This window comes from Astatotilapia calliptera, chromosome 11 (assembly GCF_964374335.1).
Source record: "Astatotilapia calliptera chromosome 11, fAstCal68.1, whole genome shotgun sequence".
NCBI lineage: Eukaryota > Metazoa > Chordata > Actinopteri > Cichliformes > Cichlidae > Astatotilapia > Astatotilapia calliptera.
Genome location: NC_137432.1, coordinates 21,420,154 through 21,564,332, shown reverse-complemented (window position 1 = coordinate 21,564,332; position 144,179 = coordinate 21,420,154). Strand labels below are relative to the sequence as shown.

At 41.1% G+C, this 144,179-nt stretch overlaps 5 protein-coding genes across 14 annotated transcripts; 3 read left to right on the top strand and 2 right to left on the bottom strand.

Annotated features, from left to right (window-relative positions):
• Positions 1-26,635: 26,635 nt before the first annotated feature.
• On the bottom strand, positions 26,636-30,372 carry sec61b (SEC61 translocon subunit beta). 2 transcript variants are annotated; one of them, XM_080307982.1, is made up of 5 exons: positions 30,270-30,372; positions 29,538-29,684; positions 28,975-29,072; positions 27,983-28,087; positions 26,636-27,185 (listed from the first exon to the last, which is right to left on the bottom strand). In XM_080307982.1, the coding sequence occupies exons 2-5, from the start codon at positions 29,538-29,540 to the stop codon at positions 27,098-27,100; spliced, it is 294 nt and encodes a 97-aa protein (XP_080164108.1). In that variant the 5' UTR covers positions 29,541-29,684; positions 30,270-30,372; the 3' UTR covers positions 26,636-27,097. The 2 variants fall into 2 exon arrangements, with proteins under 2 accessions (XP_080164108.1, XP_026041027.1); XM_026185242.2 differs by lacking the exon at positions 30,270-30,372 and adding an exon at positions 29,892-29,985.
• alg2 (ALG2 alpha-1,3/1,6-mannosyltransferase) lies at positions 29,852-34,446 on the top strand. 3 transcript variants are annotated; one of them, XM_026185236.2, is made up of 5 exons: positions 29,852-29,964; positions 30,764-30,935; positions 31,028-31,165; positions 31,773-31,940; positions 32,882-34,446. In XM_026185236.2, the coding sequence occupies exons 2-5, from the start codon at positions 30,765-30,767 to the stop codon at positions 33,620-33,622; spliced, it is 1,218 nt and encodes a 405-aa protein (XP_026041021.1). In that variant the 5' UTR covers positions 29,852-29,964; position 30,764; the 3' UTR covers positions 33,623-34,446. The 3 variants fall into 3 exon arrangements, with proteins under 3 accessions (XP_026041021.1, XP_026041020.1, XP_026041019.1); XM_026185235.2 differs by having other exon boundaries at positions 29,938-30,069; XM_026185234.2 differs by lacking the exon at positions 29,852-29,964 and adding an exon at positions 30,502-30,527.
• Positions 34,447-49,944: 15,498 nt separating this feature from the next.
• On the top strand, positions 49,945-53,885 carry frrs1l (ferric-chelate reductase 1-like). Its single transcript, XM_080307981.1, has 5 exons — positions 49,945-50,543; positions 50,883-50,967; positions 51,233-51,371; positions 52,535-52,781; positions 52,870-53,885. The coding sequence occupies exons 1-5, from the start codon at positions 50,339-50,341 to the stop codon at positions 53,040-53,042; spliced, it is 849 nt and encodes a 282-aa protein (XP_080164107.1). The 5' UTR covers positions 49,945-50,338; the 3' UTR covers positions 53,043-53,885.
• A 110-nt stretch (positions 53,886-53,995) lies between these two features.
• tmem245 (transmembrane protein 245) lies at positions 53,996-68,645 on the top strand. Of its 3 annotated transcripts, none has more exons than XM_026184193.2 (18): positions 53,996-55,495; positions 56,603-56,720; positions 57,245-57,340; positions 57,644-57,751; positions 58,101-58,310; positions 58,409-58,578; positions 61,673-61,696; positions 63,716-63,820; positions 63,902-63,984; positions 64,070-64,160; positions 64,246-64,344; positions 64,436-64,564; positions 64,902-65,024; positions 66,105-66,250; positions 66,334-66,434; positions 66,540-66,714; positions 68,058-68,252; positions 68,340-68,641. In XM_026184193.2, exons 1-18 carry the CDS (start codon positions 54,821-54,823, stop codon positions 68,389-68,391), a joined length of 2,700 nt encoding a protein of 899 aa, XP_026039978.2. In that variant the 5' UTR covers positions 53,996-54,820; the 3' UTR covers positions 68,392-68,641. The 3 variants fall into 3 exon arrangements, with proteins under 3 accessions (XP_026039978.2, XP_026039979.2, XP_026039980.2); XM_026184194.2 differs by having other exon boundaries at positions 68,343-68,534; XM_026184195.2 differs by lacking the exon at positions 61,673-61,696 and having other exon boundaries at positions 68,340-68,645.
• Positions 68,646-77,689: 9,044 nt separating this feature from the next.
• Positions 77,690-134,394, bottom strand: galnt1 (UDP-N-acetyl-alpha-D-galactosamine:polypeptide N-acetylgalactosaminyltransferase 1). Of its 5 annotated transcripts, none has more exons than XM_026183851.2 (16): positions 133,973-134,394; positions 115,930-116,042; positions 100,792-100,979; positions 100,557-100,696; positions 100,293-100,461; positions 91,146-91,312; positions 90,425-90,552; positions 90,246-90,325; positions 89,716-89,886; positions 85,080-85,197; positions 84,566-84,746; positions 82,828-82,967; positions 82,631-82,729; positions 82,374-82,508; positions 79,942-80,079; positions 77,690-79,832 (listed from the first exon to the last, which is right to left on the bottom strand). In XM_026183851.2, the coding sequence occupies exons 4-16, from the start codon at positions 100,693-100,695 to the stop codon at positions 79,821-79,823; spliced, it is 1,677 nt and encodes a 558-aa protein (XP_026039636.1). In that variant the 5' UTR covers position 100,696; positions 100,792-100,979; positions 115,930-116,042; positions 133,973-134,394; the 3' UTR covers positions 77,690-79,820. The 5 variants fall into 5 exon arrangements, with proteins under 5 accessions (XP_026039636.1, XP_026039635.1, XP_026039637.1 ...); XM_026183850.2 differs by lacking the exon at positions 100,792-100,979 and adding an exon at positions 133,208-133,264 and having other exon boundaries at positions 133,973-134,393; XM_026183852.2 differs by lacking the exon at positions 100,792-100,979 and adding an exon at positions 133,208-133,264 and having other exon boundaries at positions 134,154-134,393.
• Positions 134,395-144,179: the final 9,785 nt, after the last annotated feature.

Genomic DNA, 144,179 nt, shown 5'->3' with positions numbered 1-144,179 from the left:
AATGTTGTATTATCTCAAAAATCAAAGTTCCAGCAAACTTTAATTTTTTAAAACGATATCATGTTCAGAAAACACTGAATGTAAAATACTATTTGTTTTGTTCATTAGGATGACCACAGCTACAAAAATAAGATGACAATAAGAAGTTCCAATCAGCTGGAGTCATGCTTTAAGGCATCGTTTGGTAGTTTGCCCTGAAATAACTAAATAAACACTCGTGATGTCAACCCCGTAAATGGGTTCTGAACTAATAGCTGTGGTAGTAATGGGGACAAAGAAAGCCTGTGAGCTGGTTTGTGTGTCACTACCCTGATAGATTCGGGTTTATCCTCTGCCTCTCTTCATTTTTCCTCTGAATTCCTTTCATCTGTGAACCTGTTTCTTTTTTCCCTTGTATGACTTCATGCAGAGGAAACTAGTGAAGCATAGATTTGGTTTTATTGCACTCTGGGCTGCTCTTAGGTAATTGTCTGCAACATCCGTCTATAGTGGGGAATAAACCTGACCACTTAGGTATCTTAGGAATCCACAGCATCATCACATTCTGGTCTGATAACACTGGAACAGCCTGATTCCTATCACCTGCGATGTTGTAACCGTCTCTGTCTCTGAGTGTGTTTGTGTGTGTAGGAGTGGATGTGTCCTCATACCATAATAGGCTTTTCCAAATAACTGTCCCATAATTCTAGTCTCGTGAGTGGATACAGCCGGCTCTGGCCTCAAAAGGAAGAGAGAAAGGGGGAGTTTGTTGCTGTAAATTTCGCTCACTTGGCTACAAATGCATACACACACACATTGGACCCAAATTCACCTTCTATTTCAGACAGCAAAGTTTCCGGAAGGAATCCTAGGCATCCCAGAAACGGTCTTCCTAATTCCTAAAAGCTTAGTATTCGGCTCATCCTGTCTAGATCTTTGGCCAAGGAGCACACTCGTGTACACACAGCCCGACGTTCTCAGATATCCCAAATATCCACTCGGATGAGCTGAAATTACGTTGTGACTGAGCAACAGGGAATTCTGTGATCCTGGCTGTGCCAAATCATGAGTGATGAAGTCCACTGGTGATGCTTAGCTGGCAAACTCTCACGGGAATACCACAGAATATCCACAGTGTGTTTGGCAGGATTGAGAGAGAGAGAAAGACGGAGAGGGGGAAAAATAAGCTAATAAAAGACTTTATCTCATCTACCTCAAATAAGTGCTTTACAGATGACAGGTGGGCGTTCACCACAGCTCCTCTCACCCTCACACTGCCTGTTCATTTCAGATCCACAGGCTGTCAGAGTACTTTTTCCACTGTGAGGGTAAAGTGAGGGTCGACACTCTACTGTGTTTAGACAACACGGAGTAAGCTGGTGAAGAGACAACAGGATTTACTCTGATAGGGGTTGAAGGCACGGCGTATTTACAAAAGTATGTGGACAGCCATATTTGATTGTTAACCATCTCACTGTATTATTATAAGCAGCAATATTCTGCCTCGATTACTGTGGTCGCTGTTCGTCCCAAAGGCATTTCTGTGCAAAAACTTGACAAATGGGAAATTAAAAAAGCAAAATGCGCATTTGAGGCTGTCCCCAAAAGCAGCTCAATCCCTATAAAAACCTCCTTAAGGTCAGTATGAAACTATGATTACAGGCTGCTACAAAAACAGGTTTGGTGTCTTTAGCTAATTTTCCCTTCATAACAAATCTACAGGAAACAAATGTTTTTGTTTTTAATCTATTTGAGTTTTTGGCTACTGCTAATTTCAAACTCTTGTTCCTTCTGGAGCTTTTACAATTCTAATGAATCTTTTAAAATGTTATAAAGCCTGAAACTTAGGGATATGGGCACTTTAATTCACAGGGAGCTGGTAGCTGTTAGCCTAAGGGTTTCACATCCACTAACTCCAGTCTGGAGTGTTGACCATTGGTGGGGTGTTGCGTTCTGGAGAACTTTTAATGTAAATGCCTGCAGGGGTTAAAGTAGTGTTTGGCAAGTTGGGGACCCCTAAAATTGGGTACAGCAGTGCAGTGTGGAGAAACAAATTACTAAGGGCAACAAGTCAAAAATATTTGTTTTGTGAGCTTTGGTGGATTTTTCTTTGTGTCCAGGCGGGGATCGGCTGACCTGTGCTGCTCTTTCAGTATTCACTGTTCTCTGTGAATTGAGCCACAAAGATCTGATTTCTGACCCCCAAAACTTTAAACAGTACAGCTGGGACAACCCCAGCGGAGGAGCCTATCGCAGCTGTCACACGGTGAGTGGGGTGCACCCTGGACAGGTCACCAGCCTGTTGCAGCGTCAACATCACATTGCATGCAAGCTTAAAATTCCTAGTATATAAAATTTCACTTGCTGGGCAGTACTTACCTATCTGTGTTTCTTTGGGATGCGGCACAAGTGGCTGAGCTGTATGTTGGTTGTATTCCCACATAACAGTAAGGTTTCAGCTGAATTGCTTTCCTGCAGCAACTACGTCACTATTTGTGCAGGAATGTTTGAATTCCTCTTTCAAATCTATGAGGTTCTCTGAAACCTGAATATAAGTATTATATAATTCTTTAAGTTGCTTGAAGATGTTTCACCTCTCATCCGAGAAGCTTCTTCAGTTCTAGGGTCAAATGGTGGAGAGTCCCAGATTTAAGCTCTGTGGCAGTGTCCCCCCAAGAGGGATGAAGAAGCTTCTCAGATGAGAGGTGAAACGTCTTCAAGCAACTTAAAGAAGTCCAGACACTTTTCTTTCCAAGCTGCTTAGACAACCGGCTTGATACTTACTTCAGGATGTCAGTGTGGCAGTTTGAGCTTGTGTTGGCAGAGTTGGGACCACGTCTGAGGAAGCAGATGAGTCATTTCAATGAGCCAATTGACCTGCAGCAACATTTAACTGTGTCTCTGAGGTGAAATAGAATTATTTTCTATTTCTATAACATTGTGTATTCAGAACCAGAGCAATTTTGAGGTATGAGTGCACTTCTTGACAGATCTGTGTATTTGGATTCGAAAAATCGAGTCTGATTTAAGAAAAATAAATGCCGCAAATTTATCCGGCGAAATTATGCGGTTGGTGTGAACGGCTGCATTAAGAATTGGTGAATACAAAAAACATTTTTAACACATTAAACATTTGCACAAATCTTAACTCTGTTTTCTTGCTCCCTTGGGTAGGTCGCAAATGATGCCTTGACCTGCCTGTTACCACGAATGGTTGTAGATGTGGTCCCCATCTTTGAAGAAACAATTTGAAAGTTCGTTGCACAGTATTGCAGCAGTTTTTGTCGAAAAATAAACATCAGGGTGCGCATTAATATCGGCTACAAAAGGATGGACGATGAGCGAACTGATTTGGGTATGGATGGGACTTGAGATAGCGCTCAAGTCCCAAAACACCAGACAAAAAAATATCTTCTTGAAGGGATTGTTCATGCCTTAAGAAGTGTTTTGCAAACTTGTAGCGTTTATTCCAAGAAACACTGATGTTATCCATGCACTTAAACCTTATTTTGTATATTTACTTTACTTTATCACTCATCTGTGCGTGGAGAGCCTTTTTTAATGTTTTCATTCTGCTGTGGCAGCTGAGTTTCCAGCATTTTGAGTGTGAACCATCTGAATATAATCAGAAATATTTTACACTCATCAGCAATTCCCACTTGCTTGTTCACTCAAATTTGAGATCTCGCACTCCATAGTGGACGACAGGTGAGTGAGTGCTTTGGAGTGTACAGCCGGTGGAGTACTGTGCCCATGAAAGACTCTTCTTCTCCCACTCAGTGGGAAGAGAAGAGTGGGCTGCTGTGGAATTGAGAACCCTCATCCCCTTCACTACAGTGGGAGAGAGCCACTGGGTTCGCGCTAAGTGCTGCCCAGCACTATTACTGTGAAAAGGACTCCTCTCTAGGGTGTCCTTTCAAGTGTCTGCTGAACGGGACACTACTGAGAGGCATGGCCAGCTAGTGTGTTTGTGTGTGTGTGTGCCTGCATGTGTGGGTCAGTGTGCTTGCTTGTATAATGTGTTGCTGGGAAGGTTTGTGCTTCTGAAACCAGATCAGGTATGTGTGACAGCCTCTGCGTGAGGGTGCATTTATAGAGCAGCATGTGTGTGCCGGGTTACAGTATTAATAGGAGGTAGTAAGTTTGTACAGGACACTAATAGCTGTGCTGCTGATATTAGTGGATCATTTTCCATCACACTCTGTGGCGTAGAAGCGCCTGATTCAGCAGGTGTCTCCCTCGAATGTCCTCGATGTTCTCTGCCTCCTAGAAAAGTGTCCTGAGGAGGGTTTGCCTTGTGATTTGGCTGAACAGCCTACCTGCCAGGGAGCACATAAAATGTGAATCCAGGGCAGAAGTAAATAGGGTGAGGGGCACTAGAAACTAGAAAGAGGAACTAGAAAGAAGTGAAAATGCTTGTGAAGCGTTTTGTTCACTAATATTTTTTCTGTTATTTCAGTTAGCGGAGAATCAGAATTTAAGAGTTAAAGAAAGAGATGAATATGAACAATAATCTAAAGAAAGAATGATCACTTACATAAAAGATATATGATATGAGTATGATATGAGTAAATAAAAGATACCAAAACGAAAAATTGCAGACAAAATTCAAATGATCTATGGACTGTTCCTATCTCTTATCTTTTGTTGTGGCAAAGCTTCCGGTACACTCTTGAAGATCTTCAGATGGCAAGGATTCAGCTGTGGCTGCGGTGTTTGCAGAAGTGAAGTTAATGGAGAAGTAAAGGGATTTCTGAGTTAGCAGACAAAGCAAATTAATGAAGTGTGTCTTGAGTTATTAGTACAGTCTTTCTCAATTTGCAGAACAAGCTACAGTGAAGGGTTTAAATCCCAGTGAGTGCATCAAAGATGGAAGTGTAAGTGCTGGTACTTTAAAGATAATTTGCGGATAACGACACAGGACACACCTGTGGTATTTATCTCTAAAATCACAAATTTAAAAAATTCTAAAGCATCTTTTGTTGTGGAATTAAAAAAAAAAATATTACTTTTAACAACTGAAGGCAGGGAAACAGCAAATTCCTGGCCTCATTAGTGAGTATCTTACCTTTCTTCATGATAGCCTCAAGTTTTTTAAGTAAGCTAAGGACAGCCAAGCCGTGCTCTGATGTTTCTTTTAGAGAGAAAAAGCTTTCCTTCTATACTTGTTCGGTCTTTCTACTCCCACTAACTTTTACATTTAACATGCTAACTGAGGCCTGTATGTAGAGATGTAGCTCTTGGGTTTTCTGCAGTTTCTCTGAGTGTTGCACAGTCTGACCTTGGAGTGAATTTGCTGGGACAGCCAGTTCTAGGAAGATTGGCAGCTGTCTTGAATGTTTTCCACTTATGAATAATTTTCCTCGCAGTTGCTTCTCTTATATCATTGCTTATGTCTTTTCTCCTTGCATTGTGTTAACAGATACCTGAATAATTTGCTTTTACAGAGGTGCTCACACTGACTGATGTTCAGTTAATCGAGTGCATTCGATTAGCAGCAAGTGGCTGCTCTTATCCTCTTAATCCCCACGGAAGCATTAAGCTTGCACTTGGTTTTCTGATGGATTCTACACTGGAATAACAGAGTGTGATAGATATTTAATGTCTTGGGACGGCTGACTTTGTTTAAATATATCCTAAACCATAAAACATTTGAAATGAGTTTCTTTTTCCCTGACTGTAATCATTACTTGTTTTGCATGTTAGCATTTAATAGATTTGTTTAGCTGAGAGAGACCAGAAAGTGGGGAATGGGAGCAAGCGGTCACATGCAGTCAGGTTGTGTGTTAACCAGTTATAGAACTGGGCACTCGCTGCTTGAAGGTATCTGTGGACACAGGGTATGCACCCTCAGCACTCACGTATCATGTTATCCCAGGATGATGTTGTGATTCAGCTGACAGTGCTGGCATACAAGCATGTAAAGTGACAGGAAATTCATGATGTTACTTCAGATCAATAAATAACATCAGACCAGAAACCGGCAAGCCTCCTCAGCCGTTTTAATCTGGCTCCTATAATTTGTTAGAGATCATATTTCTGAGCACAGCAGCAAAATGACAGGTGGTGTGATCATGTTTGAGGCCGCATGTGTGTGTTTGTGCTCATGTGCACATGGACAAGCCCGTAATTACACTGTCAGGAGGAGGCTGAGTGGAATAATGTGCATATGAATACAGTATGGCAGCACACACACAAACTTCACTTAAACAGCATCATGAGCTGGCAGTGGCTCCTTTTCCACCTCGGGTCAGGCTTAGTTCAAGCACAAAGAGTGAGTGAGGGTTGGTGTGTGTGAGTCTCTCTGTGTATGTGTGTATGCGTGGTAATCCTGCTCCAGTTTTATTTTTAAAGTGAGCTCAGACAAAGGCCTCCAGTCAGTCCGCTCTGAGAACAGGACCTTGGGAAAATGACCAGTGGCTGTTGCGTCACATAGTGTGTATGTGTGCATTTGTGTGTATGCGCTTGAGAGACAGAGTGTTTCTGACTTTTCTCTTGTAAAGAAGTCACTTGTTCAGGCTGAAAAAGGAACAAAGAGGAAAAAACTCATGAAAATCCTTGCCAGATGTGCAAGGACTTAACTGCACACACACACCAACACTGTTTGCTTACAGGCTGGCTTAGCGGACATTTGAATGTCAAGAGACGTCACTGTGTGATGTCATAGGAAGGATTTTATATGCGATAGGAGCAAGTCACCTACACGCACACATGCACACACACAAACACAAACAGTGGATACAGTGAGTAGAGTTTGCCTACACACAAACCACACCACACCCAGCAAAGTGCTCTCTCAACAGGTTTGTAGAAGAGAACAAACTGAAAATGAGGACAGCAGAGATGAAATTATAGATTAAAGTAAAAGACAGGAAAAGGAGATGAGGGAGAGTGTGTGGTTGACAACGGAGGAGGCTGGAGGAGAGAGGGAGGGAATGGAAAAAAGAAAGGTGTAGGCATGAGAAAAGAGGAGAGAAGAAGAATGGGAAGAAAGATGAGGGGGGGGGGTAGCAGAAAAAGAAAGGGGGAATCAAAAGGATGAAGAGAATCACTGGGGCAAGAAGAATAGAAGGGAGGAAAGGAGAGAGGAAAAAAGAAGAGACTAAAGAAGAGGATCAAATTCCTCTTAACACTTGTTCTATTGTACTTTTGAGAAGCTTCCCAAACCTGCAGACACCAGAGGACTTGGGGAAGCCTGGCCTCAGTTACATTACATCACACACACACACATGCACACAGAGCGTAATCTGTCCCACAACAACATCACTGCCAGCTCCTGTCTTTCTTTTCTTTCTTCCTCCCTTTCTTCCTGTGTTTTCAAGACTTTTTTTCCAGCGCTGATGACGCACTCTGGCATAATGAAACTGTTAAGAGAAGTCCAGTAGAAGCTGGGGCTGAGACCAAGAGGGTGTGGGGCGGCGGAGGGGTGTAAAGTGAAACCACACCAGGGCACTATATTTACAACGAGCCTCTTTAGCACACAGCCTATTTATAGCTGCCGGATCTTTTCTCAGTGTCTGCTGCACACTGTTGCACCGTCACAAGTGCAGGCATCAGATGGCACCGGTGGATTGCACTGTGCTGCCAAAGGGAACACGCCTTATCCTCTAGCATGTTCCTGTGTAAACTCAGCCTCATCACGCTCCAACCACCCTCCACCCTTCACACTGGCACTTTCAGGACATTCCCTCCTCTGTGCTCTGACTGCATTTGCTCTTTTTCTGAAAGAGGAGGGGAGACCTCCTCTTTCAGAGATCTGTCTGCTGTTAAGATGAAAGAAGAGAAGAGGGATTTAACCCGTTTTTCTGTCATGGCTTGACTTTACTTTTAAAGGGAACAGAGGACAGGAAAAACTGGTGAGATAAGTGGAGGGATTTAAATGTGATCAGGGATTACACACAAACTTACACACCTAGCCAAAAACACTTGCAATATTGTATGTTATGAAAGCAGCTTATCAAAAGAAAAATGTCACTAAAGAAAAAGTATGGTTGGTCCCCATGAACATGTTATCACGGAGTATTGCACAAAGGTCATTTCTTCAGATTTTGCTTCAGAGTAGCTGGACTTTCTTGTAATTTCTTGTCAAAAGTGGTCTTGAGCAACAGTTCTCCAGGATTTCTGAAAGTCCAGAGTTTTCCTTTTTACATTGGTTGCTTTTTCATTTTAAGCCACTCCTTATACCTGTTTCTTTTTCTTTCTTTCTTTTCCCAGCAGGTACGTATGAATCATTCAGTGTTGTATCTATACATAACAAAAACCTATCAAAGGACCAGTTTTATAATAACAATTTGACAGGCATAACATTGTATTTCGAGGTTATTCCCAGAGAGCACTAGTTGAAAGCTTGGCATATGTCGACATGGCATGCTGTATGTCCTTAAAAGAAATCTAAAGAAATTGGACAAAAGAAGTGTCAGACCTGAAAATCTACACTCATTAAAGGAAGTCCCCCCCCCCCCCGTCGAGTATTTTTGAGCTTCCTGGCCACGGATGGAAGAAAAAGCCTTTGTAAAAGGTAGCAGAATGTGCATCTGTGTCTGCATATCATTGTAAAACACCTCATTTAAAAATGAAATCAATGCAAAAAACCTTTTTGTCATCATCCAGTGATGCTAAGATGGTGTTAAAGTTGGACTGAAATATGTATTTCTGATAAGTTGCACTTCAAATTTACAGAGAGATGTGAAACCTGTTCTTCACTGAGGATCTTTGTCATTCTCAGTGGCAGAGTGGCAACTGCAGTGATCCAGCTGTTTTCCAGGCAAACTTTTTTATTGCTTAGTTTTGATCACATCAGGTTTTCAGCTATACCGCTGATACTTTTCAACAAAATTTCAAGTTTAGAAAAAAGGAAACAACTGGAGCTCTGCTGGTATCCCTCAAACCGAACCCACCGGTACTCATGGAAAACAGCAGTGGAAATAAGAAATGTAAAGAAACATAAAAAAAAGTCATCTAGTAGAGGTACAAAAATACCAACAGAGCAATTACAGCTTCACTACTCACAGGCCCGCAACACTACAAGTACATGCCCCATTTTCTGCAGAGGTGAGTACAGCATTTCTGCCTTTAAGGGCATCAGTCAGGAATTAGAAAGCCCAATGACAGACTCTTAAAAACACTTGTCTAATGCAGTGTAGTGTGGACACAAGAAAGTAATAAAATAGACAAATACACTGAAGCCACAGCACATTACAAAAATATTTAGGTCCAAGAACATGAGGCGTCAAAGACCCCATTAAGACCAGAGTAACTGCTGGTTTTAAGAGTATAAATGTAGTTGGAAATCCTTTGTTTGAGGCGCTCTGATACTCCTAGCAGGATTCACAAGGAAGCAACAGATGTGATGCTTCAGAGTCTGACGGTGAGCTTTCCTAACGTTTGGGAGATATCTTTACTTGCGCAGTTGCCGTAGCAACAGTAACCAATCATTACGAAGTAAGCTAGCTAGTTTTGATTGGCAGTGGTGACTTTGTTTGTACACACCAGGTTGATTATTCACCTCAATGATCAACATCTCTTGCATCTGGATGATGAACTCTCGGGATATTTGCATAACATTTAATAACATTTAATTGGCTGAGCTGGAGCATTTGAATAAAGTTGATTGGATGATAGCCATTAGACTGACCGGGCCACTGCAACATCTTGATTCTTTTTTTTCTCATTTGCTGGTGTGCTTGGGATCATTGTTCTGTTGCATGACACATGGCGTCACATGTGACTCAACAATACTTTGTGATACAGAGGAATTCATGGTCGACTCAGTGACTGCAAGACGATCAGGTCCCGTGGTTGCAACGGACAAACATCTCCCCTTTTATCTGTCATGAACCTTTCATGAAGTGGCATTGTGTTAACATACCTGAATGCTCCAAACCTGCAAACTGCCAAAACCTCTCCATTTGCAGAGGTGGTCACATGCATTGATGATCAGTTAACTTAATTGTTTGATTATAAATTAGACATTTAAATTTAAGAGAAGTACAAATCTAGAAAGCACAATGATCGTAGTTTGTGTGATGAGTTTGCCGTAGATGAGAAGAAGGACAAATAATGCGACTGGGGTTTAGGCACACACTCCTTTGCCTCCTGGGTTTCTGATGCATAATACTACCACTGCCCACTCTGCACTGTTTCACTGTGTCTGTCAGTGTACACATCACAAGCCCTCACTAACTGATTTACGCATCCAATCACATTTCTTCAGGAATTTATGAGGAGTGAAAACAAAATTCTTAGAGTTTTTGGAACACACGCAAGAGCTGCACACAGTGTGCTGACACACATTCTCTCATGTAATCATGACGTCCAAAACTCAGTGTTTTGATCAGCTTTTGCCTGGGAGGTGGGGAAGATACTAAATGCTTATGCTTGCTTCATACTATTACAAAATCCCACTGGGCCATTCATGTGAGAGTTTTTAACATAAATTCCCCTCGGAGTATTTTTTTGCCTCAATAGGCTTTTGTAATCCCCCTGCCTGCGGCTCACTGCAAATCACTGTTTTTATTGAGACGCTGGTTCAGTTTGTTGTGTGCAGTTGAAACTAGTATATAAAGTGTGGAGATGAAATCATGACTGATTAGTGCAGCAATAACCACAACAACATTTCAATTGGTAAACAGGAACAGAAAGTATACACCACATCAATCCTGTTTTGATTAAAGGAACCTGTTATGCTCATTTTACCCTCCATTTTTTTCCATTTGTGTAATTTACTTAAATAATCATAAGTAATCCTTATCCTTACCTTAGTGCAGCCTATCAGTTCATCCACTGTCCAAAACAAACCATTTCACAGCTACTTTGAGCCAGTTTTCTTCTGATCAGCTGCCCCTCACAAACTAAACATTTAAACAGCCGGTGGTGGGTGGTTCTTCTGTGTTGTGTACCAAGATAAAATACAAAGGATTTCCCCTCTCCTTGACAAGAAAGTCTAAATACTGTTTTTTTGGCTCACAGGGATTGCTTTGGCAAAATTAAATATGAAGATTCAACTCTGTAACAGTGAATATATGACAGAAAACAAAATTGTATCCTGGCAACACTTCCTGATAGGGCATACTTATTCAGTTGTCTCCTAACTGTGCATGAACTTGAAGGGTATACTTAGTTTATCACAGGACTGTATAAAGTCCTATGGAACTTTTCACATGACTGTATCTGCTGACAGTGAGACATGTCAGCCCCCTACATAGTTATCATGAAAAGGGGAAACTATCCATAGAAGCCCAAACATTTATTGTACCAGGCTGTAAATCTGCTTTTTAATGCTGTAAAATTGAGCATTTCATGATGGAAGTTAAAGGGGTTTCATGTGCTTTTGGGGCAAGTCTCAAGTGGCCACCAGACAAACTGCAATTTTTTGGCACATCTGCAATGGCTTCACTTTTCAGCTCAAGATATTATTGAGTTGGTCATGCAGTTTTACTTAATCTTCTTCATCCTTGATGGTAAATGTTTTACTCTTTCCTGTACTTTATCTAAAATAATGTTATGTTTAATCTAAAACACTGTTTTAATATGTCATGACTTTGGAACTAAGCACAAGAACCTGGAGCCAGGTGTCATTGCAGCAGATCTCTTTACAGTTACTAGAGTTTTTGTATGCAGTTTATTACGACCAACTACTGTGGACTTATGATTTATAATTTATGGCTTTTCTTCTCCTCATCTTTACTGTGTTCTAATATTGTGTCAAAGGAGTTGAAGGACTTTGTACCGAGTCACTGCTTCCCCATTTGGACTTTATCTGGCACAGGACGGAGAGAATGTACCGCCCTCATTTCTGACCAGGATGTACATTTTGGCAAGCAAACAGTTTTATGTAGCCACAAGTTTGGCAACAGTGGATTTCAGTCTTTGGCCTTGAGGGTGACAGTGTGCTAACATTTTTTATCTGACCTGTGTCTTTCCGTTTCTTTCTCCGTGGAGCATGACAACGAGCATTGTTGACAATTTAGGGGCCGTTAAACTACAATACTGGTATGTTTTGTATGTTTGGGAGAGATGTAGCAAGACTGCTCAGAACCCTGAGCTGGTGCTGTTTGTTGGGCCTCTCGCTCACCAGATGGCTTCAGATGGACCTGAGGTGCAGGGGTTGTCGTACGTTGTCGCAGTTGTGTGTGTTAGGGTGTCTGTTTACTCAACAGGGTGTTAACGTCAGTCAAGTAAATTAATGTTTATCCTCACATGTGTCAAGAGAGACGCATCCGAGTGTGTGCACCACTTTGGTTTGCCATCATCCCTTCACTGTCCTCAAACACAAACGCACAGACACACACACATACAAAGATGAACGCGTCCTGACTCAGTCTTTATTGAGCCACGTTAGTGAATATACCCACCAGCTGGCCAGTGCAACCACAGCACAGCTCTACGGTAGTTTTCCATGTGTGTGTTGGAGGGCAGAAGGTGTGTAGGGTTGCTGAGTTTCTCGTGCCTTCCATTGTAATATCTATGGTGGGCGGTGTGACAGCGTCACCACTGCTTCCTGTGCGCAATGCTGCACACACACGGTCAAACAGAGACAAGATGATTTTAGCGACTACGTAGAACAACGCGGCGCACAAAGAGAGAGTAGCATCACAATACATCCACTAATAACATGCTGCACTCAGGGTCGTCCCCTCTCTCCGGTTCTGGCTGAGTCCTTTGGGGGGAGGTTTGTGGCCACTTTCTCAGCTCTCCCTCGGGAGTCTGTTCCAGCTGCTGCAGCTCCACACAGTCCCAAACCTCCGCCCGACTTCACTGACCACGGCTGCAGCCTGTGCGCTGACATCACTGCCCGTGCGTCCAAGCACAGGAAGCTCAGACCACCAGATACGCACTCTTTCAGAGGCGTCACAGCCAAGGCCGCTGACACACAGGCATGCTGATGTTGTAGTTCCCAGGGCCTCTGGGTTGTAGTTCTCAGGGTAAGGGCAACATGGGTATAAGATACTGATATAAAACCCAGTTAACACTTGATTAATAAGGCAGTTTACACAGGAATAGTCTGCAAAAATGTGTGTACAACTCTCTCCTTCTTTTTAATTTCTTTCATATTAGATTTCAAAGTTTTTTGCACATTTATCGCACTTAAATGTTTCAGATAATTAAAGATGATGCAACTAATGCAACTTTGGGGTTTGTTTAAGAACTGTTTGTTTAAAGTCACGACATTTCAATCTGGATTAAGTCCAAACATTGACTACGCCATTTCATTTTGCTTTTTGAATCATTCAGAGGTGGATTTGCTTGAGTTTTTGGATCATTGTCCTCGTGGATAACTTGACTGCACCACTGGTTTGATGCCCTTTTTATAAAATCCTGTGAAAGATGTGCACTAGATGTGACGGGACTCAGACTTTCCAAAAAGTTCAACCTCTGTCTCATCCATCCACAGAATATTTTTTAGCAAATATGAGCCTGTGTGATCTTTTTGGTTAGCAGTGGTTTTTGCTTTGGAACTCTCTCCTGTGGATGCCATTTTTGCTCAGTTTCTTTCTTATTGTTGAATCATAAACTTTGACCTTAACTGAGACAAGTCAGGCCTGCAGTTCTTTAGATGTTGCTCTGTGTTCGTTTGTGACCTTCTGGTTGAGTCATCCATGCACTCTTGGAGTAATTTTGGTAGGTCGGCCACTCCTGGGAAGCTTCACCACTGTTCCACGTTTTCTCCATTTGTGGATTATGACTCTCACTATGGTTCACTGGAGTCCAAAAGCCGTAGAAATGTCTTTGTAGCACTTTCCAGATCGATAGATGTCAAGGACTTTGCTTCTCATTTGTTCTTGAGTTACTTTAGATGGTGGCAAAATGCGTTGCTTTTTGAGATCAGGTCTGCAGTAATTATGCCTGGATTTCCCTTTTTCCTTCACTAAATGAAAGTTTTCAAAACGGCATTTTTCCATTTGCTCACCTTATCCTTATGTCATTTTAAAATTGTTTGATGATCCGAAACATGTTAGTGTGACTAATATGCAAAAAACTAAGAAATCCACAAATTTGATCCTTAAATATTTAACCTCAATACTTGTTTTGATTATCAGGTAAAATGCATACATTGCATAGTGACAACTGAGACTCACTGATAGTTCAGGTGAAATGCTTGATTAAATGAAGCACATGTTAATTACCAGCTGAGGAACCCTGCTTCATGTTGTCTTATCACAACAAAATGTGACACTTACTGTACTACAAAGGTGGTTTCAAATACTTTGACAGCTGTTTCCGTATCTTTAGACAGCTCTTATCAGTGAAGTAAGAACTGTGTACGACACCAAAGAGTCAGAAATGTAGATGGGTGCAGACTGAGCACTGAGTACAACTGATGACTACTGCGTAGTCACGGCCTTAAAGGCCAACATGTCAGTGAGTGTTGCCTCTAGTGTGATCCCATCGCTGTTTCCATTATCAGCGCCAAAACTCAAGTGTGGCATTAATGCCATTTTCTATAGTATTTGATACAGCAAGCCTTCCCAGATGATATTTTCACATGGTGTGAGGTTATTGTACTGAAAGGTCGGAATATTCATTGACGCTTTGGAGGCATATTGTAGCATGCAGGCATATTTCCTGTCAGTCTGGCTCCTGGCACACGTGTTTTCCACATGGAAAGATACAAATATTTGTGTGTAGGTGGAACGCTGAGCGTGGGAGTATTCGTGGAAAGGAATTATAATATTGTTCTTTTAATATCTGAGTAACTCTGACTTTTACAGAGTTGTTGATTTATTTAATGTAATATAAATGTAGAACATTGTAAGATAGACAGATAACGTATCTTTATATTTTCCCAAAGTTGTGAAATCCCTTACTTTGTAATGAAATTCAAAGAAAAAAAGAAAAAGTTTGTAGTTATGCATCTATAAAACAAACCTGTCTTTTCAAACAAAGGAACTTGATCTTTATCTACAAAGTGTGTAGCATTCAGCAAGTTTATTCTTCCCTGGTAATGCTTCTGATGTCTTCCATTCACCCAGCACTGTTACCCTGTGCCCTGCCGCCTCATTCTCCTCCACATTCCTTGCACACTCAAGCCAGGCGCTGGTTTCCACTCTTCTCTGGAGGTGAACACCCTTAGTTATCACGTTCATAATGAGCAGAAATCAGCAGAAAAGAGAAAAAATAATCTTCAGAAACATATTGATGAGGCACAATGGAGGGATTGAGGGAAGAGCCGGAGGGGTGGAGGGGGGCAGGTTGCCATATATCAGGCCTGGTTGAATCTCAGCATTGATCTCATGAATAATAGAGCTTCACTGTCCATGTGATGATATTAGATGTGACATCCAAATATAACTTGGAGCCAGGACTTCAAAGCTTGTGCTTATCTGTCTTTAACCTCTTAAATCTGTGACTAATCCAGTCTAACTGTTAAACCATATATGTGAGCACATGCGAAAGGTCATTGTTAAGTTCCCGAAACAAGAAGTGGAATAAAAGTTATTCCTCTTTGGCTTCAAATCACCGACTCACAACACAGTCATCAATATGAAACACTCTCATCAAAGAATAACGAGTTGTCTGCTAAACAAGACGAGCTTCAGTGTTTTCGTGTATTTCTCAGCCTCTTAATAATATATAGAGAAACGGCTCGAGTCCTGAGCTCGTGGCTAACACACACATATGCCTCAACTGCCATGTGTATCGTGCTTACTGTCATCAGTCATTCACCGTGACAAAAGTCTGTGAGAAGAATCTGCAAGTCTGCATTTTTTTCTGCCCCAGCAGATTGTAACTGTGGGTTTGTTTTACCTGCCCTGCTTTTCATCCATTTATTCATGCGAGCAACTGGCGAGCAGCGGGGCCGAGCGGGAGCCCAGAGCAGTGAGGTGTAAGGACGAGGATGAGGAAGTTGTTAAGAGTAACTGTTGCAAATATGTACAACTTTGAGGCATTTCATTTGAGCATTTATCAACTATCCTGGTGTACTCGGTGTACTGGGTTCCACGCTCAGTTTCTGACATGTATGAAAGCATTTGAAAGCAAGTGTGAGTATAAATATATGAAGCACAGCGTGTGAATTGTTCGTGGTTTCCCCAAAGAAACATTTTCACTTTTAAAATTCTCTCATAGTTTCACTTAAAAACCCTGTGATGCTGAAAATATTTCATTAAACAAAGATTTTATTTCAAATGTTCAACTGGTTTAGCAGAACTTTAGCTTTTCTATGCTAATAAAAGTGTGAAACGCTGAACTCAACTGTACACATAGACATAGACTTTATTAATCTCACACTGGGGAAATTAAGGCTATATTACAAAAATGTAAAAGTAAAAACAAATCAATTTCTACTATTTACTGTTGCTAAATACAGTAATTTACTCAATTTAGAGATGTGTAGGTTGGATAATAATGACAGTTTCACTCAGTAAGAGGGGACAAGCTCATTTAACTCATTCATATAAGTCAGGGTAGTGTGTCAAAAATGCAGCTGCTGCTTTCTGGCTCACAGCGAGATACTTATTGAGAGGTTAGCTGAGTGTTGTCTGTGCTGGAGAATTATGAATAACATTGCAGTTTGTAAATGAGTTCAGCAAGCATTCCTCGCATCCACGTGGACAAATCTGACTACAGGCCAAAAGTGAAATGCAAGGAATACTCGTAAAAGTCTGTTATATAAAATCATCCGAGCACGGTGGCCATACAATCATGAGATTCATCCACAAACAAAGCATCAGTGTTGGTCATATGTTGGTTTATATTTGACTCTGGGGGTATGCCGTGTATGAGAACGTGATGCACACTACGTCTCTGTTCCATAAGGACTTCCGCTCTTTGAAAACCTGGGATGGCCCAATGTTCACCTCACCTGCTGCATGCATACACAGATAGCATGCAGTAACCTGTCTGATGTACATAGCTGAATGAATGTGACAGCTACAAAATGCAAATTACTCATTCTGAGATTCAAGCATAAAGGGGCTACACCATGGCTATTCAACTACGAAGTTAGTTGGGCCAGATTTTCAAACCGAGGAATTTATCTGGGCCAGATATTTTTTTTTATGAAGCCAGTAAGCAGCAGATCATGATCAATTTCCAACCCACACAACTGTATTGAAAAACAAGTATTTTTTTTATTCCTTTTCCCCTGTAAATCTGGTGGTGACCTCTCACAAATGCACACCAAAAGGTCCATTTAAAAAAAGGGAGCTATAACTAAACTATTTTTTGCACATTTGAAATAATAATAATAATAATAACAAAAAACATTTTGATAATTCCCTTTCAAATTAAAATAAATATTTCGCTGACCACTGGCTTTTCCTGCCATGGATGGAGCCCCATCCGTCACAAGTATACAGACACGCTTCATATCCAGACCATTTTCCTCAAAAAGAGCTTAAATCTTCTCAAACATTATTTCGCCAGCTGTGTGTCCCTCTAACGGTAGCAAGCCGAGCAATTTCCCATCCAAAAAACGGACATGTACGCATAACTGTGCATTATCAGTTCTGTCTGTGATCTCCTGCTATAGACATTACATCAGTTTTCTTCAGGTCATCTAACAGCATTTCAAACTCGTCTGACGCCAGAGCTTCAACTCTACGAATATTTGAACTGTCCTACAGGGGTACGTTTTTAATAGCAGATGTCACACTCACTTTTCACCGCATCCACCACGACCAGCATGCAGTATTTCACTGTTTCAGAATCTGTGAAAGGCCTTTTCTTCTTCGCCAAGAAGCAAACACGAAGGGAAGATGCTGCAGCTCTCTCTTGGGCTGTACAGGACCCTCACCATGGTCGTACAACTCCGGTTGTAAGATTATTAAACTAATTAAATGAATAAGTATTTGTCAGTCCAGGCAGGGTTAAACCGACAGTTTTCATTGTCAATTTTGCGCTTTTGGAGTGAGAAAGACATGCTGTTGTCGCATCATATATTACGATGATTGTTTAATATGTTTACATCACGGTGCATTGTGGGTTAAATATTGCTAGGCTACTAGGAGTATTGCATTCACAGTCTACACTACGCTGTAGGAATTTTTAATTTTTAAAAATTATTTAATGAATTAATTTTTTGGGTTTTCTCTGTGTTTCTGCCAGGACCACAGGCAGGGCCACTCGCAGGTTGCTTCTGGGCCGCATTTGGCCCGCGGGCCACCATTTGAATAGGCTTGGGCTACACAATGATGTTTGCATGCCAGAAAATTTGTGTTTATGGTTGGTAAAGAATTAATGACTTTGAATTTACTCTTAAAGGTGCACTAACCTATATTAACTAATTTAAAGGAGCCATGTTATTTGCAAAAAAAATCAGCAGAATTAGAAATGCTTCAGTAAGCACAAGCCATACAGACACAGTCAGTATATTTAGTTGAGTGACCGCAGTTATCAAAAAACTAGCAGCTAAAATTCACTGTGCTTATTCAGCGCACCCATCTTAATCCTAACTTCAAACATTAATCTAAGAAGGGGATGAATAAAAAATGTAACCATGTGCAGTTTTTATGAAGGGGGAAGTTAGAATTATACCTGTACATAATTATAGAGACCAAGATAATTATTAGCACTAGACCATTGGTGTGTTTATTTCTGCCTGATGGTGTGTAATTTAATTTGGGAAACAAGCCTTTAAGTGGTCATTAGCGGAAGTGCAGTTTTTGGCCCTTTCACGTCATTTTTCAGGCCTGGAGGCCACTGTGTGGTAAAAACACAAACACTGCTCCATATCTGCTGAATGTGTAAACTGGTGACCGTTTTGTAACAGCCTTATACGGTAGCCTGATATGTCAGTGTTGTGTTTACAGCCGGCTTCCTCTCTAATAGCAGGTTTAATTTAAGAGAAACCTACCGGACAGTGTTTTAAAACAGCCCTTTAGGAAAGCATTTAGATGAATGGTAAGCACAGCGGCCGAGATAGATGATGTTTAATCATCTCTAATTTATAGCTGGAGTCGGCAGCGAGTGAAGTTATTCATTACTTATGTGCGAGTGTCATGTTCAGTGTTTGTCCAGCGGATGTGACTGAAGCCTGCTCTCATTGTATGCGACTGCTTTCTTCATTCATCAGTGCAGCAGCTCTCGTGCTCGTCATGTGGAAAGCTTATGAAATCACAGACCACAAAACCAACACGGTTGCAGTCTGCAAGCTTGATGGTTTTGGGACAGACAGCGAAAGAAAGAAACTGATATCCTGAATGCTGTCATGAATAATTAACAAATTGCCACAGACTTGGATCCACATATATATTCCTATATACAAAAGTATGTAAATAGTTTTTGCCACAACTGTGGGCTTAAATGAAAACACACAGTAATATTTGACTCAATAAAAGAAGGGAAGGCGGCAAAATTATCTACAAGGTATGCTTAGGATGATATATATCTATATCTATACATGTATCTATATGTATCTCTCTCTCTCTCTCTCTCTCTCTCTATATATATATATATATATATATATATGGAGAGAGAGAGAGAGAGAGAAGCTTTATTCCCAAATTTATCCACAAACATGTTAGACATTCACTAAATACTAATAAATACATATTATCAAGACACGGTAGTACAAATAATGAACTATAAATTAAATTATGTGTGGCCTAAAATATTTTATTGAAGAACATTGTTATATAAGAACCAGGTGATCCCCTCATTTACTGTACAGTCCCCCTTGCTTCCCCTCCCCTCCCTCCTCCTCACCTCTCCCCTGCTCTGGAGCGCTGCACAAGGAGTGGAAAATACAGTCACCTAAAAATACACTGCACATAAACAACACAGTTACAAAACACATGACTACACACACCCTTTCACACACGGCCCAAGTGTCTTTAATATTATAAAGCACACGGCGGACATCTGAGACACTCAGCACAATGGTTTCACCCCCAGTCACCCCACCCTCCTCCCTAAATTAGCCCAGCCTCATCCACCGTGTCCCTTAGAGTCCAGTCTGATCTGCTCCACTGCTGGGTGTTAAGTGAATGAGGTGAGATGAGGTGGGGGCTTTCGGGGCGGGGAGGGTTACACATATTTATGACATCACAGCCCAGTTGGCTCTCCGTGCTTGTGGCAATCACGCGGGGCATCATCTGGCCTGACGTATCCTGCTGATGGGGATGTGTGTGAAAAGGTCACTGAGACCAAAATTCCTCTGTGTCGGGATACCCTGTCGTCTCCCCCCCCCCCCCCCCCCCCCCCCGTGCGCATGCCTACAGCAATCATAAACAAGCAAAACACTAGGACTATAATAAAATGTCGGTACAGCGTGCTGAGCAGTGGTGTTTTATTAATCACTGTCTTCCTGTGCTTCATTTTTTTTGTCTGTATGGCAGCTGATCCCTCGCCCTGCACTTGCTGCCTTCTCATCAGAAAGCAGCGCTTGGTTTCCTGCTGCTCCTTTAAAGTTTTATTCAGCTCTGATCTTGATATGTGTAGTTGAGCCTCCACATTGTTCCATCCTGTTAAATCGCAACAGACCTGTTAAATTTCTTTTGGTTTTCTCCCACCATCGACTGTCTCCACTTGTTTCCATCTTCCTGTAGTTATTCATATCTCTCTTCAGCACCCTGTGCTCCTTCATCTCTTTTTGTTTCACAGCTTCTTTCTGCTCTACTTCTATTTCTTTTAACTCCAGGTATATTTGTCTTCTTTCCCTTGTGCTTATAACTCAACGGTTGGAGTTTTATCGTTGAAGATCTCAATTTCCTTTTTCTATTTGACTTGTGTTTCTATTTTTAGACAAGTTCTTGTCTCGTATTTCATATTTCTCCTTTTGCTAACATTTTCTTTCTTTTACACAGATGTTGCCCTCTCTGTCCTGGATCATATATATTTGATACATCACAATTCCTTATCATGCCACTTTTAATGGCCAGCATGCAACAGGACATTTTCTCTGAATAGATCGCTGTGGGTAAATCTTGTTTTTGCGATTTTGCTTTTAATGAACAGAAGTAAAGTTTTTTTTAACGTACATATACTTTTGTCTCATATTATCTGTGCTGAAGAGCAAGTTGAGTAGACCGTTTCTTTTAATCTTAAAACATAGCTATTTCTAAATTGAGGGGGAAAGAAGTGCTTTAGAAGCAGATTCGTGACTAATATCGAACAGTATCGAATATCGTTTATTTAATGTTGCAGAATGCAGTGAGATGTCTTACTCCTCTATGCAAATCATCAAAAATTATCACAATAATTAGAACCAAATAAAAATCACTTCTGACTTTAAATAGTTATATATACATATTGCTTTTATTCCTACACATACAGCACTGGTTAAGTAAGTTTTAATCAAATCTGATATGAGTTATTATGTCTTTCACATTTCATGCATTGAGCACGAGGTGAGTGTGTGTCACGAGGGTTAGAGAGAGAGAGAGATGAGGTACTGATTGATCCTGACTAAGTGTTGGCTTTCACCCTAGCGCTCCTATTTCTCTGAAGGTAGATCTAAGTCCAGAAGGATCAGGGAGGGTCCAGCTGGCTCACATATACACATTCACAAATTCTCAGTTTCTCAGCTTCAATCCCCCCACCCACCTACCCGACCCATATACAGCTGCGTGACATCAGCCCTGAGCCGTGGATGGTAGAATATGGAGTCAGATTATTTTACAGCGAACAAGTTTTCACCTTTCAGCAGATCAGACTGTGCTACTGATCACTGGCCATTAACAAACTGTTTGTCCAATTGACTGCTACACTAGTCACCGGTCTTATGATCACAGCAGCTGCACGCATTTGCTATGAGTAAAAATGCTTTATTGTGGAAGAATTTCCAGGCACTGGTGTAAAGATTTAGGTCTACAAAGTGTGCTTTAAAGTGGATAATAACAAAAAAAGTATCATAAAAGTAGCGCACATAATGGTAAAGAGCATAAGTGAAATTAATGATGAAGTCAATAAGATATTAAACTGGCACAAACTCTAAAGGTCACAAGTTATAGTATGTATGAATAGTTAATATTATGAGGCAATCTCATTCATAAAAATGCAGATTATATAAAATGACAGGTTTTTCTCATTTCTGTACTATCTTATATTATTTTTATTATTCCTTTATTCTTTTTTTTAAATTCAGAAACAGTATGGAAAGTCAGTAAAACATACAAATAGAAATAATAACGATAATAATGGGCAAAATGGGATATCACCTTTACTTAAAACAATACACCTAAAAGTGAGCTTGCCCACTGGCTTGTGAGCAGTTTTCAGACATTTGCCATTACCTGTCACAGGTGTCCCAGTATAACCTCTTCCAGTCCTCAGTTTTTTGGGACATCCTTCAGGATTCACTTGGTCAAAAAGTCTGGATCGATTCTATCCGCCCGTCCAGCCATTGCACGCTTTATCAACCATGTGATCTGCTCAAAAAGTACGCACATGCACACACATGCTCATACCTGACATGCACGGCTGGTCAAAAGTTTCCGAACACCCCCAGTTTTATTGAAATTTCAACAGTTAAAGTGAAGTGAATGACCCGAAGTGGTTCAAGAGGTTATAAACAGAGTTTAGATCACCAAAAGCTAAAGAACAATGCAGATTTCTGAGTTATATTAATAAACAGTGGACAAAAATTACAATCTGGAAGCTAATACATGTGTCCCGAACGTTATTGATTTCTTCAGACTGTCTGTCAAAGCACTGTTAGAATAGACTGTAACTTATATCCTTATATCCTAGCATTTTAAGTGATTCTGTCTGTAGCATGAGTACACTCACCAGCCACTTTTTAGATACAACTGTTCAACCCCTTGTGAATGCAAAAATCTAATCAGCCAATCACATGGTGGCAAAACTAAGCATTTAGGCATGTAGACATAGCCGAGATGACCTGCTTAAGTTCAAACTGTATTTCAGAAACTGCTTATCTTCTGGATCTACTTTCTCACACAGCCATCTCTGACCCTGTTGCAGAGAATGGTCCGAAAAAGAGAAAATTCCAATAAGCGTCAGTTCTCAGCGCCTTGTTGATGTCAGAGGTCAGACTGGTTGGAGTTGACAGTAACAGTAACTCAAATAACCACTAATTACAACCAAGCTGTGTAGAAGATCATCTCTTAACGCACAACACGTTGAATCTTGAAGCATCAGCTACAAACAGAATTCACACGAGCTCACCAAAATGGGACGACAGAAGATTTAAAAAACGATGCAAGCTCAAATGAGTCTTGATTTTTGCAGAGAAATGCATATGGTCAGATCGTTAGAACCACTGAAAGTTAAGCATTTTCCTTTAGAATCAAATACAAAGAAAGCCAGGTGACTACAATCGAAAAGGAATTGGAGGAAACTTCGACTGAAGGCTTTCCAGTCAATCCGAAACCACTACAGAATTAGAAGACAAGTTTCAAGAGACAGTCGATCACGTGATAGGTGGCTGTCAGGACGACAGCTTCAAGCTCAGCAGTTTTCAAAGCAAGCAAATCTTGGTTTCACTCTTTTTCAGCTGTGAACAAAAGACTTTGTGCTGCAAGTTTTGCAATTTTTGTGTCAATAAAAAAAAGTGTTAAAAAACAAACAAAATATGGTTGCCTGGGCACCAAATAGTGTGTTAATGGAGACTGGAATAATAGACTGTGTGTGTGTGTGTGTGTGTGTGTGTGTGTGTGTGTGTGTGTGTGTGTTAATAGACTAATAAATACTATTGAAGAGGTTAAAAATGGTCCTTCTTCTGTTGTGACACCAACTGTTAAACATAGAAGCTTCTCTTCAGCTGGGTCCACGTCATTCCGGCGGCCTTCACTTCACTCTCGACAGATCTTCTCCAGTATTTTTCAGTGACACAATCTAATTAGCCAGGCGTTCATTATACTGCAAGACGAAGACCCCCCAAAAAACAGAAGCAAGAACTCCACTCCATGCAGCTACCTCAGTGTAGACTGGACTGAAGGCTGGAAGCAAAATAAAAGTCAAGTAGAAGAACTTGTGAGCTGTTGTGCCTGAAAAAGGCGGTTTCTTACATTTTTGCTAAACAAAGCAATTCTGTGATGTTTTAATTTTATTTGCCCTGACTATACAATTACCCTGCATGATTTTCAATAAAATCTGGAAAAATGTAAATGTGCTGAAAGTTTTACTCTCGTGTAAAGAATATTTTTTAGTCTTATAGAGGAAGGACAAATTTCAATCACAAGCCTTCAGCTGCACCTGAAATCCCCAAATCTGTGTTTGCCTGCGCGGTGGGACACCTCTGGGCACGAGCATGTGTGCGATGGACGAGCGGGAGAGCGACACGGGCTCAGAGACTGTTTCTTTCACCTCCATGCCAAAGCCCCGAGCTGCATGTGTCATGTAGAACAGAAAACACATGTGACCTATTTACAGGTTTCCTCAAGTGTGCGTATCTACATGTGCTCACCTCTCTCACCTCTCTCAGTGTAAGGGACCATCCCCTGTGAACGCATGTGTGTGTGGGTTTGTTTTGTTTTTTTCTCACAGGAAATGGGTTTTTGGTGAAAAAGAGACAGGGAGGAAGCACTCTGAAGAAAGCTTCTTTTCGTTTCTTTCCTTCTCCTCTTTCCACAAGACAGACCACGTTTCACATGTGCATGTTCAGGAAATAAAGGCTTTGACTGTAACTTAACAAGCATGCAGATACACGTAATTACAACTTTGATGTAGTGGAAATGAATGTGAACCATACATCTTGTATCAGATAATCTGATATGCAGTGGGAATATATAAATCGGAAATAGGCTACCGTTTAATAAATGTCCCTTCAGGACTCTTTGCGGGTAATTTGAGACCTATGATGCACTTGGATGCTCATGTGCCTTTTTTTTAATGGCGTTTCTTCTTTAATACAGATTCAGTTTCATTTGTCAGTATACAAACTAGCCCTTACATACAAAGGTTACAGATCTATGTGAACCATGCAGTGACCTTTCTAGCAGTAGCAATGAGCAGATAAAAGCTACCTCCTTCTCCTCCCTGAGTGAAATGCTGAGCTGACGTGTTTGGATGGTGTCAGGAGGAGTTTGAAACTACAGGTCACAGCGCTCACACACACAGCTGCTCGGGCCCGTTTGACTCCTGAACCCTGAGGGACAGCTTTACCATGGCTCCTCCATATTTAATTATTATGTTGAATTATTCTGGCTCACTGCCGTGTTGTGCCACCGTGAATTGGGCCGTGGAGTCTGTGAGTGTATTTTTCAGTGTGCGTGTGTGTGTTTGTGTGTGTGTAGGACAGGGAGAGTGATGTGGCAATAGTGCCTGAGTTTGCCACGAGAACTGGAAGCCTTATGGAAAGTAAAGCCATAGCAACAGAATGAATTAATGAAAAGGACACGAATGCTAGGTTTAACACACACACACACAGACTCACACACACACAAGGCCATGCCAGCTGGTGGTTACATATTCAACGCAGATAAACCTCCTGATGCACGTAGGACCAAAACTTCTTCTACAGTACAAAAACATCCAGCCTGCAGCTGTCAGTAATGGTCTCTCAGCATCAGTGAAACCAGAGAAAATACACTTTTTAATGATCCACATGGTTTAAACTGGTGTCTCCAGCTATTTATCTCATCTACTTCTTTCAATATAAATCTACTCAACATGATAAAGTATAGCTGTAGCTGTAGAAGAACATATAGAAATATATATCATTAAAAATGTTTCGCCCGGGCTAAATACATCACTACTTAGGCATAAAATGTGCTTGTCCCCGAGCGAGAACAACTTTGTGAGTTCGTACCTACTGAGCCAGTGGCGCTCAGAAAGTAGTCTGCAGCGCCCCCTTCAGGAGAAGAAAATAACACACCTGGGCAAAATTCACAGGAGGGGCAATTAGGACAGATTTTGGATCTAGTGATCATGTAGATGTACATATTCGTATTAGTGGTTTGGTCAACATTAAAAGTTATTGCAAGCTGTGTTTTTTGTAATTACATTTTCTCTGGTTTCTATATGAGCTTTTTTCACAAAGACAATTGCCCCGAAATGTAAAGAGACATTCAGGCAGAAGGAAGGAATGCAAGCATATTTAATTTCTGAAATGATTTCAAAGGTTTGCCTTGTGGCATTTCTGCCACTGTTTACACAGTGACTGCCTGTATTTATAGATTTTATAGTCTGCAGAATGACACATTTAATGCCGCCAGTACAAATAAAACCAAAAACAACCTTTTGGCAGTCGGGTGTAAGACCCAAACTTAAAAAGCCAACTTTCATCGACTCAAACTTAATTTTGAAGCAGTTGCTAAATGTACAGCAAGCATACGCAATTAAAACTGAGTAAAGGATGAGCTTAAATGTAATTTTTAGCAAAAAGAACATGAAATAGGATTATTGAATTACAGCCAAAGCCTCAGTCGGATAAATTACAAGTAGCTGGAATTTGTTTAAGCGTTTAGTGGACTGCCAATCACAGTGAAACTTAACACTTAACATTTCAATTTCTGTTTTAATATCCTTGTTTTTATCCATCTAAAAGCACCATCAAGGCTTTAATTTTAGTCGAAACAAACACTAGTAAATGCCTTTTGTGAAAACGCACGGCTTTCAGTAGTCTGGTAATGGATACAGAAGGTTAAAAGTGAGAAAACTTCACTTGTCACTAACAACATGGCAGAGAATATTTGTCCCCTCATTCAGTGTACAAAAAGCCTCGTTCAACTTCAAATGACTTGAAAAACAAAAGATTTTTTTTTTTTTAGTCAAACAAAGTAAGGTTAAATTTAAAAAACACACACATTAATTTTTACTTTTTTCTTCTTTTTTTTTTTTAATTGTACAATAATACAATCACATTTTGTACAAATGCTGTTAACAAAAAAAAAAAAATTGTAATTCAGGCTACGGGGAGAAATGTTGGTGGGGGGCCTGAAAACAACGATGTCCTTGGGCACTGCACTTAATTCATACAGCATTGGAGTGAACACAGGCTACTCCTGCTGCTTGAAAGGGACAGCGACACCGCTTCTCTCCATTCACCCCATCATGTGTGACACATGCACACAGTGATGGGAAGGAGCAACAAGGTGGTCACCAGAGTCAGACGCAGATGAAGATCGTGTACAGAAAAATCCAATTTGTGTGTTTGTAGTGACAGCAGAGAAAAGGAGGTGGGGAGGGTATGGTGGTTCATTTGTTGTTTGGTCCAGGTCCAAAGAGTTAAGAAACTGAGGCGCAGGGTCAAAGGTCATTCGGCCAGGGTTGCTTAAGAGCGGGTGTACTTCCCCCAGATGTGAAGCATGAAGACTGACGCGATGAAAAGCAGGCTCATCACCAGCACGGGCACCGGACCGCTGTCACACAACAATGAGACGATGATTAATAACCAGATTCTCACACACACACACACACACACACACACACACACACACTTTGCTGTAACCCTAGCCAGAGTGCGAGTCTTAGCGGAGAGGCTGATTTTATTGATGAGTTTTAGAAACAAGGAAGGGGCTCTCATCTCTGAAGGAGGCTCTGAGTGGGGGGTGGGGGTGGAGGAGCGCATGGCTAAGTAGAAGCATTGCCATGCCAACCCTCTCCTCATCAGCCCTCCCTCTCCTCATCGGCCCTCCCTTTCCTCCCCCCTCTGTCAGAAGGCTGTAATTGAGTTGACCTTTCAGAGTGGATCCTTTAATGAAGCTTTGAGGCCGGCGTCTAACACAGGAACAAACATGCACTCGATATACAGCACTGTATACGGCGAGCGTGCCCTCCTTCGACTGCTGGAGAGACGCACTCAATAACCACCACAGCACCATTGATCAACCAATGACTGGCTATGGCCAGGAGGCAGGATGCCTCCTCTGCTGTTGGAGGGGGTTGGGCATTGAGGATGGAGCAGAATATAAGTTTGAGAGTTTTCTAAATGTGTACTTTACTCACATAATTACGTGTGTATATACACTCACACTCTTATTAGGCTGAATACATCAACTGCTTTACTGCTGAGTCACGTCTGGCCAATTTCCCACCATTAAACATGGCGAGTGTCGGAAATCCTGAGGATTAGTTTTGGAGTTGCGAGTGTACGAAAGTCAAAATGTCAAACGCTGGATTGGTTTGTGGCTATAAAACTTTTATAAACTATACTTACACTTTGAGTCCCGGTGAGTCTTCAGTGTAGAAGCGCCACATGCCGCCTGTGCCAGCAGATCCCGTGGTCCTGCCACCGCTGCGTGTACCACTGCTGGTAGCTTTCCTGTGCAACACAGATGCAAAACGATTTTTTATTCTACCAATAATCAGCTATTTCTTAAAAAAATTAAAAAATGTCATCACATTATAACACTTTTCCAGAATGGAAAAGAAACTAGATTTTAAAAAACAAGCACAACACAATTTCTGTCAATCATACTGTTGGCAAAGTTCATCAGACTTTAACTTTATTCAACTGTATAAACCAAATCAAAACCTTCTTTTAGGCTGCCATATATAAATCACCAGAAGAGGGGGGAAAAAAAAAAATCAAAAACAACAGTGCGATCTATTATACACTACGGCTTATTATGAATTTAATTTCAGCTACAGCAGCTGTTGATGAAAGAGCACTCTGAGTCATTGCTCCTTCATTCTTTGGATGAGATTAAACAGAGGTTAATGAGGTAATGAAGATGGTGGTAGTAATGGGTAATAATGAGACTGAGAGGAAGCAGTGAGTCTCTGATTACACACTGATTAAGCCAACAGCATAACATCTATCTGCTCTAATCTATGGGAAGGAGCACGCACGTACACACACGTGGACACACACGTGCACACAGACACGCGCACAAATTATCAACACCTATTCACAGGATGACGACATTAATAGATGGGTCACTACTGAGTGAGTGTGTGTGTGTGTGTGTGTGTGTGTGTGTGGGGGGGGGGGGGGGTAATTGCAAGCTTTGTAAGGTGTTTGTGCAGCACAGTTATCTTTCTTACAAAAGATATTCTCTCACTGGATGGTGGAAGAAAGAAAATCTGGTGTTAAACTGGGTGTAGAGACAATGAAGGCTGCATTATCTATCAATTCCTCAGGACACCCTCTGTGCCCTTTTGTCATCAGCTTAAAATGCTGATGACATAAAGTGTGTGTATGCATACCTCTGTCTGACTGTGGAGCCTGCTGCACGGGGAGCCACTGTCTTGCTGGGGGATCTGCTAGAGGCTCCAACATTGGTGGCACTTGCTGCTGGTCCAGGCTAGAAAATAACCAGCACGTTTAAAATATACGACAACGTTACAGCGCATTCAATCACAAACCTTCATATCTGTTACATTTTCACACCTAAAACTAACCTACAGCACTCTGTCATGAGATTCAATAAATGCTTCGTGTATAAATAACTTATATTTGGCTTTAAAGTGTATATTACGTCTATATCAGATTACAAAGACTCTGAATGGGTACTTATACGGTTACTATCAAGCATCAAGTACCAAATCTCCTTCTAAAGCAGTCACATATATTTAACATTTACTTAATTAAGTACTACAATAGCCTGAAACTTTGTCTTGAGATCCTTTAATTCGTAGTTAAAAGAGCCACGTCTACAATTGATGAGCTAACGTTAGCATACTAGCTAACAGCTGAGTGCTGAATGAATGCGGTGGACAAGGCTAGCGTGACCAGTAATAGCCGTTCCAGTCAGATCTGAGGAGCTTACCATTTTGTTTTATTTGTCCAGATGCGAGCTAAAACGCTTTGGAGCTCTTCAAGCTGATGTCCACGTCGGAGGAGCGGCACACAGTCAGTGTGTGAAAAACTTGAGAAGAGAGCCCACAAAGCTGACGCTTGTCTAAAAAGGACACGACTGCAAAACACAAGACCAAAGTAGGCGACCAGATAGAAGCCTGAGTAACTGACCGCATTTAGTACAAAAAACACACTCAACAGAACATCATTTCAAGTGTTTATGCATTTTTGAGTTATTAAGTAATAATTATAAAAATATTTATTTCTAATGTTTTGAATTCGTTTATAAATATGTACATTAAATCAAAGGCAAATAATTGATTACCCTCGGTTCTGAAAGAGACGTGTCTGTCACGTCGGAGGAAACGCTAGCCATTGTGGCTCAAGCACGAAGCGGGGTGAGTCTAGTCGTAACGTTTGATTTGAGCCAAGATGGCGTCTAAACGGTAACTTTGTCGGACTGTTGATCGGTATTACAGACAGCTGAACGGGCATAATCACAGGTTGGTACATTTGGACAGGTTAGTGCGGAGACCCGAGCCTAAATTATTTTACCTAAAGATGTGGTTGTGTTTCGTTACTAATTCCGCGGTTGACGGATAACACATTATAATAATAACTGAACAAACGTCTAAAACGGCTTATAATCGTACTAACTGTCATCTAAAGCAAAAACAAAAAAGGTATCTGAATCAGGAATAACCTGTTATTAGCTCGACTTTTTCTCTCTGCTATATTGTGAACTAGCTGTTTGTCCTCAAATAGGTGACGGAGGCTGTGACAGTCAGACAGGGTGGTTGCCAGCAGCTGTGGGTGTATTTCCTTGCTGTCAACCGTTCTGAAGTACCTTCAGGGATAAAAGTTATAAATTAAGTGATGGTACAAACCACAAGGACAGATTCTTCAAGTTGGCAACAATGCAGGCCTGAAATCTTTCAAAGATTAGATGCATGAATCCCGGGTACCTTTTGCTGGAGAAAACTGTTTGTTGTTTTCATCAGCATCAAGTTTTGGATTGTTTGAATGCCACAGAAAATGTATTTTTTCTTTAATCTGTCTTTAATCTGTGCCCGAGGTTAACACTGACTTCTTTTTAACCTTAAAGCTGCTCATCTAAACTTTGTACTTCTGATTTGGGAAAATTAGCTATTTGCCCTTATTCATCTCAGTTTTAACTGTATTCCTTCTTGTCTATAGGATGGCACGGGTAGTTTTCCTCCATCCTGACCTTGGTATTGGGGGAGCGGAGCGGCTGGTGGTTGATGCTGCCGTTGCTCTGAAGTCTCAGGGATGTAGCGTTCAGATCTGGACGGCCCATTATGACCCAACACATTGCTTCTCTGAGACCCTCGATGAGGAACTTCCTGTGGTGTGTTAGAGTGCACTATGCTACTAAAGAAAATTATATCACTGGTAAACACAAACATTTTGTCACTGCTCCTGTTATTATTGTTCTAATAGGTGTGTGTGGGTGACTGGCTACCCACCAGTGTGTTTGGCTACCTGCATGCCCTGTGCGCCTACCTGAGGATGATCTATGTGGCCCTCTACCTGGTCTTCCTTAGCGGTGTGGAATATGATGTCATCTTCTGTGATCAGGTGAATTGTATTGCACAATAAGTGCCAGAAACCTTTTAAGAGAGAGGATATAAAAAGGCTTTTTAAAACCCCGTTTGGAGGCAAAGGCAGCATGAATGATTGTCATATATTTTTTCAGTTCTTCTGAGAAAACTGTGTCTCATAACTTACTGTAACTTCTCTGTCACTTAGCTGTTTTTTCAATGAAAAACAGTGAGTGGGTGCTTCCCAGTTGAGCATCTCAAGACGAAGGAGCAGATTTATTTATTTATTTTTAAACATTTGGTACATTAGCTTTAGGATATTTATGAATCCGCACATTTTACTGTTAAAATGGGGTGGAAACTTTGAGGGCTGGCAGAATATATTTAAGCTCTGTCTTGATAAAACACATGGCTTCATTAAATAAGCTACAGTTGGAATTAAAAACCTGCTGGTTCCAAGTGGGTCCAGTGGGATTTGTTTTCCAGATTTGGTGAATTTTATATTGATTGATCCTTGTGCAGTGTTTTAAACACTACAATACCATTTAAAAACAATCAGCCGTTTTATGACTTGCACTTCTGTTAAATGGGCACATGTCACATTTTCTGTATTTTGATCTTATCGTTGTTCCCTTTGACCCCAGGTGTCGGTGTGTATCCCAGTGTTACGACTGGGTCGCCGCAGGAAGAAGGTTCTGTTCTACTGTCACTTCCCAGACCAGCTGCTGACTCAGAGGAAGTCGGCCCTGAAGAAGCTTTACCGTACTCCCATCGACTGGCTGGAGGAACGAACCACAGGCATGGCTGATATGGTGCGTAACATCACACACAGCAATATGGTCAGATTACAGGACTGACTGTTTTATTTCATTTGTATAATAAAAATAGTAAGGAATGTTAACCAATCAGTGAACCAATGAAAGAAGTTCAAAAAACCCCAGCACACTTTTCAATCAGAGTCTGTGGGCCTACCAAAGGCTGATCCGGTGCATATCTGATTACAAATTATTAAAATAATAAAATTAATTTGTAGACTAATGGAATAAAGGGATTGACCATTTTATGTCAAAAGAGTTTTGCTAAATCACCGTGGAAAATTAATCTCTCATTTTGAATTTGATTCTCTCTCTCACACTTTGTCATGTAGATGTACAACCTTGAAAAGCATTCCTGCAGAGCACTAAGTGAATGATTTTATGGCTTTCGTGGGTTGTTTGGGGTGATTTTTGGAAGTCCAGAGACACTATCCTCTCACTTGCCTTATTGTTTGTTTTTTTTTTCAATAACTAACTCTGCCGACTTTCACAATCAGCTGTTCCTGAAGACGCTCTGTGCCTGTGTGTAATAAGCAATTATACTAAATACTTACTGTGTAGTCCAACTACAATGAGCCTATCTTTTCATGGGCCAGGAAACTGGACTTTGTAGATACAATTTAATCGGGTACAGAACAGATTACCTAGTGTGAGAGCACACCTAGCTTTTCAGCCTAAAGACGTTTGAGAGAAGTAAATTCTCTCTCCTCGCAACTGCTTTAGCTCTTTAGCTATTCACCGGTGCGAAAGGATTTGATCTCCACATGTAAGCTGGTGTCAGAGCTCAGGCCCCTGAGAGAAATATGATGACATGTTGATTGTACTTTAGACTTTTTGGTGATCAAAGGCCTTATGCTGCTGTTCATGTTATAGGGAATTAAAATACCTCTGATTTATGTGAGATCTTTGTGAACAAATCTCTTTACGCTTTCTTTTAGATTCTGGTAAACAGCCAGTTCACCGCAGGCATCTTCAGGGAGACTTTCTGCAGTCTGAGCGGAGTCCAGACAGATGTCCTCTATCCCTCCCTCAACACGCGTACCTTTGACGAGGCAACCACTGAAGCACAGAGCCTGGAAGGACTGCTCCCCGAGGGAACTACCTGTCTGTTTCTCTCTCTGAACCGATACGAAAGGAAGAAGAATTTAGGCCTGGCTCTGGCGGCTTTGGCAACCCTGAGGAGCAGCCTTCCTCCTGGCCAGAGACCAGGCATTCACCTGGTGGTGGCAGGAGGCTACGATGATCGCGTCACTGAGAATGTTCAGCACTACACTGAACTGAAAGAGCTAGCAGCGCAGCTCCACTTGGAGGACTGTGTTACTTTCCTCCGCTCCCCCTCAGATTCGCTGAAGGTGGCACTGCTGCAGGGCAGCACCGCCGTCCTCTACACCCCTAGCAGAGAGCATTTTGGGATAGTTCCTGTGGAGGCCATGTACTGTTGCTGCCCCGTTATCGCTGTGAACTCTGGGGGCCCCCTGGAGAGCGTGGCAGACGGGGAGACGGGCTTCCTGTGCGAGCCCACGGCCGAGGCCTTCTCTAAGGCCATGGAGAGGCTCGTCAGGGAGCCACACCTCCGCAGGGACATGGGACAAGCTGGGAGGAGGAGGGTAGAAGATAAGTTTTCTCTTCAAGCCTTCTCAGACCAGCTGTATGGATACATTGTCAGGCTGAGCCAGTGATGTGAAAGCTGGAGGAAAGACAGGAGAAAACTTGTGAAGAAATGATCGTCTGCTGAACAGTGAAGCTGAGTATGGATGGCTCGGCACTACAGAGAGTAGGAGCGAGGATGTATGTGTATATGTGCAAGGAGGTGAGGGAAGTATCATGAGGACTTGGAGGACTATTAATCAGCATTCCCCTGGAGAGGTTGCTGTGAGGGGGAAAAAAGGACGGAATTTCTATACCAATTAAGAAAAGACTAACGAGTTTTCCAATCCTATCTTTACAAAAATACCAACCTTGCAAGTGTGTTCTTGTGTGTGAAGTTGAGGATGTGAAGCAGCGTGGCAACCAAGAGCCTCCAAATGAGTCTACCCAAAGGATTGATTGTTAGAGTGAAATGTTTTGCACTGTGTCTGAGTGTGTGTGTCTGTCTGTTGTTTTCTTTTCTACAGCACTCTTTGTCTTTGTGTGTTTTGGGGATGAAGAACAAGAATGTCGTTATCACCGTGTGCCATCAGGCAGCGCACAGTCGCCGATCGATAAGCAGGATGCGTTCCACTACTTCAGCTCGGAGCTTTGTTCCCCGGCGTGTATTCAGAAGACGCCGGCCTGTCCATGACTCTTACTGCTGCATGGAGGTTATTAGTAGATGATAGAGAGTGTTTGGCTTTATTAGAGGTCTGGCTGATGGGCAGTGTGCCTGTGCCTGTGTCTGGGTCATTATCAACGAGGAGAATAGCGGGAGGTCATTGTGTCTGTGCGCTGCCCTCTACAGCCTTCCTACTGTATAGAAATGCTCTTATTGACATTCCTGAAGTCTTAATAAACAAGAGGACACATAGTTTGCTGAGTCTTATGGAGCTTGCTTTGTTGGTAAGTTTTTGGCCTTTAATAGAGTTCACTAAGGATTTTGTGGGTGAGCATGGAGGCACAGAAGCATTCTTAAAGCCATGGATAAATCTGATTGTGCCTCAAGTTATTAAATAAAGCATTCTCAGACAAAGTAGCAGCAGAGGAGTTTCATTTTGCTCATTAGGAAAAGAAATGATAATGCACCCGTTGCTGCATTATCATTTCCAGAATCTGAGTTGTATCCTGGTGGGCTTGATTCTTCTTCTTAAATGAGATCTGAAAAGACTAGATCATTTGATCAGTCAATCAGGTGTACAACTAAAGGTTATTTTCCAGATCATTTGACCATTAATATTCCTCGAAAATAAAATGCAGTCCACTATATTTTAGAACACAAGGTAACATTACCACATATGAAATGTATTCTCTTATCCAAAAATGGCAAAATATCAATTTTCTAGAAAATACTTCTGAACTTTAGAAATGGACATCACCCTTTGATTAATGAACATCTGGTCTGAAACCTCAAGCTGAGACTTTTCACCATCTTGGTGTTTTAAAACCAGATAGTGATTCAGAAACCATGAACATGGCGAAAAATCAGCCAGACACCGAGAGTCCCAACTCAGCAAAAACAGCTAAACAATGACGCTATGAAGACTTTTCAATATTTCTGATGCTTGTCATCTGAACTTCACTGCAAAAATCTCTCCAAAATATGTCAGAAAAATGTCGTTTATCGCACAGATTCTGGTGCATAAACTGCAAATAAACAGTGCATTAATTTACCCCAAATCTTTGTGCACGAATGAAAATCGCACTATGTTGCCACACACGCCGATGGGTGCAACAGGTCAGTAATGGGCGATCCCTCACTTGTTAGATGATTGTGTGAACCACTACATCATGGAGCCACTTCATTACTTCATCTTTGAGTATAAAATAAGTCAACTAATCACTGCTTATCAACAACCCAAACCAACTGATTTAATGCTACTCTACTGTATCTTCTCACCCACCTAGTTGAACACAGCGTAGCTGTATTGAACAAAAGTGGCAAAATGCTCACTGTTGAAATTCACCAGGTCATATTTCAACTCCTGGTGCAGGAAACTCTGACAGTGACAGCTTATTGTCTCGGTGTTTGTAGTTGTTGACAACCCTGATTTGGGTTTCTTGAGGCACTTTGATCTCAGTAATGCGTGCGAATTCTGGTCTTCTTCACAATGCTGTCGTTGCTCAACTTTGGAATCATCATCTGGAGGAAGCTGCGGCATGCTTTCTGCGTCACATTTTCATCTTGAAGGGGAGAAAAAAAGAAGAGGAGTTTAAATAAACGTACTGCATTTTGAGCTAATACAACAGCCAGCTCAACTGCAGTGTGTAGCAGGGAAAACATTTCTTACTTCCACACCCAAAATGGAAAACTTGGCCTTCTCCCATATAAACACTCCAAAGAGCCAACCCAACCATGGGTTTGCAAACTCAATCAAGTGTCCCACCTCTGTTGTGGACACACTCTGATCGATCTGCAGAAACAAAGAGCAGAGCTGGTGCACAGAAATTCAATAAAACCATGAAATTTGGCTGAAAAACAAACAAAAACTTAGCTAATAACTAGGTTTTATACATCCAGTCGCACTGGAAAGCATGACCAACAAACCCAAACTGTTGTACATTTTCTGCATATATTATAAATGTTCACCTGTCTCCATGTCAGTTTGGAAGAATTATAGTTGCACATTCCCATGACATCCATTGCTGCTCTGAGTTGAAGCCAACTGATGGACAAAAGGGCACCTTCCATATATAAGGCTCTGTAAACGGGTTGTGCAATATGTCAAACCTCTTAATTTTTTCCAGATAGACTTGACTCTAAGTAGTTCATGATAATAGGGAGCCTTACATGTTCCATATTAATTTAGTATCTTCTATATTTTTCCACTTTTGTGCAGGACACCGGGGATCTCAGTCATATTCCATATTCAGAAATGTTTCTCTTAGTTTGATTAAGTCGCGCGGTTCGCCTGCACTGAGTTTTCAAATCCCTCATCTCATATTGATTCAGACATTTTGAGTCAATTTCAAAAGCTGAAAGGCAACAAAACCAACAGCGATACCACTTATTTTTCAGAACTTCAAATTATTTGTCCCTATAGGTCCAATTAGTGCTGGTGGCCATGATTTAATTTAAAATAGATAGCAAGGTGTGGAATATTGCAGCGATGCTCCTCGCGTCAATTTATGTATGTGAACCTGATACGTTTGACTTTTGCAAATAGGGTAAAATACATACTCCGATTTAATATTCAGGAATGGTTTAGCCTGAGAAATCCCTGCTTTACACACCTGACATTTGATCTGTTGTCCACTGTTTGATCTGCTGGTGCTTGATTGGAAGTTGATAATCAGTTGGATAGATGGACAATATAAAAAAAAAACATATTTAATGAGTCATTTTTCAGGAAGTAATCAGTCTTTTGCTTTCTGAACTTCTAACAGATATTAGGTAACAGTAAAAAAGGGTTTCTGTGAGACATTTTATGAGTGTTTGTAGCGTGATTTTACTCAAAGGTGTCCACTGTAAGGTTTCCTTTATGAAATTAAAGAATTTTGTTGTTTTAAGATCAACATGAACAACATCTAAAAATTTCTTTGCTTACAATTAAATTACAATTGTGGTTTTTATTTGCAAAATATGTTTTTCTATAAAGAAAAAATAAAGAAGAAGAAGAATGTAAACCATTCATTGGCTAGGAATCAAAAAAGCATGTGTGTAATTATGTGTGTGTTCATGCTTTGTTTCCACATCCAGAAGCATTAAGAGCAAATGATGAGGAGCGTGTTGCTGCAGTGATTTAGGGCCCCTGCTAGGGTGGATGATAAAACGGTCCTGCGGAGTCCGTAAGCGAGCGAAAAGACACACAAACAAAAGCATGCAGCAGTAAACACTGATCAGGCTCCATTAAGAGTTCCACGTTTTCGCCTACACAGAAACACGGAGTCCGCGGTCTCCCTTCTGTTGCTGTCTGGTTTCCTCGCTCCTTAAAGGTCTTTACCTCAAAGTTGGGAAAGAAGAATCAGCAGTCCCTTCACTTCCCCGTCTCTCTCTCTGCCCTGTGGTGGGGTGGTTATTGAGATCATGGTGTGTCTGAGTGGCAGTGATAACCGGTACCCAGGTGCCAGTGGCACACGGTGTTTAATTAATTAATGAGACCGCGGGGTTGGTTTTCTAATTCCACCTAGCCGGCATCGGGGGTGTGGGGGAGATAGCCGTGAAATGTTTAGGTGTGTGTTTTCAGGCGAGAAAAGGGGAGATGTATGTGCGAGTGCGTGCGTGTTATGGGTGTATATCTATTTTGTTGGCAGTTTGGGAGCTGGCTTCCTTGTTAGTGGGGTATTAAAATATGTATGGAATATTTTTACTCCCACTTTTAATCAAGCCTCTTGATTGGGAGTTAATCACAGGCCAAATGAAGCTGATGATGAAAGAAACACAGTTAGCATTACAGTAATACATCAATCTGAACTCTTCCTCCTGCACAATAACCAGGTCATGGGCCTGAGATATAAACATAATGCAATTACTGGATGGTGCTCAGATGTGTGTGGTGTAGGTTAAGGATCCAATTAAGTAATATCAAACCAAATTCCAAAGAAATCAGTGAGCAAGGATATGAAAAAGACTTTTAAAATAAACTCTATATTAAGACCATTAAATAAAAACAGTTTTGCCAAAACATTTTAATTTACCATGTGCTTAAAGTTTAGCCAGAAAAGTATAAATGATGGTAAAACGTCCATGACATTACAATCAAACATTTTAATGTTATTTAACATTTCAGTGGGAGTTTCTTTTGTGGGGACTCTTGGGTGTTTTTTATTTCTTTCTTAGATGTATGAAAAGTAGCTGTATTCTGCTAATAGTGAGGTAAAATGAATTATAATTAAAACCTCTGTGAGTGAGAGTTATGTCCAAGTGAGATGTGATGGTATTTATTACAAAAAAGAGAAGTCCATCAAAATCCCAGACTGAAAACTGGGATGTTTGGTTTCTTTTAACCCCAACGTTAACTTTACATCAGTAAAAATTTTATTAGATACACCCTGCCAATAATACCCCTTTTTTATTCAGAACTGCATTATTTGTTCATGGCACGGATTCAAAAAGGTGTTGAAAACATAGAGATTTTGGTCCATCTTGACACGATAGCATCACACAGTTGCTGCAGATTCATCAGCTGCACATCTGTGATGTAAATCTTCCGTTCCACCACATCCCAAAGATGTTCTATGGGATTGAGACCTGGTGACTACGGAGGACATTTGAGCACAATGAACTCATCGTTCAAGAACCAGTTTGAGATTATTTGAGTTTTGTGACATGGTGTGTCATCCTGCTGGTAGCAGCCATCAGAAGATGACTGGTACGAAATGTGGTCGTAAAGGCATGGACATGGTCAGCCGCAATACTCAGCTAGTTTGTGTTGTTTAAATGAGGCTTAGTTGGTACTAAGTGAAAATATCTGCCCAACCACCAGCAGCCTGAACCGCTGATATAAGCCAGGATGGATCCATGCTTTCATGTTACTTATGCCAAATTCTGACCCATACAAAATCACAGCAGAAATGTAAACTCATCAGTTTTTCCAATTTTCTGGTGAGCCTGCCTGTAGTCTTATGCTGCTGTAGCCCATCTGCTTCAAGGTTCAGCATGTTGTGCATTCAGAGATGCTCTTTGATTATAACAAGTGATTATTTGGGATGCTGTTTGTCTTCCTATCTGCTTCTCCTCTGATCTCTGCCATCAGCAAGACTTTTTTTGCCCAAAGAACTGCCACTCATCTTTTTTTTTTTGAGAGCATTCTCCAAACAACAACAACAACAAAAAACAGCAACAACTTGGGATCCTATACTGGAGATGGCAAAGACCAGCCGGTCTAACACCAATAGCCATGTCACATTACTTACTAACTTCACCTTTCTTTCCTATTCTGATGCTCAGTTTGAACTCTCTCGAGCACGTCTTAAGCACATCAAGTCGCTGCCATGTGATCGAGTGATTACATATTTTCATTTTTGAACAGTTGAACAGGTGCACCTAATAAAGTTGCTGATGAGCATACCTCTGAGAGTTTAAAAACATTTAGAATACATACTATACCACCATCAGCATAACAGACCACAAATGATAAGAAGATGCTTTTATGTGTTACAACTGTATCCTAGGAAAAGTTTGAGCGGCCCCGATTAATAGAACAGAAATAGTTAAGAAAGGCAGCTGAAAGAGGTGAGCTCACACAGAATGTGAGGGTCACAGAATCGCATGTGAAGACAGGAAAAAACTGAAAAACTGCATTCAGTGAAAACACTACAAATACCACACTGAAATATGTAATAAGAATTTGTAATTGATGTTTGTAGAGTACTGCTACACATTCAATAGATTTGTTAGAAAATGTAATATTAGTTTTTAAAAAAGGAAAAAAAGAGGTGGCGTGATGAAAAAAAGGTTTATTGGGTTCAGTCTGGCTTTTTTTTTTTTTAAATCAAGCATCTGCAGAAAGAGAATCCATAATCAAAGCAAAAGCACAACAGGATATTTCATTCAGCTTTCTCTGATGCACGTAGACACAAACATTTAATATAGCTCAGCCTTTCTTGTAACTCTAAATATTTTTGCATTTTGCTCCAGGCGCAGGAGTTTTACTGCAAGCAGAAAAAAAAAGCTTCCTAGATCATAAATGATAGAATGTGCCTTAACAAAAGAAAAGCAGCATTTGTATTCACAGCTCATCTTTAAGAGCTGTTTTACATGGTACATGTTAACAAATTATGTATTTCATACTTTACTACTTCCATAAAGTACTCAAATATATTAGCTTACACACCGTAAATGTTAACACTGTGCAACTCGTACACTCACACACTGGCAAACAGTCTTAGAAGCTGATATCACAAATGAAGGAAATGATTTATTGACGCTCCATAAAACTCTTCTTTCTGTCGGAGCTCACAATAAAACTTATATAATCTCTGCTAGTGAAATATTATAGATAGGCTCTATAAAAATAGCTTTATGGCTACAGGGGGGAAAAAAGCGCTATAACTTGTTCTATCCTGTATATTGTGGTTTGAAACATCTTATTGCTTAAAGACAAACGAGTCCAACATGAACGATTTCCCAGTTCAGGGGTGGGTTATCACGAAAATCTTGGGAGTCTTGTTTCAGATGTAAAGTTTTGAGTAAAAGTTTAGTTAGAAAAAAAAGCTAATAACACAGTAAGGAAGAAAACCACACAGTGTAAGTTAATGATAATATTTAATAGTAATATGAGATTTCAAGAGTGGTCGTGTACTGTCTGTATATTAAAGTTTTGCTGGAAGTGACACTGCCCCACATCTCATCGCTTAAAAGGCACAGATTGCCCACATACTATGAACCATCACAGTCATTATTGCTCTTATTTTTGTTTGTGTAGGGACTGAATAAAGAATCCACTTTGATAAAACCAGATATCTTTTCACTTCAGACAGAGCCAGGATACCTGATATCACCAGTTTACAGTCTTTGTAGCCCACCAGGAGTGGGGTAAAATAGGTGAAGGTGTTTTGGGAGCTCCCCCAGCAGCCTGGACCTACAGGATGGCTTCAAAGTCACCTGATCCAGTTCTTTCTCTAAGCTTTATCAAAAAGGAAAGTCTAAGCTTAATTTTAAAAGGAAAGTCGGTGTCTGTCCACTGAATTTGGTTTCCATTGACTTTTACTAAAGTATTAGAGAAACAAGAGGTTTACTAGTTCTCATAAGGATTTAATGGAGATTTCATTTAGCAACTGGCTGTTGTGTGCGTCTTTGGCAGAAAGGTTGCAGGAGCTTCCTCGCAGACTCAAAATGACTTTGGCAGGACGGATACAAAACAAAACAAAACCGCATCCCTACCTTAACACAGCATTACACTAAATCCAGTTGTCTTTTGAGTCTAGATTCATAGTCAATGCAAAAATATGAAATTTAGATCAAGTGTTTCATCAAACTCTCAAAAATAATTGTTGAACTATTCCTTTAACCTGCTAAATGCTCCCTGAGCAGCGATCGATCAAGAAGCTCTTGCACAAACAGCTTTACTTATATCATGAACTTCCTGCTTTAACATCTTTGATGTTAAATTTATACCCAAGTCAAGTATATGCCTTAACACACACAAATACACACACACACACATCCTGGCTCCCAGGTTGCTCTTCCTGGAGCAGCAGGGTGATGCAGGAGGAGGAGAAAGGGGGAGTGGGGGAGAGCGGAGAGAAGAAAAAGGAAGAGGCAACAGGAGAACAGACCTCCCATTGAACTTGGCTCGCTTCCAGCACTCATTCACCCAGTAATCAGCTGTGAGTCAGTCAGTCATACCGGCTCTAAACAAACACATTAACATTTCAGTGCGCAATACAGCGATGGCTGCTTGCATGCATACAAGCACAGACTGTCACTGCATTAAAGACGCACACACGCACTACCGGAGCACAGTTTACTAACTCTTTACCTGCATGCGTTTTTGTGAATTTCACTCGGAGAGTGTGTTTTTTTTTCTTTACAGTCTCAGTTTCGCGCAGGTCTTTGATGATCACGAGTGATGGAGAGCTGGAAAGGACAAAGGGTATTTTTTTAAAGTGTGTGGGGGGTGTATTGATAGAGGTGGGGTTGGTGGACTCTCATCAAAGGACGCCATCACTCACCTATGCCCCAAAAGGAACTGTCAGCGTGCAGGTATGATGCCTCGGCACTGCGTGCGAGAAGCTGAGCAGACCCCCGCGCAGCTGGGGAGGATAACCTCCGGTGATTACACTCGCAGGGGTGAATGTCAATCATGCTGGCTGCCATAATGTGTGTATGTATGTGTGAGACAAACCACTCAGTTGTTGATGCAAGTATGCCTTATGTACAACTGTGGATTTTGAGCATGTGTGTCTGCATTAGTGTGTGTGTATGTCTGCCCAGCGATGGCCTGCGAGATTGAGCTGTCAGTCGGCAGGCAGCAGATGAAGATTAATGGAGTGAGCAAACAATAAGAGGCTGGCAATGATCATAAATATGCTAATGGCCATTATCAATACACACTCACTGACATGCATAAGAGACAAAGTATGCAGACGTGTGTGTGTGTGTGTGTACAGTATTCATGCACAAGGGATTTGGGATAGGAGGTGATTTGGGTTACCCAGTTAAAATCATCCTCCCTCCCTTTGGGATACTGCAGCATCAAAAGACACACACACACACACACACACACACACATTTTTATAGTGGGAGTGTGTTGGCTGACTGATGGATCGGGCACCTGAGCTTCCCATGTGTTATGTTTGGGGTGTGGGCCACAAAAGGGAAAGGGAGGAGGGCTCATTGAGTAGATGACATGATTGGTGTCACATTAAAATCTGTTTATTTAGTGCTTGTGCGCGTGTGAGAAGGGCAGCGGATAGTGATGGTGTCTGTGCCAAGCCTCTGATTAAGACTACAGGTTCGGCTAATAGCACAATGAGAAGCTGATTAAGAGCAGATGAGATGGTAAAAAAAGAAAAGAAAAAGAAAGCAGAGAGAAATAAAAGGGATAGATATACAGACACATCTATTCACTAAACTGATGACGGGCCTCTTTGTTGTCTCATCCCATTCTGTGGTTCTCTTGGGTCCCTCCTGTGTCTGTATTGCATGCTCATTTTTTAAATGAATACCCTCTTTCTTTATCTCTCCCTGCCTCCCACTCCTTCCTCTTTGTCTCCCTCACCACCCATCTGGGTCACACAGCAAAAAAGAGCAGAAAGGGGTCCCTGATGTGAAACCTGGTCATCCACTTTATCACCTGAAAACACACTTCTTAACCTCCTTCTACCTGGTTGTCTCTTTTCCCGCCTACTTCTCTCTGCTCCATAGGGTATGCAAACTCCACTGGGAGATGTTGAAGGCTCTCGGGGCTCTCCGACCTTCCTTGTCCTTTTAGCGCACACATGCATACACACACACATACACACACACGTGTACTCCTGCTGTTACAAACTCACACTCTCTGTCCATTTCTGATGGAAAGCGCAATTTGTGTGTGGCAAGAGGGCGATGGATGGAGTGTGCAAAGTAACACAGGGAAGTGGTTATGATTGGGGCTAATGAGCTCACAGGGGATGCTGGGATAGAGGAGGCGGGCCAATGGCAAGCCTGGTTCAGATACACCACTCCCTGGAGGGTCTCAGCTTAGCTGAAACCCATTTCACCTCATGGGAATTTATTTGAGTATTTGTGTGTGTGCGTCTGGGTAGTTGCTGTTTGAAAATCAGCAGTCCCTGTGGTCATTATACACTCATTCTGCTGAGCTGGTTACTACTGGTCCCCATAGACATCGGTAGTAAAGCATTTAGAAGTCATATCAAATCGTTAAGTCAAGGTCACGAGGACCCGCTTGTTTTTTTCTCCGAGTGTTATTGAGTCTGTAATCTTGCTCTTAGAGGCCAAGCAGAACAAACTCATAGAAACTCAGTGATGATCCTTAACACTGCATCAGTGGTAAGTGTGGGTGTGTGCGAACAGGTGTGTGTGTGACAGTGTGTCATTCTGTGTGTCTCATTACCATGCATGGTGTGTCAGTGTTGTCCAGAAGGCTGAGCTTCCATCCATTGCTCCAGGGGAGAGTTATAGATTACTGGCTGGAGCAGGCAGGGGCCAGGGGAGCCGCTGGAGCCCAGAACCAAGAACTGTAGGCTGGGCACGGCTCTCAGCTCATCAGCCTGTCTCTTGAGGCTGCGGAGCTTAACCTGGAGCAAGGCTCTGATTAACCAGACTAATGACAGTACAGCCCCCAGCTCCCACTGCCAACACCATAATCACTGCTTAAGGCCCCAGCCAGTCGTCATGTCTATATGGAGAGAGAGCAGTGTTACAGCTTAATGGATAAGTCTACGGACAACAAGCATTTTAAGTCAACGGTCAATAGAAGCTTTGAGAGTCAATCGCAGGAGAAGGGACCAATGTATGAGGCTTGAATGAGCTCAAATACTTTTTTCTGTTTGTAAGCTGTATCTATGTAAGAGGCTCAGTATGTGAATATAAATATGCACCACCGGGTTTGTGTGTGTCACCACAGTTGGAGGTGTTTAATGAGCACTGATCGATGTCTCATCTGCGCCTCCTTAGCGCTAATGCAAACATTTCATCAGGACAATGGAACCGTTCAGCCTCTGGTACACACAGAGAACCCAACAGACAAACAGCACAAACCAAACAACGTATGCAAATAAGCCAGACAGTCAAGCTTTTGTTCTTACACTCTGTTACAGACAATTACCCAGTAAGTGCAATAAACACACCACTGGTAACAATTTATATCTTTTTAGCATCTTTGAAGGTGTGAAGGAGGTTGGAGTGCAGTCAGCCTGCAGAACAGGCATGCCAATAGTGCTTACTGTCCTCTGTGAGTAAAGTGATTTCTGACAACTCCTAAATTAATCCCTGCAGCTAGATCACAGCCCCGCTTTATGACTGTTTGTGTGTGTGAGAGGGAAAGTTAGAGACAGAAGTAATAGCTTGGTGTTATAAACAGACTCGAGTCGATAAGTGATCTAGCTCCTGCTGGGTGGAGAATGAGAGAATGATATTCAATTCAGACCCCAAAATAGGTAAAAAACAAACAAACAAAAAAAAAAACTCCTGCAGGTTTACTGCTGCTGCTGCATGAGGGAATAAAAGGATGACACTATTATTTTACTTTTCCTATAAAGCTAATAGCCGCAGAGGTGAGATATAGTTAAAAGGCAAATATGGGGCAGACTTCAATGAAAGGGTACCTGGTTACTTTACTTTCTCTCTCACACAATTTTTTAAAAAGCATTTCCTCATTTAGGACTTCACATCACAGGTGGGGATTCAGCAATATATGAACAACTTCCATCCCATCTCCAAGCTTTCAATATTAACAAAAATCCTTGAATCTGAGGTAATTTTGCAGTTAAAACAGTTTTTATCTCAAAGTCAAAGTAAACTTTACTGTCATCTCTGCTATATACAGTACAGTAGATAGAGAGATGAGACGACGAAGCTCCAGTTCCCTTCAGTGTAAAAGAACAACAATAAATACAGTAAGAGTAAGAATAAGAATAAATATAAAGACTGGGGTAAGGGGAGTATATACACTTTGAGGTAAAGGGGTCAATAACATTCTAAAATGTACAATTTACAATCATGATTTAAAGTGGCTTTGAAGTGGTTTAGATGACCAACATAGCAGCTTTACAGTTTACAGTACGAGTATGAGTATCTGGTAGTAGTCTGGTATCATCATAATTGATTTTTGGTTTCAGGATAGGGCACATACCATTACTGCTGCTAGAGCTGTGACAAATGATCTCATAGGTGTCCTGGACAGTACATTGGGTTGCCTTATTTGTGGATAATGAAGTGTTGATTAAAAAACTTAATAATGCTGGTTTTGGTCCTAAGGCTGTGAAGAAATTCTGAAATCTTGTAAATCAAAATCAGTCTGTATATGCAGAGTGCCATAAATCTGATTTTCTTGAGATAACTACTGGTGTCCCACAGGGTTCATTTAAACAAAAAAATCTGGGCAAATAAAATTTCAGCAAAAATACATCTTTATGCTGACGATATTATCATATTCACACATGCACTCTCTGTAGGGAATGCAATACAAGAGCTTTATTTAAAAACAAAATTTGTGGTATTCACAAAAATTCACCCACAAATCTGACATCTGATGGTGAATCAAATAATTCTTGCCTTACCCTTTTTTCAAATAAAAATACTTGTGGAAGCTACTTTTCTACCTATGATGGTTACATGGATTCACTGTTTGATATATGGATGTTTCTGCCTCAGCTTTACTGAGCCATACACCTCTATGTTTTATTATAAATGCAATCATCACTGCATTCACCCCTGGACTCTGTGTGATTTGATGGGCTGGCCGTCACCATTTACAAAAAAACAGCACTGGTATATTTTTCTCTGATTCTAAGTCCAGCAGCATACCATATGCTCCTCTAAATGGTTGCTCAGACATAACTAAAGTTCTGACAGATCTGTGGAAAACAGTGTTCACTTACTATGTACCTTGGACATTTAATAATTTCCAGAAAGCAATAAATGAACATGCCTGTATCTGTTGGTGAAAGTTTCATAAGGAATGCAGTGAATGAAACCTGTAGATGTTTTTCTTGTGAGGCCATTCATATTTTATGTAATTGGCATTTTTTGTATTGTATATTATGTTGTACTCCCTGCATTTTGTGTTGTTTATGTGTGTCATTTTTTAAATGTTTTGAGATTGTACAGCATCTACCTTGGCCAAGTCTTTCCTTTGAAAGAAATTTGAATGCAACTTCCTGGTTAAATAAAGGTAATATTAACATAAACAACCGTGTGCATCTGAGATTTTTGGGTCTTTAGTGTATGTGGGAGACTCAAGAATAACTTGCAGTAACCCGTATTTGTCCTAATTAAAGACAGCTCTTAAACCTAAAATCTCACCCCTTTTTAAACCGCAGTTGGACAAAAACCTCTATAGGAAATGAGGAATATGCTATATTGAGTTTGGACTACATGAGCAATACTTGTAATATCAGATATATGATCGGTTTTGGCCATCCATAATCCATAGGATGTATGCTATAAGGTGACAGAGGGAAAGAAGAAGGATGCAAGACTTATGTTCCAGTGGCCACTTTTCAGTCTGCAGAAACTCTTATTGGCTGACAGCCCTGACTTAGCCATTCACGTTGCTGCTGATCCTCCATAACATGCAGAGCTTACCTTGTGTGTCCACATGCACAGCTGTGTGCAGCTGCTGAATGGACCACTCATGCAATATTTTCTGTTAGTGTGAGTTAAAGCTGCGGCTTTACAAGTGCTGGTTGACAGCTAAGCAGAAGAAAGATCCAGGCATGCACTCAGAGCAGCTGCGTTTCTGAATGGATCCCGCCGCCATTGTTCTGCTGTCACTAACTCATCTCTCAGGCCCAGGAGACACACCACTGACATTTACCAGACCCACACCACTCCCCCTTCCCCACATATCCTTCCTCTCCTCTCTCATTCTCCCTTTCTCTCTCTCCTACCGCTTCCATTGAGTCCCTCGCTCATTCTCTGCTTCTGTCACTCCATCTCTATCTATGGGATGATGTATGGGGATGGATCAGTGTGGACACGTGTGTGTGTGTGTGTGTGTGTGTGTGTGTGTGTGTGTGTGTGTGTGTGTGTGTGTGTGTGTGTGTGTGTGTGTGTGTGTGTGTGTGTGTGTGTGTGTGCAAGAGAGAGTCAGAGTAAGTGTTTGTGTTAATGAGTGGCCCTTTAAGGCTATTAAGCTAAGATTGGTATGCCCAGAATCCCTCATTACCCAGCAAGCAATGCCCCCTACATGGAACGGTAATTGGGAAGGAGAGAGAGAGAGAGAGAGAGAGAGAGAGAGAGGGTGAGAGAGACAGGGAGAGAGGGCTGAGGTGGAGGTGGAAATAATAGGAGGATAAACAAGGGATAATTGGGCGGATTGAGACCAAGAGAAGCATTTGATCAGGCTGATTTGTGTCTGCAAAGAGAGAGATGATGTGAAGAGCAGAGAGGTTAAAGGTCACACACTCTAGTATGTATGCACACGTATGACACGCACATGCTTTACATGCATGAGTGGTGCTCTATAGACCCAGACCTGACATAAGCTTACAGATACATACATGCATACATGCACGAAGACATACTAAGACATGCATGAAAGATCAGGCTGCAAAAGCAATCTTTTAAAAGGTTCATAGTCCCACAGAAGGTTCATACTATGAAACAAAATTTGAGTCAATATCAGTCTGACTTTGGGAGTTCTGATTTATTTAGAAAAATGTTTTTTACTCTGTCAGGCTGTGCGACCATGGATGTCACTCAGACATCTCTGACAGTCGCTGCAGTCTAGATACACTTTTAGTCAGTTTTACACAGTGATACATCAGCATCACCCACAGGACACAGACATGAACAGCAAAGATTCACAGCATTACTGGTGAAATCCTTACCTGCTGTTGCTGCCAAAAATCTTAAACTGATGGATTTCAACTTGCTTTGTTTTAACAAAAACACTGAAGTATTAAATTCAAGTGACTTTCTCTTTTTGGTCTTTCCTTGTGTTTACATTTAGGTAATTTTATCAACCACACACTTGCTGATTTATTTTTAATAAAAATGTAAAATAATACTATCCATTTTGTTTTTCTAAAATAAACTTTAGATTTGCAGATACTTTTGATAAGTGTTTATGTATGGACATAACATTTTGATGTCACCCTTCTGCGTTAGGGGCACTTGGAATGATTTACGGGCATTTATAATTCCCATCTGCTGCAGATCCTCCTGGTTTATTTATTTTTTCGTCTTTGTCTTGTACGTCAGAGACTTGACATTAAATTTGGGACTTACCAGAATTTTTTCATCTGGCTCTTCTTTACAGATTTGTTGATAAAGTACAGCAAAGTAAAGTGTAAGATGCTCTGTATGATTCTATGATGAAACTAAATAAAAGTTCAAAAAAAGAGCAAACCGTGGATTTATGTCGCCATCAAGTGGCAGGACTGTGACTTTGTGCACTCACAGAGAAAACGGGACAGAGCCTCTTTTTCTTTTTCGGTGGGCCGAGGTACCCGACTGTAGGATCTGACTATAGTCAGCTGCGACATAAGATACCATCTGGTCGCTTGTCCAAGGGGAAGTGTCAGGAAGATTACACGGAGTAGACCCAGGACTCAGATACCTGGCAGAAAATGGATGTGTGGATGCAAAAGTACTTGTTATGATAAATTAATGTAAGGTCACATATCTACTCAAAGTATGTCCACGATCATGCCCAGCTAAAAAGTCCCTGCTCACTTTGAATGCTCACTTATATGTAGCTACCTGGACTGACACGTAGTGACATTAAGCACCACATTTAGAAATGACGTATAATACTCCCAGAGAGTGCATGTGAACATAGTGGATATGCAACCATTTTTTATGGAACAGAATCTGGACCTTTTAAAAATCGCATATATGCACATATAACAAGCAGAGTGATATAGATTAAAAACAAGAGGAAAAACAGTGTAAAAGGAACAGCTTAAATTCGTGTCTTCAGTAAATAATTTTCGGAGAGAGGAGTGCAAACATGATTGGTAATTTTTAGGTTAGGTTAGATTAGATTACTTCCAAATTTTGGATGAATAAACACAATTTAACGCATAGCTCGTCAGAACAATAGAAGCTCTGTGGTATATTTGGTGTCAGTGACTAGGACTAAAATTCCGATTGCAGCCGAGGCAATAAAATCTTACTCTACAGGCTAATTATTTTACATTGCATCATCTTATACTCCAAACATGTGAAATACTGTGTCAGCTGTTGTGGAAACGTTGTTCAATCTCCAATTGATCGATGGTGACAGCAGCACGTAGCGTCTGCTCATTGGACGTTACTGTGATTGACTGAGGAGACGAGAGGAGAGGGCGGCTGGGCGATACCATTCATCCGGCCCAACACCGAAAAATAGCCTATGAAAAGATTAATGAGCTCTAGAAGCCATCAGGACTGCGGTTTCAAAGAGGATTATGGGCGTGTAGCTGAATTCGATGGTAAGATTACGAATCTGGGTAATTTAGAGCTGGATTAGCCTCCTAATCAGACGCGGTGTCCCCTCGCATCCCTGCGAATAAACAGGATGAGGAGACGGTTTTGTGACGCTGCAAGGAAACCTGCGAAGATGCAGAAATTCAAACAGTGATGGACATCCAGTTTTCTTCCAGATCGGTTTAACCGTTTTTGTTTTTTGTATTTATTGTTCTACCAGTTGTTCTACCCTTTTTTGTTGGTCATGATTTTCCTGCGGAGGCTTGTGCAGCTTTCGGTGCTGCTGATCCACGCTGGATGGTGGGGGGTCGCGCCGAGCCCCACCGATGAGGGAGCACTCCGGACTGGCCACGGAGAGCACGGAGAGCCTGGACACCAAGAGCCTCACAAGGACTCCTACAGCACCTTCGCCTCCGAGTTTCTGGAGTCCAGATATCTGTCCGATGATGGTGAGGATGTCACTCAGTCCACTAAAGATGAGCAGCTAGTGGTTTTGTTTGCATGCTTTTTTTCCACACACAAGCACACAGGGCCTAGCACGGGCAGGACAAAGGTTAATATGTGCCAGTGTTGTCTTGCATCCAACCTGTCACCTCAATATGAGGCCTTTCAGCACCCAGGCCAGCTCCCCGATGGTAGCTGCCCACCCCTTCCTTCTCCTCACCCACACACAGAGTGCAGATGGCCTCTCCTCAGTTGGCCTTCATCACTGAATACATGTATCAGCTATTTAGTGTGTAATCAACAAAATTCACGTTATTTATTTACTTATTTGCTGTGTTTCGCAGGTTACCCATTCCCCACAGCACCCCCAGTTGACCCCTTTGCCAAGATCAAAGTCAGCGACTGTGGAGTAACAAAGGGCTGCATAAGGTTAGAGATCCACCTCTGTCTTTCTCTAAAAAGAGCTCGAGTGTTACTGTAATCCCTGGGGGTCCTTCATCCCAGATGCTCCTGACGTCAGAGAGCCAGAGCTAAACATGGGAACGCTCAGCAAGCTAATCTTTCTTCTTTGTAACCTGGATTCAGTTTCTTTTAAAAAGTGTCCTCATTTGTTTAGATGAGCTCTGTCTGCCCAGCTGAGATCTTATCTCTAGTGAATGACTGTGAGCATTTGCATTTATTTATCTGCACTCAGGTACGGGAAGCCGGGGTGCGATGCAGAGACGTGTGACTACTTTCTGAGTTATCGTCGCATCGGGACAGATGTGGAGTTTGAGCTGAGCGCAGATACGGATGGCTGGGTGGCTGTAGGTTTCTCATCTGATAAGAAAATGGTGAGCAGCTCTGCAACATCTCTGACTGCTAAAAGTTACACAGGTCTTGTGTCTTATTTGGGACAGCAAACCATGTGTTTGTATCTTTTGGGCTGCATATAATTATGATTTTTTTGTTTTATCGCTTCAGGGTACAGAAGAATTAGCAGTCCCACGTCAAACTCATGGATAAGAATTTTTTTGACTGTAAGAGATTGAACCAATTAAATATGAAATTCAGTGACTCAGCAGGTCTCCACAATAAACTCTCTGTGTCAATGTTTCAAAACTTAAAAAAACATATATTAATTTATTAGCCAGTTTGTTTAATAAAAACATTGTTTGGGTTAAAGTAAACCCTTTCACAATTTAATCCAATGAGGCGAAGCTTGTGCTGTTTTTTCCCCCAGGTCAAAACATTGACATCACAACAGTGCGACTGATACGTTGCAACCACAGTCCTGGAGCAACATTTATGTAACTTTTTGCGAAGACTAAAAGCATGATATTGCATCACATGCAATATCATGCTGCATGCATGCATCACAGTTGCTGCAGATTTCTCAGATGAACATCTGTGATGGAAATCTCCAATTCACCATATCCCAAAGGAGCTCCATTAGATTGAGATCTGGTGACTATGGAGGCCCTTTAAGTACAGTGAACTCGTTGTCATTTTCAAGAACCCAGTTTGACACAATTTGAGCTTTAAGACATGTTGTGTTATCTTGCTGGAGGCAGCCATCAGAGGATAGGTACAGTGTGCCAATAAAGGGATAAATATATTCAGCAACAATCTCAAGAATGGCTGCTCACTGGATATTTTCTTTTACAAGGAATTCTTTGGAAAACATAGAGATGTTTACATGGGGAAAATCCCAGCCGATCAGCAGTTTCTGAAATACTCAGATTAGTCTGTCTGGCACCAGCAACCAAGTTCAAAGTCACTTAAATCACTTTTCTTCCCAATTCTGATGTTCATTTTGGACTTCAGAAGGTCATCTTAATATCTTAAATGTTTAAATGCTTAAATGCACTGAGCCATGTGACTGGCTCATGGGTATTTTTTTTTTTAATGAACTGGCCTGGAAGTGTATATTTTACCTTGACTGTATCATAATGGTCAGTTTTTTCAAGAACTAAATTTATGCACATTTTGGAAATAACACTCTTTGTCTCCTTAGGGAGGAGACGATGTTATGGCCTGTGTGCACGATGATAACGGGCGCGTGCGGATACATCACTTCTACAACGTCGGCCAGTGGGCCAAGGAGATCAAGAGGAATCCGGCTCGAGACGAAGAGGGCATATTTGAGAACAACCGCGTCACCTGCCGTTTCAAGCGACCGTTATACGTCCCACGAGAGGAAACGCTTGTGGACTTACACCTCTCGTGGTACTACCTGTTTGCATGGGGACCTGCTATTCAAGGTGAGCGATGAGTCTTTAGCGTCAGATTACACTGCCCATTTTTTTAGCCCTTGCCCGTGACATCTCCTTCATCTTACCTGTCCAACAGGTTCCATCACGAGGCACGACATTGACAGTCCTCCAGTCAGCGAGCACATGATCAGCATCTATAAGTACGTGGACATCTTCATGCCCTCCACAGCTTATCAGACATTTAATTCTCCCCTCTGCTTACTGCTCATAGTAGCTCTCACCTTCTACCTGCTGATGGGGACGCCATAACGAAGCACAGCACAGCACAGCAGAGAGAGGATGAAGCAGCAATAAAAAAAAGTTTAAATCTGATGCCACATACAAGTGCCCTCTTTGCACAGACTGTGTTAGATATATTGAACATGAAAGACTATATATTCATAACTCACACAGCATCTTGAAGTATTAAAGCAACACTCTAGAGGTGATATGTGCTGATCTGAGTATTAGACAAGAGGGCAGAGTAGTAGTAGTAGTTTAAAATAGGCCAGTCATTTTCAGTGTTAACGATAGCTTCCAGTTATATAAAAATATGAGGACTCCATTCCAACAAATACATCTCACAAGACTTTGAAACCCTGCATGCACTGGAAAATCTGGGAATGGTTTCAGACACCCACCGTGCACTGGTGAATAATGTCAAACTTTGCCAAAACAACGGGTTTCTGAGGATGAAAGGAAAATAAAACAGCTCTCACAAATGCTTCCCGTCTCCTCACCCTGCTACGTTTCTGTGGATTTCAGCCTTAAAAAAATAAAATAAAAATGTTGTTTGCTGGTGTTAGAAATATAGACTGCAGGGTTTCAGGAACAACCCGGTGCATCTACTATGTAAAAGATTTTCGTATACTTTTTTTTTACATCCTTGTCTGATTTCATCATCTCACTTCCTCAACCACAGTAACTGCTTTGTTTATCAGTACTGTGACACTGTGACTTACAGCAAGACTGATGAGAAGAGTTACTACTATTGCCTGTTCAAGCAATAACACGGTTAACAGAAACATTTTGCTCTTATATGAAGTAATATTTTTTTCCCCTGGGTTGCTATTGTAGCTTTTGAAGTGTATTAAAAATGGTTGAATATGTTAAGATGTCTCCCACTGAAACATCTGTCGCTGCTGTGCTTATTGCTAAGAACACAGTCTATACAAAATACAGACGCTGTAGTGAATGCAGAGATTGCCTTCTCACTCTGGAAGTATAAAGCCAAAGGGCATGACTTTAATAGAATGTAACATAATTAGATTTTGAGCAGTGGCTACGTGTAGTATGATGTGCAGCCTGATAAAATGTACAAATTACTCATACATTCACACTCGTGAGAGGCTGGGCAGAAGATAAAATACACAAGAAAGCGCAGAAAATAACAAACCAACAAAAAACACACCACCTTTTACACACCACCTGCTTTTCAAGCACATGAAATGGGCAGTGGGAAAAATAAAGGGGTTGTAGAAATTCTCATAAAAAAGTAAATGAATGTACAAATGCAATGGTATTCATATAAAAACCATTGTATATTTATGCGTGGTTGTTTTGTTTTGTTTTTCTTACCAGTTAACCTAACATGCATGCCTGCCATGGGAAGAAGCTGTAGGGCACAGGGAGAATATGCAGCTTTTGAACAGAAAGGCCCCACACAGCCATGAGATTCAAACCCAGTGGAAGTGTAAGCTAGTGTGGTGTCAACTTGAAGTCAACTTACCGTACCATTTAAAAAACAAATGTTTAAAAAAGGATCTCGGAATTTCAGAAAACCTGATCATCATGACTCTAATTGTCTTAAAGACACTTTGTTTAACAATGTAATGTAATTATTTTTATTTATATATTTTAAATAGCTATGATGTGTATTGCTGCTTGAATTAAGTACTTTATAACATCACCTTGTAACATTAATAAAACAATAATAAAAAATAAACCGGAAGAAAATTGGTAAGTTAAAAAAAGAAAAGAAAAAGAAAACAGGAAGGAACGCGCGACATCACCGACACTTCATTGCCCATGAGGCCTTTGGGCATTCGATGTTGCTACGTCATTGTTTTCCTCCCTCACGCGGTGGATCAGTTGGACGGGCTGGCGGAGCTGAAACTGGGAACATGGCAGACGAGGAGGATTCGGCGCCGGATCCCGCCGCTGTCTCTCCCCCAGAGAGTCCTCACGCTGGGCAGCCTCACTTTGTTTCTTTCTCGGAGAGCTTCCAGCCGGCTGTCGGGATGATGAGCCAACTGCTAACCCAGCCCTCCTCCCTGAAGTTTGACAAGAACATAAAACAGGCCTTCTACAACACCGGGGCGATGATATTTGTGGCTATCTGCTGCGGGGCAGCTGTCCTGGTCTATTTCATCCTCGAGGCCTTCCTCCGCCCGCTGCTCTGGGCTGTGCTCTGCGGCACCTTCCTCCACCCCTTCAAATACTCCCTGGCTCGTCTCGGCCGTTCATGGCTCAGCGGCCTGCAGGACAGCGGGACGCCCATAGTGGTGGGGACGCTGCTGGTCCCGGTGTGGTGTCTCAACTACGGGGTGGAGGCGATGGGTAGGGTAGTTCTGGAGAAGCTCACGATACTCCTGGTTATCGGGGCGGGGGCACCGCTGGTTTACTTCCTCTACCTTTTCTGGAGTGTCATCGGTATGCAGGTGATCCTCGGGCACGTCTGTGGGGTCATCGGGAACGCGCTGGACTGTTTCCACTTTATGTGGGTGAGTGACAGTAGAGTGACAGTAGAGTGACAATCCTCTCTCTGACAGAATGACAAAGGGCCCCTCTGTCCGTCAGAGTGGGTGCTGTTAGGTCAGCTCTGTGTAAACTGTGGCACATATTTTAAATATTATCTGGGACAGAATGTTAAAAGTTATACTTTAAACGTCAATGATTTTATTACTCGCCTGATTGTGTGGGTCTTACTATAGTAAACTAGTAATCTTACGATAACAAACTAGTAGTCTTTTGATTGTTGGTTGGGTAAAAAAAAATCAAATATGAAAAGCTCACATCACGTTATTTGCACAGAAAATTATCTACAGAGGGAGTAATAACAGTAATTGTGAATTTCATTCCTACTTAATCCCGTTTTGTGTGTCTGATTAAAATGAACTCAGAATTAAAATGTTGACTGTACAAATGTATAAATGTTATTATCATGTTGTCATAAATGCCATTTAGCAATAGGCAATAGTTGATAAAGAATAATTGGGGGATTAAAGTTGACTGGCTGCTGCAGTGTGTCTCTAATAAAGACTTATTCGATTAACCTAAACAGAAAATGTGTTTCTTGGAATATGTGTGCAAACTTTTATGTAAGTTGATCTAATTTCCTGCAGTTCCAGCATCTGATCGATCGGTACCTCATTCCCAAACAGCTCCAGGGGCCAGAACCCGTCCACCTCATCCAAATTGCATTAAATGTTCTTCTTTCTCTGAATGCGGAGTTCAGCTGACAGAGGGCCTGTGTTTATAAATAGGATGGAGGACACTATATTAAATTACATCAAGGCATGTCTTTGTGAGGAGCGACACAAGCTGAGATCTTTATGAGCAGTCGATTAAACTTCTAGTGTAGTCTTAAGTGCTGACTGCTAAACAGGAGCAGAGCGTTTGTAAAACTGGATGAGTTTAGGAAGAAAAAACATCAACACAAAGTGATTATCACAAAAACTGTTCAATTATACTTTTTAAGACTCATGAAGTTTAAAGGTTCAGCATCAAATGATGATTATGATGCAATGGAAGAGAATAGAAGTCTCAGTATATTTAATTAAAATACCCTCTGTTTCATTATTGTGCATCTTTGTTTTATTTCGTCACAGGTGGGGACTGTCGTGTTTGGATACTTGCTGGCGGTTTGTTTTAAGTGGAGTCCTCAAACTGAGCGGTACCTGAGGACTCTGGCACTTCCTGTCTGGGCTGTCCTGCTCTTCTACATCGGTGAGTGTGGACAGCGCCCACAGCCAGCCATACAAGCTGCCTCTTTGGACTGCAGGAGATTTCTTCTAAATGTGGTCAATAAGTTGCTGCCTGTACAAATCCACTTGTCTTTGAAACAGAGGGCACGCAGAGTAAGATGAGGATGTCGAAAGTATTTTTAGCACACTTAACACTTGCTCTGAGCTTCAGGCGTGAAGTTTTAAAAAGTGACTGAAAGCTGGTTAAGAAGAAGTTCTGCCTTAAAAGGAGGTTTCTGGGCACATGTGAGAAAATGTTTTCTGCTTTGAAGTTTTTAAAAGTTCTTTCATAGCAACAGTCAACATTGTATGTCATATTTGTTTATGAATATGGTTCAGCTCATCAGGCAAGACTAGCAGAGTCATGCTTGACAAGGAATATACCTGTTAAGCCAGTAATGTCGTCCTGCAGTTTAACTACAACAGCTTTCTCTCAATCTAGTTAAATGTATCCATCCGTAACTCATCCATCTTCTTCCACTTATACAATTCCTCTATCTGTTTTAGTGTCTCTGACTGGCTCATGGAGAGTCCCCATATTTGTGGTTGTGGTTGGGCTTCTCATCGTGGGCTACCAAGAGAAACCACCTGTCCCTGGCACAGGTGAAAATATACTATCACACCTATACACTGACATACATTGACATTTACCAAAATGAGATACCTTTACTCACCATTAACTAGGTAATAAATATGGTCAAATGAGCACAAGTCTATGATGTGCTTAGATTAAGTTGCATTTAGCCACATTTGCCTAAGCCTAGCTTTACGTGAAATATAAGTGACTTGAGGTGACTGGTTGGGCTACGCTCATCAGACCAGCTTTGATCTTTCCTACTGTGCATCCTCCGCTCTGCCTGCCTGCCTTTGTGTTTCGTTATATTCAGTCTCTCTTGATCTCCCCAGGTGAGCTTTCAGGGCAGGTGCTGTCATTTGCTGCTAACACTATTTACATGGCAATCTCCTGTAGCAACCTTCAACCCAAAACTGAACTCAGTGGAAGCTCCTCCACAGGTAAGCTAGCTGCATTGTATTCAGTCTATTAAAGAAGATCATACAGATGTCCCAGATATCTGGGCTGTAAGGTTTATGAAATGAGAGAACTGGCAGATTGAACAGAGGGAATCAGACCTCTGAACATACTGTTCGATAAATGTTCAGAGCATTGCTAATTGGTCAGAAAAATGTCAAGTTTTAAAACCCAAGATATGCAATTTCAGTTTTACATTCTTTATTTCTTTTTTTACTGTAGCTGCTTTGGCTTTACCAATTTAGCCACAGCGGCTGAAACTCAACTGCTTTGTTCTTTCTTTCTCTTCCTCTTCTGTGCTTCCTCTGTCTGCTTTCCCTCATCCGCTCATAGATGGTGTGCAGTCTGTGGGTCCCGTGCCTTCCACTCCTGGGTTTCCCGGGTTCGCTGGGAGCTCTCGTACATTGCCCGGCCTCTTCCAGAGAGAGAAAAGCTCCCACAGAGCCAGTGATATTTACTTTATTCTGCTGGTCTGGGCTATTGTCTTGGTGCAGGTCTGGCTCAACCTGTGGATACTACAACTGCTCCCTATTCCTGTGGCCGGTAACACACACACAGACATACAAACAGATATGTGCACACTTTCAGTTACTCCTCGTCAGTCGGATTTTACTCATGTGCATGTTGGCTCACTGATCTAGTGTGGGTTCTGAAGAAGCTGGTGGTCCGGTTTGGTATGAAGAGCTTTGCAGAGAGGACTCTTACCTCGTGGTGGACGGTGCTAGAGAAGTTTGGACGTGAGCGTGAAGAGGCACTGCTCCCTGGACCAATCAAAGGCCTGGCTCAGTTCCTCCTACGTATCGACACTAAGGTAATGTAAGAGCTGCCTGTGAAGCTGATGTCCTTATTTCCTCTGCCTTTGACTTTATACTTCCCCATCCAGACACACTTTATCTGCAACTGCTTGATAACAAATTACTTATCAAAATATCTCAGGAAAACTGAAAGTCTCAAAATGCTCTGTTGTTATCAGTCATATTACATATGTTAGTTTCATTTTTAATGTCTAAATTTAGCCAGTGTAAAGATCTGCCAGGTCCTAAATTTATTAAAATGAAATTGGTAAATTCATATTAAATTGCCAAAAACGGGGGCTTTTTAGTTTCCTTTACCTTTAACAGAGGATTTTAGCTGCTGTTTTTGTTTTTCAGCCTTTTAGTTTTGACCCAGTTGCAACAATCTCATCAGTGTCGTTTACGGCAACAGCTGGAAGCTATTTTTAGCAAAAAGCTGTATTAAACCAAGTGTGCGCTAAACTGCCCAGCACCAAATGGTAGACAGACAAAATTAGCACTTAGCTGAGAAACACTTTAAAATCAGTTCATTAAAAAACAGAGCTAAAAGGAGAGTGAATATTAGCCTGATGCCCGCATCACCAGGTGGGCAAGAAAATACTCATGCATCAGTGATGTTGTTGCCCCATATCTGCTGGATGTGTAAGTATGCAGTTGTTTTGTTTCCAATCAAAATTTAGAGGCAAAATATCTCCAAATCTCTCAATATAGACTAAAAATCTCAAAAAACAAAGCAATGCAGAGCAGAATTTTTTGCCGACATATTAGAGTGAGTGACAGGATTAGTGCTACATGGTTTACATTTCTCAGGTTTTATAAATAATGATGTCATTGCTGTAATCTTATACACTTTTCTGCCTTGCCCTCACAGTTTTGGGATGTATTTGTGTTCTGTCTTTGTAATCACATTGATTTGCATCCAACTTGTATTGCCAGTCCACACTCACTGTAGTTAGTGTATCTTGCCTGCCACTTCCTGAGGGGTGTACTACGAAGCAGCTTCCGCAGAGTTTGACTTTTTTGTTTTCATGCATTAGTTGGTCCCATGAAACCTAAAACCTCATTCAAACCTGACGGGTATTTCCAATTTTAATGTTATGGTTTCTGTGACAGGCTCTGTCCTCGCTTACATAAAAGTGGGAGTTGGTGGTGGGAGCATCATTTGACTCCTGTTTAGCACAAAATGGACTGCAACAGCTATACTGGTGCTGCCAATAACTCAAGATGGAACAATTCAGCAGAAAAATATAATCGCATAAATTAATAAATTACTATATTTATTTTACCACTCAGTCCACTCCTGGTGCTGCTATTTAATGTAGAGATCTACAAATTAGAATCATGATGCGTTTCATTATGAAGTGCATTCAGGTTTGACACTGTAATTAGATAACTTTTGTTATTGACCAAATTGAATTAAATAAATTTTCTTAATTGAATAACCTCTGTAATAAATTCCAGTAGACTGCTATCGCAGTAGTGTAAAACGTAGCATTTACACAAGTTCAGTGCCTGGGAATTCCTGTGAAAACACAACATGTACAGTTGTTGTCAGTTTACATTCATCACAGGCATAAACGTCATAGTAAATTTGGACTTTTAACGATTTTTTTGAGCTGTTCTTTTTCCAGACTTGTATTATTGTAGACCATATATGTTTAATGACTTTAAGGAAAAAAAGAAATGGGAGCATGAGTTTGAACTTATTTTAGATTTTCTCTCATCCAAATAGTCTGGAACATATACATACACGCCCAAATGTATACACATACTCAAGTGGTCCCGAAGGTTCTACAGTGCCTTTTAATCTGACAGGGCCAAGGCCTATTAACTCCTCATTAATTATTGACTACAGCTGGTAGTTTCTCTTTGCCAGCACAAAAAGGATTTGCTTGGCAGGACTCATTTGATTGACCTCAGACCAATAGGAAACTCAAAGGAGCCCAACCCGAGAACCACCGAGGCTCAAGAACTGGAAACTGTTGGAACACCAACATCACTGTCCACAGTCAAGTGAATTTTACATCGCAGTGGATTGAGAGGGTGTTGACCAAGAAAGAAACCCCTGCTTTAAAATCAACACATTCAAGCTCCTCTGAAGTTTGCAGCTGCTCAAACAGATAAGCCAAATGCCCTCTGGAGAAAAGTTTATGGTCGGGCAAGATAAAGATTGAACTTTTGGGCCACAATGACTAGAAGTATAAACATGAGGAACACTGTACTGAGTGTCAAGCATAGTAGTGGTAGCATCATGCTCTGGGCCTGTTTTGCTGCCAGTGGCATAAGGTACATTACAGAGAAGATTCTTAAACTTGATCTTAAATGAACAGACAGAAGGTTGAAACTTGAACACAGTTGGTAGTTCCAACAGGACAATGATCCCAAACACATATCGAAACTGGTGTTAGAATAGATAAAGTAGGCTAGCATTGAGCTTCTTGAATGGCCTTCCCAAAGCCCCGACCTCAACCCTTTGAATATTCATGGACTATGCTGAAAGGCTGGGTCTGCTCCAGGAATTATGCCTAAAGCTTGTCGATGGCTACCGGAAGCATTTGGTTGACTTGCTAAGAGACATTTAAACAAAATAATAGTGGAGATTTATGTATATATTTTGACCCTTAGTGGATTAGAGAAGAGCCAAAATAAATACAAACAACTGAGTTCAAAGAAATCATTAAAAGCCCCAAATGACCTGTGATTGTATGTAAACTGACCACAGCTGTACCGTTTGCACTGCTGTAACTTAACTGCTAGACTTTGTTCAGTGCTGTTATGTACAGCTTAACAGATTGCATGTCAGCTGATAATCTATATCACTCTTAGGGCAACTTGTTTGGAAAAGAAGTGAAACCGTATCACTTGGAGATGATGTTAGACAAAAACTTCTGAAAATAGCTTTAAAACGAGAGCTGCCCTTCTGAAACCTCTGGCTATAGTCTCAACATACCTTGCTAACACATGAATTCCTCTTTGTAGTACACCGCTCCGACCCCTCAGAGCCTGTACCCACACAGAGCTTGTATTCTTGTTGCACGGGTACATGTGATGACTGCTGCAAAACTCTTTCCAATAATAATTTTCCCAATGTCTCTTTGTCTCCTCCCCAAGCTCTGGCATTGGCTTAACAAGCAGGTAATGATTTGGAGGAGCAGAGTGCTGAGAGAGCGAGACTGAGAGAAAGTGGGCTTGTGTGTGAGAGACATTGAGAAAACAAGGGCAAATAAATAAATAACTTGTATTTATGTGCGGGTGTGTGTGACAGCGTGAGCACACCTTGTAGCGGCTTGGACTGGCATTTTACCCATCCACTGTCATCACCTCTGCCATCCTGTCTAAACATCTGTCCTCTTGCTTCTTTCCAGCTTTTATTTTGACAGTGAGCTACAGCCGGGGTGTTGCACTCAATAATCCCTCAGCCCCGACTGTATCTTCTCTGCTTTGACCTGAGTTTGTCTTGAGTGTGTATGTGTGTGTGTGTGTGTGTGTGTGTGTGTGTGTGTGTGTGTGTGTGTGTGTATGTGTGTGAGCTGCCTCAAAGAGTAGTGTTAAATGGAGGGGGGGGGTGTTTCCTTTTTTTTTTTCCTGGAAATTTTAATTTTTTTATTTTTTAGGTGTGGCTAAGGGACTGGACAAAACAATGGAAACACGGTTATTCAATGTGAGGAACTAAACTTAGTGAATATATTTGCCACCTTTGAACCATTTGGCTTTGTGGAGCTGGTTATTACCATAGACTGTATATAAAAGATGGAGATTAGCACTGGGCTGTCACTCATTGTTTGGTCTTTGTTGTTGTTGTTCTTTTAGTTTTAAAGTAAGACATCAGAAAAGAGGCTTGGCTCAAATTGAGATTTTTGTGGAAACTACATGCTCAGTCAGCAGCCAGGACCAAATTTCAAACCCTTTTTTGTCATCTGTTTTACTCTTACATTTGACCATATTGTACAACATACAACATTCTGCTTTTTTTTTGTTTTGTTTTGTTTTTTTGTTTTGTTTGTATTTTAATAAGGCTTGAAACTATTGATGAGACCACAAACTCTCTCTGTAGTTCTCAATTTGAACTATATACAGAATGGCTGTAGCTCCCGTTGACCTCAATGTACCTACAAGCCTGCATTCTGCATCTGAAGGCCACCAGGTCACAATAACTATGGTTGGAAAAAGACTTGCTTTCTGTCTTGACCTCAGTACAAATTTAAAGTGTTTACAATCTATTCAATTCAGTTCGGTTTTATTTATATAGCGCCAAATCACACAAGTTGCCTCAAGGCACTTTATACTCTGATTCTGGCTGTTATTTATGAACTAGAGTGTCTTTTATTTAGAATTATCACAGGTGTTGATTCAGTTCAGTCATTTCTGATGATGTAGTTTATATTTTTAATACAGTGCCGATGTGCTGCATTGGAAATGTAGTGTTTGTCGTTGTGCGGCCTGTGTATAACTTTTTAGAGGTCTCATGCTCCCTGTTGTGATAGTGACTGAAACCTCTTCTAAACCTCTCGCTGCTCAATATTACCCAACTTCTTTAATTTAATTACTTCTTTCAGTATTAAAATCTTTTTGAAGTGGTGTTTCCATTTTTTTGTTAAACAACTGTTTGCTGTTCTTCTTTCAGGTAAGCTAGATGTTAAAGAGGAAGGTATAAGACTCGCTGTAGATTCACTCACCTAAGGTTTTACACAGACTCTTTGCAGAAAATGCCATGTCATGTCACCATCAATATAATAAACCATTATGCCATGGCCTTAGTGCAAAAAGAGAGAGTTCTGCTAACAGAGCTTTGATTTTAATGCAGTTTTGGCGCATTGAGAAACCTGAGTCGAGAACAGAGAGCTCACTTTGAAAGTGATGTTATGTCTGTTTGTCGTTAAACCAACAACCCAAAAAGCCACTTGCATGATTTAATGCTTCAGTGCAAGAATGGGTGCATGCATTGTATGAATACAGATATGCTGTTATTGTCCTCTGTGAGGACTTTTTACGTCTAAAATGACTTTTCACAAGTGATAAGGACACAGGTTTCTCCATGTGCATGTTTTTACCTCCTTTAAAGTTGTACTGATGAGTCTATTTTGCCATCTTCCTATTATCCCCCCCCCCTTCTCCCTGTCTTTGCCCTCCTCTCCTTTTTATCTGTGCACCCAGATGGTTGTGTGGCTGGAGCGATCTCTGGATAAAATCATCAGTATCTTCATCATCTTCCTCTTGGTCACAGGGACCCTGCTCATGGCTCTGCTGCTCACTGCTATGGTAGGTTTTTGGGTTTTTTAACCTGACTTCACATCATTTGCACTGATGATGGATAAAAAAAATAAACATTAATCTTTGTAGGTTCATCACGAAAGTGCTCACATCATCGACGTAACCAGTAACCTCATCAATGAGACCGTATCTAACCATCCAGAATGGGCCAAGTAGGACAGTCCACTCTGTTTTTCTGTGTTTATTTTTAGACTTTCCTCTCATTTGCTAAAACAACCTTACTTTGTCCTCTGTTAGCCTCCTTCCAGAAGCCCGCGTGGTCCAGAAAGCTCTAAATTCAGCTGCTACTAATGTCTACCAGCATGGGAGAGAATGGATAACACAAAAGGTCAGGACAGTAATTTTCACTGATAATAATGGAATACAGCCAGACAGCGAGGAATGTGACCAATCTGTTTCCTTTGTGTGTGCAGCTTCATAAGATTTTAGGAGATAAGGTGAACCAAACTGCAGTGATTGAGAAGCAAGTTTTAGAACTTTGGGACCGACTGTATCACTCCTGGTTTGTGAAGGTAGTGTCAGAGTTTTGTGTTTAATGTCTCCCAAAGTCTGTTCTTCAGTATTCTTCAGTTTTACATAAAATACTATGGTCACATTTTTCAGAATGTAACCCACTCTGGACGGCATCGTGGGAATAAGATGACTCACAGACAGAACAGCTGGCTGGGGGACATCCTGGACTGGAAGGACATTGCTTCCTTTCTGCAGGAAAATATCGAGACACTACTGTCTGTAAGTATGAACGTATGTAACGTACACTATAATGCCAAGTGTTTCAATCACTTCCATGGCCACAGGTGCATAAAATCAAGCACCAATGCATGCAGACCGCTTCTACAAAAGGATGGGTCGCTCTCAGGAGCTCTGAATTCCAGCATGATACCGTGATAAGATCCCACCTCTGCAGTCCAAGACCATTTTGTTTTCTTAGATCAGGACATCAGCCATGAGAGCACCATGCCAGCACTGCCCCACTAGCAGCATTTGCAAATTTACAACTGTGTGCGTCTTAGATAGAAGTACAGTTTCCTGTGGATGGTGTGTTTATTGTTGCCTCGTCATTTTGCAGATCCTGGAGTCTTTGTGGGTTGTAATGAGCAGGAACGTTGGCCTCCTCATCTCCACCACGACCACTCTCCTCACCGTCTTGTTCCACAGCGGCACGGCGCTCCTCAACTTTGCACTGAGTTTGGTATGAAACGCTGATCACAGCCACGTCGTTTTCTCCATTTTATAAAGTCCAACTGTTTGCAAAATTGATTATCATTATTCTTTTGTAATGCACAAAAGTAAGCAGAAAGTGTTCAGCTTAACTGCAAGTGTTTCTCAAAAATATTCTAATAGATTTATAGAAATCTGAGGCCGAATAATGTCCTGCAGACTCGTCCATAAAAATGTTCTCAGACTTATGTTTAGCTAAAGATCATTCCCAACTGTGTGCTTAGGTTGATTTATAAATAATGCTTACTAACACGTGTCAGTGGTGTGTGCTTGTTTGCTGTGCTTTCTGCAATGGAGGCAGTGCTTCTTTTAAGCATTGTTTAAACTGTTGTGGTACATTTAAACTCCTTCATATTAAGCACACACTCACACTGATGGATGCACTAGGGGCAATCTGGTATTTAGTATCTTGTCCAGAGTCATTTTGAAATGCATACTTGAGGAGCCTGGGATCAAATCACCGACCTTCCTTTTAGTAGATGACCCGCCCGGGGCACCTCAAGGAGGCGCTATCATTAGCTAACTTAACAAGGCATTCATTCCACTAAAACATCTTCTTAAATAAGTATTTTGCCAGGTCGTGTAAAAAAAACAAAAAACAAAAAAAAACATGATCCATAACCTGAGATCAGTTTAAATTGATGACACTGGCCTTGAGTTTTTTCTCCTCAATAAATAATGCCAGCACAAATGAGCAGTAGTCTGGAATGGCCATGGACCTTTACAAAGATCAAAATCACCTTAAAGTTAGAGGAGACTGAGGCCAGGAAACATTCACTGGACTAAAATAGTGAGCTGACATTAGAGCCAAACACGCATCCTGGAAGCGTGTCAACTCCACAGTGACCGAGGTGGGGCTTGGACATGTCATCTGTTCCTCAACCACAATACAGGACTTTACTGAGCATTGTTAACTGTGTATATTTAATGGTGTTGCTCTTTCTGTCTTATTTTAATAAAGTAGACCTGCCACATTTACTCTTAAAGATTTAAAAAGCTAATCAGATAGTCTTATATTTAGCACAGCTGCCATTTTTACTCCTTCCTGTAGGTGATTTTCCTGACTACTCTCTTCTACCTGCTGAGCTCCAGTGGAGAATACTACAAACCGGTTAAATGGGTGATCAGCTTAACTCCTCTCTCTCAGCCGGGACCCTCCAGTAACATCATTGGCCAGTCTGTTGAAGAGGCCATCAGGTAGTCGCATGCGTAAAAGCTACAGAATCTAAATTTGTACCTTGGCGAGATTATTTTTGACCATATTTGTGTTTGTTTTGAAGAGGAGTGTTTGACGCCTCTCTGAAAATGGCCGGATTCTACGGCCTCTACACTTGGCTCACTCACACTATCTTTGGCATCAACATCGTCTTCATTCCTTCTGGTGAGTCAGCGTGTCCGCAGCAGATTGTGCTGTCGTTATGTTCGCACCTGCCAAGCCACACTCAGTGTTTTGTCACTCTCTGAATCCCTCTTTCCTGGCCTGAAGCTCTGGCTGCCATCCTGGGTGCCGTGCCGTTCCTGGGGACCTATTGGGCAGCTGTGCCGGCAGTGTGTGACCTGTGGTTGGCGCAGGGTGAAGGTGTCAAGGCCCTGCTGCTGCTCATCTGCCACCTGCTCCCAACATATTTTGTGGATACAGCCATCTACTCTGATATATCAGGGTATGTATGCGTGACCAGCTTATTTGAGCTTCTCTTTATGGCACTGGGACATCTGACAAACAAATCGCACCAAACCACCTGTGACTGTTAACATAATACATACAAGTCCGCTTGCTGGCCTAATGTGGGTTTGAAAGAAAACTGTACAGTTGTACGAGTCTATAAACAGCGTCTCTGTTTGCCTCTGTTTCATAAACTCCCTGTTGTGGACAGATAATGCTCCTGTCTTCGAGCTTCAAGCCCTACTATCTTTACATACAGTTTACATACACACTCAAATGCATACATCAACTCAAATCTTTTAATAAGCAGTGCTGAAGATTCTACAATGTCTTGTAACTTGATAAGGCCAAGGCCTATTAATTTCTCATTAGTTATTATGATTGAGTACATCTGGCAGTTTCTCTTTACCAGCTTAAAAAGGATTTGACTGACAGCACTCATTGGATTGACCAAATGGGAACATCCCAAAAATTCAATGAAGATCTAAGTAGGAGAATTATAGATTTACACTAGTTGTGAAGGTCTCTTGGAGCTATTTCCGAACACCTGCAGATTCTAAGATCATCAGTTTAAGTAGTTCTAGCTAAGTACAAGTTATTCAGATGTGTCACCAGTTTGCCAGGGTCTGGAGGAAGTCCCGAGCTGCCACCCTCAGATGAGAGGAAAATGGTTAGGATGTTTGAGAACAATCCAGGACCTATCAAGGTTGAAGCCTGTAGGAAACTGGAGGCACACCAGCGTCACTTTCCACAGAGAAGCCAGTTTTACCATGAACTGAGAGGATGACGACCAAGAAAGAAGTGCTCAAAAATTGACGTCTTCAAGTTCAACTGAAATTTTCAGCTGCTCACATGGACACGCCAAATCTTCTAGAGAAAAGTTTGATGGTGAGACGTATCAAAGAGTGAGTTTTTGTCCACAGTGACAAGAGGTATGTTTGTAGTGAGTGAAAGCGAGGCTTACAAACCTAAGAAGGCTGTACCAGCTGTCATGCTCCAGGGCTGCTCTGCTGCTAGTGGTACTAGTACATTGCACAAAGTGGCTGGAATAATGAAGGAGGATCTCTAAATTCTTCACCTCAAATCAATCGTTGGACACAGTGGTTTGTTTCAACAGGACAGTGACCCTCAAACACACATCAAAACTGGTTGTGGAATGGATAAAAGCTCAAACTAACCTTGATGGGTGTATATAAACTTCTGACCACAGCTGCGGTTTGGGGAAAGCTAACTTTTTAGCCTGTTTTAGCCTTCGGCTGCATCACATGTGTGCACTGATACAGTAGCTGCCTGCCAGCCTTTCCACTGTGTTTTAAACCATTTCTTTTGTCTTTGTCTCAGAGGTGGACACCCATATTTGACAGGCCTGGCGGTGGCAGGTGGTGCGTACTATCTGGGTCTGGAGGGGGCTATTATCGGGCCTATCCTCCTCTGCATCCTGGTGGTGGCAGCCAACATCTACAGCGCTATGCTGATGAGCCCCAGCTCTGCATTGCCCACACCAGTGCAGCCAAACTGGCCTCCCCACCCTATGAGGTAAGACGCATGAAGAACAAACAGCAGATTAGATGTTTTAAAAAAAATGCAAACCAACCAGTCAGTTGTCTTCTTGTCTGTGATTAGTAGGACCTTTACGGACGCCACTCCCTCTGTCCTGAAGAAGACCTGTGAATGAGCACATGAGGAAACGACATCCAGCTTCCTATAGGCTGATTCCTCAGGGGAATTGCTCCCCTCCCTGAAGCTCCTCCCTGTGTGGCCTGACTCCATAGGGGGACGCCCTGACTGAAAAAGAGGCATAGCAGCTGGTCACCCATGATGCTATGTGCTTAGCTGAACGGTTTCTCAGAGCGATATGGCACCAGCTCCTTTCATTCAGCAGCACACAAAAACTCCTGTAAGCATGCACCCTAATCCCAAACTTGGACCAATGACATCACATTGGGTTTACGATTGTGTAAGGTGGAGCCATCGATGCTAATCGCATCATCGCTCAAAACTCAGTGCCTAATTTGTTTTGTGATATTGAGAAATGCCTAAAAATTACTGTGTCATTTGTGGTGAACTGTAAGATGATATATTTTATCTACAAGACCCCTGATTTCCAGCCTGCACTCCTTGGCTGTATCTGTGCTACCGTACGTGGTTGTGCAGTATTTGTACTCCCTACCTCTCTCCTAATGGAGGCTCAAGTAGAGTTTGTAGTAAAGGCAGGTTTTCTAAAAAAAAACAAAACTTCTTGCCACAGTTGTTGTCTCATGTGACTCAAGTAACTGAGTAATTAGACAGGGACCTGTTATTATGCTTATTTCTAGCTACATATTCGTATTGTGAGACTATAAATGAGTATTTCGTTAAAACTGACATCACACTCTCGAAGCATTGGCCACTGTATGTGCAGTGACATCGCCACAGCTCTGTACCAGTTACACCAGCGCCGAGGGTGCAAGGACTCGCTACAGTATTCTCCTGAACGATAGGTGTCGCTACTCAGACAAAAAGTCCATGTCAGTGCTGGTAAGAAGTCAAAACCAGAACCAAAGAAATCAGAAGATTTCTTTTCTCCCTTTCAACCTGCTGTAACATCTCCCTCTGTGTAATCTGTGGCAGCTGCTGCACGAGGTTACATAAGTTAAGCGGTGTAGCACTGGCCAAAACGACATCAAAGCTCGGCGTTGTTCACAAGGGCGAGGAACATAAATGGACCCTGACACAGCTGCTAAGTTCACCTGCTGTTTGAAGAAGCCCTCTTTCTTCTGATTGGCTTCCCCTCGCCTGGCTTCCACACAGAAGCCAGTGCTCATAAACCCCGCCTCCTAATCACCATACAAGGAAATCTGTGCCAAGCTGATGTCAGGAGTTGGCAAAATGATTGCCTCTCATAAAGATTAGTTTTATATACATTTACCTCATTTTTTGATGCACATTTAATATGATCACTGTAATTGGATAGTAGTATAAACACTATGATACACGACCGATAGAAAATAAGGATAGGTCCCATTTAACCGTTTTAATTTTTACTCTTTAGTTACTGTGTTATTCACGATTCCGTGATCGTAGCTGTGACATTCTCAGCTTTGACAACGGTGTTCACTCCTGCTTTACTGAACCAAGCTTTGTTACCACTGTTTGTCTTTTTTTGTTTGTACGATTCAGTTATTATTAATAATAAAAATAATCTATTTTTATTGGCTACAGGTTTAGACTGATGATGATGACTACTTCTAATGGATCAGATTACACATCTTACAATCAGATTTTAGTCTGGTTCCATTATCAGAGGATGTTTTTTATTTTATTTTATTTTGAATGTATTTAAAGATTAAGATTGTTTTGTACACATATGTGTGAAACCAAGTTTTTAATTCCTTACATTCTCTGCTGATCTCTCACCTTTGCACTCAGAAAATCTTGATTGAGTGATTTTGTGAAGCACTTTCAAGTTTTTTTTGTTTCCTTTGAAGTTTTTTTTAGGGCTGCGACTGTTGTCCCGGTCACAAGATTTCATTGACAGTTTAGACTTCACACACCTCAAATCCTATTTTAACCTCTTTTGCTCTTGCACTTCGTGCGCCACACTGTAACTCGAGTCAGAGCACTTGTCTGAGAGGAGAGTGTAAAGCAGGTCACTTGAAGCTTTAATAAAGAAGCAGATGACTCGTATGCAATGTGACTGATCAGACATGGCTACCATGTTAGCTGTCTGAGAGTGGGACAGTGTGATGTGCTATGAGTTTCAACCCAATACTGTAGTTTTCCTTTTGTACTGATGCTGTGGTTTTGTTTTTTTATTAATACTGGACATGCACTGATACAATAAACATGATCTAAACTGCAGTGACTTTGACTGTCTTGTATTGTCCTTTTTAGATTAAATAGATGAAACTGCTTGCTAAGTTTCGTGAAACTGGTTCAGTGTTGTATTTGCCAAAGTGTGGACGCAAGAAAACTGTCACTAATGAAGAAACATCAGTGGCTGTCCTAGCGTCATTCAGCAAGAGCCCACAGCGTAGCACTCGCCGCATGTCACTGGAGAGTGGCATTAGTCGAACAGCCCTTCGGCGGATATTAGCTACTCACAAATGGCACCCTTACAAACTCCAGCTACTGCAGCATCTCAACGAGGATGACCCAGATCGGCGCACAGAATTTGCAGAATGGGCAAAACAAAAATTGGAACAGGACGCTCAGTTCACGCAGAAGATTTTCTTCAGTGATGAGGCAAACTTTTATGTGAATGGTACAACGATAGTGGGTCCATTCTCCATCAATGGAAACCTCAAGGCCACTGGATATTTGAAATTGCTACATGTGTTTCCCTCTTTATGCACTGAAGCTGGCACGTTCCCTGAGTTTTTCCAGCAAGATGGTGCACCACCACATTATGGGTGCCAGGTCCGAGCATTCCTAGATAAACAGTTTCCTGGAAAGTGGATTGGTCGTCGTGGGCCAGTTGAATGGCCCCCAAGGTCTCCCGATCTGACCCCCTTAGACTTTTATCTTTGGGGTCTTCTGAAGGCAATTGTCTATGGTGTGAAGATACGAGATGTGCAGCACCTGAAACTACGGATACTGGATGCCTGTGCTGGCATTTCTCCTGCGGTGATGCTATCAGTGTGTGAAGAGTGGGCAGCACACAATGGGCAGCACACTAAACACATTTTATAAGTGCTCAGAAACTTGTAAATAACTCATGAAAGAATAAAGTTACGTTGAAACCAAGCAGACCATTGTTTTTCTTGTGACATTACCAATAAGTTTGATGTGTCACATGGCCCTCTTCCTATTGAAAAAACAAAAGTTGGCCGACTTCTAAATGGCCACCATGGTCACCACCCATCTTGAGGAGTTTGCCCCCTCACATATACTAATGTGCCACAAACAGGACTTTAATATCACCAACCATTCCCATTTTATTACCGTGTATCCATATAAAAGGCCCACCCTGTATATGTGTAATGTTTATCTGAAATGTGTTATCACCAGTGTTGGGACTAACGCGTTATTAAGTAACGTGTTACAGCAACGACGTTATTATTGTGGTAACGAGCACGGTAACTAGTTATTATGCCAAAATCAGGAACGTGTTAGTCGTTACTGGGATTTAGATAGGCTCGTTATTCGTTACTTCGTGCGGTGGCTGTCGCGGAGCTTCCACAGATTCAGTAACATCAGCAAGCGGTGGAGGCCAGCAGGTGGATGAGGGAAGGGGAGGCAGGAGGAGCAGAGACCCGAGGCAGCCGCTGGTCCAAGTGTGAACTGAACTTCAGGTAAGAAGTTATAACCTGCAGTCCATCTGGGTCAGATATGAACCAAGTTTAGGTGGAGTTTATTTTCGTTATGCTGACTTTTTCATACTGGGTACTAGCGAGCCTGACTGAGTTTCTATACAGCTGGGTGGGTGCTATGATGTTACTGATGTTGAACTTTATTTTGTTCATAAGGTTAATTATTAGAGTTGCCAACCGTCCCCTAAGAGAAAATATTACGCGTTTCGTATTGAGGTGAAAAAGAATGCAGTTTGTCCCGGACTTCAGCTACAATGAAAAAGACACAAAGCTGGAGTTATTCTGTCTTTGCTGCACAGCTGCCTCTTCTTCTCTCATCCTCTCCCCCTCCCTCTCCTGTTTCTACTTCAATCATGAAAACTGATCAATGATCAGCTGATCGGCTTTTCTCTCTTGTTTGTTTATCGCCCACTTTGCGCCAGAAAGAATAAACCAGTGGAGGTCGTGTTAAACAACAGCAGCATGTTTAAGCTTGATCAGCTGTTGTTAGAATTTATTTAATATTAATTTCTAGTATCAGCTGATGTTTGCTGGAGCCACAGCTGTAAAGCTGCTGGTCATGATGTCGGTTTGGTTATGTGGTGAGAGGGAAACATGAAGATGAAACCAGGAGACGTCCTTACTGAATCATCAGAGCTGAACAGGTGATGGAGAAACAGGTTTACCTTTTAGGTGACATGAATGAGTTGAAGGGAAGTTATGAACTGTTTCTGAGAGACAAACAACACCAGGATCCTTTTTTTACTTAGCTGACAGCTGGTAACTGTGCAGGGGCGGGTCTAGCAAAGTTTTGCCAGGGGGTCCATGTAGGGCATTAACGGGGAGACAACACAAAGAAGTACTTTTCTTTCTTATTCTCATTTAAAATATCTAGCTTTAAAAAAATAATTATCTGAGTTTTACAACAAACGATTGATAGATTGATGCATATATATACCATCAGAACAGTGTACATCACTGTCACAACAGTGTTTGTTTTCATTCAAAGGCTTTATGATTTTTCCTATAATGGTGAGCCGGTCTCTATAAATGCCTGGGCCGATTTTTTGTCCCAGTCCAGCCCTGTATGCAGCTCATCTGCAGTCTGGTGTTGCCTACATCTTCCTATTCGGAAGGCAGAATTTCCGAGTTCTGAGTACAATCGAAAGCACCACGACTGCAGTTTTTGTGTTGGATGTAAAAGGCGCACATGACGCTGTGACGTAGGCTAGAATCATGGCAGCAGTCAATAATAATGGATTGGATTTATATAGCACTTTTCAAGGCACCCAAAGCGCTTTACAATACCACTATTCATTCACTCTCATACACTGGTGGAGGCAGCTACAGTTGTAGCCACAGCTGCCCTGGGGCAGACTGATAGAAGCGAGGCTGCCATATCGCGCCATCGGCCCCTCTGACCAACACCAGTAGGCGGTAGGGTAAAGTGTCTTGCCCAGGGACACAACAACCAGGACAGAGAGCCTAGGGATCGAACCGGCGACCTTCCGGTTACAGATGCGATTCCCAACCCCCTGAGCCACGTATCAGTGTATATAAGTGATGAATCATTTAATTTTTAAGCCCTCAAATGAAGTCAGATCTGTTCTTTAAAGAAAATATTTGCTTTGGCTTTTGTTCCTACTGCGTGTGCAAAAATCACGGAGTTCAAGCAAACATTAACTCAGCTTGTGTGGAGGGTTGTGTGATTGCTGAATGAGAGGGCAGAAAAAGATCAATGAGCAAACAGTGTCTGATATTAGTCTCGAAAATTCATGTTAAAATATGTGGAATTTTTCTTCTTTTTGAACTTGTTTTTGTTCTGAGACACATTTGAGAAAGAGTCAATCGCAAGCAGTGAATTACTGGTAACATATGAGTACCTGTCTAAAAAGTAAGATGGGGGGGATTTGCGTGGAAATCAAGTAGCCAAGAAGCTGAAAGAATAAAGTTCCTGAATAAACAGACATGAAATCCTCCCTCTGTGTTTGTGTGAGTTGAGTCAGATCGTGTCATCTGTTCTGTGAAGGCTTTACAGATTGTCAATGTGTCAGCAAAGCTCAGGACAGATGGACAGAATAAATATCAAATCCACACTTTTCCGGCTGCTGCTGAAGCCAACAGTCGGTCTATTTAAACACACTGATTAAATCCCTGTCGTCACGCTCTTAAATCATAGTGAAATCGTAACACTGGTTTTTTCCTGTTTGTTACTGGAAAGAAAAGAAGCTCTTCATAAAATGAAAATATGTAATTTAATTCCACTTGATAAAGGTGGTTTCTAAAGTGTCAGTGTTAAACACACGCAGACCGCACAGCATTTGATGTGCTGTAGCAAAAGGCACAGAGTGACATCTGAAATGACAGCAGATATAATCCCCCCCACCAGACTGCTGATCTTCACTGAAACCACAGGCTTCCAGGGTTTACACTGTTTATCTGTTAAAAAACAAACAGAATTCATTCAGTCCTGGGCCAAACTGAGAAAACAGATTTTCTTTTTCTTACCTTGGTTTAAGTGTTAAACACTTGGTTAAGTGTTAAACTTGCGGTTTTTTTTGCTGTCTTTTCATTGGAAATCTCAATATCAGGTCCAAATACATGTCGAGTGCAAGTAAAAGAGCCCATCATTAGGCTGACAAACAAAAACTAATTCTGTCAGAAACTTTAAACGAGGCCAAAACAACAATCTAGCGCATCCTTACAAAGAATGAATGCACCGACAAACTCCAAAAGGTCTGGAAGACCACAGAAAACAACTGAAGTGCACAATAACAGAATTCTGGTTAAGAAAAGCAACTTCACAACATCTAACTGAGTCAGCAGCACTCTTGAGGGGGTCTCCAATCAAGAGACAGTGTCATCAGTGTGAATGCAGGAGAGAAACAGCTCATGATGTGAAGCATAACACATCATGTCTGTGAAGGTTCTCAGTCATCCGGGTCATCGTAGTCCAAGGAGCTCGGAAAGAAAAGCATCAGGACTTCTTTAAGAAGTGTCTTCAAGAAACTTAAAGAAGTCCAGACACTTTTTTGTCCAAGATCCTTAGACCATAACACATCATCTGTCAAACATGGTGGAGGAATTGTAATGGCGTGTGCATGAATCGTAACTGAAGAGTTGTAGTAGAGCATGCTTTTCATTTACTAAATACACAACTGAAGACAGAGAGACCCAGAGACAAGCAGAAACTGTAGTAAAGGCCTGGCAGAGATGTAACACAGCACCCGGTGATGTCTGTGAGTCCAAGACTAAAAGCAGTTCTTATAATTATGGTAATTTTCCCATTTCTTATAAAAATGAGGGACTGTGTATAAACAGAGCTGTAATTCCCAAACCGTTAATGCAATTCTTCTTTTGTTAAACCCCTTGAATTAAAGCTGAAAGTCAGCACTTCAATAACATCTGCAACATCTCCCTCTGCATAATTATGGGATTTAAAATCCAAAAATGTAGCGTGTTGGTTAAAAAACAAAACAGAAAACAGAAAAAAAACGACTCCATAGATAAAAATCAACAAAAGCCTTAAACAAACACATTTGATGAGCAGACTTCTAAGTTAATAAATTCACTCTGCTGCTCAAAGCGCACTTCAATATTCTGTTTTTTCTCTCGGTTTCCCTCTGGGCTTCAATTCAGCTTCACTTCTTCAGATCAAAGACTCCTCCCGTAGCTCCCATGAACTCACAACGCTGCACATAAACTGGAGCAAAGTCTCTGCGAGCTCGAAATCTCCTGAACGGCACAATCACTTCAGAACCACAGCACAGGCGTCTCCTTTCAGGCTGGACCTGACGTGAGCAGAGAGATTTGCTCCTGAGCCTCTGCTTCTCTGACCAGCTGAGAGATTCATAATCTCACTTTTGTCAAAACCACAAAACTTTGAGATGCTGATTGTCTTTTTCTGCTTCTTGAAGACAGAGAAGCTGCGCTATTATGAATTCGCCCCGGTGCTTTATTTACCACAGAGATGCTTTCAGGAAACAAATTCCATCGCCGCGTTTATCAAAGATGAGTATGCAACGCGCTGTTGTCTAATATGTCTTCCTGGTGGCTCTCAGCGGGCCTAATCCTGACAAATGAATAATTCAGCAGATCAAGTGGAGGAATTTAAATAATCCACTCTCCACAAAACACTCTGCAGCCCGACTCGGCTACATTCACACTACCCTGCGGTGTTTATGAACAGGACCGAGGACAGCCTCTTCCCCACAGGTTTATCTTGATGTTTCGGTCCAGACTCACCGCTCCTGCAGCACTTCTAGCAGAGCAGAAATGTATCTTTTCAACACCCACCAGTGTCTCCAGCAGCGCCGATCTCAGCTCAGACCCAGTGAACAGTGGAGTCTGTGAATACGCTTCCATCTTTTAACCACTCAGTTCTTCAAGGGGTTTGGCAACAGACTGTTAATTCAGGATTTCTTATGTAACATAATCAATATGTAATAAAAACTATGATAGCAATAACTAGAATCAGCAAATATTTCAGATACTATAAAAAAGTGTTCTTGAAGGAAATCAAAAACTTTTGTTATTATATTACTAAAAATGTTCAGTTTTAAAAACTTTCAATGTTTAAATCCATAGTAGGATAAGACCTGTAGTCATTTTAAAAGTAGGAGATTTTCTGTCATTAATAAAAACACATTTATTTATTTAAGCCCAAAAGAGTCGTAGTGAGATTTCATTTGTTTGCAGCAGCATTTCTTTGTTATGCAGAGAAACTGAGACGTACTGTTGCCATTGCGCTTTTCTTTCTAATACTAAAATATCTCTTTACGTTGATACAAACAGGACTTTTAGTGGTCAAGTGGCTGCATGTGGCTCCCCAATGTCAAATGAGTTTGACGTCCCTGTTCTAGAGCTTTTGAGCTAATCTATACTGGGCAGCTGCACTAAAACCACTCTCCGCTATCTGTAATATTGTGTGGGTCCTAGTGTCAGTGAATTAGCTATTACCCATCAGAATAAGGGCACTGGGCCTTTGTGAGGTGGACCTAGCCGTTTCCACATCCATGACTCTCACGGACATCAGAGCAGATTTGGATCCAGGAACTCTGGATCATTAACTTTTCCAGAGCACATGACTACCAGGACCCGAGATTTCCTCAGTTTAACAGTAAGAAGTACAGTGAACTCATCGTTGTGGACAGCAGTTTGTGCAAAATACAGTACTGTGCAATGTGTCCAAAGTTTGAACTCCTGTGCCATTTTAGTTTGGGGAACGTGGGGAATTTAAAAAGCAGCTGGCGCTTAAGATCCCACAAGTTATTACCTGCCTTTTCACACAAGTGAGTTATTTGTACGGTGCACATGGCGAGCAATGGAATATTCCAGTGATCAGGAAAAGCATCATAAGAATAAACTGCAATACACAATTCAAAGCAATTAAAAAAAGCCACTTTTTTATAAAGTAAAAAAGAAATATATTAAAGTAAATAAAAATGTGTTTTGGCAGGGGAGACCAACCGTAGACACAAATTTCAAGACACAGACAACGAACCTCCATTTTTGTATATGTAATTATGACATTACTGAGCGTCTGCACACTTACTTTTTAATTAAGTGCTAGATGTTTTTAAACTCTCGGTTATAAACATCATTGTAAAAGTTCAGTATTGGTTGGGCTACGTAATTAAGGGTTAGGGTTTGTGGTGCGTCTGTGGAGACAGAAGGAGGCAGAAATCACCAGGCACCTCAAAGTTTTCTGTAAACGTTTTCACTTTTATTTTCTACATTTGGATCAGCTCAGTGTGGAAGCCTGGACATGTCAGTTCATTTCAAACCCACCCCTTAACCCGACTCCCGAATTTAGAACAATCGATACGCTCCCCCGTCTGTCCTACAATCAAAAAAACTCTCACGTCTTCACCACAGTCACTCGATCAGACATGAAAAAAAAACCCCAAAAAAACAACCTGTTGATGGCCTCCACTCACTGCCATGTCCATGGCGAAGATGAACTGATGTCGTGTCCTTTGTGTAAACCCTTCCTCCATTGGAGGAAGCTGAAATGTTTAAAAATCCTTTTTTGAAATCACCTCTGGTGCCCTGACTCGCAGCGGCAGAAGCGATTAAAAAAAACAACAACAAAAAAACAAAGAATAAGAATAAAGAAGGCGTGATAGTGGAAATGAAAAAGACACGCTGTCTACCTCTGACTGAGATATGAATAGTGAAATGCTGCAGGTGCGCTTGCCAAGTGAGAGAAATGTAGTAATGGATTATGATATGTCATCTGCTGTGCTCTCTGTAATCACACAGTTCAACCCTTTCCCTCCTTTTGGCTCTCTACAGCTTTTATTCTGTCCCTGATTAATTCTCATAGCGGTGCCACGTTCCTGCTGTAGATATGTCCGCAGGGGGAGTGCAGGGAACCCGGCTCTGTGTAAAAAATAACAGCGTTTTGCTCCTTTAGTACGGCGGAGGAAGCAGGGGTATGCTAATCTGCTGCCAGTCTACGCTACGGGTGCTTGCTTGTCCAATAGCGAGGAATCGGAGTGCCGTTTGTTCTAGTAAACAGGGAGCTAATGGGCTGGGATTAGTACTGAAGAAACACACGCTCACACCCACACAAATGCAAACATCCACACACTCCGCTGGAGGAAAGAAGCCCTTGGAGTGTTTTTGTTTTTCTTTAAGAGGTCATTGAGAAGACGATATGACAAAAATGGACTGAAGTATCAGGCTTAGGCAGCCTTTTTCCTATATGTATACAGCATGTGTGTCTGTCTGTGTGTTTATGTGTGGCAATGTAGTGCCTTACTGGGGAGATCCACGTGGTTGAACACTACAATAGGCAGTGAACATCAGTAACAGACTCATGTATCCTCTGAGTGTGTGTGTGTGTGTGTGTGTGTGTGTGTGTGTGTTAGCTCTATGTTAAATATCTTTAAAGACAACAGAGACGTACAGACAAACTAGGGTTACTGAAACAGTAGAAACAGACAAGCCATGTAAAAACTGGACATAGAAATCTTAAGATATCACAAACATCATAATTCTCTATCTCTAGATTTCTGCTGACGGCAGACGTCGGGTCCTCGTGATCGCTTTCTTGTTTTGTTTGTTTTTTTGTGTGTATGCGTCGTCCCTCTGCACGGAGGCGTCAGCCTGTAAGATGAAATGCTAAACTGTAACACCAGAGGGAGACACACACTGCTGCAAGACCATAGGACTGGCTCTGACGCACACGCACACACAAACACACACACGCACACACACACACACACACACACACACACATCACAGCTTCTCACACATGCACACGTGCACAACCTTCTTCACAGGAGTACATTTTCAAAATCCATAAAAAATTAAATAAAACAAACATGAAAAAAGAAAGAAAATCAACAAGGAATTCAGTCCCCTTCTCAAAGCATACATTCATCTCAGTACACGCACACACACACACACACACACACACACACACACACACACACACACACACACACACACACACACACACACACACACACACACACACAAATAAGTGCACACACTCTCGTAAGAGGCAGTCAGTAAACGTTAAGTGATGAGTTGAGCGGTGGACTGCTTTGTCCGGGGGAAGCTGTGATGACTCCACCAGTTAGTTCCTCGTATTCGCGCATGTGAGCGAGTCAACTCTCCGCGGTTAAAATCTCTTTTTTCTTTAAAAAAACCCCCAAAACAAAATGAATGTAAAACAACAGCCATCGTCTCTCTCAGAGGGAGGCTTTTCTCTCTTCTCGCTTTAAGGAGGCTTGTACGCACTCCTCCCTCTGACGTCCGGCAGAGGTAGTACCGTCCAATCTGTCCTCCTTCCTTCCCAAATCCCAGTGTAGGGAAGTCTTTTTCATTCCTGGTGCTGGAAAAAAAAAAAAAAAAATCACATCCGTTCGCCTTTATTTCTTATTCTGGGCCGCTGTGTGTGTGAATGTGCGCATTTGGAAGTGTGAGGAGTGTGGTCAGAAGACCTCTGGTAGTGTGACATTGCGGAGCAGCCACTGTTGGGAGCGTGTGTGCGTGCAGTCTCTGACGCTGGGCACCTGGCTGTCCTCCTCGCTGGCCTTGTCCAGACACTGGTTACTGTTGACGTGGATCAGGGTCAGCTTCTGCACAGCACAAAAACACAAATCACTCTTTAGAAAGGTTCATTTAAAGGAACATGTAAATGTCTTTTTGGTTAAAACAGCACATGGACTTTGTTATACTTTGAATATCAAATTCTGCTGTGCGAGTCTATGAGGCTCAGTTTTAGCTCTCTGTGGTGTAAATGCTGTGGTTGGGTTGGGTAACGAGTCAACGATGATATATCTCCAAACTGTGGCAAGAAATGATGCTAGGTTGAATTACGTGCACTGGGATTAGAAAAGATTCATTATTTATATTTTAATTTAAAATCCATTTTGATAGATTTGCTCACAGTTAACTGTAAACTGCTGCAAAGCAGCGTGTTTATGTGAATTTACATGAACATTAATTTGCATTTTTAACAATGTGACTATTTGTTTGTTTATATTGCATTTTCCAGCTTTGGAAAAAGCTCATTCTGAAAGAATCAGAATGAGCTTTTATAACTTTCAGAGCATTTTCTATTGCGGCTCCTTGGTAATGGACTAAATTGTCTTTGCAATTTAAATAGGCTCTGTGAGACTACATGTTGTGAAGAGGCAGGACGCAGGCACAGGTGAACTTAGAGTGAGCTGGTATTGAATGCAAAAGGTAAACAAAAAGTGGAAAACTGGAAAACTAGGAACTAAAAATCAGTCTACACTGGGGAATACAGGCTAATGAGGGAAAGGAACAGGAACACAGAGCAAAACCAGGGATAAACAGACGATCAGACAACGACAAAGAGGAAGACTGCAACTATAAATACAGAGAAGGGTGATTGGGGCAGATACACGTGGGGAACACAACTGAAACTCACAGGGGGGAACTGAGACTGGGGGAAGTAAAACTGAACACTAAACAAACCTAACAAGAGGGGTGATGAAGACTTGACACAAAAGAGAAAATATACAAAACTAGAGACTAACTACACTAAGAACAGAACAATGGAAAAATTGCATGAATGTAAACTCAAACAAAACCAAGAAACATAAAACTACAAAGTCCATAAACCTCAAAACTCACTAGGTTTCAGACCCGGGACCCTCACAGGAAGCTACACTGCCCAACAATATACTGTCTATACCCTTTGGGCTTTGACCCAGTGTGACACATTGATCTCATTTGCTTTTTATTGTATGATGGTCATTTTTACTTGTGTCGTTTTGCACCCTTTAGTTCCATTTTACTGTCCATCAATCCTTGTTTATCGTGCTGGGTGGGCTGTACCCTATCCCAGCTACCAAAGGGTGAGAGGCAGAGTACACCGTGGACAGGTCGACAGTGTGTCGCAGAGCACAGCAGAGCAGAGCTGTGCCCATTATATTTTATTGTCTTTCTATTTTATTTATTTCTAATATACATCACTGTGTCAGCCGTTGTTGTTTTAAAGTGCCTTAAAAATACAGTTGGAAGGGAATTTAACGTCCTAGGTTTTCCTGCTGTAAATGAACTATTTTCTGTGCCTGTCAAGACCTTTGTGAGAGCTCACAGTATTCAATTTAATTCAGTTTTATTTATATAGCACCAACTCCCAATAACAATAACCTCAGTGTGTTTATACTGTAAGCTATAAACCTACAGTATAATGGTACGACCCTACAGCATTCAGGAGAAAACCCCAACAGTCAGGGAGAAGGAAAGAGAGAGGCAGGACGAAGGACACACTATGGGAGAGAACCAGAGTTTAATAATTACTAATGATTAAATACAGCAGTGGTGAAGAAGACAAAGTGCATCATGGGAACCTCCCAGCATCCTAGGCCTGTTGCTGCATAATTAAGGAAGTCTTCAGGGTCACCTGACACCAGCTTCCAGTTTTCACAAAAAGACAACATCTGATGACCTCCTCTGTACCCTTAATGTAGAGTTTCCAAACCTACAGAAATGCTCTGTCGACCATTAGAAATGTTTTTCCCACTGGTAGCCCAGGTAAGCTGTACAGGCAGAGATCACCCTCATTGGCTGTTGTTTTATTTTGGAAGCAGGCATAAATATGAAATCTGACAGAAACCCCTCAGTTCAGAAAAAAGAAATAAGAATTACCCCTAGTAGGCAAAACCTTGATTGTTCAAGGTTTTATACATGAACAGGAAGATTTTAAACTTTGAAGAGAAGCTAATATGGGAGAAATATGATCTTTAACTGTAGTGTTGTGGTTTAACTGAAGGCTTTTCAGGCTGCTTTTATAATAAGATGATAATAATGACTTCTAACAGTCCAGGTGATGAACATATTAACCAGCTTTTCAGAATCACTTTGAGAAAATGCTTTTTTTATTATGTCTTCCACTTACCAGAGGGTCGTACTCCCAGAGCTGGTTGCCTTTGAGGTGATGGCACTTGAGCATCATGACGGGTCCGTTTAGCTTGGACACGTCTAGACACAAGTCATCTGTCCTGATCTCCTTGTTGGCCGTATAGGAGAAAACCTGCACACATCACCCATAGACTTTCTCTCTTTTTGTGCCGAGAATAACTCTGATGTCAACAGTGATCAACATTTACACTTTAATTCATGTGTAGTTACAGCGTTTTGTTATTTCTCTGTTACCTGGTTGCCTCCCATCCCGTGACAGTTGAAAATGCCGACCTTCTCGTTCTCCTTGCGGGCCATGTTGTCCAGACACTGGTTAGTCTCCACATTACGGATCTGAGCCAAACACACAGGAAGCAGGTTCATTGCTTGAATATACACCCACACCGTTTGATCCATACAGATTCAAGTGTTGCTTGTGTGAGCGAGTGTACCTCTCCCAGGGAGTAATAATGCCGAGGGATCTGGGAGTCAGGGTAGATGTTCTCCAGGTACCAACTGAAGGGTTTACACTGAAGCTTTTGCCTCAGAGCAGTGCGAGACGTGATGTCACCGTAGTCTACTTTGGTCACACCTGGACACGCAGACACACACACACACAAAAAGGTCAAACAAAACACTGCATGCTGCCATTCCCCCCGTGTGTATAAGCTTTATTTAAACTGTGTTAGGATTGAGCAGAAAAAACCCACATGCTGATCTGAAGCAGCCAAACGTTCAAAACTGCTAAATCGCTTTTTTTTTTTTTTGGAAAAGAACATGAAATACTGTAAGCTGTAACACCTGGGCTGAAAATGACCCAACAATGACAACAACAGTGCCTGATGAAGAGCAATGGAGGTCAATCATCTTTTTCATATAATAACTGATAGTAACTACATCGAAAATGGAGCTAGCACACTGTGGAGGTCCAGTTTCTACTTATGTGTTTTATGCTTACAAATAAAAAAACAAAAACCCTGTAACGCTGAGATGCTACTCATATCATTTTGTTGAGTTATGATTGAATTGTGTTTAGAAACGGTGCGGCCCTTTGGCTTGAATTCAGTGAAGTCTGGCCCGTCTAGCAAGACAGTCCACTTCTTGTTTTTTCAGTACAGTACCTTTACATACTCAGTCAGCAGGACGGGACCATGGGAAATCATGCACTCAATTACTTCAATTATTAGCTTTGTCTTTTAACTTTGGGCCACTATTACAACTATAACTTTCCCTTATATCTGTGCTTTCATGTATCCATTCAGGTTAAAAGCTCATCAAATTTGGATTCAGGAGACAGACAGTCTCTCTGCTTTTAAGATTAGGCTTAAAACTTTCTTTTTTGATCAAGCTTATAGTTAGGGCTGGAGTGTTTCTTCTTAACTTTAATCACTTTTTTCCACTCTATTTCTTTATACACCACTCTGCATTTAATTCTTAGTTATTATTAATCTGTGTCTCTCTTCTGTCCTGTCTTCCTTGTCTAATTCCAACTCGTAACAGATGGCTGCCTCACCCTGAGCCTGGTTCTGCTGCAGGTTTCTTCCTGTTAAACAGAGTTTTCCTTTCCTACTATTGTCAAGTGCTTGCTCATAGGGGCCGTCTGATTGTTGGGGTTTTCTCTCTATTACTGTAGTGTTACAATATAAAGCGCCTTGAGGCCACTGTTGCTGTGATTTGGTGATATATAAATAAAACTCAATAAAACAGAACTGAATTATGATCTCATTGTTATGCCCGGGAACTGATCTAATTAGGGCTGATGCTTTCTTCCAGCTCTGTAAGACCTCTATTATACAACTGGTCAGGTTATTGAAACAAGCGTAAGAAAGACAGAAGAGCGCCCCCTGTCAACAAAAGTGAGAGAGGTATAAATGTGTTCCATGAGGTGCTTCGCATCTAAAAATATTCTTCATTTCAGTAGCTCTGCTTCTCTTTTGGTTGCTTTTCTGCTGCAAGCTTGTGTGTGTGTGTGTGTGTGTGTGTGTTCATGCAAGTTAACGCATGCTTTGTAGCGTGAAATTACTCCCCGCCTCCCCCCATCCTGCACTGTTGGGTCACCACTGCAATATCACGCAGTCAGCGGGTTAATGGATAGATCACACCTGTCACAGAGATTAACCTCCACACACGAGCACATACATGAACGCAAACACGCGCACACACAAACACACAAAATGTGGCAAAACTCACCAGGAGAGATGATGTAGAAGAAGTTTTTAAATTCGTCCATCCAAACTTCTGCCAGACGCCGGTTGTTTTTGTTGATGATCTGTCCCGTTCCTCCGGGAAACGTATAGGGCGTCGCCTTTCTGAAGACGTGACCCACGTGAGAGCACGTGACAATCTCTAGCGTCCCGCCACACTGCCAAATCTATGAGAAACAAGCCTTGTCAACACTAATTTAGAGAATAAATTGCAGAGTAGACACACTGTAAGTCCTGGGCGCTGAACGAGCTAAGACAGACCAGTGAACTCAGCTGGGAGATGGATGACGCAGACTGGTCACGGCTGTGCTGTGCCAGTCTGAATAAATTTGACTCGACGCCAGCCGGGATGACGTCTGACGAAGTCTTAGTCAGGTCAACAATTTATTCAGTGAAGTCAATCTAGAGGTGTAACATCTGTGTGTGTTTTTGAACCCTAGCTGACACTTCTGAATGGAAGAATAGAGTCATGTCAGTTGTCAGTGGGTGTGTTCACTCACTCTGAAAGAGATTTCCAGGTTCTCTCCTCCCCAGATGTCCATGCCTGCGTCATATGTGCCAATCTCCTGGAAATAATCTCTGTCTATGGAGAACAAGCCGCCTGCCATGGTGGGAGTCCTGAACAGAGACATCAGAGAAAAGGTAAATTAGGAGAAAGGCAGGTTAGTGCCACTTAAATCACTGACGGCCGGCCTTTTAAAGGTCATCCAGTATGTACACATTCCATCAGGGTTTTATATTTCACTCCTCTCACTCCCTGTTATTTGCTGATTTCCTGTTTTTTCTCCTCTCTTCTCTGTTGCTGTGACAGTCATGTCAGAGTTAAACGGCCTCGAGACCTCTTTCCATTTTCCCTCCCGCTTACAGAACGGCTTCCTCCTCTTTAGAGCTTATTCTTCTCCACTGCCTGTTTTCGCTTTTGCTTAAAATCTCTTACAAGAACACAAACAGACAAACATATCCTGAACGTGCACAGATTGATGGTGTATGACCAGCAATTGGCTAAGAGCGGGAAATAATAAGCAACCCAGAAATGGAAAAACAGTTCGTCAAACAGTTCGTAAAATGTGGCTTTATAACAAAAGACAATAACGACGAAGCCAACACAACAGATCTATGTATCCTTTCCTTTTTTCCTGAAGAGATATCAAAGCTTTCTAAATGCCCCAGCTTACAATAAATCACTTTTTTCTACGACACTCAAACACGTCGCAGTAAAACAAAGAAAACCCACTAATTTACAGCAAATCCTGGATTCTAATTAAAGTCATTTATCTAAACAGGGACCGGCCCTTACGTACATAAAAGCGTGGTTCATCATCTCAACATATCACAAGACTGAAATAAACAAACACTGCCACTGTATAAAGCATCAAAAGGCAGGTAATACTCAGCTTTGTGTTTGAAGCATACAATATCAAAATGACACATTTAGCAAGTTCAGAGAATTTCTTCAGATCTTTTCTGTTTGTTGTATTTTTTTAAAGTCCAACAGTGGCAAATACAACCTTCCCAAGTGAGTAGACTTCTGCACATTGCCGTAAATTACAAGGTAGATGAGCCCATAATAACTAGCTTAGCTGCTGATTTCCTCCTCTGCTGTCAACATATGCAGCTCCTCAGAGAGTGACAGCAAAAGACCTGCAGTTTGCATCGTCTAATGAAGAGAAATTCCCCCAGCAAATGCACGCGTGGAAGCTTGAAACCACATCAGCATTATTCGTTACAGTTTTTTTCATTCTGCAAACTCCATACGTGCAATAATGTGAAAGCGCTCTGTGGCAGAACAGGGTTTTTATGTAAATCGTGTCATTAGTGGAAATTAATTTTCTGCCCTGACACAACAACCCAGTTTTGTTTTTTAGGCCACTTAAAAGACACCCTGAGGAAAATTTTGTCAAGCAGAACTGAGAAAAACAACCGAAATCGGGGGCGCGGGGTGTTACATAAGCTACATTATGTGTGTGTGTGTGACCTTGAATATTGGCATCAAGCATGCTTAGAAACAAGAGCAGGAAAAAGAGATGATAGACAGGCAAAAATAAGCTCTTGATTTTAGTTCCAAGGTCTACAAACAACAAAAAAAGCCCCTCAAAACAAAAAACACAATCTTACATAAACATCTTGCATTGAACAGAAGTGGAAAGTTCACTCTATTCTTTCAGTATTCCTGCCTTGAGAACCTCTTATGATGAACTGCAGCAGCAAACTGAATGGTAACATATACACTGTTGTAGCAGCCATAGAATAAACAGGGATTGAAAAAGATAAAGAGTTCAGGATTTTTGTCTGCTATAGGAAGGCTTAGGCGCAGTGCCTAAGTGTTTCTGATTAAAGAATGTAAAGGCCTTTAGGCGACATATCACAATCAGTGAGTTTTATGCAGAACTGGGCAGCCCGGAGCTCACAGTGTGAGCAGAGGTCCTGGGTGGCTCCTTCTCTACGTAAAAGCAGGTGTCAGTGTTTAAAACATCTATGAACGGGATGAGGCTTATCTATCCTTTGAGTCATGATAAGAAAGATTAAAAAAAAACAAACACTTTGCTGTTTGCTTTCAACCGCTGTGCTGTTTCTGTGTCTTTGTGCCTGACAAAAGCGAGTGTGAAATACAGAAATAAACTAGTATCCTGAAACGGTAACCTGTGTTCATCAACTGCAACTTGGAAAAGATAACTGCTTCCTGTGTGTAAACGTGTCCATATGCAATTGCACAAAATAAACTTTTGGCTTTAATGCCGCAATATACTATCGTGAACTGCTGGAAGCAGTGATGAGAGCATAGGTAGACTGTGGTCATAGAGGGACGGACATGATCAGCAACAATACTCATGTAGGCTTTGGTTTTTGATGATTATTAGTTGGTACTAAAGGGAAAACAGTTTGCCAAGAAAACATCTGCCACACTATTACATCACCACCTGCAGCCTGAATGCTGATATAAGACTGGATAGATCCATGCTTTCATGTTGTTCAGACTAGAGATGGCACGATACCACTTTTTTATGTCCGATACCGATACCGATATCATAAATTTGGATATCTGCCGATACCGATATGAATCCGATATAGTGTTTTTTAATCAACAAAACTGTTTTTTTAAATATCTTGCTGCATTTTGTATAAGTTCATACTCAAGTTTAAAACAACAACTACACTAAAGCTATTCTGTTATACCTGTATGCAAAAAAAAAGATTTCATAGTTCAGCAATACTGATCAATCTAATAAACTTAAACCTACACCATCCTCCCTATTCTGGTATTTTAAAGAGTACTTAGCATAAATATTAAGCAACCTAACTAATAGGGTTCCAACTCCCAGCAACAACAAAAATAAATAAATAAAAAATAGGGAACCACCCCTCACGCTCCACCTCATGATGCTTAATCGACGTAATCAACCTTAATTTGATGCAGTGTGAAAAAAAATGCACAGAAATCAATTATTTTTCAAGAAATATTAAATAGATTCAACATCTTTCTTCAACAAAATTGCAGACTGCACAGATGATACCTTCCCAAAGGAAAAAGTACTATAGCTTACTAGGGTATATATATTAGACTTAATAGTTACTATATACAGTAATTGACTTCTATTCATTTTACATCAAATTAAAACTTTGGGTGTCAGATAATTATTTATTAAAAGCTAGACATTTTAAATGAGAATAAGAAAGAAAAGTATGTCTTTGTGCCCCCTTTTCCCTGTTAATGCCCTATCGGCCCCCCTGGCTAAACTTTGCTAGATCCGCCCCTGCACAGTTACCAGCGTCAGCTACGTAGAAAAAGATCCTGGAGTAGAAAGTAATATTAAATACATTCTAACAATAGCTGATCAAGCTTAAACGTGCTGCTGTTGTTCAGCCGCTGGTTTACTCTTTCTGGTGCAAAGTGGGCCAAAAACAAACTAGAGAGACGGACTCGCGACAGAAAAGCCGATCAGCTGATCGTTAAGCAGTTTCATGATTGAAGTAGCAGCAGGAGAGGCAGTCGCTCCATATATCGCTTGTTAAGCTTAACGCAGGAATGCTTTACATTCAGAGATGGACTTACACACTTGCTTTACTTCTCTCGGGGATAACTTTGTCGGAGATGAAATGCTGGGTTGCTAGCGAAGCTCCAAATGCTATCCAGACCACCGACAGGTCCCGCATGCCACAGCCGCTCTATCACGTGATGCATACTGCTCTGACGTGCTAACGTTCTGAGGTGAGTTACAGCGTGTTGCAAGTTTTGTGAGGTGCTTTCGTGATATTTAATGGATCGGATTACATTTTTTATTTTTCTCCGATATCCGATCCAGTAATTTAGGTCAGTATCGGACCGATACCGATACGTAATATCGGATCGGTCCATCTCTAGTTCAGACCAAATTCTGATCCTATCATCAACTGAATGTCATAGCAGAAAGTGAGACTCATTAGACCAGGCAACATTTTTCCAATCTTCCAATCTTGTTTTGGTGAACACAAGCAAACTGTAACCTCAGTTTCCTGTTCCTAGCTGACAGGAGTTGCACCCGGTGTTGTCTTCTGCTGATGCAGCTCATCTGCTTCATTCAGAGATGCTCTTCTGCATATCTTCCAAAATACCTTAGTCATTTGAGTTACTGTTGCCTTCCTATCAGCTCAAAGCAGTCTGTCTATTTTCCTCTGACCTCTGGCAACAACAAGGCACTTTCCCCAGATAATTTAAACTCACCGTTTTCTCCTTTTTGCTCTATATTGTGTAAACCAGATGGTGGTTTAGCAGATACTCCTTCAAAGTCACTTAAATCACCCTTTCTCCCTATTCTGATGGGGTGTACCAAATTTAGTGGCTTTTGAGTGTCGGACTCATTTTCAGGTTGAAAGATGGAGCAAACTGTTTCAAAGGATGGAGGGTTGCAGTAGGAGGACTGTGGTATCAGCTGTGACTGTATGGCAAAAGTAATAGTTTACATGGATCAAAGGGTAAGATTTAAGGGCCTCTCTGCAGAATTTAGTTAGGTCAGGACTAGCCCAGGGTCATAGATGTCCTTTGGTAAAATGAAAAGACTTAACTTGAAGCATAGAAACTGCTGTCAGTCTGTTTTATAAGTATGAAAAGGATAATAGCAATGAAATTTAAAGACTCATCTTGCTGTGTGTACCACCCACCTGACAGGCAGCGTGCGGTCTCCTTTGCGTCGGTCCATCTCCCTTTGAGGTACAGGGTACCAGCGGAAGTTGAGCTTCCAGTTGAATCCTCCGTATGTCATGTCAGAGCCTGCCATGTACTCAAAGGTATCATCGCTGATAACGTCGATAATGGGGCACACCACTGTTTTCCTACAGTAAACAGAAAGACATCAGCACACAAACACAGTACATCAACCTGCTGTTCATAACCCTGGGTGGACATCAACCAAGGCTAAAAGCTCATCTGCAAGATGTGTCACCTCCAGAACCAACTTCTCACCAGCTGTCACTCATCTCTCATTACACCTTTGTAAACCCTGTGCGTTTTCTCCATGTGCTGGTGTGAGTGTGTGTGTATACCTGCTTACGGGTAGCAGTAAACAGAGAATGAGTAATTAAGCGTAAGATAAACACAAGGGCAAGCCCCCTGCAGGCTCAACAATACTTTATTGATTTTCTTTTCCAGGCTTGCCAATGGTCTGCGTATCTTTCGTGTTTGTGTGCCTTACCTGTCTTGTTTGATGCGGGCAAGCAGAGGCTCCAGCCATCCTGTTGTGCATTCACAGTGAGCATCCAGAAAGGTTATGACCTGAGAACATGGAGGGAAAACATAAGACAAATCTACAGTGCAAACACAATATGGAGAGCAGTTGCTGTGGATGTCTCGTATGTGGACATGCGCACACACCTGGCCAGTGGAGAGAGACGCTCCCTTGAGGCGTGCGCGGATGAGCCCGGACCGCTGCTCCATCCTCACGACTCTGACGGGGACTTCCAATTTTCTCACATACCTCTCCAACTGCTGTTTGAGGAAATCTAATAAATGCATATATAAACAGATAAGAATGCAAAACAGGCGCCTACAAAACAAAAGCTGGATTACAAGCTGTTCCTCCAACCCACTCCATTTGTAGCAGCAGGGATCAGAGATAACTGTGCGCTTGCGTGCTTTCTTTCACGTATGTGGCCTTCTCATACGATACCTCTTGTACCTGCTAGGAGCTTCTCCATCAGCTTGAACACAAGTGCAAACGTAAACACACAATCCGTGACCTGCACCATCTAACCTGAGGTCTCGTAAGGTTGCTTCTGCTGGTGGTAGTTGGTTGGGGTGGGGGATTGAGGGTAATAACAGAGTGTAATCCCTGCGTCTGGCAAATTAAAGACCTAATCTCCCCCAAACAGGGATTAACAGTATTGCACAGGGTGGCGTGGCACACACAGCCCTCATACATGCACTGACTCTCTCTTGGGGACCAGCACAGGCACATACACACATGTGCAAAAACATCTACCTACGCAGAATCCAGCAAAAATCATAGCTCTAAAAAATAGGCTAAGCCTCAAACTAGAGAGAGACTGAAGGAATTATCTGCAGTGAGTGTTACTGTGCGTGTGTGTGAGTTTACCTCTCTCGCTGGCATCATCCACCAGAACAATCTCCTCCAGCAGTGTGTGTGGAGAGCGGTCAATCACGGAGTGGACGGTTCGCAGCAGCGTGGTCCACGCCTCGTTGTGAAATACAATCACAACGCTGGTGCGAGGAAGATTATCGGGGTATAACTTGTTCTTGCACCTAAAGCGAGTAATCAAAAACATAGAAAAAATAATCAAAAGGGTCAACTCCATGCTGCAAGAATACAAGAATATTTACAAGCATATTTCTACATATATAAATCTTTGGTTGCAAGTTTGGTCTGCTACCCATATGAATTAAAGCAGAAAGAAAAACTTAGAAGGCCCAGAGACATGCTATTAACTAACTGCATCTCTCAAAGAGATGCCACAACAGAACTGGTCCAGAAGACATACAGTAGAACTGACATGATATTAAAGCCAGAATCTTGTACACAGAATATATGATATCAACCTGAAGCTTTCATCTACTTCTGGAACAGCAGATATGATTCAAAAAGAAACTCCTTCAATTTTTTTTAGATGTAGACTCTTGGTCTGAAAAGTGAAGTCAGAAATGCAGAAGTTAAATAAACCTAATGGACAAAAAGAAGTCTATTAGAGAATAGAAAATAGATTGTCTCACGTTGTTTAATACTTCATTAAACATGTTCCTCATGAGTTAATGGTCTAAGCCAAATGTTTAAAGTGACGGTCAAACAAGCATGATGTTATTTTATATTTGTCTGGCCCATTTAGGGATCTACGCTGCTACTGTTACCTAAGGCCACAGGCAGTGGGTAGTGACTGAGAGAATGAGACTCCCGACAGAAGAGGCAGAAACGAGCTCAAATGGTGTCTGGTGTCTGTTCGGGAGGTGCTCAGAGTAGAACGCTCAACCCAAAACAGAAGTAAGAAAAACGAATGAACGATGTCAGAGTAGCTTGGTACATCATTTATTTACAGTATTCTAAAAGACTTTGGGCCAAAAAGTTTGGAACTGGTTAGAAAAAGGTTGATACAATGTATAACAATTTGTATCTATAAAACAGACGGCATTATTTCAGAGATTGAATTATATTTTAAATTAGTTATTAATCTACAGTCTGCTTATTTTAATTAGTTCTAAATTTCAAAAAGCTTCAATGTCACCAAATGCTTTGTGTGTAGAATGATACAAAGTTGCTTAGCACAAGGCAAGCTCATTCAAGGGGGCATAACTGCACAGCACAAATGATGAAACAGCTGAACATACAACATGAAGCAGAAACAACAAAAAATACAAAGGAGCAAAAAGAAAAGGTGTGCGAGATGCATCAAAAACTAAAAGCAGACAAGGCTTCAAAAAAGGCAACAATACAGGCAGTAAGTGAAAACGCAGACTTGATTTTAAACAGACAAACATGAACTTGCAGAGACCGAACAAAGAAAGGAAAAAGAAAAATCCTAGGAGACACATAACAATCCAGGCTCTGTGCGACTGTGAGAGCTGCAGCTACATCGACTTTATATAAGAGTTAAAAAAAAAAATCAACTAAACCGCATTAGACAGTCCTAAAATCACTCAGATCATTATTTTGCTTCTTGTGAAAAATCATCGTAATCAACTTCAAAGAAAACTGAGAGTGAATAATAAACGAGTATCCGAGCGTAAATCCCCAGATTTAGACCGAGAAAGACAGAATTAGTGGGTCAGCATGATCACACTTGATTAGTGATATTAATTAGAGTGCGAGTCATTTTCGTTGCAGTGTTGAGTGCACACATCAAACTCTCTTACTGAGAGACAGTGAAGGATGCAGTTGTCTAACACAGGACAACAGGCACAAGACGACAAATATTAGCACAGTGAAGACAGTCACATCTTTTTAAATATCTCTCCACAGTATTTCCAGAGAAACACTTCATTTTAAATGGTCAAATTGTCAGGTATACACTCCTTAGGCGAGGTGTCAAGCTTATTTCTGTTCATGGCTGGGCCTCACACATACGCAGTTTGATCTTTGATCTCAGTAAAAACATTGCATAATACCCAATTATATATAAAAAAAAAAAAACACCCCCAGATTTGCCCCTTTCTTTTAGTGCAAAAAAGTCCAAACATATTTTGAAAAGGCTCACACTTAATGAACCATCCAGCTATAAAACAGATGATTCACGTTCAGTCAGTCCACTGTCATTACAAAGAAACGCTCCTGTCGTAAATCAAAATAATGTGTGGGCACGGCTCCTTGGCTGAAGCATCCCGCTTCAGTGCGGCATGGCAGGCCATAGGTAATGTCTTTGTCAGGCTGTAAAACTGATGATGATTCAGACCTCTGGCTCCAATTAAATTAACAGTTCAGACAATCTCCCTCAAGACTTGATCCATTTCTAATGATTTATGACAAAATACTTCCTGGTGCAAAACAATAAAAAGTTATTCTCTTCTTATCTGCAATTTCCAGTTCGCAAAGCAATCCAGTCCCCTGGATTGGACCTTTTGTCGGCTGAGTTCTGGCCTGTATGTCTGACGCTTTAGGATTTAGGCACTAAGTTTGCACCGTTTAAATAAATCTGACAATTTCAAGGTTGATTTCAGTTCAGTATGAAAATCAGCCTTCCGATGTCTTCTTGTCAGCCTTCTTGCTTGATGTAGCTACTCCAACACGGTCTCTTCACTGTAGCTGCCTTTATTTGCTCATAACGTTTTATTGCACTAGCTGTAAAGCAGCACAGATACCCGCTCCTACAAATAAACGTTTAAAATGAATTTCCAGAAATTCTTCCACTTTGTTTTAGGTTGCCTTGAGTTTATAAAAACCATCAAAATCAGTTTAGGGGTCACATTAAAACTCCTTACTGCTGGCCTTGACTGCTTTACTTCAGTGTTACACAGACTACAGTAAATGCTGCATAGAGGACTACCTATTCATACTACATACAATATTCTTTTTTTAAGTAATTTCTTTACAGGTTTATGTTTACCAAAATTAAGCAACATGTTCCACGAAAATCCCTGTGAATAACATATATTAAGTATGGGTTTGTGGGTCACCTGGTTAGAGTTAGAGCAGACCGAATCATCTGTACACACATCTGTAGGTCAAGCAAAAATCGTAGCCTGCCATGACACCTGCATGCAAGCCCGATATAAAACTGTCTCACACTCTAAGTGTTTTCTAAGTGTTGGAGGACGAAACTGAAAGCAGCCCGACATCCTTCCTCTAACAAATTCAGCTCTTACAAGAGCCAAATGGAATAGGATCTGATTTCCTCCATCTTTATAACTCCCCCTCCTGCTTGTGATCATCCTGAGCGCTGGAATGCTTCCTCGCTCTCTCTGCGGTTGATTCTGACTCAAGGAATGCAAGAGCGACAGAGGAGAGGAGGTCAAGAGTGTATTCTCTCCTGCAGCTGCCCGTGGAGCACGTTAAAAACATGAAGTAATTCTCAGTGTTTGGGGTGTGCATGTTCGTATGCTCGAAAATAGGGAGGTCGATGAGCACACAAGATGATTCACTGTAAAAACAGAGACAGCCTTTGAGTCTTTTAATGTTTTTCTAAGGCGGCTCATTATTTCTCGCTCACATGAAAAAAACATGAGTTAAGGCATGATCTTTGGTGTGTAGCAGAGGAAAAAGAAGACCGTGTGTCTATACACAGCCAGTTGCAAACATGTTTATTTGTATTAGCATTTTTTTTTTAAAGAGCAATTGTAGGGAGCCCTGTGCACTCGAACAGTCAGGGTGGCGGAGCAACATTTGGCAACGGCAAAGCAAGCTAATGAGTTACAGGCTGCGTCTTCAAGCAGGGAATTGTGGGGATATTTAAACATGGGCGTGCGCGCTGGCTTTAATTAAACAGCATTATTGTTGCAACATTACACACACACACACACACCAATAAAAGTCTGCATTCTCAAAAAACAACAAAAACAACAATGTAGTCATCACCAAAAAAAAAAAGCTTTTCTGAAAGGTGTGGTCATGAAAAGTATTTTCACATACTGTAAATCCACCCAGACACATACAGAATTACACACACACAGGCGTGACCGTAACGTCAGAAAGTAGCGATCTTCGGCCGGGGCGTGTGGATGTCATAAGGCCTGCTGCACAAAAAAGATCCAGATCATTTCCTTGGCCGACTACATGGTGCCCTTTAGAGTGACCTGACAAAATATAAAGCTCATCAAATTAAATCTCTTGCACAAGTTTGTTAAAGTCCAAGACAAGAAAATGGTCATAATTCTGCCAAGACTGCATGTTACATTGAAAATGCCTGACTTCCTGTTGGGCCTAAGGTATGGCTCAAAGCTCCAGGCTTTTTGTCTATCTTAAGACAAAACAACATAAATGCAGATTAAATATGGTGCTGGGGTGGCTTCACTGAAATATTGTAGGTGGCACAAAACAGCCATTTTGCCACACTGACGTGTAAAAGCCATTAAATATAAACTGCACGAAAGGTGATTCATGGAGAATTTCCATGGCCCTAGGGTGGACTGCCATAATCTTCACACTAAAGCATAATCAAGGCTTTAAGCGCCTTGATGTAACTATTGTGATTTGGTGCTATGGAAATAAAGCTGAGCTGAACTGAAGACTTGAAGTTTACTCGCAGAACCTTTCAGGTGAATATGGTGAACCTGTGAGGAGTTCATCAAAGTAAAATTGACATTTCCTGTTCCCACTAGCTGGTGCTCAAAATATCATTGACTATTGGGATATAGATGTCTGAATCTTATTAAGTGTCAAGTTTGGAACAGACTGAACAAAAGCTATTTCAGTTATACTATTTTGGCTCCTCGTGGCAGCACATCAAAGTCTGGAATGCCACCAGCGGATCCACCATTTAATAAAAACTCACAGCCCTCATAATAACGTAACATCAACTCTTTGAGGGTTATCTGGTCAACATTTAATGCGCTGATCCTGCCTCGATCAGAGTGTAAAACATGTTAAATACTGTCATATATGAACTCTTATAAATCACGTCAAGCTTGGGGCTAGTTGGACAATTTATGTGTGAATTACACATTAAAATTTAATGCTGAATGACTAAAACTCACCACTGCATCACGGACACGGCAATCAAAAGAAAGTCAAAAGCTTCACAATTTAGCATGACCAAAGTCTTTAGTTCAAGACAGATCAAATATGAAGATGATTACATTAAACTATGAGGAGTTTATTAAAGTAAAATCCCCAGATTCATTTGACAGAAACATAATAATGCAACAAATTAATTACAATATGGCCTTCGCACTGTTAGTGCTCGGGCCTTAAAAAACCACAAGTGAGTTTTTCCCCCCTTTAAAGTATCAGCTAATGACAACCTCATTTGTGATGAATTCAGCCAGTTTCCCTAAACTTGCTGATCCACACACAAATACACAGTGAAATAGACACAAATGCATGCACTCCTACACACACGCAGCCACACGTTCCCTTGCACGATATTGACTCCGTCTTATCTACTAATTGGAAAAGCAGATAGACGGGGGGAAGGCTGAGTGAAAACACACCTAGTAATCAACTCTCGCTCAAAGACTAAAACCCATTTCACGGATCAAGGTCCTCTTACTCTCCTGCCTGTCTACTGTGCATGTGCCCCTTCCTGTCACTGTTGCGCCTCTCAGTCAGTCTTCCTCTCCATCGCTCCAAAAACCTTCATTTCTGATGCATGTTCCTCTACTGAAGCAAAAAAAAAAAAAAAAGACGGGGGGTGGGGTGGGGGGCTGCTTTCCACCTCCCTGAGCTAACCTTGACATATCTTTTCAGCTGTTGGCTGGATGCACATCGTCTGCCTGTCTGAAGACTGAACAACCTTCAACCTAAAACCGCTTGCACTCACACACAGACACAGTCAACATTGAAATTCTGCTCACATGATATATGAATTACACACATAACTTATATTATAAAAGTGTTGTTGAAAAAAACATTACATCACTAAAATGATGCTTTAGCTGTTGTGACAGGGTTTAGGATTTATTTATGGGCAGCAATTGTGTAAATATGACTGCCCACAGTCACCACATGTTCATTCATGACTTTACAGAAACCTTGCAGAATAAAGGTGCTCAGAATGGTGCTTTCATTCACTGATTGCAATATTAAGACACAATTACTGTTAGGTTGGCTATGTCAAGCAGTTTTACAACACATATAATAAACACAAGCACGGCTCTGCTTTACTTCTTTGTGACCGTGAGCAATCAGACAAAAATCCCTGTGTGATGTGCTAATGAAAACTGTTCTGGTAGCACTTTACCATCAGCTGGATTTAACAGCAGCCTTGAATGAATGAATCGCTCTAAAACCACATGCAGTCCCAAAAAGAACATTTTCACAGGTATTCACACGCAATCCTGTGAAGAACTAGGTACACCCTCACTGCTTCCATAGGAATTAAGAGTGTAAATAGCAGATGGGTGCACTTGATTAACTGATCATCAGCAAGTGTGAGTGTGAGCAACTCGAGTTGTTGATCTGGAGCATTCAGGTGTGTACAATGTTCCCAGGACTGGATACCCAGCCAATTCACCCCAAGGTCAAACTGTGCCAGTGCTCAGAGAAACTGGCAAAAACCCAAGAGTTTCATCTCAGACTCTCCAGGCCTCAGTTAGCATACTGAATGTTAAAGTTCATGACAGCACAATTACTAAAAGACTAAATAAGTATGGCTTATTTAGTTCCCAGGAGAAAGCTGCTTCTCTTTAAAGGGAACATTGCAGCATGGCTTACCGTAATTGTCGGGCTGTAAGCCGCTACTTTTTGCACAAGCTTTGAACCCTGCGGCTTTTAGTCAGGTGCGGCTTTTCTGTGGATTGTCCATGATTTTTGTCATATCGTAAGACGATTTGTTTTGTTTGTTCCGCTGTTGTACGGCACTACGTTGCCTGGCGGAAGGGCATGTGATCAGACACACAGTATCGGGGTTCAAGAGTGGTATGTTGGTCACATGTCCATCCGCCAGGCAACATAGTGCTGTACAAGTAGCGTGAAAAACAAACTTCAAAGTAGCGCTATGCGTTCAGCGGGAGTCATGGATGACGAGCGGCGATAAACTTGCGAAAAGCAAGTTATGCTCAACTCCACCGGTGGAATCTGACAGCGTGGAAAAGTGTGAAAACATCCATGATCACCAACGGATTTCGAAGGGCTGGACTGCTGCATGATGAAGAGGAGGACACCGCCACGGCCCTTCTGAGGGTGTTCGACTCTGACACTGACAACGAGGATTTCTTTTGTTTTGAAAGTGACAACGAAGGAGAGAAGCGGAGAGTGGAGGACGTAGGCATCCTGAGCCTGTTCGTATCCGACACTGGAGAAGAGGACTTTGGTGGTTTTAGTGCGCAGGAAGATGGTGGTGAATGACTGACTTTTCTTCTTGTTAAAGCCGTGTCGCTGCACCTGAGCCTAAAAGGTAGGCCGAATCTATTTTTCTGGTGTGCTGTAGGTTACTGTTATGTACTACATTTGTTACTCATTTATGAAGCACAGTACATGTTTCCTACTTGTAATTACCGCTACTTGTACATATACCTAAAAAGTTATGCAAATATGTACCCATAACTTGTTTTTCAAAATATTTTAAAAAAGGGGTGTGTCTCCAAACAGCCATCTCTTTCCTGACAATTCCCTTTGTGCATATTCTCTTACATATGATAAGTCAACATTGAAACACCTGCGGCTTTTAGTCAGGTGCGGCTAATGTATGTACAAAACAGGATTTTCCCCTGATTTTAGCTTGTGTGGCTAATATTCAGGTGCGCTTTGTAGTCCGGGAAATATGGTAATTTTGCAAAGTTGCATCTGAGAGAAAAAAACCCACACAATTGTTTTGGAACAATATCTTTTCAACAGGCAAACCAAATGAGGAGATGTTTGACCATAATGGTCACGTTATGTTGTTGAAAACCAAACAGAGCACATCAGCAACTATCAGCACAGCTGGGCTTGTTTTGCTTTAACCAACCTGGGCACCTTGCAGTCACTGAGTAACCTAGAGTTAAATGTGAGGACATCTGTGTGATAGATAAAACTTGTCCCAAATTGGGTCAGGCTAAAGGACAATGATCCAAAAACAGCAACAAATCTACAATAGAGCAGCATTAAAAAAAGGATCATGGTGCTGAAATGATCAAGTCAGAGTCCAGACCTCAACCTGACTGAAATGCAGTGGTGGGGCCTTAAGACAGCTGTGAAAAAACCCTCACAAACATCAATGAACTGAAGCAACATTGTGGGCAATAATTCTTAAACACTGATGTGAGAAACCTATACAGTCATAGAAAAACTGATTACTTCCAGTTACTACAACTAAAGGTGGTCCTATAAGCCATTTAATCACAGAGCCGTGTGTAAACTTTCCTTTTCACATGACCGTATCTACTGTCATGAAATCCTGCACACTGATTCTCACCAGAGCTCAACTGGCAGTTTTGAAACCAACACAAATGGTGCTCAGCAGAGTTTGTTTTAACACAGTGTGAAAGCTCTCCAAAAACATTTGTCTTTTAAATGTTTTTTTTCCATGAAAACCATTTTCAAATGATTTGCAAAAAGGAAAAACAGAAGCTGGTTGAAACTGGAAAGAAAATAATAATATGAATTGTGGGAAGCTTTGTGAACACCACAAAAAAACCCAAACAAAACCCAAACATCATACATCTTTGGAAAACATTCTGCTGTCTGTGCGATGTTTAGGTGGCACTGGATAGATTTGACATGTACAATTTCCTGTTATTAATATTAACATATAATGATTTATGTTTATACTTACTACACAACATAACACAAAGAGGATATTTAGGCCCTGCTTCATACAATATGAATACCGAATTAGGAACTCCTGACTGTTTTTCAGGAAGTTCAAATTCCCTTGAGATCTTTGAGGGCACCACACCCTCTCTGCTCTCCGAGTATCAAAGTTTAATAACTTCCTAATGAATACTCAGAGGTGCTTCTAACCTACATTTATTTTTGTATGTTATTCCATTTTACGATATGACATTTTTACTAGACATTTCTTTAAATCTCCTATCTAAAGTTTACCTAATTTTGCTATACTGTATAGGTCATGCCATTTAAAAACAATAACACTAATAAAATATGTATTATTGTTATTATCATGACAAAACACAGGACTTGTTGCTGGGAGAGGCAGCTCACCCTTCTAGGCGGACGTCAGGCAGCGAACGATTGAGAGCAATCATCTCCGAGGCCATGAGGTTGAACTGGTTGATCTTAAACATTTCCTTCATTTTCTCCTGCTGCTCTTTAGGGATCACCACAGGTTTCCCTCCTTCACCAGGCCCATCTCGTGGTCTGGACATGGTGTCTACAGAGGATACATATTCAGCTTTTCAAACTTGATGCTTGACAGTGCCATAAAAATGTGTCTGTGTATGGGTTTGTGTGGTGATACACCCTCACCGTCTCTCCCGGGCAGTCCTCTCGGCTTCTTGTCATCACACTTGTTGCACTCGCTGAAGTAGAGCAGAATGAACATGTCCAGCATCACCCAGACCAGAGAAGTGGCCAAAACCACCTTACAGTAGGCGAACCTCCGCATCCTGAAAATGTAGAGTGAGAAGTGGGGGGTAGTTACCATCAGAGGGTTTCTTTGAAAGCATGGTAGAGGAGGCAACTCTTCTCATATCTTTCCCACCTTTCTACTCAGTCCACTCAGCGTTTAGCCTTCCTGCAGCTCTGAGCCTCAGAGTGCTGGAAACACTTCCACCTGTCCATCAGTCTGCCTGACTCCTGTCTCCTATCTGTCAAGCTTTTTATCAGGGCCCCTCTAAGTGGTCGTCTCTACACTCAGTGAGATTCTCAAAATGACGGACTCCTGTCTTACTGGAGAAACAAAGCAATAAATCTAAGAACAATGAACGTTTATAATTGTTTATAGAGTCGATTTTGTTTTTTGTTTTTTAAAGGCAGTGGTTCCAGAATGGGGCTGCCAAAGAACATCAGTGTACTAAGTCCAAGTGTGCCTTGGGATTTTGTGACAACCATACATAAATATTGCATTACACAACTGCACAAAGACAAACAAATGAATTTTTAATTTCCTGTGTGTTGACAAATTCTATCCACTAAAAAATAAACTAAAAAACAAAATCCCAGAAAAGTCTGTTTGTACAGTTTCTAGATGGTGCATATTACAAATATTTGACACATCAAAACCTGACAGCAAGGGGGGGGGAATTCATTTTTATGGCAAGCTAGCCACAACTAACCAATGCCAAGGACCCCACAGCTAAACAAAAGGGAAAAATGAAAACTGCATGTAGATGGTGTCCTGTAAGCTGGCCATCTTATAGCTTCATTGTGTCAACCCCCTGCCCTCTGGCCTGCGTGCGTCATCTGTTAGAAGAAGTTGGCTAAGGTTGACATGCCAAGCAAGTTAAGGAGGCACTTGGAAACCAAACATCCCTTTTGAGAGTCGCTTGGCCCGCTTCAAAAAGAGAGCTGGATTTGAACCAAAGGAAGCTAAACTGTTTGTTGGATTGCGGGAACGTGTCTGATAAGGTGTTGGAGGCAAGTTGCATTCCAGAGGACCTTGTGACACATTCTTTTAGAATATTACAGGTGTTGTATGGTAGGTCCAGGTGGTGCAAAAAAATGCAATCAAAAGAACTGATGACATCTCAGATGACACTCAGAGGCTGTTATACAGGTGTGACTTGAAAATCTGTCTTGCCCTTTGGGCACAAAAAGTTTAAAAACCAATGTTTTACGATATCTAAACAACACTCTAACTACTGTCCAGTTCTACACAACAACCATCTAGTATATCAGTGTTCCCAAATACCCTGCAGGATATGAGCCAATCTACCCTTTGTACATTTAACATACCAAATCCCTGTGTTCTAAAGTGCAGTCAGACACCCACTCAAAGGTAAGCACAAACACACACACGGACACACACACACACACACAGCAGAGAGGGGAGCTATGATAGTAATTGCTTTTCGTTGGCAGGCAGCAAGAGACAAGACACAGCCACATTAAAATTCCACTGCTCCCCTTTCCTTCTCTCCTTCAGCACCATCTCCCTTCTCTTTGGCTGATTCTCTGCCTCAATGATCCCTCAGGTTGCAGCAGCACAAGCAGAAGGGAGAAAATTAATTTGGCCACGGTGATTTCTCTCGTGCCCCCGGGAGGGAAAAAAACGATGTTTGTGCACAGCTAGCTTAGCTTAGCTTAGTTTAGGTTTGCTTAGCAGCCAGGGAAATAAGAGAACTGCAGAGCAGCGTTTCTAAATTCCACCTGATAGGATTCTGGAAGCACAAAGTGCCGTGTACAGCAGAAAACAAGAGGGAAGATTTAACTGTTTGTCTTTCCTCAGACTTCTGTTCCTGTGAGTCAAGTAGTTTTAGTGTTCAGGTTAGAGCTGTACTCTCCGTATATGATGTGCATATATGTAGTCCAGGGATGGGATTCGAGAACTAGAATATCTAATCTATCAGATGCAGCTCCAGAGTAAGAAATTATGGCATCAGACTCAGAGCAGTGCACACATGAAAGCCGTTTTTATCCTGCTTCTGTTTCAAATAATAAAACATTTGTGGGCCTTTTCCTCACACAGAAAATTGATAACGAATAGATAAGCAAATAGATAAAGAATAAGGCCTATTAGCAGAATCAATAATGACACTGGTATTGATGAAATCTTATCAATAATCATCACTAATGTACTCTCCAGCAGAGTTGGGCAAATTACTGTTCTCGGATTAAAAGCTGACTCAACTGGAGGCGTAAATTTAAAAAGGTCTTGTCAGCTTGTCTTCTACTTCACAGCGTTTTGTAACTTTGCAAGATTTTATCTCTCAGGTTCACACGCGAAAGAAAAAAAAATTGGTGCAGGGCATCCATCCACCAGCACATACATGCTTAACTGTGATCTCTCACCCCCTGGGGAGAGAAAAAAACATCCAATGAAATCTATTGAACTGCTGCACCACCACCAACTTTTGACAAGGTTAAAATGTAACATGTTACATCAGTTTATACGTTCCCACTTAGCCACTCGACCAGTTTCAGTTTGAGTAAGGTATAAAAGAAAACAAAGCACTTATTGCAAACCACCTCATATCAGCCTTTAGAAACATTTCCTGACCATCACTTCTGCAGCTCCGTTAGATAACATCAGACACACAAAATAAATATTAATTACAAGATTTTTTTTAAAATAAGAAATAAAAACATTTTAAAATAAACATTAAACATCTGTTTTTAATATCTGTAGGGGAAAAGCAAGTTCAGGGAAACTCTCTTGTGAGGATATAGTAAGTGGGATATTGTAAGCTAGTAACATAGAGCTTAACATAGATGTGTAAATCATAGATATTTATACATAAAACACACTTCAGACAAATACGTTTTGTGTATATCATTACTGTTTAATCTATCATATTTGTGAAGGACTACTTTAAGACGTAGAAAAATAACTGTGTTTTAAATATTGCCACTAAACAGCAGAAAAAATGTGAATGTGAATAAAAATGTAAATGTCGTATTTCTGTATGAATGATAGAAAAATATTACCGGTAATATAACAAATAAAAACTGTTTAATTGTCATCAAATGGAAACTTCCTGACCTGGGATGAAAAAACAAATACTTAAACCAGGAAGTGAAGCTCTTTGGATGTTAAAACCTCCAGAGCTATACCAGAAATAAACATCTTTACAATCTGGTACAAAGAAAATGTTTGGTCTCCGTTACTTTTCTTTGAAAAGGCAGCATGTGTACAGGAAGCGAATCTTTACATAACCAACAAATTATGTTCCATTAGGGTCTAATTAAGTCATAATTAATGCAGTGGCTGCCTTTAGTTACTGGTGGCTACTGACGGGCTAATCGACTGCAGCTAATCAAGTAACAGAACTGGACTTCTAGATCATGTTTGTGGTGTTAAAGCAAATTTACCGCACTTCTCTGACAGCGGGAAATAGAACCATTTAGAGTGTGAGAATCTTTTAGTTTTGTTTTACTCACACTACTGTACAGTTTGACCTGTTCATGCTCTCTGCAGACTGATATACTTTAGATGGTCGCTTAGATAAGGTCTGCATGCTAAAAATGGGCCACTTTAGCCTAGTGGTTGCTAGGACACATAATGACACCATGATGTCTGATATGGATAAAGCTCGTCAAGGGGCCTACAATGCATCTGTGTGGCAAATTTGTTTGCACAGATTTTTTGTATTATAGTAAGATGTTAAAACTAATTAGCACACATATGTGAGTGTGGATGCAAAAAACCTTTCTAGCATTAGTTACCATAATAACATAATCATTCATTACATTCTCTTTTAACTGGCTCCAAAACGCCAAAGACACAATGGGCAAAATGCCAAACCCAAGACTTCAAAATCATCTCCAGGTCTATCTTTTATATACAGTCTTGCTATTGTCCCTAACATCTTTATATACAGTTATACAAGAAACTAATGTTTAATAGGTGATCATTGTGGCATCTGGCAGTCTGCACTCATGCGTGACTGAAGGAGAGCTACAGGGGTTGCTGCGTTCTGTAAAGCTGCTACCGTACTGAGTGTTGAACTGTGCAGTATGTTCACATTACTAACATTAGTTATGGTTCACAGCAGAGGTGCTAGAGGTTTGTGCAGCGATATTGGTGAAAAAGCTGAGCGCACTTACAAAATCACCATGCTATAGGATGTGTTATTGTATCTCTTTATAGCTCTCACATTTGCTTTACCGTTGATGTTATCTTCTGTTGTTTTTTCCTGTAAGCCACAGTGCAGGACCCGACCACATCTGTAATGCACTTTAAACTCAAACCCAGCTTGGTCTTTTGTCACAATTTGGACTGAAAACCATCATAAAACAAAACATGCCAGTTATAAAATTGTTCCTAGTAGATTCCTGGAAAATAACGATTTGGAAAATTCAGATTCCCCCGGATATCCTGAAGGAATTTACCAGACTGTTTATCTCACTTTTTTCCGTCCTCTCAAACTTGTTCAAATTCCAGGACTAGCAGGAAGGCTGAATTTCAGTACTCGCTCTGCAATCTCCGTCCTTTCTGTTTCACTGACAGCTGCTAGACTGCGTCGGCCTTGCTTGACCTTTATGAAACAACAACACAAAACCACACAATGTAGCAGAATCTTGGATATACTTCTCTCTTCACCGTTTCTGGTGCAACACATACATAGCAGAGCTCTTATATGAATAAGGACACCAACATCGGAGCTTTCCATCACAGAAAAACTTACATATTCCTGTTCACAGCATCATGTCAAAAATGCTGTCGGATGGATGTCAGCTTCTTTCCGGAGATGCCATTTGATCACAGCGAATGTAGAGAGCAGTGCTTCAAGCAACAGATACATTAAATAAAAGCATGCGCACGCACACACTCCTGCTTACTGCTGTCTCTCAGCCATGCCTCTCCACTCACTGTATTTCTAATCAGGCATGGCAGAGGACACCTCCGGTCTCCCTGGTGCTCTGGGCTCTGCCTCTCTGTGTGAGTGTCTGTCAGTTTAGTTTATGTTGGGTGCTAGTCTCTTTGAAGTCTCTTTTAAACAGCCTGGTTTCATATGACGTTAAACAGACCCACAACTCTCCATTGTTCTTATTAAGCCATTAGCATACTGCACTTCCTCCATCTTTCTTTTAAACCTCCATCCTGGTCATCATGCACTCTTGTTCCCAGCCGCCCCACCCCCACTCCCTCCCGTTTCTCTCTTAGTGATGTTTTCTCCTTTCAATAGCGGTTGCCATCACTACTTCCCTACAAAAACACAATTTCCTCCTTCACATCCTTCTCTGTGTCTCTCTTCATCTTCCCCTCCTCTCCTTTTCTCCACAGGCTTAATCCCCCTTTAGAGATTGCACAACCACTATTTCTCACAACCATTTGGAAAAACTCAGCAAGAGGATCCAGCACTTCACTCGCTTTAGAATTTATGACTGCGAGCGAGGATCCTCCCTTCTAGGGATTTCATGTTTATATGTATAAAAGAATATTCAGAGGAAGGCAGGGAGATAATACTGTACGTGACTGAGGGCAAATGAAAGAGATGATGAGTGTTACTAATAAACACAAAGTTTGTCCTGCTAAATATGTTAAACGACAAATGTGAACCCTCTGTATAGCAGTTTTGTTTTGTTTTGTTTTTTAAAAATCATAATATACAACCAGGTGTATTTTGTTTCTAAAAGTGTCTAAAGCATGCTGCCTTTTTGAAGCTTCCTTAAGAGGAAAACCAGAGACGGTGCTATTCAGGTGTACGAGTTGTCCTTGGGTCATATAGGCTTGATAAGCTCAACAGTTTCCAAGACAACGCTGATGGGAGCGCTGATTTTCTGAACAGTCGTAATGCATCTCAATTGGAGCAGAACAAGGCTCAGGCTAACATTAGGGGAGGGAAATAGAAACAGAACACGGTGGCCTGAAGCCCCGTCTTCATGCTTCTCTAAGGAGTACACAGTCGCCTGAGGCAAATCAGCTGGGTTCGCTTAATATCCAGATCATAACCTTGACTGCAGAATATAGACTGATCCCGTCGAGGAAATAAAAAACCCAAGGACTGGGACACGACTGAGAGAGAGTGAAAGAGACCTGCCATCAGTTAACAAAAAAAAAAGGGAGAGAAAATACACGCTCTGCCCATCTGACAGTGGACTTAAAAAACATACCGAGCACTGTACCTCTTTGGCATGTTGCTCTCTTCACCATGAGTTACAGGCTACATTGTATGATTCAGACTAATGCAAAATCCAAGACACTTTAATGAACAACCCAGAACACACACACACACACACACACACACACACACACACACACACACACACACACACACACACACACACACACACACACACACACACACACACACACACACAAAGAATTTGTTTAGGCTGCAATCTATAATTAATTAACCACAAGATTCATTGGTGACAGTGTTTTAGTTAATATTAGTGCGAGCCTGTAGAGCTCGAAGAATTCAATCATCACTTAAAAATCCCCCATGAGTCAAGATATCATTTTCCCCGTCGAATCACGACATGCTCTTAGCTGCATCAGTGGAAATAGATAAGGGGGATGGAAACAGTGTCAGAAAAGGGCAGAGGAGGTCAACTCAATCCTGTTTGCTGCGTAGATGCTCTCTGCTCCAGCGGAAAATACATGCAAAGTTAGCTAAACTAGTTTCTGAACTAAGAGCTACAAACTCTAAGGCACTAAAACAGGTTCAACTTTCTATTAATGTAGCATGTCAGGAGTCAGGCAGCTGCTCTGCAGGTGGACAGGACTGCGTTATTAATAGGTTATGAGCGAGGCTCTGGGATTGATTACCGATTTATGTTCTACATTTTTTCTCAGTTTTTAATTTTTTTTTCATTCAGACTAATATATTTTAAATTTGAATGGGTCTCAATGATCAGTGTTAGGTGTTTATTTAGAAAAACTCTTTTATTATTTTATTCAATCCGTTTTTTAAAGCAGCTCCGCAAACTGGCTTACTCACTCTGATTGCCTTCCACATGTCACGTGAATCCTTAATGATTTTAACTTGGTGGACATTATTGTTCATTGTTTTGTTATTTATTTATTTTTTTTACTCATGTGTGATCTTTGGGGCTTAAAATAATAATAATTATTATTATTTATATACACTCACCGGCCATTTCATTAGGTATACCTGCTTTAACAGTAATCTATTGGGATTTTCCCACTAAACCATGTGGGGTTTACAAATAATGGTCTGAAAAAGAGAAAAGATTGAGTGAGCAGCAGTTCTCTGGGTGAAAATGCCTTGTTGATGTCACAGATGATATATAACATATGGTTGAACAGCATTATTGATAATGGCCTTGCTTTGGCCTAAATACTGATATTAGTAACGATCTAAAAGAAATCAATACACCAAAATCAAAATGGTGCTATTCTCTTTGCAGTGATGGTTGTGAGCGTCGCGGCATTTCAGCATGAAAGTCACCTCACTAAAAGAAAAAGGTGCCACTTAGAGAACATTTCATGATTTCCACAGACCATCTAATAATTAAGATTAACCTGAGTACAGAAAAGGAGTGCCCAACATCAGCTGATGTCAAGATTAACTGTCGTCATCTCAGACACAACATTTCCAATTTCACAACACTCACAACAACAACAACTAAATCAAGCCAATAGACGTGCTTAAACACAGCAGCGCTGAGCTGAAACAGGCCCTGCTTCAGTTGTTTAGTTTCATTCTCCCGACAGTTCTATAGTCTGGTTGTTTTCCTGAGATGTGGAGCCTGGGGCTTTTTTTATCCCCACTACAGAGCTGAGAAATATCAGACCGCACGTACTACTAAGCCACTTGTGTAAGCAGAGTCAATCCCCCAGTATTATCAATGCCTGGTTCCTGGCCTTATTTATTGAAAACATTCCCCTGAGCAAACCCATATTGGCTTTTTACCAAATCACGGTATTACTGGCCACATTTACACTCTACACACTCTAATTAATCAGCACGTACGCCACAAAACAATGGTAAAATCTTTGCATGCTTTATTGATTTTTAGAAAGGCTTTCGATTCCATTTTGCTAGAGGGTTTAAATTAAAACATTCTCTGAATAAGCACAGCAGGTAGACGTTTGAAAACAATTAAGTCGACGTAAAGTCTTATTCGAATGACCATCAGTACATGAGGAATGCAGAGGTTGTCAATAATCCTAATCCATAATTTCTAATGTTAAAGAAAATCTTTTTTGCGTGTGTTTGGTATTTTATCAAGACTTCTTTTCTGCTTCTTTAAACACAGCATGGAAAGTCATTCACATAAAGGTCAAGATGAAACCTCTCAAGTAGGATGGAATGGCTGATATATATGATAGTATCTTTCAACAGTTTTATGTGACAACCTATAAATAGTTCAGTCTTCACCGAGGGGCCAGACAGATTTCAATCAATATTTGTCAAAAAATAGCCCACATATAAGCCTGAGGACTCATATCATTATTCAAGCTTAATGTCAAAGGCCTGCATTCAAAATATAAAATAAGATTCACAAGTTTAAGTATTATTAATGTTTTAAAGCACCAGAAATAAAAGCAATTGCTGTGAAGAATAACCCATTTCACTCTGATGTTTACTTTGTTTTTGGATGACAACTAGATTTTAGTTATTGATGCATGAACAGGTTCATGTTAATGTTCCTGCAGGTAAAGGTGGGGCTGACTTGAACCATTTCACATACTGCTGGGTAGCGTGTGAATTCCCCTTTGGGCATCATAATGTTAGTTATTTCAAGCTAAACACTAGGGCTGCACGATTAATCGTTAGAAAATCGCAATCTCGATTCATACTTATGTGCGATCTCATTTCCAAATGACAACGATTAAAAAAAAAAAAAAAAAAAAAAAAAAAAAGACGACGACGATTGTACCGCATTTTGATCCGGGACGTACTCTGCATGAAAACAAGCGCTCACTCTTCCTTCTCAACAAATGACAAGGGCGGAGCCTTATACCACGTGATACAGAGGCTGTGCCGTGTGAATTAGCAGGGGAAAACCAACGGAGAGCACGTCAGGGATGAGGAGAAAGTGACAGGAGAAAATCCGTCCCGGTCAACCACCCAAACATCAATAACGGGAACCTTATACAGCGCTTCCCTATACCCGTCAAACTCCCGCAGGCACAAAGAAATTACGGAGGCTATCACTTATCACCTGACCAAAGATATGGCTCCCATCAACACTGTGCAAAACGAGGGATTTAGGAAAATGATCAACACCCTAGACAAACGCTACACAGTGCTGTCCCGCAACTATTTTTCTATTGTTGCACTACCTGCTCTATACACGCAGTGTCGAGCAACGGTGGAGACGGAATTTCAAGCAGTACAACATGTTGCAGCAACAACAAAACGTGAGACATTTGTTGTTTTTATGTTTATTTATTGTTTTTATGTTCAGTCTCAACTGTTGCGAAGTTGATGTGCAGTTAATAAGTGCAATAAATATTTATACTGGAAAAGAAAATCGTGAGAGAATCGTGATCTCAATTCTAAGCCAAAAAATCGTGATTCTCATTTTATGCAAAATCGTGCAGCCCTACTAAACACAGACCTTGCTTTTCCTGTGCTAGGTGTCCCTCCCACACAGATGTGCGAGGGTAATTTCTAAATCGGACAAGTTATGCTGGTAATACCGATCCTGAGCAAACAGGGCTCATATCAGTAATAAAAGCAGGAAAAAAATTGGAAGAGGCTAATGAAGGGGAAAAAATTGAAAGAAGAAAAAAAAAGCAGGGACAAAAACAGCACTTCAGCCTCCGGCAGCAGTATTGACAGTCAACTACAATGAATTTAAAATCATGAGCTTAGAAAAAAAGCCCAAATCCCAGGAAAACAAATAGAAATTCAAATTAGGGAATACCCAATGCAGTCAGTACCTGGCGTTTAAAAACACTGCTTTGGTAAACTATCATCTGGCAGTGAATGCACTGAAACAAAAAGCATTTTTGGCATTTAGGAGAAAATCAGAAACTTCAGCTATCTCCCAAGTTAAGTCAAACCTGTCTTGGACGGACCATCAGCTGTTAAGAGATCACTAGATGTCAGCTACCCATCAGAGTTCTGCATGCAAAAAACTGCAGGTCCATAATAAACATCCCAGGTAATACCCACTGATTAGCAACACTGAAAAAAGAACACCTGAAGTCACAATGAACAAGGACCAAAGGAACCTTTTTTACAATTCTAAAGACATAAAGACCTTTAGCACTTCCTCCAAACTACATGGGGCATCAACATGAAAATCAAAGCAAATTAAATCTGGCATAATTTTTTGGACACAATCCTTGGTCACGGATCAACATAAGCTGCAGGCACAAATGATCTATTAACTGGCTTTTGTAAGTAGTACAGGGAGGAAGCCTCTGTCTACAGTTAACAGCTACCTGTAAACTTAGCACACAAAGAAATAAGTCATTTTTAATGCTGAGTTATATTGGTTTCAGTTGCATGTCTCATTTCCAACTCAACTGTTAACTTTAAACCATGAAACACAACAAAGACACACCTCCAATCATGGTACTCCCTGGCTTGTTATTGTGGTTGTAGCCTAGCTGTAGCCATGCCAACTGCCAACTCCCAACTGGCTATTTAATCATGTTGGGATTCCTACTGGCATTGGGAATGCAAGCAGAAAACACTCTTTAGAAATGTAGTTCTCAGGGGACCACACCTGTGAGTCGTTAAACCTTGGGGAGCCCCCAGAAGTGTATTAGTCAGAACGTACCATTACTGAAATAAACCTCAACACTGTTCAACCTCAGACCAACATGGCCTTCCAATAACCAAAGAAAGTATTTTTGGATGCTCCCTTATTTCCCATGGGTTTGTCACAGTGGATGGATCTGCATGTTAGACTTGGCAAAGATTTCCTGGAGCAACCCTCCCATTTATCTGGGCTTGGGACCAGCACTAGGAGTGCATTAGCTTGTGACCCCCTGAGGCTGGGTTTGTATCTCCTCCAAAAACAAATCAAAGTAAACTAAATTATTAAAGTGATAAAAAAAATGTGTATCTAGAACAATAGGTAAATCAAATGCAATTTGTAATTGTCCCTAAAGCATGAATATAAATTGGTAGAGTAGCATAAACTGTCTGAAATGCAAAACATAAACAGTTCCTGATGAAATACAGACTAAGCGGACACAGTCTAGCCACAGAGAACCAGTGACACAAGAAAGCTGGCCTATGAATCGAGGAAGAGGCACCGCAGAACAGTTCTTCTTAAAATATAACAATTAATATCAGAGCCAAATTTGGTTTGTGAATCTTCGCATAGGTGGATAACAGTGAAAAACAGCTGATTCTGTTAGTTGAGGGACCTGCAGCATCTATCTAAACTATCTATTGGGGTTTGTGATACAGCCTCAAAAATCATATTACAATATTTAAAGTAATTTTACAATAATGATCATTCTGACAATATTGGACAAATAAAATGCTGATAAAACGTTTTCCATCCTTCTTTTCCAATGAGCTACTGTCATTGAAGACAAACTACCTTATTCAAAGTGTGAATCTTTCGCCACAAGGTGAAAGCAGAAGCAGCATTAGAGCGTAATAGTAGTGACACAGCATAAGTCAAATACTGGTGGTGGAGTTTTCCCTGTAATTCTAAGTGAAAGTATAACACAACCTGCACATCACCACCTGATAGTATCTCCTCCTCCTGTACGTTCATACCCTGGTTTTACATGGTGGTGTCTTTTTGCCCCAAGTGATATAACAAGTTAGTTTCCACGTTTATCAGGAACAGTTTTCTTGTATATTTTGCAAAGAATTTTTTTTTTTTTGGAGTTTGTTGAAATAGCTTCCTTTTTACAAAATCAGAGTTTGCCATCCAGCTCTCTATGTCAGACATGCCTGTTCTTGTCAAGTTGTTGTGTTCACTAAGGAACATAGATGCCTTTTATATCCCATAAAAATGTATTCCCCATATTATCGCAGAGGATTCATCCCTACTACTTACATAAAACATTGTTAAACGTTCTAAAAATCAGTTTAAAATACAAAGAGGAGTACAGAGAGAACTGCCCATGGCAGCGTAAAAGTCCCAGCTAAAATTGATTACCAATGCAAAACTTGGCTCACAAGCAAAGTGGAATTAAATACTTCAATCTCCAATCACTGGGGCCTTTTTGGCCAAAATCAATATGCATTACTGTCACGAGGGGTGTTCCCCTGATGGTTGGAAAGAGAGTGGAGCTTTTTTTGTACACGTATTAAAATAAATTGATCACAACACACCTAAGAACACATAAATGACTGCATCATCCTGGTGGTCCATTTGATGTTAGTATGCTGTAAATGATCTTTTAACAACTATTAACTTTTTTGCACTTGCCTCGCAAAAATGCAAAGGTACACACAGTGGAGGCTTTGATCACACTGGCTGGCACAAATAATACAACAGTTTACACAATTAAAACATCATCGCAGGCTGTGTGTTAAATGGTGTTAACACGTACTCACACAGAAACTCCCTAATCACCCTGTAATACTTAAAGTCTGAACCATTAGGCCCAGTGGGTTTGTGTGTCTGGTCTCCCCTGTATGTTTGCGGCTCTTTTCTACTATTACAGCTGCTGCTATTCCTACTATAACTCATGCCAAGCAGGAGGGATTAACGAGTCTCTGACAGCACAGCTGGATTTCTCTGCCTACTAACCACTTTAACAATATGCTTTGATTTTTTTTTTCATATAAAAATATGAAAAATTTTAATATTTCTAAGACTATGTTACAGTGCAACCTCGCAATTTTGTGGCTGCTTTCATCTGTAAAACGTCTTACAGTACCTTAGGCAAAAAAAAAGGAAAGAAAATGTCTTTAAAGTTTATATCTGAAGCTACTTGGAAGAGAACTGCATTGCTGTCTATTAAGCATGACTTCTTAATAGACTGTACAATGTCAGCATGTCTATTTCCCCAGCACATAATATGTGATATATTTGTCATATTCTTTGGACTTTTGTGGAGCTACTGGTCAATTTTCATACATACACAGTGTAAAAACCAATGTGCAGACATATGTTTAGCTGCCCCCCAGGTAACACACAATAACAAAAAATCAAAGGTTAACTAGGCTCTGATTCCTCACTGCATTAAAGTATCTGTTGTGTTACACAATTTCTAATCTGTATTATAAAGCACACAGACATACAAGAGTAAACAACAACAACAAGGAATCAGGAAAAATACTTTGTATTGTTGCATTGCATTCCTTGCATTATGTTGCATTGATGGTTCTTTTGCAACCCTCTTTTCATCGTTATGCCATTGTTACGATTTTTAGCATTATTGATGATCAGTGTTCTGACTTTCTCATTCTCATTTTAGAACCAAACACAGCAGCGCTTTAAGTGTCGTTTAAAATTCCTTAAGAAAACTCTAATGCAATCTTCACATTAACTGAATTTCCTGGAACAGAAAAAGCTTGATAAAAGTTGATTTATAGTTGCTGTTACAGCAGCTGATAAGATCAAAGAAACATCCCAACAGAGTTATGTGCCAAAGGTAGTTTGGATTTTTCAAATATGGTAACAAATCAGATATAATAAAGCTTTGTAAATTTTAGAGAAGGGCATTACTGGATGTCAGCAACAGGGGGGAACAGGGAACCACAGAAGCCAATAACACTAATCTAGTGTTGCAAATGAAACTTCTGCTAACATTAACTTCCCACACTGACACAATATGACACATTTTGCCTTTGGATTTTCAGATTTTACTCATCTCTGTATTTAGCACGTTACCCTTTTTCACACATAGCCACCAGACAGTAAATAGTCATAAAGAGAGCAACGTGCTGCAAAGACACGCGTCACTATTTTGGGGACTTTCTTTTAGTTTTGACACATTTATAGGCACAAAATTGATAACAGGAGCAATTTACAAACTAATCGGTGATTTCAATCCTTACTTATGTACCTATGACCCTTAATTTTTGTTTTTCAACAATTGTTTAACAACACTTTAATTAGAATACTTAAACTTGTGTATACAAATAGTGTGCTAGTATAATAATGTGTGACAATGGCATAGATTTGTTCAAGGGTTCAACACACAGAGCATAAACAATAGATCATAGCAAAGTCTGAAATATGAAGACAATACGAGACAGTTACATAACTGTTACAAGCTGTTTCTATGACGCATTAATGAGTTACTGATAGTAAAAAATGAGAGAAATAAGTGATATGAGATCGGATGAAGCAGTGCTCTCCTACATGCATTTTACAGTTGTAATAATACTCTAGCCATTATTCTTGTTATATCTTCATTTCTCATTCTTTCTTTTTACTCTTCTTTAACTTGACCTCATTTTTATTTTTTTGGTTTTTTTAATCACTGTTGTATATATAAAGACTTTGCCCTCACAATGAGCCTGTGGCACTTTAACTATTTTGTTTATTTATTTCAAACTATACCTTTTTTTTCTATCCTGCTATGGTAACAATGTAGCTTCCCTTGTGAGATCAATAAAGTATCTATCTGTGTAGATATGTATATTCTTCGTTAAATATAGCTGCTGTAACTTGGGCTTTCTACATGATTGCACAGCTGAATGAGGCTAATAAATGGGGACCCCACCATGAAGCTTACAAAGAATTGCATGCACCGCTCCCGCTTCACTCAGGCAACAACAAGGCAGACCCACCTCTCCAATGGAAAGCCTTTCACTTTGCTAACCTCTTTGACAAAGGCAGCAGAAATGCAACATGAGCACCAGAATTGAGTCAAAGTGAATGCAAATGTGCCTAATTTGCAATCAAAAGGGTCAGCACACAAAATCAAAAGAGGCACTTTGCTGTTAATGGGGTGCTGAGGTTTATGTTTGACAATGTAACATGTAATTTCTCAAAAATAGTTTAAGCACACATTTTGATTTTGCCCGTAGGTGAATAAATCTAGTTTGTAGTATACATCAGGATCATATGGGGTGCGATGTTAAAAGGTTATATTTAGACTGAATTTTATCCACTGAACTTCTCTTGTTAAAGAAATTGGATTTTTCAGCCAGAAGATAGACTGGCTTATTAAAACAAAGAAAGGGCTGAGGTCAGTAAAAGAAAAAAAAAGAAAAAGTTGCATATGCATGAACCGGTAAATTTGTTTAATATATCCAGTTCAATACACAGTACAATAAAAAAAAATCTCAGCCCTTTAGGTTTCAATATGAACAACCCTATCTACAAAAACGGTTGTGTTAACTGTTCTTTGTTGCATCACTTTGTGTAGCCATTCCTTAATTCGTACCTTTCAAAGTGAGTTAAGGGGTCTCTGGTCAGATGTGCAGGGTGCTCCACCAGTAGAGGGGGCGGAGCTTCAGAGATCCCACTTCCTCTTTTGCTCGTCACTCATACATGCTCCTTGAAGAGAAAAGAGAAATAAATTTAGAATAAATATTTATTGTGCTAAGGATGTTAAAAGACACCAAACATGCTGGCTAGAGGAAACTCTTGTGCAATCTTGAAACTAGAATAAGGAAATGCTTTAAAACAGCTCTTCATTTATTTATTGTTTTCAAAATTCATGCATCGTACATAGGGAGAGTATTTTTTCAAATGCCTGGGAAAGGAGACATTTTCTGATCTATGAAAAAACCACAGGAAGCCAAAAACACACTTCTTGTCTTTGCATGTACAACAACGGTGCTATTCTTTCCTGCAAGATTACAAAGTTAGCGACACAATCTCACAGGGCAAGCTCCCACTCAGCAAATTATGCAAATGAGCCAAGATTCAGTCAAACGTGCCAGTATAGTGGACTTTGGAAAGTTCTCAGTCAATTAAAAATTGGCATCCAAGGTCCGCATCTCTTTTTATTATGTCATAAACCAATCATCGTTCCTCTTTCCAGCGGAAATCTAAAGGTCAAACATGACCAAAGACGCCGCCAGCTTTGCAGCAGGATAAAAAAAAGCAAGCGGGGAAACAGAGGGATGATGGGGATGATGGGGTGGAGGGAAGCAGGGATAGGCAACTGACGAATTCTCAGAACTGCTCATTTCACTGGATTAATCTGCTATTTTTGAAAAGTCCACAGAGAGCAGAGATGAGAGCGAATATGACTCAGAGTGGGCCTGTGTGTATGCGGGTCTGCGTGTCCTTCAATCCGGCCCTTGGCCTACTTTAAAGCCAAGTCATCATTCTGGTCCACTGGGGCCTCATATTGCCAGCCAGTGTATATATGTGTATATTGAGGAATTGTATTACAAAAGCAGCCATACCATAAATCTCTTCCTGCCAGCCCACACACTTCTGCATTAGTGAGTGTGAGGAGGCTGTGCTGCAGTGCAGGTATGCCTCAGTATGAGAAGAGTCGTGGCCACCAAAGGTGTCTGCCTGTCTCCTTCTGGGTGAGTCATCAATCCTCATCTCTCTCTTACTTTATCTCTCATATACGTCGTAAGCCGTCTCTGTCTGCCCTTCTTTTCTCACTCTTTACATGATTTAAATGAGCCTCCATGAAGTTTGAGTGGAATGTAATTCATCTGCAAATTGGAAGCAGGACAAGCAAGAGCTTCTAAAAATACTCATCAGATTCCCCTGACAATGACAAAATAAAACTACAGAACACCCACCACACACTCACACATGACCACACAACACTGCAGTGCAAATAGCAACGCTCTCTGTCTTTGTCTGTGCAAACCTCTTGCTCTTTTTAAAGTCAGAATGCTTTCTACCTGTCTCATTCTCTGCGAGTTTATGAGCTCTACATGTCTGGGTGGAAAAAAAGATGACAAAAACCACAAAACCCAAGACGGCAGACAGCAAGCACAGCAGTGATGATGAGAGAATGAATATTGTGAGAAAAGTGTCTGGCAGTAGTGCCCTTTGTTACGCTCGTGATAATAAACTAGCCTCAGTGTTCATGAAGTTTTGAATGACTGTTTTTTACAAATGTAAACTTGACTTTGTACCTTTACAACCACAAAATGATTTCGTAATAGATACTCCTGCTACCAAGGCATGCCCCATTTCAGAAATGAAGCACACACAAACACAAACACACTGTTCACAAGGCATAAAATATAGTGGCACATTGTTTTGGCTTACATATGGACAGAAGTATGAGGCAGAGAAAGTGAGCATGCAAGGACCCGTCCAAACACTGGCAAACACACAGTTGTGCCAGTGAAATCTGACATTATGTAAGCCAACACAGGAACCCTAATCCGGGCAGGGATAGCTCAGTAGGTAGAGTGGTGGCCCCATGATCGGAAGGTCGGGGGTTCGACTCCACTGAACGGCTACCCTGAGGTACCCCTGAGCAAGGTACCATCCCTACACACTGCTCCCCGGGCGCTGCATTGGTGGCTGCCCACTGCTTCACTGGGTGAACGGGTTAAATGAAGAGGAACTATTTCCCTATGGGGACTAACACGCACACTTTACACTTTATCCAGAGAGCAGAAAGAGAAGTCTATGCCGTGAGTGTCCACTTTGTTGCATGCTAAGAGGTGTGATGTGTACTTATAGTAAGGAACTTTTTTATTTATGTTTGGGGATATAGCCATTTATTTTTTCCTGCTGCACCAAAATCATACCAGCTTTTACCTTCGGAAATGAGATAACTCCAAAACACGGCCTGCATATATTGTAGCACTGACACTGCTATGCACATGAGCCAGATGTGACTGAGCCAGTTTTACTGCAGTGAGCTAATTTTATCGCTGTAAGGCCTTACATAAAAATATGGAAAAATGTATCTGATTATGGCTGATGCATTGTAAAAAAAAAAAAAAAAAGCAGCAAAATTTTTTTTTTCTGGCACAACTTCACCTGCTTCCAAGGTGCATGGAGAGGATGAAAGAAATAACATAGCAGGAACTCCAGCAACGCGTTTTGGCTTGTGGCCTTCATCTGGGTCATGATGACCCTGATGAAGGCCACAAGCCGAAACGCGTTGGTCAAATATTAAAATTGTTCATCTTCCCTCAACTGTTACTGGAGTTCCTGCTAAAAAAAAAAAAAAGAAAAAGAAAGAAAGAACAAATTGCACCATGTACATAAAAAATACATAAAAATTTAAAGTACAGTTGAAAGTTGGTGTTTTAGTACTAATATATGAAGGATGTCAATGAGTGAATTTGGCAAAAGAAATTCCTCTCCCAAAGGTAAGCTTTTGTGAAGGCAAATCTCCTACTACAGACACCACAATCAGTATCAGGAGGCAAAAGGTTTGTGCATTTCGAATTGTCTGCAGTCTTTGCCATTCCTTTGTTTTGTACACCTCCCTTCTTCCTTGTTCCAGCTGTGAACCAAACCAGAGAATGCAGGATAGGAGCCAAAAGGCTGTGTCTTCATCCCACCCTACTCTTGCCTCTATCTCAGTCCCTACAGAACACCCTCTGTTATTAATTCAGTGTAACAGTCTCTTCTCCCACTTAGGCCTCTTTCCATTCAGCTTGACCCGACGTAATTCCTGTCGTAAATCCAAAATACCAGTGACTCAGGCGGACTAACAAATGCAGAGGTGAGGAGGTGCTCATGTGCGGACTAATGAAGAGATTTCTGCACGCAAGCATAAAAGCTTCTCTCTCTGTAAGCAAGACATTTTGCAGAAAGAGAATATCATAAGGTCAACATGACACCTTGCAAGATAAAGCTGGCATGTGACAGCTGCAGCCAAACAAGGTTGAGGAGCTCTGGAACAACCTTTGTTCTGGACAATTTAGAGTGTAGTGTGGGTACAGCTAAAACTAACAGACAGTCAAATCAGTCTTTCACAATCCCCCAAAGCTCAGTGTGAGCACACTGTGATCAACCAGCCATGTCTAAGCATTAGACCTAACTGTTCCCCTCTCTCCACAGACTGCCACAGAAAGTCACAGAGTAGAGGGGAGACACTCATAGACAGGAAGAATGGCCTCTTCTTTTAGACTATGTGATAGCTTAGTAAGAGCATGAAGAATGTGTGTGTGTGTGTGTGTGTGTGTGTGTGTGTGTGTGTGTGTGTGTGTGTGTGTGTGTGTGCGTGCGTGCGTGCGATATGCGACTCTGTTTGTAGCATATGCTGTAACAATGGGAGCTTAAAGATGGCATCTTTGGTCTTAGCAACAACAAACAGTGCTGTGCCAATCCTGAACAAACTACAACTTCCGTCCAAATCCTTTCAGCATTCCCTTTGACCTCTTGCTCTGTCAATCACCTCGTGGTTCAAGTGGTGTGGGAAAGGAAGGCTTTACAGGGCCTGAAGCACACCATACACACACAAAAACCAAATCAATGCTAAATAGGGACTAGAGGAAAGGCAACAAAAGATGACAACAACATTATCACAAGTGATTGCAGCCGTAGCTCACCATTTCTGACATCTTTCCAGGGGAAGCCCAGGAGGGAAAAACAGGAATGCCAAGAATAGCGTGAGGAGAAAATAGGTAAGAAGCAGCTGGCCCAACATCCCTGAACATGTCATACTTATCCTGGATGACACAGCTCACCATTTTGCCTCTTTTGCTTACCTTACTAATGACGTGCATTGGGACCTACATGCCTATTCCTTCCACACATACAGCTTGCACTTGCAGAGGAAGGCGAGTGTAGGAAGAGGAAGAAAGAGGAACCAAAGGACAGACAGAAAAGGACAGAGCGAGTAACAGAAAGACAGAGATCTGCTTCCTGTTTACTGACAGCAGAGATTGCAGGAAACAAAGCACCAGGCCACAAGACTGTTAACAGTAGTGACAAAGAACACAGCATAGATACACACTACCTTCCCTCTTCTGTGTCCTGAGTGATTAGACAGGCCAGATTTATCATCAACTTCCCCATCCATCTCTGTGTATCTTGGTAACATCTGCATGTTTGTGATTTGTTCTTGGTTTCTATCTCCCTCCTGCCCTTGTTCTAGCCAGCCGCCGTGCTAACAGGATCAAGCTTAAGCGCATGCACACCCCCAGCTGTGTGCACAAATGCTCCCGGCAACATTCACCAATCTAAGACAGACTTCCCAGCAATTCCACGTGGCGCTGCAATGCACTGCTTTTGTGGTTTAGTCAAAGTGTGGATTTAATGCAGTTTCCTATCACATGAGCTGGCTTTTAGCCACACTCACTGCAACTACATTGTAATTTCTGGAAAAATATCTTTGGAAACACTTGAAAAGAAAAATGAGAAGTATTTATAATTACTTTATGAAATTTAGAACACATTTCTATCTTATGATTCAGTCACACTAGAGTAAAAATAGGATGGCAAACTCCTTATGACTAGTGACTCAGTGGTTGCCTTTTTTTTCTGTTGGAGTGCAAGCAATGCAAGCATACAGGTAACCTAGTAAGAGACAACCTGCCTGAAACCAATTGCAGCCCCACTCACTGATCACAATCATTGAAGGACAGACTGGCGATGGGTTGCCAATATTTGGTGTCTACTTCAAAAATGCAAACATACTGCTAACACATCACAATAAGAGTGAGGCAGTCTGTTTAGATAAGTGCAGTTTGTGAGAAACATTTCTTTGAAACAGACTCGACTCAACTAGTTGCCAAATTGTTGTGTTGTGGTTCTGTTCCTATATAAAATCAAGACTGGTAAGCGCTCATTTCATTTTGGTTTGGGCAGAATGTACGAAATTTCCAATTGAAATGCAATTTTTGCCAATTTATCAGTTACAACTGCTGTATTATCACAAGAGATTGCAGATAACTGCCAACTTAGTTCCATTCAATATCAAACTGACAGCAAACTGACTCTGTCTTGTTGCCACGTTAGTTTAACACTGTCACACAAGTTGCTTTGAAGACAGCAACTGACTGCAAGTGGTTGCAGACCTGGTTCCTGTCTTCAAACCAACCATTTCGAAGCAACCTAGGCATCAAGATCAAAAGTGGACTGCACACGGTCAAAATAATTTTGGTTTCCAACCACCATATGACTAACATTAAGAGAGTTGCCTCTCATTTATCCATTCTCTCGCTCTCTCTCTCTTTCTGAAAATAAGCTCTGCCTGACAATACAGTGCAGCCCTGTAGAAAATAATTCAACAGCAGGGATGTTGGACTGGTGATGTTGTTGACTGATTCCTTACGCCGTGTTTTTAACAACTCTACTGGATGAAAATATTTTTGGAAATGTTAGCAGCAGACTTCCAATTTGACTGTATTTTTGCAGCTGTGTTTTTGGCATTGAGAACAACTGAACTGCACTCACAAATGTTCTTCTCTTTTAGCAGTTGGCTTCACTTACTCTTAGCATAAGGAAGTGCAAATCAGCACAAAAACAGCAGAAAACTAAACAGTTCTGGTGGCATAAAAAAGATCCCTTCTCTACAATACATACATATAAACAGCACAGGTGGCATGGAAAAGCATGTTTGGTCCATAGAAGTAAGGCTGTTATGAATACAATCGGATCCAGAATAGCAATAACTGAAATCCGAACATTCATGTTTTTATAACCACTTTCTGACAAAAATTAGAAAACACATAAACTAAAGAGTCTGAGGTTAAGATGCATGAAAGAAATCATCTCAGAAAGGAAGTTAACAAAGACATTTTGTCCCTTCTAATGTCCTCCTCTGACAGTGCACAGCCTCTGTGTAGGTGTTGCTGCTCTCTGCTTTCGGTCACTAGGTGAACAGAAAAGATGGAGAGAACCGGAGAGCAAGACATCTGCTATCACTACCTGCTTTTTTTTTTGGGGGGGGGGGGGGGGTTGAAAGGATGTGAAAAAGTCACTAAAATGATAACAATGTTGTGTTGTAAAGATGTGGGTTGCAGTATCTATGGCCTCAGGCTGCAGCAAAAAGCAAACCTTTTACAAAATAAAGTGAAAATTTCACTAAAGCAACTTTTAAACAAGAAAATAAAGATGGTAAATGGCCTGTATTTATATAGCGGTTTTACTAGTCCCTAAGGACCCCAAAGCGCTTTACATATCCAGTCATCCACCCATTCACACACTGGTGATGGCAAGCTACATTGTAGCCACAGCCACCCTGGGGCGCACTGACAGAGGCGAGGCTGCCGGACACTGGCGCCACCGGGCCCTCTGACCACCACCAGTAGGCAACGGGTGAAGTGTCTTGCCCAAGGACACAATGACCGAGACTGTCCAAGCCGGGGCTTGAACCGGCAACCTTCCGATTACAAGGCGAACTCCCAACTCTTGAGCCACAATCGCCCCCAAGACATTCTCTATTAATCGTTCTCTAGGATTGGCGCATAACCTGCCTGTCTGTTTGCATGATTTGTTCTCATAATCCTCAGACAAATTTAACACCACTGGGCCAACTCAAGTTGTTTGATCTATGACGCACTACTGCCTATTGGCATCTGCAAAATGCACAATCCATCACAGGGTAAATATATCTGAATACACACATACAACTCTGCAGATGCGCACACACATAAACACACACTCGCATACACACACACACACACACACACACACACACACACACACACACTAACAAAGCTAGCAGTATCAATACTTCATTTAACCAACTCTGTCATGAGGTCAATAGCCCCTCCACCCACACACAAACACACACACACTCACTCCTAACACCCCTCGTCACACTACATAACCTCCAATAAGTTTCACTGTGGGTTCTAAATGTTCAGCAATAACTTTGGCTTAATTACTTCAGGTGAAATCCACTATGAGCGGCAGGCATGACTAATCTGGTCATCCTCTTTCATATCTAACCTTATTAAGAAGTCATGTAAATTTTCATCTCTATTTATATCTCAGTATGCCTCTGTAGACTCTATTCTTGTAAAATCTACCACACAGAAATTTAGGTGCCCATAAGTAACACTTTTAATCATGTAAATATACAGAAAACGGCTTGAACAACTAAAAATACCATGGTATTTTTGCTTGAGGCTATGTTAAAAAGAAAACTCAAATCAGATCTCAAGTGCAGCTTGGTTCTTCTTTTATTTTCTACTGTTGTGAAATATATTTCAGGCTAGCCCATGCGCAGCAAGTACAGAGGCAGCATCCCTGCTGCTGTCTCTCTCTGACCCGTGGAGCTGCAGCCACAGTGACCCACATCCAAGCCTGTGGCAGATTATACTGCATCACATGCAACACACACATTCCCAAGATACATGAACACAGTGCATCTGACATTCGTGGCTTGTAGAAATGCAATTTCTGATAGCTTAGCAGACACACACACACACACACACACACACACACACACACACACACACACACACACACACAATGGACAATGGACGAGTAGTTCTGCAGTCCATCAGCCTAGACTAACTGTTGATATGACTATCAGTGTGCCTGGTCTACAACAAGCTCACTCAGAGACCTAGCACAAAAAAACCACACAGACCCACACACATGCACACACTAGATAAGAGGCAGAGATGGACAGTTTTGTGTATGTTTGCGCAGAGGGGAGAGCTGTGCCTTCGTGAGGGTGAGCCCCAGGCAGATAGCTCACTCTGTCACACGGCTAAGACAGAGCACAGAGCTTCCACAGCAGTGTCAGTCCTTTCTGCCCTCCTCTGCTTCTCTCTCTTACCAATAACTTACAGACAAATTTCCATATAGGACACAAATGTTGCCTTCAGTTATATTTGCATCAATTAATTATTTATACAACCTTGAGAATGGCACTGCGGTCACACCTTTGAGAGTGTAGTGTCCTTCTGTAGAAACATGCGGAAACTAAGCCAAGAACAAGCACAATTTACTCCCAGTGGAGTTGAAAACATTTAAATGAAGAATATGAAGAGCAGTATCAGACTGCCTTTGTTTATTTATATTTTTACTACCTGTGCTGCCCTTGAATAATTTGGCCAAGACAAACATCAGCCTACAGGCAAACACAATGAAAATTAGCGGCTAAATGTTCAAAAAGCGAAAGCATTTGAGTATTTTTTATTGCCACCAAACAGCTTGCCTGAGGTCTCATATAACCATATTCATATGTCACGAAGCAAACATTATATCCCCCACCCATTATTACACAAGATATACAAGCACACAGAGAAAACCCCAGGGTTTTAAAAAGATTCCTCAGCAATTAACTATATAACACTCAAACAGCAAGCATATTTGGCAGCAAATTTCAATTCGTTTGTAATCTACATTCCTGAAGGAAATTAAAGTATGAACTAATACTGTTATTAGTCAACTAATACTAATACTGGCAGTATTAGTTGACAGTAATATTAATTACAGTCAACTAATAGTGCCAGTGACTACAGTATTCCAACTGTAGTCACTGGCAATCCATCTGTTATCTCTATACATTTTGTTTGACTTTTGTTTGAATTGTAACCTCTTTACCCACATCCAGTGTGAGATAACTGTTATTTGTTTCATTGGTTGCTGTTGTCAGGTAATAAGAGTGACTAAAAGCTTTTAATCACTATCATTTAAGGAGGGTGACTTTTTCCACAACAAGATCTTTCGTTTAACTGTTCAAAGCGCTGCAAACAAAGACACATTAAGAGCTGTCATCCGAGTACAAACAGGCCCTGCTTTAGCCAGTACTGCAGACCATGAGGCACTACACAGACTACAGAAATGGAGTTACTCTGTACAGTGGACTGTAGCTGCCAGCTGCTCCAGGACAGTGAGGCTGGATTAAATGCTGAAAACAAATATCCCCACAGAGGTCAATTATACACAATTTAGCTAGGCTACCGTGCACACACAAAATACTCTTAGACTGCTCAAGAGTATTTAAAACGCTTATTCTGTGAGGCCTATTTTGTGCTTGAGATTCACTGGACTGACTCTAATGTAGTACCCTGATTAGAAGTGGACGATAAGACTGAAGCCTTTTCTCGGATGTAAGTAAAACATGAAATATGATATCTTGAGTAGCAGTCATGCGCACGCACTCATCTGCCGGGCTCTTGGAAGCAGTCAGAATGATTTTCTCAGTCAATTTTCATTTTGAGCTCATCAGCTGTGGGTTTCATGACTGTAAGACAGATTTTCTCCCTGGTTAATTTCAGCAAGTATAAAAATGTTTAGAGATTCTCTGAGCTAGTTTTTGGATGACAGAACTTTCAACCATTTCAGTGAGAAAATGCACGAGTTCAGTGGATCCAGGGTTAACACCTTTGACTTAAGCAGGGATTATAGTACAGTTTTTTTATAGTCCACTTAACACAAGCATCCATGCAGATATCCAAGTGCCTGGCTGTTTTTTGATCATGCTGAGAACTTACATTACAGTGCACCACCTACACATGCTCACCAAGTGGTGGACTTGAGGTGTATAACATAGACCATAGGTGTCAAACTCTGGCCCGCGGGCCAAATTTGGCCCGCAGCCTAATTACATTTGGCCCGCGAAGCCATACCAAATTACTATTAGAGCTGGCCTACTGGTATTATACAGCTAATTAGGGCTGCTCAATTAATCGAATTTTAATCACGATTACGATCTGGGCTTTCAACGATCATTAAAAATAACTGAGCCGATTATTAGCCCCTCCCTCATTTATCCGCGACACCTTAAAGGCCGGTCCATGAAAATATTGTCGGGCATAAACCGGTCCGTGGCGCAAAAAAGGTTGGAGACCGCTGATTAAGAGGACCCGAGGGAAGCTCGGAAAGCTAAGCAGAAGTTATTTGGAGAGGAGAGTGACTGCCGTTGGTTGAAAAGTGAGGTAAAAAAACTTCAGTGGTGTTGCACACTATTTTATATTATTTTTTAAAGTCATTGTTAACCCTTTAAATCCGGTCAGAGCAGCATGCTCTGTTTTGTGTAACTACTTTTAAATCCCTGTAGAATCTGAACCACGTAAGCTAGCGCAATAATTTGTTTTGCATATGAAACCGGAGGAGTTGTACTTACATCTGATGCCATCAGCTTGTCCTCGGTCACGGTTTCCTTCCACATATAGCTTTGCAAAAAGTGCATAAAAAGCGCTTGCAGGAACAAAAACATAATATTCCAGAAACACGCTTTGCCGATCCATCAGCTGTTCATAACACTTCCCACAGTGAAACAGACGTCAGCGCGAACTGTCTCATGTCCGCCATTTCCTGCCCGAAACCGGAAGTGACGTCATTTTCGCGGAAATGTAGTTTTTTACTTGTAGACCTTAAAAACCTCTACTGGTCATGTTTGACTTTTCTGAATAGTTTCTGGGATGCTTAGAACTCGAATTGCACAGCTGGAAATAGTTTATTTTGATGCACCTGCTGTTTTCTTTGCAAATTTGCATCATAGGATTGTTTTTTTGTTTTTCCTGCAGTATATAAAAATTGCTGTATCTCCAAAATAAAACTATGAAGACACTCAAAATAAATTTCCTGTTGTTGTAAACTATTTTTTGCAACTTTTTTGTATTTAAAGTTTTGAAGGATAAGCCTCTTAAATTTCTCCAAGTAGAAATATATGTAAAAAAACAAAACAAAAACGATTTTCAATTTTTTTGTAGTTTATTGCACTTTTTTGCAATTAATGTAGTTACTATGGACTTAATGCATACATATTATTAAAATATGGGCTATAACAGTTATTTAGCAACTTGAAATGCTCCCACAAATGGCACTACAACATGTAAAAAAATAATATAAGCTCTGGCGGACTTGGTTCTATAGTAGGTTTTAAAGGGTTAAATAAATATCGTCAAATAATCGCGATCTCAATTTCAGTGAAAATAATCGTGATTATCATTTTTGCCATAATCGAGCAGCCCTACAGCTAATATATATATTGTTTAGTATTAAGCTTTGCTTGTTCCATATTCAGTTTTTCAGCAAAACTTGTTTGAGTCCATAAGAAAAGATTCATTCTTATATCTGGAGGAAGTTTTTTTTTTCCAATAAATATTAACGTTAGCCCACGACTTTGTTCCAGTTTTGAATTTTGGCCCACTGTGTATTTGAGTTTGACACCCCTGACATAGACTGTATGTGTGCTTGGCTAAGCAGATGCTTCCTGACAAAACCTACCCAGCCCTAGAAGCACTGGGTGGGTTGTGTCGTGCTGTCATAATACTGTCGCAAATAAGTATCTAATCTGATAGAAGAAGGAGCTACTTAAATAAGTCCTCCCTTATTCACAAGAGGCCAGATAGCCCTAAAGGGAGTTACAGCTTTCAGGTTTGCACTGGTATTTCTCTCAAATTAGACTTTGCACATGTGCAAAACTATTTCTCCAAGTGGTTCTCCCTTGCTCTGGACTTTTCACTAGGACTCCAGCAAATTAAATTTACTTTCCAACTGCTGAGAGAATTTGCATGAAAGGACTTAAAAGCTAGCACTGTTTGTCTAACTTGTGTACTGTGAAAGAAGAACTGGTGTTTATAATTTGTAAAGTTCCTACAGGAAAAACGTGCATACTTATCAGATTCACGCTATAAACAGAAAAAGAAAAAAAAACCCTGTTGCTAGCTTCCTTAAGTTCCTGACAGTTTTAGAAGATCATGTTACATCAGTGTGTCCCACTTTTTTAAACCAAATTTACAGAAATCTTTTTCTAACTTTAACAGCATAATCAGTCAAAACAAGCAGGGAAAACTGTCTAGAAAATTCCCTTAGCAGAAAAGTCTAACAAAACAAACAACTCTGAAAGACGAATACAGAAGCCAAAACACACGCAAAACAAACAGAGTGTAAAATATTAAAAGGGACACAAACTGGTTCCAAGCCAGACAGAGAAGAGACGTGTCTGTCTAATTATGGACCACACTACTGTTTTTCCATGAGTCAGCAGCAATTGAACGTACACCACTTCTTCCTATGGCGAGCAAGGAGGGGGAGGGAGGGGGGGGGGGGGGGCAAGGAGCACGACTGTCACCATGGAAACTACCTCTGTCGAGTAGTATCTCAGAGTGAAACAGATGCTTTGAGCGAGATACGGACACACATGAACAGGACACTTTTACAAAGAGGGGAATTGTCAGAGCAAAGCTGATAACAGCATATACTGTTACTCAATGTGACTATGCTGAGCTGCTGCATGCTGTATTAGCTCATTCTACTGAGACTTTCAAGGTGACTTTTAAACCTAGGTACTTTGTCTGTGCAGCAAACAGTAGCAGGCTACCGGCACTTGTCATTAGGCGTTTAAGTTGCCACAATTTCTTAAAACCAATAAACGCTCACATCCCAAAAACCGACTTGTTTCAGCCTCAGTATTCCAGCTTCCTCTTTTCGCCACTTAAGACGAACACAACATAGACATAGACATAGACATCTTTTAAGTTGATGTGTATGGCAAACTTAAAATCAAACAGTCGTGCATGCAGTGGACATGAAACTGCATTAGTGTATTTCTGGATACCTGATAAATTAATTATAACATTCAGGGTTTTTTTTGTTCTTCACCAAGTCATGAGGGAAATCTTTGGCTTTTTAGCTGTACAATGGTCCACATGTTGACCAGCCTTTTTCCAGTTTGCCATTTTGTGTTACATTTCTGTAATAATAGCAATAATAAAAAACTTTTTCAAACATTTCAAACTGTACAGATTATTATTTGAACAAATAGAAGCTTCAAATATATTTGAAGCTTATTTGAATATTTGAGAAAATGAAACCAGTAAATGTTTAGAATGCTCATCAGAAAAATAAATACACTTATGAATAAATAAAAGTAATTGTCAATTAAGTTGTTTTTTATTGACTAATTAATTAACTGACTAAACACTACTGCTCAGCAACAGCAACAAAAAAACAAAAACAAAAAAAAAACAGTTGTGAACTATAGACCAGACTCAATGAACTGTAACAAACCATGCAGAGAGAAAAACTGCAGAGTTGGCAGATCATATTTTGTGAGTTTACCACACCCATTAACACATTTACACAGCACACTGTCACATTGTGCATAAATACATGGTTCAAAAGCTTCTACACAGAGCCGCTATGTTGGATGGATATTTGTAGCATCTTGTGGGGAACACAAAACGGAAAAAAAGCACTTTGCAACACTTTAAGCATCACTGAGTTTACTGTAGCACTAGCTTTTGTATTTGTATTTGATAAAAGTCGCGGGTGACTCCCGACAAACCGTGACAAACAAAGTCTTCATCTATGCAAATATTTGGGTTTTTTGGTGCTACCTTGTGAAGACTTACATACGCAACTGAAATGAAAACAGAAATAGACCATTAATTCCTTGTCAAAGGAGAGCCAGAGCAGAAAACAAGAGACTGCAGCTAGGAGTTGAAATAAACCTCTGCTGAATGCTGGGCTAAATCCTATTTCCTTATCATTAAGCCAGCAGAAACACTGTGTCCATCCAGCTGAGACACTCTGGCTGTGACAGGCTCTGAATCATCTGTAGAGGTCCTATATGCAGTTTAAACATACTGCGCCACATATAGGCGTGCTGCTCTTTTTGCCTTCACAGTTACAGTTTTTTTCCACCAAAGCATATTTATGAGGAGTCAAAGTGCAACAAACGAGGAAGGAACATGTTCGGTAAATGGCTGATCCAGCAAAGGTCGCTGAGTGTGAAGGGTGTGATTTTCACACTAACATGTAATTCTCAGAAACAATCCTTACATATGTGGACGCACACTTTTTGTGTAGGCCTTCAGTCGGTTCAATGCTGAATAGGAGCAGAGAGCTGGCAAGACTCCCCGGTGGCACTGGCTGACCCACTTCTATGCAACTCTATCCCTAAAGTGACCCACTGTAGAGCCAGAGGACACACACGTATAGCCAAGCACCAGCACACACATTCACACACACAAGAGCACAAAACTAAACTTGTCTGCCTAAACCCTAGAGGACTGAGAAACAGGGAAAAAAATCTGCTAAATGCTGCCAATATCCCCTCTCTCTCCTTCTCGTTACACTCTGTTTTCAGCTTCTCTTACTTGTCTGAAGATCAGCCATTTAGGTCTCTGCTATCTGATCTAGCTAAACTAGCTACAGGGCCACACTTGCCTTTTTTGAGCAGAACAGATGTTTAGATCCACCCCCTCAATCAAGTTGACATGTCGGCTTTTGCTAATTCTCTCTGATATTGGGATAGATATAATACAGGCTAAATAATCTTGTAGCATGCTCAAACTGGCTTTAATTCGACCACCATCGTCTATTTTTCAAAAATACTTTTTAGATTTTTGGCAGCACAAAAACAAAACCCATACTTGTTTCACCACAAAAAACAAACATATATTATACATAATAGCTCCAAGTTGGTGATGTTATTCCAATTTATGGCAACTCTACTCTGCTCTGTGACAAGAAAATGAGCTTTCAGCTGCACTGCCAATGCCAGAACCAACTGCTGCAGAGGGTAGAGATAATTCTGTCTGATGTGAGTGTGATCAGACAACATTATTAACAACAAAACCCATCTTAGTGGAGTAGCTGGTTGGTAAGCAGGCAGTAATCACCTCATGCACTGACAGCTGATGTTTGTGCAGTCCTTTTCATGTGAGAGCGAGATTCCATTAAAGAAAGCAAAAGTGACATTTGACAAGCTACAACAGATACCACAAAATCTGTCGCCGCCAGTGGCTTTTGTCTATGACAATATGCATCCATATGATTAAAGAGTCCCAGTTATTTCTTGTTCTTGCAAATAAACGGTTACCATCATTATGCATATTTAAATGACTTATTGTTTTAGCAGAAAATGACAAAACACTGAAAAATGCTCATTATGGCATCCTTGAGGTGATGTCTCGTCTTTGTCTAAGCAGCACAGCAAATCTTAGAAGTTAATTAAAATAAATAAATACAAAGACGACACAGATTTGGCTGCCAGTTGTGCACACTAGAGAAGCTGCTATCAGAATTTTGCAATGACGGGCAAAAAGACTGCCAACTTGTGAGAAGCAATAACAAAATGATTAACTGGGCAATTTCTTCAGTTCTAGTTACACTTTATTAAATACTTCTCACCTACTTTGCAGGCCTATGTTAGGTGGTAAGCAAGATGAACAACGCACAAAGAGTGGAAGTGCAATAAATTTTGCTCACTGATATTTAAAGCACTCACACGCTCAGCAGCCACTGCCAGGTCATGGTGGCTGTGCATGTGAGTAATGCCAATGTAACAAAGCAGGGTGACCCAGGTTTTGGGGGGGAACAGGCAGGCTGGTATGAGTCCTCTCGCATGTATCTCTTTATGTGCATGTGTGCGATCCGGTCTTAGTCTGGAAGTAGGAACAATGGCATTCCTGTGCTCTGAGCTCCAGGTGGCTGTGGAAACCCAATCCCAAACCAAGCCTCACTGGCACACAGATCGCCAGGGTCCCCGAATGCTGCTGCTTCCCTCCGGAGACACAGATCAGAATAGAGCTATTGTTCCAGAGCAGCTCGGAGTAATAAATGCGCCACAGCCACGCTTGATGACAAACACTAGCAAACACGCAAACAGGACGGCAGTGATTTTCGCCTTCACTTTCCAGATTATTTACTCAGCAGCAAAGCCAATGAAAACGTGAGCTACTAATTTCTCACTGTGATTAAAAATAGGGAAAAGGTTAAGACACTTTGTTTGTAACTGTCCCTTATAATTTAGATGTTTTGTAAAAACATGCTTTTGCAATGACTATATCCACCTGCAGAAAAAACATACACAACTCATTACTTAGTCATACTCACTATATGACTTAAAACCACAGTGACGTACTTTCCCCACACACTTTTTCCCCTCCTCAATTAATCTCATTCACTAAAAAACTATTTTTGTTATATTCCCAATGCTGTACGTCCCACAGATTGGCCAAAATGTTCCCAGTTTGAAAGACTCTCAAGTCAGCCATAACAAACATGGTTACACAAGCACACACACACGGATGCAAATCTGCTACAGCCTGAACACACAGTCAATGCAACACAGGGCAGGAAACACATCATGCAGACTCCACAGCCTTGAAATGAGGAACATGATTCATTTCCTTTCAGAGCTGGATAGTCATGCCTTATAACACAAGCCTAAGTTTAGATATCCAGCTCTGAGGCAAAGATCCTCAACATGGCACAAAACCCCAGTTATGATTCCACAACTTCAACTTCCCATATAGATTTCAAGGAAGCCAAGCACTATGTGGTCAGGTTATTTCTTCTTCTATTTGGTAGTCAGCGCTACCACACAGATAATCCTGTTGAAAATGATCAAAGCCTTGAGCTCGCCTGCACCATGGGACCACTGCTACAGGTAGTGAACAAGGTACCGCACAGCTTCCCTTAAGCAACACAGCGTATCTGCACTCTTACAGGCAATGCCACACGAGTGTGTGCACGCACGCACGCACGCGCGCGCACAGAGAGAGAGAGAGAGAGAGAGAGAGAGAGAGAGAGAGAGAGAGAGAGAGAGAGAGAGAGAGAGGATAAATAATACATGCTTCCTCTTTTCTCTCCCTTTAAGGAACATGACAGATTAATTTAATTGGTTCCCTGTCAATCCTACAGCTTCATCAGCTCTGCTGTGCAGAGCTGATGAAGCTGTAGGATTGATAGTGGATCCATTTTCTTATCTCTGAGATAATTACAGCATTGTTAATGCCCGCACATTCTCTCTTCTTTCACTCATACATACACGCACACATCAGGCCCCACATGCTTTAAGTAACCCTTTACAAAGTCTTTTTAGTGACTGCGTTACATTCAAAGTGACTAACCTCTTCAAATTTGCACTGGCTAGTTTTCTTCTCTTTTCCCAGCTAAAGTCATCTGACCTGTATTAGGCGCACAACAACAGACCAATCAGAGGTTAAATTCCGGGTTTACACATCATCTTTTTCGGGTTGTGATGCAACAATGAAGCATTAAAATGTTCAGAAAGGAGGAAAAGAGCAAAAGGAAGAGCAGATACACATTCCACTGTAACCATTATGCTCTACTTTAAACAGACGCTTTCTTTTGATCTCACTGGGTGAGATCACAGAGCAGTCAGGAAAACTTGATAACTAGCACTCATTTGAATTGACCGTTAGTAGGGGGAAACAAGTCGCTGCAGTCAAATGCGGCAAGTGTGCGATAGCACTGACCCCGGCAGTGGCCCATTCGCGCTACAAATCAACAGTCACGGTTGAACGCTAACGCGGGATGGATAGAAAAAAAGTATTTATGAGCACCGTTATTAGGGAAGCAGCTTTCCCTTCACTTGGCGTGTTTCGGTGCGGTTGTGGAACAGCATCTACCGGTTAATTCACCTGAAAGCAAAGTGGCAATCTGTGCCTTAAGCGGAGAGTCGCATCGCATCCCTGTTGCTCGGCTGCTTCTGTCAACAAGCCCCGCTTTGCCATAACGGCGGCTGCTTGCCTGCTACCAGATAACCGTAGGGGGGTCACTGGGCAGAAGCAACCCTCCAAAAATGACTATGTGGCTAAGAGAGGAAACAACAATCACTGCAATTGGTGTTAAAACAAGTATTTTCACCTTACCTAGAGTGACTGGTCACCTCAATCAGCCGTGGCGCAAAGAGTCCGCAGGCAGAAAACTGATACCGACTCGATACAAAGTATCGCCGCTAAGTTAGCGGGCTAGCTAGCTTAGCGGGCTAACGATGGAAAGAAAAGGGGGGTGAGTATGGCTCTCTCTGTGTCGTCGAGAGAAGGCAGTTACCTAAGAAAACAAGCAAGGGATGAGGTGTTTCTCACGCAGCTACAGGAGCACCTTCCGGTGTCAAAAGGCGTGAACGGAGGAGACATCCATTTGAAAAGAGCGTGCGGTAGGACTGTCGGTGTCAGGCGGCTGTAGCGCTATGCGGTGTGAGCTCTCTCTCCCGGAGCGGACGTACAACCTCTGCCTGGGTCTGTGCGAGAGAGAGAGAGAGAGAGGGAAAGAGAGAGAGAGGAGCAGGGCTGCTGATGTGCGGAGCAAACACAGGCAGCATCACTGCTCATCCCTCCTTCGACTATCACAACCCGGAAGAAATACTGTAACTGATCCCTGTTTTTATTTTTACACAGTCCAAAAAAGAGAAAATTTCAGTTCATTGATCACCACTATTTATTTACGCATATTTTCATTGATTGAAACCTACTTGTTAGTGTGAATGATGCATTTTGGAGCTCGTGTGACGTGAGTGATGTGTTATAAAACAAACATTATAGAGGTCATAATTATAGTAATAATGATTTTAATAATAAGCCCAAAGTCAGATCAGTGAGATGGTGCTTGTAATGAGCCTATAATTATTAACCACGCGGTATAAATGAGCAGGGGGTGATTCCTGTGAAAACTTCTGGAACTGCAACACTTGTAACACGGTATTAACTGACCCTCTCCTTCCTACAGCTCCCTTGTGGGAAATATTCATATTTAGGAAGAAAACTAAGTAAATGTCTGTTTCTCATTTGAAATTAATGTCCAACTCAGGAGTCAGAAAGCACTGAGTATTGTAAATCTGCAAGGCATGGACTTTTTTTTTTTAAATTTCAATTAAATTATTATTATTATCATTATTATTTTAACCAAAGAAGGAAGCTTTAAGCAACACACCTGTCAGGAAAGCTACTGTGTTTCCTTCAAAAAACAGCTCTTTTAACTCAATTGATCCTATCTCAACCTGTCACAAGACCAAAACAGAGAAAAGGCAATCAACTTCAGACTGCAAGACAACCCATGCAGGCACAGGGAGAACATGCAAAATCTACATAGTTAGGTTTCAGTCGGTGAGCAAAATTTAAAAGCAAACCCTTTTTGCTGTTTCATCAGTAGGGGAAAAAATACATTCTGAAACTTTGCAATGTTAAAAACCTGCCTTACTGTTATAGCCCTTAGTTCATCAGCACAAGCTCTTTAATCTTTTACTGGGTGGGTTCATTTACATTTAGTAAGCCAAATTCAAGACATTCAAAAGCCTAAAGCAGATGCAGAAAGCCCTTTGTTTTCAACTAAAGCTTTGCAGAAAGTTTGGAATAATAATTGATTTAAGTGACTTTGAACGTGACGTGATTGTTGGTGCCAGAGGAGGTGGTCTGACTGTTTCAGAAACTGCTGATCTACTGGGATTTTGCAACCATCTCTAGGGTTTACAGAGAATGGTGTGTGAAAGAGAAAACATCCAGTGAGTCATTTTCTCCGGGTGAAAATGCCTTTGTTGATGCCAGAGGTCAGACAAGAATGGCGATGATAATGCTGTGGAGGATATTTTCTTGGCACACTTTGGACCCCTTAGCACCAACTGAGCACTTCTTAAACACCATAGCCTGCTGACTGCCTCCATCCCTTTATGACCACAGCGTACCAATCTTCTGATTGCTGCTTCCAGCAGGATAATGAGCCATGTCACAAAGCTCAAACTCTCCCACTGGTTTCCTGAACACTGTGGTGAGTTCACTGTACTCAAATGGGCTCCACAGTCACCAGATCTCAATCCAGGAGAGCACCTTTGGGATGTGATGGAACAGGAAATTAACATCATGGACGTGCAGCCAACAAACCTGCAGCAGCTGTGCGATGCTATCACACAGGAGTGTTTCCAGCTCCTTGTTGAGTCTATGCCACAAAGAATTAAAGTAGCGCTGAAGGCAAAAAGGGTCCAAATAGGTATTAGGAAAATGACCAGTGAGTATATATCCGTAACGTATCTATCCCTAATAATAGAAGCTGCTTCCATCAGGACGTTAGTTAATAGTGTCTTGAGGATGCAGGGAAGTTTAATATCAACTGGGAAATATTGCTGAAAGCAATATATTGTATCAGGCCATTTACTCACATTTTTCATCCTTTCTGTCACAGTTTTAATAAAATATACAGTTTTATATGAATACATAGGAATAAACAACAAATTGGTCATGAACTGATGGGAAGCACTAATAGGTAATTTTAAAAGAGGGCTACCTCAGCTTGCTTTTATAGGCCACTACTTGCACACATACCATCAATCCAGTGAGACCTCAGATCCAGCTAATGGCTTTTCATGTATTGCTATATAGAGAGGATAAAAAGCTGCACAGAAAAAAGAAGGAAAAGCAGAGAAAGGTGAATGGGCGCTTCTTTTCTGGCAAAAGGAAAAGGGAGAAATGGGACACGCTCAGTTACAAGAAGCTATAAATAAGATGTCAACAGTATTGCTCACCATTACCTGCTCCATCAAGAGTGTTTAGATGCCTTGACTGAAAACACAACCTTTTTTGTCACAATTTATTACCAGAACAAGAGAAGCAGTTGGGAGCGCTCACACCATTTCCAGTGCTGGGCAGAGCTAGCTGTCTGCCTCAGTGAGTTCATTTTCTTCAACTCATACCAATTTATTGCTCGCACATTGCCTACAACGGTAAATTCTGTTTCACATTGGCAAAGCAGACACGGGTGTAATTTTGAAAGATACACCGCGGTCAACATATGTTGTGCAAGATATGGTGTTGGTCCACTCTCTCAGGGTTGCACATGCAAATTGGTTTGTGTCAGCGCGGGTGCCAAACTCCTGTTGGACTTAATGAAGTCAGCGAGGAGCCGAGTCTCATTTTTATGAGTCATCGCTCTACCTGCACAGACAGAAAACACTCTGCCTCGACTTGATGAGATGTGAATAGCAATACAGCTGCACTTCTAGGTCAGGACATGCACGGTGTATTCAAAAAGCAGCATTGAGCACAGTGAATGATTAAATATGTGATACACACACACACATGCTCAACCTATTTGCATTTTCCCCGGACAAGCTTGCCATCTTGTGTTAGTCATTATGCATTTACAAAAAGTTCCTACAATCTTGTTATTTTTTCTTTTCTATATTTAAATCTCACATGTGCAACCCCCCCCCCCCCCCAAAAAAAAAAAAACAACCCCAAAACAAAACCAAAAACCCAAAAAACAAAACAAAACAAACAGATAAATAGCCTGAATCAGCATGAGATGCAAATAAACCAACAAAAAAACCCCAGCTTAAAGCCTGTGGGATTGGGGGGGGACGACACTGCTGTTTTAAACTCAAACCTTGGAGTAGGAAAGGAGAATGTCACCTGCTAAAATATCACTGATGCACCTCTTAGAATGACACTAAATGCAATGCAAGCATTTGTTTATGCAATACAAAGTATAACTAAGGGGGAAAGGGGGTGGTTTTGTTTTGTTTTATTCATCTTTCTACTGATACCACAGTCAACATTGGCCAGTTTTGGAGATTTTGCATATGCATTGATTATTGTATCCTAACCCAGCATCATTTCACAAAGTAGAAGATGTTATCTTTTAAGTTAAGTCTTAAGTCATGCATTTTGGTTCTTAGAGTTATTCTCTTATATGATTTCCATTTGTGTATGCCAAATGGTAAAAATCCATTAAAAGTTAGATGTAAACATAAACAAAACCTACCTTTACCTTTACAACAGGTTGCCGGTGATCTTGCGGATCTTATGATGGTTAAAGCAGCCTTTTTTTCAACTGTACATTTTTTTTTTGCTTCAACACGTGCGCTCATTCATATCTAAGTGATAATCAAATATATACAAATGCACATAAGCTAGGAAGGATCCAGGCAGGCGTACAGGCCTGCTTGTGCTCAAACACACACAAACGCTATCCATTCCCATTAGAAACATTGACACACACCCAGCACCAGTCAATGGCCTGCTTACATAGATCAATAAGTTTTGCTTCAGGTTGCGGCTTACATGTTTGCCTCCCATACCACACAGAGCCACTAGAGCAGAGAGCTACCTCACTGGCTTACACAACGTTCTATAAAATTGCTCACAGCATGTGTGCATTTTTCCACCAGAAAATCCCCAATAAAAGCTTTTGTTTTTTCTCGTTTTTTTTTTAGCAACAGGATACTTGAGAGCAACAGAAAACAGCTTTCCTTGTTGAAAAGAAGAGCTCTGTGTGGCACCCAGGTGAGTTTAGGCTGTACGCTTGACAGCTGGTGCCAAATCTTTTACTTTGATGTTGGTGGTTCTGCCCTGCTGCTCCAGACGACTGTTTGACCAAATACAGCAGGTGATGTGTTCATTAGAAGTGGCTTGTGCAGGTCCAGTGCCCCACAGCTACATCTCATAACTTGAGCCATAAAACATTCATATATGTTTGCAATTGAGCTTAAGTAGAGTCTCTAGATATACTTTATTGATGTAGCTGGCAGCAGCAGTGTCTCAGTACTGAAAAATGAATGAGGCATTTGGAAAGACCTTCTGAATCAGCATTTCCCTGGTGAGCCTCGTCCTCCAGTCACAGTGAGGACGGGGAAAGAAAAGTAGCTGAGCAGCAGCAGTCTTCCTCTGTGTGTGTCTAAAATACATACACACAGCTTGAGTTCATCAAGGTCTTCCCAGCAGCTCGGAGGGCACCGAGTTGAATTTGGATGTGGTAGATCTTTGTTGTGTAAGCTGGCTAAATGCTGACAGGTTCTTCCCTGGTGGGCCAGCACAGAATGATGGATTTGCTGGAGGCACTTCCCCCTCAAAGGTGTTTGTGTAAAACACAGTGACTGAATGACAAGAGCACAAGCATGTACTTCCCAAGGCATGGCATAATGCTCTGATCAACAAGTAGATTACTGTAGACCAGTTCAGGCTGCAGACACACACTGAACAGCAACATAATTAAAAGCACCATCAGGTGAAGTGAATAACATTGATGTAGTGTTCCCAATGTCCCAGTGTATTCTCCCTGAATGATAAGCATATAGTGATAAACTAAATTTCATAAGAATTGCTTGAATGAGTTGGGTCAAATTGTGCCCTTGACTGTTCAGTAGAAATTTATTATTATTTTACCATGCTCACTTGGATAGGCACATGTGAGGGGCAATGAAATGTATGGGAAGTAAAGGCGATTACATTTTTGGATTTCTTTAACCGCTGCATAAATATATTTCCTTTCTTGTGGAATTTCAGTGGAATACTGTGACGGGGTTGCAAGCAGTTAGTGCTTCATTTCACAAGGGAGAATGCCTGGAAACCACATTATATGATAAAGAGCAAATGGGCTTAGATTGCTTGGAGATCTAAAGCAGTTGCGGTTGACCTAGCTCTTGTGGACATACCATGACTGAGATGCCTGATAATCTGTACAGACATCAGCCTATATGTTTGTATGTAATTTGTAGAATGAGAGCAGATAGCAGCACAGAACCTTATGACTCAAGATAAGAGGCTGTAAGCTGGTGCAGAAATCTTTGCAGGAAGGAAAAAGTTAAGCAAGCAGTACTATGGATTTCTTAGGAAATAAGAGAAAGTCTAGTCCCACAGTTCATGTAATCTTATTGCCAAAAAGAGAAAAGAAAGAAAGAAATACTGTTGTCTTTGGAAATTTGTACGAACATATCTGGAGCTCAAATAGAGAATAAAACATCTGAGTGTGGAAAGATTACGAGTTTGTATAGTGTAATCAAAGCCTCCAAAGTAAAATGAAACAAGGTCACGAAAAACTCACTGTAACCCTTTGCAGCATTATTATTTGAGTCTACTGAGAATCTAAAAAAGAAACTTTCCTTAAATAGGGTGACCGGATACCAACAAACTGAATGTGGGCCACAGACTATTTATGTGGTGCAATATAGGACATGTTACTATTGCTGAGAGCTATTCTGAAAAATCTCCAATCTCTAACTTAAAAAAACCCAAAACAACAAAATTATACAAGTTAAAGGTTTAACAAATGTACTGCATTTTATCTGAATGCAATTTTCCCAACTCTTTCACTAAGAAACCACAGGAAGTATTCAAGAAAGCCTAAAATTTGCATTAAAGGTCTTACGTACACATGTACAAGTATGTACATGTGTCTTTGTGCATTTGTGTATTCCTTGGTTCTAATTCAATAATTCAATAACTATTAGCTGTTATTTCAGCAACTGTTGTGCGATAATAGCCGTTGAGTTTCGGATGCAACTCATAAATGTATTTTTGCAAGTTAGAGCTAATAAAAATGAGGGTCATTGTTTCAATGAGTGCAAAGGGGCACAATGATTAAAGATGCTGTACAGTCCCACGTATACTGGGCACCTGGCCGCCCTTCAGTATGTATTTTCACTCAGTATAACCCCTTTTTATAGGGATTCTTTATGGTTTGCCTCCAGTTGTGTGGTACCTCCTGAACAACACATGGTGGCAGCAATGTTCCACTGACAGGATTTTTTCTGTCACTGCTAAGCCTACTGACAGCTATATTGAAGGTGGTATTGGTTTTAGGAGAGTCAAGTCTAACAATCAAATAATAACGCATTCTGTTTCTTGGCTTCTTTCAGATACAGTGGATATGTTAACTTACATTCAAGAAGAACACTGACAACAGTACTGACATCCCTTTGTGATAATAGTTGTAATGTTTAACATTAAAATGTTCAATATTAATAATTTACTACTGCTCTTTTTAGTACAGGGTTGAAAATAATGAGCAATATTTTAAAATCCTTCAAAGGAATTAAGTTGAATTTAGAGAAGGCCCAAAAAGGGACACATTATCATTTTTCCATCTTATAAAATAGGCTGATTCATACTTATACTTAGCGGAGACTAACAGAGTCTCTACTAATTTGCAGGCATCCATCCATCCATCCATCCATGGTATCTGTTCTCCCAGTACAGAATCACAGGGGTGCTAGAACCTGCAGCTTGACAGGGCAGGGGGATAGGTTGCCAGCCTATGACAGGGCTAACACAGAAAGCACAATATTAAACTGAAATTCTTAATTCAGAGAACCTTACAGTCTCGGTTCCCCCCCCCTGTCAGATCCATAGCTTTTTAAAAACTATTACACTTTCTGAGTAAATGAGAAATTTTGTTTCATGATTCCAGAATCCTTTCTACATAATTTCAAAAATACATGTGAACTGAATTATTACAATGCAAAATGATAAAAGAGTTTGATGAGGCTCACAGGTTAAATGGAGTAAATGCTGGAGCTTCATACTGATTGAAGCTTGATGTCATCCATTAGGGCAGCTCACTGGTGAAGCAATAAATACTGTAACTACACACAGCAAGGACCTGGTGAGTGGTTTATGAGACTCCAGTTCTCTTGTTGTGTCGTTTTCATGTCCATGTACAGAAGTGTGGCCACACTATATTTCCCCTCGGGATTAGCAGCGTGACCATAAAATCTGTAGGCTTTTAATGTTCTTGGTGGAATCAATCTCTCCTCTCAGCGTCAGCTTCAGTGGCTCTATGATGTTGTCACAGTAAAATCTGCTTGTTTTATTATTCGTTTAAAGTCCTTCTGTGGAATATATGGAATGTAGGCCACAGCAAGGGGAACACTGTCATTTTTCCATCCTCTAAAAGTCAGTGTTGATTATATGGGAACTTCACATATTTTCAAGTAATACATGTTCTTATTTCAGAGGCCATGCATTTCAGAAAGAGCCTCTGAGTCACCAGTGACCTTATATCCAGTGGTTGTATTTGTAGAATGCAAACATTTTTTGAACACAGGCTTTCAGGGGAACAAACAAATGCAAAATCTTGCACAACTACATTATTAAAGAACAAGGACGCTGCAAAAAGATACAGGACCTGTGGCTGCTCAACTGAATGCAAAGTGGCTCTTACAATGTTTAAAAGGGGAAACATTAGTTAGACAGCTTTGGAGTTAATAAATATATAAAAGAACTATACAAGATCAAAGGAACCCCAACAGCCTTCATCAGGAACTCAATGGGGATGTGGTGAACAACACTAGAGGCCAACTTCAAGCCAATTGATCTACCAAAGACACGTCCCCTCTGCTGTTCTGCATATTCTGTTCTGTTCTGAACCAGCTCAGTGAGATCATTGACACGAGTGGTTAAGGATACAAACTATGGAATGGAGCAACTATCAGGCACCTACATGGACGGCATCAAGCTGTTTGCCAGGAATGAACGACACACTGATTCACTCATCGACACCACTAGGATGTACAGCAGCAACATTGGAATGTCATTGGAGTTTGAGAAGTGCAGTCGGATGGTAACAAAGAGAAGAAAGGTAGTCAGAACTGAGGGGATTGCACTATCAATAGGCAACATTGCAGACATTGAGGTCTGCGAAACTTACAGGCAAATGGGAACCATGAAGAAGCTGCTAGAAAAGCCGGAACCACCAAATACGTGCAGTGGGTCAGGCAAGTTCTGGAATGGAAAGAACAAGATTAAGGCATTAACACCTATGTCCTGCCGATAATCAGGTACCCTTCTGGGATGATAAGCTGGCCAAAGGAGGAGATAGAAGCCAGTGACATCAAGTCAAGGAAGCTTCTGGCCATGGTTTCACCCCAAATCCAGCACTCTGAAATTGTATGATAAGAGAAAGAAAGGGCATAGAGGACTAGTGCGTGTCAGAACCACTATCCAACAAACATCCATGGGTACATCAGGAAGACGGCCACAACAGGCCGTGTGCTTAGTGGATACCTCAATCAGCAGAAACCCAAGAAAGAATAGGAGCAAGGAGAAGAACCATCGTGGAAGGACAAGACCCTGCACGGTATGTACCACGAGCAGATGAAGGAAGTGGCTGACATCCAGAAATCCTACCAGTCGCTAAACACAGCTGGACTGAAAGACAGCACAGAGGCGCTAATCATGGCAGCACAGGAACAAGCCCTAAGTACGATCAGGCAAGACCCAGGCAGGCTGTGTAAAAACGCCCCTGAGACAATCCAGCACATAACAGCAGGGTGCAAGAAATAGCAGGCACGGCATACATGGAACGCCAGAACCAAGTGGCCGGGATAGTATACAAGAACATCTGTGCCGAGTAGACCTGGAAGTCCCGAGGTAAAAATGGGAGACACCCCTTCTCAGTGGAATTACCATCCCCATCCTAAATGACCACAGACCCCTTGTATACAGTCCCACAATGTTTCTGTTTCAATGTTTCTACACATACACCATGTATATAGTTTACTCACATATACATATATATTGCTTCTTCTTCTTTGTATATTGTTTTCTTTACTTTCGCACCTTTGTGGTCCTGTTATCCAAGTTCGCTGTGCCAGAAACTGCACAATGACAATTAAAAAAAGTTTGAAGTCTAAGTTCTAAGTTCTAGCTAAGATAGCTGAGACCGAGGTAAGATCCTGTGGGAGTTCCAGATACAGATGGACAAAATGGTGATGGCGAACAAACCAGATATAGTAGTGGTGGACAAGCAGAAGAAGACAGTCGTAGTGATAAACGTAGCTATGCCACCAGGAATCGCATTGATTTCAAAATCCTTCTGCTCACTTTTAAAATTCTGAATAACCTGGCCCCTAGGTACCTAACTGATCTCCTTGATCTGTACAACCCAAAGAGAGCACTTAGATCCTCCAGCCAACTGCTCCTAATGCGACCAAGTTCTCGTTTAAAAACCAGAGGTGACCGTGCTTTTGCCATTGCTGCCCCTAGACTCTGGAATAATCTCCCAGTTGATATCCGTACATCGGAATCAATTCAATCGTTCACCTGTTCACTTTCGATGCAAATTAGTTTGACTTTCATTCAGCCTGCACTACACCATGTAATGTAATTTTAACTATTTGTTCCTTGTTCTGCCCACATTGCGGTTTTATTGTGAAGGACTTTGATGTACACTAGTCTTTTAAATGTGCTATAGAAATAAATTTTGAGTTGACTTGACGTGAGGAACCTTAGGAAGAAGGAACACCAGGAGATGGAAAAGTACTAAGGGCTCACAGAAGAGCTCAAGAAGATGTGGAGGGTGGAGGTAACATAA

Excerpts from the sequence above, each read along its gene's own strand:
- frrs1l (XM_080307981.1), top strand. The coding sequence starts at position 50,339 with ATGATTTTCCTGCGGAGGCTTGTGCAGCTTTCGGTGCTGCTGATCCAC. Across the intron at positions 50,544-50,882 it reads CAGATATCTGTCCGATGATG|GTTACCCATTCCCCACAGCA; the intron begins GTGAGGATGTCA and ends TGTGTTTCGCAG. Across the intron at positions 51,372-52,534 it reads TCTCATCTGATAAGAAAATG|GGAGGAGACGATGTTATGGC; the intron begins GTGAGCAGCTCT and ends TTGTCTCCTTAG.
- sec61b (XM_080307982.1), bottom strand. Across the intron at positions 28,088-28,974 it reads GGCTCCACAGTCAGACAGAG|GAAAGCTACCAGCAGTGGTA; the intron begins GTATGCATACAC and ends TGTGTTGCACAG. Across the intron at positions 27,186-27,982 it reads GACTCACCGGGACTCAAAGT|CGGTCCGGTGCCCGTGCTGG; the intron begins GTAAGTATAGTT and ends GTTGTGTGACAG.
- tmem245 (XM_026184193.2), top strand. The coding sequence starts at position 54,821 with ATGTTGCTACGTCATTGTTTTCCTCCCTCACGCGGTGGATCAGTTGGA. Across the intron at positions 66,251-66,333 it reads TCTGTTGAAGAGGCCATCAG|AGGAGTGTTTGACGCCTCTC; the intron begins GTAGTCGCATGC and ends TTTGTTTTGAAG. Across the intron at positions 66,715-68,057 it reads ATCTACTCTGATATATCAGG|AGGTGGACACCCATATTTGA; the intron begins GTATGTATGCGT and ends TCTTTGTCTCAG.
- alg2 (XM_026185234.2), top strand. Across the intron at positions 30,936-31,027 it reads TCGATGAGGAACTTCCTGTG|GTGTGTGTGGGTGACTGGCT; the intron begins GTGTGTTAGAGT and ends TTGTTCTAATAG. Across the intron at positions 31,166-31,772 it reads ATGTCATCTTCTGTGATCAG|GTGTCGGTGTGTATCCCAGT; the intron begins GTGAATTGTATT and ends CTTTGACCCCAG.
- galnt1 (XM_026183851.2), bottom strand. The coding sequence starts at position 100,695 with ATGCGGAGGTTCGCCTACTGTAAGGTGGTTTTGGCCACTTCTCTGGTC. Across the intron at positions 82,730-82,827 it reads ATTATTACTCCCTGGGAGAG|ATCCGTAATGTGGAGACTAA; the intron begins GTACACTCGCTC and ends TGTTTGGCTCAG. Across the intron at positions 80,080-82,373 it reads TCTGGGAGTACGACCCTCTG|AAGCTGACCCTGATCCACGT; the intron begins GTAAGTGGAAGA and ends TGTGCTGTGCAG.